Source organism: Rattus rattus, chromosome 1 (assembly GCF_011064425.1).
Source record: "Rattus rattus isolate New Zealand chromosome 1, Rrattus_CSIRO_v1, whole genome shotgun sequence".
Lineage (NCBI taxonomy): Eukaryota > Metazoa > Chordata > Mammalia > Rodentia > Muridae > Rattus > Rattus rattus.
In genome coordinates this window covers 211,419,099-211,563,277 of record NC_046154.1, presented here as the reverse complement: position 1 = coordinate 211,563,277, position 144,179 = coordinate 211,419,099, and the positions used below count along the sequence as shown (strand labels likewise).

Here is a 144,179-nt window from a genome sequence, read left to right as displayed (position 1 = left end):
TCAATCTGTAGATCAGGCTGGTCTCAAACTCTAGAGCTCCACATGCCTCTGCCTCCCAAGTGTTGGGATTAAAGGCTTGGACCACATATGTGGTCTTACATCTTTAAAAATAAACTCAGAAATATTTATACCTTCCTTTTCCTCCCCTCCCTTCTTCCCTTCTCCTTCCCTTCTTCCTTACCTCCTTTGTCTCCCCATACCATGCTACTATGCCCCCGGGCTACACCCCAAGCCTCCCAGCAGAAGTCTTGATTAAGGGATTAGTTAGTCTGTTCACAAATACCAACATTAGCTCCGAAAGGCTACAGAAAAACATGATTGTACTTTCATTCTTCTTCATGCCAAAGAGAAAAGGTAAACTCTACCTTAAAGGGTTAAGAACCAGGACTGACAAAATGGTTCAGTGGGTAGAAGTGCTTGCCACTAAACCAATAATCTAAGTTCAGTCCCTGGAATCCACACTGTGAAAGGGGCGAACTGATTCCTATAAGGTGTCCTCTGACTATACACACACACACACACACACACACACACACACACACACACACACACACACACACACACACTCACACACACTCACACACACACTCACACACTCACATACACACTCACACACACTCACACACACACACTCATACTTACACACAAAGTTAATAAATATTAAATATAGGAAACCACAGGAAGCAGGGTGCTGGTGGGGCACACCTTTAATCTGAGCACTGGAGAGGCAGAGGCAGGCGGATCTCTGTGAGTTCTAGGACAGCCAGGGCTACACAGAGAAACCTGTCTCAAAAAACAAAAACAAAAAAGACACAAGCCTGTGGATCGATGTCTAGATGCAGGTGAGGGTAGGCACAAGATAAAGCCTGTGATTGGGCAGTGAAAAAGAAAGGCAAGGCAGAGTTTTTGAAAGGCGGGAGAGATAGGAGAAGGAAGACAAAGAGAAGATGGAGGAGGAGAAGGACGACCCACCCCATGTGGCTTTAAATAGCCACAGGTAGCTATGAATATCTTATAAGGGATGGATAATTACAGGACAATTTGTCTTATCTTGGTGGGTAGTTTTTATCAAGGTCAATTGACTCTATCTATTGTGTGGACATTTTGTGGGGTGAGTATTTACTGACATAAATCTGATTGACAAATCCCAAGCCTCTAGAGTTTTGATTTTGCCGGTTACCGGGAACTGTGACTATGGGGCTGGCGTGGAAGAGACCAGCTGAGGGAACTTAGCGAGTCCGGTGGAAACTTTTTCAGAGCTCTGGGCCAGAGAGTCTGCCGTCTGACTGGCGGAATGAATCCGCCAGCGCCATGTGGCCTGCTGGTGCTGGCGCTAGCTAGCGTGACATGGCGTCTCACCTTATTAGTTACTACAACATGGGCCCGTTTGAGGATATTTTTCCTGAGTGTGGCTGTGTGTGTTGTGAGCATGCAGTGCCCTCGGAGGCAAGAAGAGGGCACTAGATTTCCTGGAACTGGCGTGATACACAGTTGTGAGCCTCCGCGTGGGTGCTGGCTCCCCAACCCTCCCCTCCATTTTCTGAAACATGGCTTCAGTGTAGCCCAGGCTGGCTTGTAACTCACTCATCTAGCCCAGGCTGACCTCAAACTCACACTGAGAGGTCAAATCTTTTAAGTTCAGACTCCATTTTAGAGAACCTAACCTAAGTTTAAATTTAGGTAAACTAACAGGCTGGTACCATTAGTTTCCAAGTTGTCCCCCAACAAAACCCGATCCTGGCTCCAGTCTCTAGGCTAATCCTTAACAAGACCAGTGTCTCCAGGTTATTCCAACAAACCTGTACCCCCAGGTTACAAGCCCACCCCTTGCCTAATGACCACCAAAGCAGAAGAGAACAGAAATTAAGTTTATGATATGACAGCCAATTATATTAAAGGCCACAGTAGCTTTCCTATGAGATGTTTGCACGCGCACTCCCTGCCTGCTGCTTAAAGCCTTGCCCTAGTAGATATTCGGGCTCTATCACCACCAAAACCATCCTGTGTGACAGTGGTGTGTTGGGAGGGGGGCAAGCTAGCTGGAATAGAATAAAGACCCTGCTGTGAGTTGCATCAGATCAGCTCCTGTCTGTTTTGGGGGGGACCACTAACATTTTACTGCACTACAACAGTTCTCCCACTTTTTGGTAGGGGTGGAGGGGCTGGGATTGCACCAGGGCCTTGGATACACTGGCTCAGCACTTTGCCCACTGAGCTATATACACCCTTTCCAATCATACTTCGAAATGCAATTAGAACTAGAGGAATGAAAATTTGGTTCCATATACTTTCTTTCAACGTTTTCCAATTCAGGAAACAAAAGCAAAAATGTAAAATAATCTGATATATTTTATTTAGTTCTCATCAGTGGTAAGTTAGTTTGCAAATCTTAAAATGGCAGCAGTGATTATTATCCTAAGTGCAGACTTAATTATCGCACAGTAAAGCTAAGGCAATCAGAAAGTCAAGTTCGGAAATGTCGACCAGCAAACTTCTCCACTTATTGATAACCAGTCATATGATTACCAATATAATATCATATCAAACCAATTAAACATCACATTAAACCAATCATGGTTTAAAAAGAATTTCAAGGTCAATAGATAGAATCAATCTCTCTCTCTATATATAACAAGATCTGAGTCTGGCTTTGAACTCTTTTTTTTAATATATGTATTTGTTTGTGGGGGTGGGGAGGCACATGTGGTTTGACAGCGAGAGCTTTTACCTAAGCCACCTCCCACGTTCTGGGCTTACAGGCACATATCACCACACCTAGCTCATTTCAACTGTCTTTATACTGTCAAAGTCTTTAACAGTTAGGAGAACAATGGAACACAAGGAATTGAAAGTTTTGAGAAAACTGTGATTTTTTTTCTGTCTCCTTCTAGACTTTGTATGACTTGTAGGCCAAACATTTGTAGAAACACTGGTAGGTACAAGCCCCTGGAGAAACAATCTTAGCTTTTCTTACATATGTCTGCAACTGGCGACTTGTCGCTCATGTTGGGTATTGTTCCACTCGGATTTTTGTTTTTTCAGAACGAGGTAGTTAGGCCTGGATTGAGTCTGGAGATGCACCTCCAGCGAGAGGACCATGCAGATGAGAGGCCCTGCATTTAGTTCCTAGCACCTCCAACACAAGTGAATGGACTCTGGTGGTTGGGAGGCTGAAGCAAAAGCATATCCTGATCCTGGGAGTTCAAGGTCAGTCTAAGAAACACCGTGAGACCCTGTCTTGAAAAAATATAGCAAAAGGGAAGCAAATGCTTCTACTTCTGGTGGTGGACTTGAATAATCAACTGTACTTTTCCTTCATGTTGTCAATCTTCTTGAAAACTAGCATTGAATTGGTAATGAGAATGATCTTGGGGCTAGAAAGATGGCTCACCAGTTAAGAGCACTGGTGACTTTTGGCTGCCCTTCCAGAGGACTCAGGTTCAATTCTCAGCACCATGGTGGCTGACAACTGTCTGTAATCCCAGTTCAGAGAGGTCTAATGCCTTGTGCACATAATGCACAGAGGGACATTCAGGCAAAACACTCATACGCATGAAAAAGATTGATGTTATTCTGACGTCCCATAACTACCCTGTTTTTATCATGCTAATGACTATGAATTTATAGTTTATAAATCAACTGGAGGACATTTAAGCCACGTTTGTGGACAGGCATGGACACATACCTAAATCCTAGTACTTGAGATGTGGAGGCAGGAGAATCAAGAGTTCAAGGCCAGCCTAGACTATGTGAAAATGTGTCTCAAAACAAAGAAACCACTTTTATATATAGATGAAATAAAATAAAAAGCAATTCTCCCTCCCCCCAAAAAATGAAATATTTTCACCTATGAATAGTAGACATGTTCTACTTTTTTTCTGGGTGATCTCTTGGGGAATGGTATTACTACACAAATCAATATTTACTCTTGAGTTGCAATGCTTCCACATATATTCGCCTGTTTTATACTTTCTGCAAATATCCAACACTCCTTAAAGGTTCGCTGGCTGGCATCGGGTTGCTGCAGATCTAAGCCACTGCCTTGTACGTGCTAGGCAGACACGCTAGGCAGACACGCTAGGCAGACACGCTAGGCAGACACGCTAGGCAGACACGCTAGGCAGACACGCTAGGCAGACATGCTGCCACTGAGCCCTCAGCCCTGATTTGTTTTTCAAGTGTAGCTCAACCTTGATGCCTTAAGGTTCCTATTGCTGTGATGGAAAACTGGGCGAGCAGTGGATGGAGCCATCAGACAGGAAACCTGGCAAGGCTGAGTGGATCCAGAAACCTCAGCAGTTCTCATAATTGAGAATGGTAGGTATTTAAATCTACTCCCAACCTGGTTCCTGTCCTAGGACACCCCATGGAGAGCACCGTGACAACCAATCTTGTAGGGGCAACACCTGAAGCCCTTCCACGTGCAGATCAGGCAGCCCTAACATCTCAGACCAAGCCAACAGAAAGCGTCTGCCTTTAGATCCCAACCCGCCCCCAAATGTTTATAAGGTCCTATCCACAAGGAATAACGTGCACGAGTGATTTCACCAAAGACCACCTGAGAGTGCCGGTCTTGGGTCCCATCGAGCTGAAACACCCCAGGGAAGAGTATTCTCTCCAGAAGCTTTCATCACTGAAAGCTGCTCAGAGACTACTGGAGCCAATTCCCTCTCAGTGGCCCTGACCTTGGCTTCTAACTGCCTGCTGCAACCTGCTGCCTGGGGCAGTGTGAGAAAGAGGCCCAGCAGCCTACCTTGATCCTGCTCACCCCGGGAGTGCTGCAACTGTCTGGCTGCTCCAGCTGGGCCAGAGCCCTGCAGATCTCCTCAGAGAGCACCTAGTATGCAGACCGGCAAAACACCATGACCAAAAAGGCAACTTGGGGAGGAAAGGTTTTATCTGGCTTATACTTCTATATCACTGCTCATCAAGTAAGCATCAAGTAAGGACGTCAGAACAGGAACTCAAGCACGGCAGGAACCTGGAGACAGGGGCTGATGCAGAAGCCAGGGAGAAACGCTGCTTACTGGTTTGCTGCACATGGCTTGCTCAGCCTGCTTTCTTAAAGAACCCAGGGGGTTGGGGATTTAGCTCAGTGGTAGAGCGCTTGCCTAGCAAGCACAAGGCCCTGGGTTCTGTCCCCAGCTCCGGAAAAAAAAAAAAAAAAAAAAAAAAAAAAAAGAAAAAAAGAAAAGAAAAGAAAAGAAAAAAGAACCCAGGACCTCCAGCCCAGGGTTGGCATCACCCACAATGGACTGGGCCCTCTGCCATCAATCACTAACTAAGAAAATGTTCTACAAGCTTGCCTACAGCCTGATCTTATGGAAGCATTTTCTTTTTTTTTTTTCCATAGTTTTTTTTTTTCTTTTCTTTTTTTTTTTGGGGGCTGGGGATTGAACGCAGGACCTTGCGCTTCCTAGGCAAGGGCTCTACCACTGAGCCAAAACCCCAACCCCTATGGAAGCATTTTCTTAATTGAGGCCCCCTCCTCTCTGATGACTTTAACTTGTGTCAGTTGACATAAAACTACCCAGCACTGATTTGTCTCTTGCCAAGTTCAAATAACAATATTGCATTGTTTGTAGTCTGTATTCCTGCCACTGAAATCCCCTGTACTCCTCTGTGATCACAACAAAAGTATATGCAATTATTATGATTTTTCTAAAAAGTCTTTTGTGGTTCTGGGGATGATTGTAGTTTGGATCAGAAGTGTCCTTCATAGGTTGTGATGTTTGACTACTTGGTCCCTGTTGGCGGTGCCATTTAGAGGGGTTTAGGAAGAAGTGTGTCACTCCTGTTTGCTCTCTCTGCTCTTTGCGGGCGGGTGTTTGAAGCTGTGAGCTCTCAGCTTCCTGCTCCTGCCACACTCCACCTCCCCCACCGTGATGGACTTTTATTCCTCTAAACCTACAAGCCAGAATAAATTCTTCCTTCTGCAAGCTGCTCTTGTTTATGATGTTTTTATCACAGCAGCATAAAAGTAAATAAGACAGGATAGAACGTGGGGGGGCCACAAGAATCCAGGGCAAGCATTTTACTGCTAAACTATGTTTTAGTCATGGGTTGTTTCTAAGAAGGCCCCGCGGTGTAAGCAGCAAACAAGACACCAGTCCTGATGCCTCCAGAAGACTTTTCAATGGAGGAGTGAAGGAAATGCCTTTCTGTCGTTTGGAACACTTGTCAATCCACCTGAAGTTCCAGTGAGCAGGTCCATGCAAAGCCATTCTTCACTGTGAGCACTCGGTGCACATGCCTGGGCCCCTCAGGGCCTCTGTGCACTCGCCCAGGGCTTCCCTGCACCACCTCCACCAGGCTCTGGTTGGTCGGTCGGTTGGTTTTTGTTTTCCCTACATTTTAATGTATAATGTGCTTGTTATTTCCTTCTTGCTAAATTATGCAAAGGAATCAGAAGATCTGGCAGGGAGCATGACAAATACAGAGGCAGATGCCTGCAGCCAACCACTGAACTGAGAATGGGGTCCCCCATTGGAGGAATTAAAGAAAGGACTGAAGGAGCTGAAGGGGCTTGCAACCCCGTAAGAACAACAATACCAACCAACCAGAGCTCCCAGGGACTAAACCACCATCCAAAGAGTACACATGGACAGACCCATGGCTCCAGCTGCATATGTAGCAGAGGATGGCCTTGTTGGGCACCAGAGGGAAGAGAAGCCCTTGGTCCTGCCAAGGCTGGACCTCCCAGTGTAGGGGAATACCAGGGCAGAGAGGCAGGAAGGGATGGGTGGTTGGGTAGGGGAAAGGGGATAACTATTTGAAGTGTAAATAAAAAAATATCCAATAAAAAAAAATCTGGCAGGACCAGAATACTCTTAATGGAAAGAAAGTTGAGAAAGGAAAAGAGAAGTTGAAAATATAGAAATGAAAAATCAGGAAGAAAAATAAATAGAATTTAGAGAAAACGCAGGAAGACTTCACTCAGAGATACCAAAGAGTGCACTTCCAGGATAGGCAGGGTGGTTCCACACACGCATACAAGGTCATCACTCTGGAAGCTGAGACAAGAAGAATGCCTTGAGCCTGGTCTATCTACACAACCAAAACCAGCTGGCCTGTTCTACCCAGTAAGACTCAAACCAAACCAAACCAAACCAAACCAAACCAAACCAAACCAAACCAAACCAAAAACAAGCCTGACAAGATGGCTCAGGGGCTCAGATGGCACTGTCTCCAGAACTCACATAAGGTGGAAGGAGAGAACTGACTCCCCAGTGTTGCCTTCTGACTTCTACATGTGCACCATGATACCCCCTACTCTAAACCCCATACACATACCCTGTGTGCATGCCTATTCATACACACGCAATCTGCTGCTACTACTATTACCACTGATGATGACGATGACGACAACAGTAATTAATTCTTTAATTCCCAAAGAGAAAAAGTTAAAGAAAATACAATTTTCTAGATTGTTGGTATATAGCCTGACTAAAAGTTAAAGTCAGACACATCTTTATACCTTGGAGAAAGTCATGAGAAAGTTCCCATGTACTTGTAAGGAACTCTTTCCAAATCCTTCTCTGATTATCAGTGGGAAATTGATTTTAAATAGCTTCTGAATCCTTTTGAGAAAACAAAGCTACATATATTCTTTCCTATCGTTCAGCTGCATGGGAACGTCAGAGATTTTTGGCATAGTAAAAAGTAGTGCTTTTGCTTGTTTTTTTTTGTTTTTGTTTTTTTTTTCCAGAGCTGAGGACCGAACCCAGGGCCTTGGGCTTGCTAGGCAAGCGCTCTACCACTGAGCTAAATCCCCAACCCCCTTTTGCTTGTTTTTGGCAAGCCCCCAGGTAGCTCAAGTTGCCCTCACATCTCTATGTATTCAAAAATGGCTTTGAACTCTTGATCCTCCTGCCTTCACCCTCACAAGTGCTAGTTTATAAGGTGGTAGGCTTCATGCATGCTAAGAACTCTACCCACTGAGCCATACTCTCTAGACCAGTGAAGAGCATTTGACTATTTAAGGGTTAAACATTTTAGGGAAAGCTTTCATTTTGTTCTACAAAGTCTGCACAATTCTGTCTAAAGCAAAGCAAAGCATCCAGCAGAATAAAATTAGATACCACTGACATGTCTTCTTTTATGAGATCCATTACAAGTAGATAATTGTGTCCAAAACAAACTCATCGTGGTAATAAGAACTGAAAATGAACCAACCAAGTACTTCTAACACATCAGAAACAAAGCCCAGAGAGAGCTCTGCTTTACAGATCATGCAAACAAAACCCAAAGTATGAACACGAGTTCTCTGGTTACATAACATTTTGGAAGATTACTGAGGTTGGAGACTAAAGGTAGTCAGTTATTGATTCAGACACCCTTGTGATATCCTGAAGTCTACAGCAGGGAGATCATTATTCACTAATAGAAAACACAGGCAGAAACATCTTAAAAGAAAATTTAGAATAAGCAAAACCCAGCCATTAGTAACCTACATTAGATAGGAATATTTGATAGTGTAACAGTGGTCATTACATGAGAACGAGATGAGACACGCTGCGGGAGGGACTTAACTCTCGAACCCTTATGACTTCCATGCACTTCATCTGGAAAGTTTGGGTAAATATTGTGTTTTGAGGAATTGTTCTAGGCAGTAAGCCAGGACAGGAAATAAAAGATTAAGGAAGACGGGAGTCAGTGCTGACAGGCTCAGGGACAGAAAGGCAGAAAGGAAGGTGCTATGTAGGAGAAGGGAGGCAGCCGAGAGACTGGGACCAAGGATAGATCCTTCTAGAGTGGGCAGCTGGAGGCACATGGGCATGTGGCGATAGGATTCTAAAAACTTGTTAAGTGGCTGTCGACATTGAGATTTTGTGTGATTTTGAAACTTTATCAAATAGTTTAGCAGGAAAAGAAAGGATAAGACAGAGGAGACTTGCAGTCCACCCCTACAGTATCAGAATGGGGAGACATTAATATTAATGTTGCACGTGCTGCAGGATCTGCATAAAGTCATTTGTCTGTGCAGCAGAAACCCAGTGTGGATGGTGCAGTCACCTCCATGATGCAATCAGGAAACAGGGATTCCTGACAATCATGTCTCTGGGTAGCAAAACATGTCCCAATATAAACACATCAAATATTTAGGTAGACACTAAATAAACACAACCGAAGAGAGAAATGGGCCATATATGATGTGTCATAGTTAAGTGTACAGGAGAGGGAACGGTCACAGGACACACTTCCAAAGACTTACCTCGAGTTCTTTGAATACAACACTTGTACTTGTCGGCCTGATGCTTGGCCTAAGCCCCCAGGGGCTGTTTGTTTATTTGTTTTAAAGATAAACCCTCAGGTTTTACTGGGGTGGCAGTTCTTCTCTGTGATTTGCTATTTTGTTTTTCTACATCTACTCACAGTAGGGCTGGCTTTGCTGATTTCTGGGGTTTAGGTGTATAAAAATGGCTGCAGAAATTTCCCCACTATTATTTGAGCACGGAGTTCCATGATTTTCTCAGGCTCCATGAGCATACAGGGGCTGCTCTATTGCGTGTGAAGTTCAGGTCAGGTGGTGAGGACAAACCGAGGGGTAGCATACCTGAGCACCTGGGTTTGATTGGTCCCCAGGACACGGCATCGAAAAATCTCCCAGCAGAGATGTTTCTGCCACCGTGGCCTTAAGAAGTCCAATACTTGGGGGCTGGGGAGATTTTAGCTCAGTGGTAGGCGCTTGCCCTGAAGTGCAAGGCCCTGGGTTCGGTCCCCAGCTCCGAAAAAAAAAAAAAAAAAAAAAAAAAAAAAAAAGAAGTCCAATACTTGTGCTTTCTGAAGAGTTGAGATGTTCTATGTTTGACACACATTATTTTTAAATCAGAAGTACTGCTTTGAAGTGTAATGGTTTGAAAGTAGTCTGTAGCACACATAACTCTGGCATTGAGTATGCAAACAGCACGGAGAAGCAGAACTTCTAGGCAGACACAGCTGCTCATTCTGAGTGATCTGAAAGATGCTGTGTCTCAGTCCAGGCTTCCTACAGAACTGTAAATCTATGTGCTTTGATCTCCTGGAAGACCCAGACCAGTTCTATACATCTGAGGATGGACCAGCTTTCCCGTTTTATGGTCTAGACTTTTCTGAACACCGATTAGTGTGGCTGGGAGATTTCTTCTGGGTCTGTCCTGTCAGAATTCCTTTCTTCTCTAAGACTACCATCTCGTCTCCTTTCTTCTTCTTCTTCTTCTTCTTCTTCTTCTTCTTCTTCTTCTTCTTCTTCTTCTTCTTCTTCTTCTTCTTCTTCTTCTTCTTCTTCTCCTCCTCCTTCTCCTTCTCCTTCTTCTTTTTTTTCTTTTTTTTGGAGCTGGGGACCGAACCCAGGGCTTTGCGCTTGCTAGGCAAGCGCTCTACCACTGAGCTAAATCCCCAACCTCTTTCAGTGTTTTTTTTTTTGTTTGTTTGTTTGTGTTTTGTTTTGTTTTTCTTTTTTTCAGACCTTTCTTCTTCTTTAAGAGTCATTTGTTCAATTTCTAGTATTTTATTGATTGCCTTTAAGCCCCACCTACCTACCCACCACTAGACCTTGCTATATTTAGCCCAGAATGGGCTAGAATCCTCCATCCTCTTGCCCCTGTCTCCAGGGTGCTAGTTAGGGGAGTGTAACACAGATCTGGCCTGTTGCCCTACCTTTACGCTTCTCAACAGTACTAGGTAAGCTAGTACTAGAGAACTGGCTAGCCACCGAGTGACTTCTAGTCTCTCTGCACTTCAGTTCTCCTTGGCTCTGTGCTGCATCCCATCTCCGTCTCCCTGGGTGAGCTGCTCTTGTTCTTGTGCAGCCAGGCCTTGTTCAGACTCATCCAAACATTTACTGATTTGTTCACCTTGCATCTGCTCTTGAGCTCTAAGAAGTCTCTCCCAGGAACCCCTGCTCAGGGTTCCCTTGCCGGCGAGCTCTCCTGTGCACATGGAACGCCCAGTGTGTGCATTTCCACCATGGCAGGGCCGCTTCAGCCGCAGCCGTTTTTTCCTCACACTTTGGCAATAACATTTCATTACTTTCTGCTTTCCATTGTTGCTTTTGCTGTCTGTCTAGCTTTCTTTGTAGGCAATTCACTCCTGTTTGCCCTCTTTGATGCTTGGAAATTGCCTATGACATGTTAACACATGGACTTGATCTGATTTCTTCTGTTTGGAGCTCAACGTGCATCCGGAATGTTCTAGGATAATCTCCTTTTCTGCTTGAGCCTTCCACCAGGACAGCCCTGAGCTGAGAAGTGTGTATATGTGATCTATGTTTACTTCGGTTGGAATCCTGGGCCTACCGTTGACCCAGAAGCATGTGCCGTGCTGTCTGAGCAAAGTGGAACGAATTGCAAATAACACAGAGTCATATGACGAGCCTCAAACTCACACGAGGAGTTCACGGTGAGGAATTCCAGATGCTGACATTTTTAGGAAGTGCTGGAGTTCCAGTCCAGGAGTTTGTACCTGGAAAAGTTCTCTATCACTGAGACCTATCCCCAACCAGCTGTGACGAAGGTTATGTTAACTCAAAGGACGCTTATTAGTTTAGAGCAAGCCTCAGAACTGGGTGCTGGCAGACCAGAGTAAAAATCAAAGTAGTGTCAAACTAAAGTTCCAGATCACCAAACCAAAAAATAAATTGTTTTCTGGCCATCTGAGAAAACAGGAAAGAGAAAGGTCACCAGATTTTTCCATGTAGAGGCGTTTCCACTAACACGACAGGAACGTCTCTTCTGCCCTCAAATGTAAGCTGACATCAATGGCTTATGACTTTAAATTATTGTTCTGCTACCCTGACCACACAAGGAAGTTAACTTTGAAATGGCCAATCTACCCTTTGTTTTCTATTCCTGCTTCTTCGACTTCTCTGTCTATAAAACCCACTGCTCAGCTCAGCTCGCTGCAACACTTATTTTATAAAAAGATGCTGTGGTTTGAATGAGGATCCCCCACCCACCCCACCCCACCGCTGTAGGCTCATATATCTGAATGTTTGATTCCCAGTTAGTGGACTGTTTAGGAAAGATTGGGGCTATGGCTTTATTGCAAGAGGTGAGTCCTGGGGTACGATGGGCTTTGAGGTTTAAAACCCCACGGCAGACCGAGCCTTGCTAGCTGCCTTGTGTATCGGCTGTAAGTTCTCAGTTACCGCTCCCGTGTCATGCCCGTCTGCTGCCTGCCAGGACGACAGTTGGACTAACCCTCCAAACTGTAAATGGCTGCTCAATAAAATTCTTTCTTTTATTAACTGCCTTGGTCATGGTGTCTCTTCTCGGCAATAGAACAGTGACCACAACAGGTGTGTTTCCCATTCTAGAACGGCAAATGAAGGCAGTGGAGATGGATGTGTATTTGCTTTGGTTCTATCCTGTGACACCCAATTGTTCTGGAAATGGGGGTGCATACAACTCTTCCACCCTCTTTTTCCTCCTTTGTATCTTTTAGATCAGAAAAAGAATTTCCCATCTGGGATATGGGCAAGTGTCCCAACTTGGTTGGCATTTCTCATCAGAGATTTTTATGGATGAAATATTTTACACCAGTAGCAGATAGCTGTATCTTTTTAAGAATTGTTGTATTTACTATTTTATTTTGTGTTATTTATGTGGGTGTGGAGGGCACATGTGCCATAACACACCTGTTGAGGTCAGGGGACAACCTATAGGAGTTGGTTCTCTCCTCTAATGGGTAGGTCCTAGGGATCCAACCTGGGTTGTCAAGTTTCTTACTGAGTGTTTTTACTTTCTGAGTCATCTCACCCAAATCTCCTTTTACTCTGATATTTATGGGTGGATTTAAGATAATGCTTAAATAAAATCCTGGTAACTCTTGCTGGGGCTGAAGCTCACCCACATGTTATTTCATTTATATTTGGTGTTGGGGATTGAACCCAGAGCCTCACACATGCTACATGCATGCTGTACCACAGAACCCTGCCTCCAGCCCTATCTCCATATTTTTAAGGGATTCCTGGGTGTTAGGGAGGCAACCCTCTCTTGGAGGGGATTAAAATGAGTAGCAGGGCCTAGTGCACACTGCTTTGATTTGGGTTAGATTTAGATTGCGTTAGATCCACTTTTTAAAGTGGATCGTTTGCTAACGGTGATATTTTGAGGTTTTTCTTGTTAAGGTCACTTAATGTTGCCTTAGGCTATGTGACTTTCTTGTAGAGTAATTGTGATGATTCAGATGAATGCTAAATGACTAGCAAGGGAAAAGAGGCAGGATTTGGATTTGTAGAGTGAAAAAGCCAAGCTCACTTCCGGGTTCGAAAAACTTACCAATCCCTGAACCTCAAACCAATCCCTAAGAAATCAAAAACCCACCAATCCCAGGCCACCCTGGAACACCCCCTCCTCCCACCCACCCAAGAAACCCTGAATAAAGCCTGCCTCCTGCTCAGTTCTTGGCTGCTTTTCTCCCAGGCAGAAGCAGCTCTCCTCTTGTGTATTTCCCATAAATCTCTCAGGTGAGGTTAGTTGTACGGTGTCACTTTGTGGTAGTCCTTGGCTCCTGACTGGCAGGACACCTTTCCCTTGGGAGCTGTAACACTTGTAGTGGGGAAACTTCCCCCCCTCAAAGCTGTAACACAGAAGTAACAATGTAGGCTCTCAGGAAAGCAGTGGGAGTCAGCAGGAGAGGCTGGAGATTAGCAAGGTTTCATACACCCACTCTGCTTGAAATCAAGTAAGCCTAGCGTTAACTGACAGCACTCCACAAAGCACCTTTGGGAAAACCAACAAGAATTGGTGATGCACCCAAGGTTAGCCACAGGTAGAAACTTACCAGCCCCATGACCAGGAAAGAGGAATGTGTATGATACTGTTATCTTGACAAGAGCTAGAATAACCAGACGCAAACCTCTAGGCATGTCCCTGAGAGGACTTTTCTAGATTAGCTTAAGAGAGGTGGGAAGAAGACCCGCCCAGCACCGTGCCAAAGGCTGGGGTCCTGAAGGAGCAGAGCATTAACATCCATTGCTCTCTGCTTCCTGACTGCTGATGTAATGTGACCAGCTGCCTCAGGCGTCTCCATCTGTGCTCCCCTCCAATAAAGGACCTCATCCTCAAGCTGTGAACCACAATAAATCTTTTCTTGAGGTGCCTTTTTTTTTTTTTTTTTTTTTTTTTAGTATTTTTAATACAGCAAAGTGTGAAGTAATTTGGGGCTTTTCTAATATGTGAGTGTTTTGTTCTAAGCTTGGACTTCTGTCTAGGTTTGAATTACATGCCCCATGTTGGGCACCAAATATAAAATATAGCCCCTTGTATCTCTGTAATAAATGACATGGAGACGTGGTATATTTCCTGAAAGCTGTAAGCACTATAACTAGGCAGATATTCATATATTTTAACCCTCTATGGCTGCCTGATTCCCAGCCACGTGCCCCATTCCTTGCCATCTGGGTCTTTCTCTGGCCTCCTTCTCCATACGTATCCTCATGGTGACTCCCCTCAAGGTTTGCTCATGACAATGCCTCATGTCGACTCTCCACATGGACCTCCTCATCCGAGCCCCTCACTGTCTCTCCACGTGTATAAGTTCCACCGTTTCCTCTCCTGCCACTTGTTACTGACCAATCAGAAGATGATGGAGAACGGTGGTTTACAAAAACACCGAGTCAGGAAATGCTTCCTAATAATGGCAATACCAATGTCCCGACTGCAACTTGATCTCTGGGTACAGTAGTCAGCATCTGAATAAACAGTGCACAAAAACGACCCCCCGCCCCCCAACAGACATAAGAGAAGGCAATATAGGGAGTCATTAATGGAGCCTGGAGGAGTCTTAGCTGCCATTTTGTGCAATTCCTGTATCACCAGATTCTTTCAATATCCCCCAATACACAGAACAAATAACTGTCAAAAAAGTCACCTTCTCAATAGAAAAAGGAGTAGAGTCAATCTGCAGAGACAGACTATCCAGGATGGAGGGGACACTCACCATGGGTTAAAGGATATGCAAGGTTAGTAGGGTGGGAAGCAAACACAAAATGATAGCATCCTGACTCTCTCCTTGTCTCTCATAGTCTTGCATTCACACTGCTTCTGCTAAAAATTGTAATGCCCTTGTTGGGTCTTAATGATGGCTGAAAAGCCAGTGAACTGATAGTTTAAGCAAATGCTGTCTCCACTCCTACATACCACCCCCAAAATGCTCCTCACTGAAAAAGGTCAAAGCCAAGCCAACCCTGGCAGCTTGTCCAGCATCATCCCAGTGGCACTGACCAGTAGGAGCCACATGGGACAAAAGTCAAGGGCATCTAGAGTTGAAGCGGTCTTGACATTTTAGGGATGGAGTCTTTTGATAGTTTGTTTTGTTGACTTGACACAATATAGAATCATCTGAGAGGGAAATCTAAATGAAGGATTATTAGAATCAGGTTGGCTGGCGGGCATGTTTGTGGGAGACTGTCTTGATTACACTAATTGAAGTTGAAAGATCTGTCTACTCTGAGTAGCAGCATTCCTTAGAAAGGGGCTCTCGGATTAAGAACGAAGAAAGTGGGCAGAGTATAAACTTGCAAGCATGTTTTTCTTTTTCTTTTCTTTTCTTTTCTTTTTTTTAATTTTTTTCAAGACAGGGTCTTACTATGCAACTCTGGCTATCCTGGAACTCACCATGTAGCTCAGGCTGGCCTTGAACTCAGACTCTGCCTGACTCTGCCTTCTAAGTGCTAGGAGTGAAGGTGGGTACCATTTCTGGCATGCTTCTGTTCTTGACTGTAGATGTGACTAGTGATTTCAAGTTCCTGTCACCATGACCTTGTCAAATGGTGAATTGTAAGCTGGAACTGTAAGCCAAACAAACTCTTTCTCCCTCAAGTTACGTTTGTCAGGGTGTTTTATCATAGCAAAGGGGAAACAACTAGGCTAAAAATCACGTCAGCAGTCAACCATTGCCTACTCTACTCTCTGCATTTATCCTCTTGGGCTTACTTGTAATTGTTGAAGAAAAGACAGTATACAGAGAAGGATGAAATGAAGGACTGATACGTGTGTGGCCTTTTCCTCATTGAAATTAGAAATCCCAGCACTAAGGAGGTAGAGGCCGGTGGGTCTCTGTGAATATCAGGCCAACCTGGTCTACGTACAATTCCAGGACAGTCAGGGCTACATAATAGAGACACCATCTAACCAACCAACCAAACGATAAAAAGAAATTACAAAATGCTGATTTCCTTACACTTGAGACCTTGAACTCAGTCAATGGTGGTCAGGAGAGCTAACCTTATTCATTTGTTGATTTGACAGCCCTGGCTCTATAGCACTCTCCTCCTTAGCACTGAAGGTGACATCACTCATAATGACTGGTATCATCTGTGTGTGCTCAGGGCACCCAGACAAGGCTAGTCCATAGTTCCTTACAGACAGAGAATATAAGATCTACTTTCCATTCTGTAGGAACGGCCACTAATTAAAGCATCGGGTGCTATTTGTGAACATACTATTTTTGGCTTTTAAGTCATTTCCCATCTGTAACCCTTGTCACCCACTTCTGACCATAAAGGACAGGGCAGCACATCTGCTTTTGTCTTTTTTCATCTAGTTATAAATATAATGTACCCATTCTGGTGGTTCCAGGAACCAGGGAAATCCTGAGTGGCTCTGGCCACAGTAATGAATGCAGGTTCTTACACATAAGTCAAACCATCTGCTCAATAAATAAATTGGTATCACTCAAGTGTTCTGTGACAAGACTTTCTCACACACACACACACTCTCTCTCTCTCTCTCTCTCTCTCTCTCTCTCTCTCTCTCTCTCTCTCTCAAAATTTGCCACAGATAAAAGATTCCCAACAAATCAAAAGTATGGTTACCACTAAAGTCCAACTTGGTAAACCATTAAGTTTTATTGGCATTACTTACAGGAGTATGGGAGAATGGTTACTTACGGGAGCAGAAATGACTCAAAGACAACTTCCTTACCAAAGCCCACCCCAGCTTGAGCAACAGCTCACAAAAGCTGGGAACCTGGAGCTCACTGCACAGCTAGCAGACAGCTCAACAGGTTGCAGAGTGTCCTTTCCAAGTGATTTAATTGGTATAAATGTCTTCCAGGAGGCTCAGCTGGTTTTTGATTCTTCTAGACAGCTGGTCTGGGCTCAGTCTTCTTTGTAGCTTGGCTTGTCTGAGGAGGGGCACTCTCTCCAGGTTTATTAACTCTTGGAGGGAGGAACCTAGTGAATCTGTCAGTTTCAGGGACTTCCTGAAGCAGCAGCTGCTTCTTTTTTTAAAACTTTCTGTCTTAAAGCCTTCCCTGCAGGATACAATGTTTCAATCTTGAGGAAACTAATACATAACACCAAAGGTGAGGGTATGGTGATAATATGGCTGAGAATTTTACATGTTTAAATAACTAATAATAACAGAATCGCCCACAGGGGCTGTTGAAAATTAAATTGATACACACGAAGATGTAATGTTACATGTTAATTATACAGATATCTAGTCTACAAGTTTATCTAGATATATGTATTTAGTCTTTCTGGAATAAACCTAAGATTTAGAATCAGAAGGTTTGCCTGACAGCCAGTTTGCTGTGTGCCCTTGAGAAGTATTCACTCGCTGACATGGTTTCTTATTGTCTGTAAGTGGAGGTGGTAATGTTGTTATTTACCTTACATGTATGTCTACAGGAATGTTACAAATGTTTTGTTTGTTGGTTAGTTTGTAACCTTGTCTCTCTCTCTCCTCCCTCCCTCCCTCCCTCCCTCCCTCCCTTCCTTCCCTTCTTCTTTTGGGACAGGTTCTCAAGTAATTTAGGTTGACTTCAAAGTGCTAAACATGGCCTTGAGCTCCCGTTCCTCCTGGCTCTACCTCCTGAGAGCCGAGATTACAGGCATGTGCCAACACAGAGGCTTGAAAAGCTTTGATGTTGTGAAGTACGATTCAGAAGTTGATCTTTTATTATCGGGTAATTGGTACATAGTGGTCAATGGGCAGCCCCACAGGGTACACACTATTACCCCAGGAGCAATAACAAGTTAAAAATATATACCTTTCAGAAAGGGCATTACTGTGGGGCCTGGGCATATATAGTTGTTACAGCTATGACCCATACAAAGGTGCAGGCTAGAACATTCTAGTCACAGAGGCTGGCAGAATTAAATCTGTACAAAACTGTATTGTAAGTATTTGGAAACCACCCTGGCAAACAGCTCTTCCCATGACTTCTAATGGTTAGTAAGCCCAGGAAATCTGCATTCCCCAGTGGGTTTCATAGTAACAACCCTGGACTGAGAATCAGAAGCTAGCTTGAAGGCCAAATTGTGTTTTCTGACTGTGTGGTCACAGACAAGTCATTTATCATTGCTCGGCTGGAAAGAAGGAATGATCAGCCCTACTCTGCAGGACTCTTAGGAGACGAAAATACGATTGTATATGTAATGTCATTGTGTAGCTTGCAAAGTACTGGGCAAATGCATGTATTAGCATTCTTCCCAGACACTGAGGGAGATACTGCAGTGTAGTAACCCCTGGTTCCCATAAACAGTAGAAGCAGAGACAGAAAGAAAAAAGGGAGTGGGAGTGAAATTCATGTCTACACCTGGGGAATTCATGAATTGGAATAACTAGCTTCTAAGTCACATAGGAATGGCTAGGCCGGCCCAACATCAGCCTTCATGGCCATGTCCGTGTCTATAAAACAGAGCCGTGAGGTAAGTCAGAGGGATTATTCCCCCTTCAGGAAGAAAGGTCAGTGAGGGGAGCATGAAGGCAGAGAATCCAGGCCTCAGAGGGTAAGCCTGGGACACTGGATCAGTGGCGGGGGGTCGGGGGCGATGGGGTGACAGGGGTGGTGGCTGGTGTTCCCACAGAAAGTAGAACTTGCAGGTGTCAGAAAGAAGAGAGTCTGTCTGGGCTGGTGGGTCAGGAGATTTCTGTAGCATCGACACTGGAGCAACCCAAAGCCATGCCCAGAGCTGCAGTGATCCTACGCCCACAACCCCCCAGCTCCCCACATAGACACAGGGCACCTTACACATCACACAGTAGTGCCCCTGGCAGTGGTGAAAATGTTATTTCTGTGAAATGGAGCTAAAAGGCATCCTGGGGCAAAGATGTTACTTTGGCAGTTCACTTAACCCATACCTAACCTACCTGTGCCCCAAACCCTTTACTAGTTACCTAGAGCAGTTCACTACAACTTACTTATTTTGGTTTTTAACTGTGTCTGAGTATATGCACATAAGTGCAAGTGCTACCTGAAGCCAGTAGAGGGCACCAGACCACCGTGGCTGGAGTTACAGTGGCCGGTGAACTGCCTAACATGGGTGCTGGCAAACAAACTCAGCCCTTCTACATGAGTAGTGCGTGCTTTGAATTGCTAAGCTATCTTTCCAGCTCAGTTTACTATACGACTTGCACAGACCTAAATAGAAGATAAAAATTTGAGATAGCTGTCATTCATTAATTTATTATCTATGTGAAAACACGCTTGAGGCGGTATGAGCAACAACAGCACATGTATAAAGCCCAAGGGTAGATATTAGAAATAAGTTTGTATAGAAAGAGACCAACGCTCCAGCCCAAGTGTCTAGACAAGGCAACTGTCTTGATCAAGAGGATTCGATGCTCACAAAAGCAGAGGCCCAGGCACCCTAGCAGGCTGTATCCTTGGCTTTACTCTAAGTCAGATGACAACCGTCTTCTCCCCATGGCCTGGGTCTGATCTCACTCTCTTTTGAGATTGTCTAGCTTGAAATGAACCTGTGCAAAGGCACAGAAGGAAAGGCAGGGTCAGCCACTTAACCTCCCTGACTCTCTGAGGATGCTGCAGAGTCTTTGTGTAAGCCTTAAAAGGTTTATAAGGTGTGTGTGTGTGTGTGTGTGTGTGGTGTGTGATGTGTATGTATGTGTGTGGTATGTGTATGCGTGTATGTGTGTGTGTTTGTGTGTGTGTGTATGTGTATATGTGTGTGTGTGGTGTGTGTATGCGTGTATGTGTGTGTGTTTGTGTGTGTGTATGTGTGTGTATGCATATATGTGTGTGTGTGGTGTGTGTATGCGTATATGTGTGTGTGTTGGGGTGATAAAGAAAGACTTGAATTCCTAGTGGAAAGCGCAGGTCTTACATTGTTCCATAGAAAGACAAGTATTTATGTTGCTTTCGCTCTGACTCTGTCCTTCCCATAAAGGGCTCTGAGCAGAGAGGGTGCCGACCTGTAAGGAGCTGGATTCCAAAGCAGAAGGAGAAAGGAGGGATAGTATGAAGAGTTGTTCATGACGCCATTCTCACTTTTCTTCCATCAGCTCTCAGAGACATTGCTGCGGTCAAGCCTGTCACGTCATTCTCCTGTTTGCCACACCTCTCAAGTGAGGCCACTTTCCCGTTTTATCCCGGCAGACTGATCTTAACCTTCTCTAACCCTTACTTATAAAACCTAGGCACATGAAATTGTTCTGTCAGTCAAAAGTAGACTTGACCTGGCTACATTATATGTATTCTATATTCTGCCTTGGACGCACTTGTTTGCACTTTACAATACTTCTCATTATTAGAATAAATTACCAAGACTATTACTTCTCCTTCCTCCGGGCCCCACCTGCCCCTGGCAAGCACTAAGCCCCTGAAAGCAGGGGCAGTGCTGTCATTCTTCCTATCTCTAGCTTTTAGCTCACCGCCTGGTACACAGTGGGAGCTCTGCATTTGCCTAATGAATGTCTTCATCGGGCTGCGGCTTGGTCAAGCCCTCTCATCTTACTTTTTCACTTTTAAGAGCCAGGACGTATGGCTGGCAGCATGGCTCTGTGGATAGATCGCCTGTGCAAGCACAAGGTTCTGAGTCAGATTCCAGTACCTGGGACAGGTCTGTAACCCTAGCGTGGGGCACAGAGACCCGTGGGTCCTGGGCACTCTCCTATCAGGCAGTCTAGCTGAAACAAAATAAGGTAGAGAGGCCTGGAGAGATGGCTGCTGCTTAGGATCTGGTGCCCTCTTCTGACCTCTGGGTGTACACACACACACACACACACACACACACACACACACACACACACACACACACAGAGATAGCTAAGTTTTGCAATGACTTACCAGGTTTGTTAGACAGAATCTCCTATGGACCGTGTTAAAAACCCCGATTCCACCCATATCAGCAGACTCACAGGGAGGGCCCAGGAATAAGTGCTATTATTTCAAGGTTTCAGTGGCAGCTGCTTAGCCTGGTCTTGGGAATCTCCAGACTCCGCAAAGCCACGGGGCAAGGACGACATGTGCGGTACTCACTGCCGGGTTCCAATGCCCGTATCATGCCAAGCACATGCAGAGTAATGAGTAGTTGTTACCTCATCCTGTAAGTCATTACCATGTCTGAGGGCACCTCAGCTGCCATGGTCTATTAAGCTAGCCAGAGAAATTGTGTATGACCCTGATGTTGGGCCCTACCTTGGTGTTTCCCTGCCCCCTCGCTGAGCCTTTTAGCCTGCTATAGCAAGAAATTGTTTACACCCTTGGCAGCTGCTCTTAGCCCCTGATTTGGGGCTGGGATTTTCCATGGCACCCTTCCTCCCCACCGAGCCTTCCAGCTTGTTGTTATTTAACAAGTTGTTTATGCCCCTGATTGGGCCGGGGACTTTTCACTACACAGATTTTTCCTGTTTTCCTGGTTGGGGATTTTCACCTGCCTTGTTGTTTTCCATGGCTTTTGCCTTGGATATATAAGGAGATCTCAGTAAAGCCTTGGTGGCACTCGCTGAAAACGGGTGACCCGTGTATGTGTTTTCCTTCAATCCCGCAGACCTACGCCCGATATTCACACACTGGTGGTGCAGGTGCCGACACCCTGACAGCCCTCAAGAGTTTTGGGGCCCTGACCTGGAGACTAGGGCAGCCATGCATCCGTGGGCAGTTTAGTCCTGAGCTTCAGATTCTTCTGTGGCCGAGGACATGGGGTTAAATGACCACTAGGGTCCGATGGGTCCTGCTCTTCCTGAATGGCACACTTACTGTGTGACTTTAGCCAGCTGACTTACTTACTGAGGTCATCTCTCCCCTTCTGCCTCTCACCATGGGGTTTGCAGCCCAGGGGTTGGGGCAGAAACTCTGAAGACTTACACTCAAAGCCAAACCAAACAGAAAGGCAAACGAGACAGAAGGAAGCAGAATAGAACCTAGTGAGAAGATGGGAAAGTTAACTAACCTCCTGGTGTGGTGGTGCACACCTTTAATCCCAGCACACTGTAGGCAGAGGCAGGCAGACCTTAAGTTCAATGCCAGCCTGGTCTACAGAGTGAGTTCCAAGGCTGCCAGTTCTACAGAGAGAACCGTCCCGAAACAACAATAACAACGAAGCCAGTTAAAAGCCCACTTAGTTAATTAAAAGTTGTCCATCTCAATAGGAACCCAAGATACAGATAGTAAGAATAATAAAGTCAGACAATCATTTTTCTTTCTTTTAAAACAACAAATACCATGAAATTAACCCGCTTAAAGTATAGGGTTGAATGACTTACAGGACTATATATTCAATTGTCCACTCATCCACCATGATCAAGCAGGCTTCATTCCAGAGATGCAGGGATGGTTCAATATACAGAAATCTATCAATGTAATCTACTATATAAACACCACATAATATAAATTAAAAAAACACATGATCATCCTATTAGACATTTAAAAAAAAGAAGAAGCTTCTGACAAAATCCAACACCACGTCCTGGTAAAAGTCTTGGAGATATCAGGGATCTAAGGCATATCTAAACACAATAGAGGTAACATGCAGCAAGCCAAGCCAACATCAAATTAAATGGAGAGAAACTTAAAGCAACTCCACTAAAATCAGAAACACGACAAGCTGCCCACTCTCCTCTCCATATCTATTCAATATGGTACTTGAAGTTCTAGCCAGAGCAATAGACAGCTAAAGGAGATCAAGGAGGTGCAAACTGGAAAGGAAGAAGGATTGCTATTCATAGGATAATGTACACACGTAACCCCAACATTCTACCAGGGAACTCCTCCAGCTGACAAACACCTTCAGTGAAGTGGCTGGGTACAAGGTTAACTGAAAAAGGAAAAGAGAAGTCGCTAGTCCTCCCATGTACAGATGAATGGGCTGAGAAAGCAGCCAGTCTTCAGAATAGTCACAAATAATAAAGACATCTTGGTGTAACTCTCACAGAGCAAGTGAAAACCTTCATGATAAGAACGCCAAGGCTTTCAGGAAAGAAACTGGAGAGGATATCAGAAGAAGGAATGATCTCCAGGGCTCATGAATTGGTAGGATTGACATAATAAAAGTGGCCATTTTACCAAAAGCAATCTATAGATTCAGTGCCTTCCCCAACACAATTCTTAGCAGAACTTGAAAGAACAATACTCACATTCATCTGGGAAAACCCCAGAGTAGCTAAAACAACCCTGAACCCGAGCTTCCAGAGGTGCCACCGCCCCTGACTTCAAGCTCTATTACAGGGCGGTAGTAATAAAAACCACATGGTCTTGACAGAATCAGATATATGGATCAATGGAATTGAATCGAAGATCTAGATGTAAATCCATATACCTATAACACCTGACTTTCGACAAAGAAACCAAAAGTATACAATAGAAAAACAGAAAGCATCTGCAATAAATGGTGCTTGTACAACTGGATGTCAGCATGTAGAAGAATGCAAATAGATCCATATCTATCAAAGACCTCGACCAGATACACTGAGCTGGGCGATGGTGGCGCATGCCTTTAATCCCACCACTTGGAAGGCAGAAGCAGGCAGATCTCTGAGTTCAAGGTCTGCCTATTCTACAGATCTCGAGTTCCAGGACCGCCACAGCCACACAGAGAAACCCTGTCTCAAAAAACAGTAACAGATACAAATAAACAAACAAACAAACAAAAAAAACTGAACCTGATACAAGAGAAAGGGAGTGGGGGTGTAGCTTTGAACACACTGGCACAGGAGACAACTTTGTGAACAGAATAGCAATAGTACAGGCCCTAAGATTGACAAGTAATAGATGAGACTGTATGAAAAACTGTCAATAGGACAAAATGCCGTCCTACAGAATGGGAAAAGTTCTTCACCAACCCCACATTTGACAGAAGGACAATATCCAAAATATATATAAAGAACTCATGAAACTAAGCACTGAAAAACCAAATAACCCAATTAAAAAGTGGGTTACAGATCTAAACAGAATTTCCAACTGAGGAATCTCAAAGAACCACTTAAAGAAATGTTCAACATCTTTAGCCAAGGCTGAAATGTACTGAGACTCCATTTTATACCTGTCAGAATGGCTAAGATCAAAATCACAAGTGACAGCTTCAGCTGGCAAGGATGTGGAGGGGTGGGGGGAGACACACCACACACACACACACACACACACACACACACACACACACACACACACACACACTCCTCCATTGCTGGTGGGAGCGTAAACTGTGCAGCCACTTTGGAAATCAATAGGGTGGTTTCTCAGAAAATTGGGAATCGATCTACCCCAAGACCCAGCTATAACACTGCTGGGCATATACCCAAAGGACACTTGCTCTACTATGTTCATAGCAGCTTTATTCGTAATGGTTAGGAACTGGAAACAACCTAGATGTCCCTCAACCGAAATATGGATTTAAAAAAAACGTGGTACAGTTTATACTATGGAGTATTATTCAGCTATTAAAAAAATGGCAAAATGAAATTTGCAGGCCAAAGGAAGGAACTAGAGAAAAATCATCCCAAGTGAGGTAACCCAAAGCCAGAAAGACAAACATGGTGTGTACTCACTTGTAAGTGGACATTAGCTATAAAGTACAGGATAACCACACTACAGTCCACAGACCCAGAGAGGCTACGTAACAAGTAGGGCTCGAGGCGAGGAGGGGTGCATGAATCTCCCCGGAAGGGAAACTAGAATAGACAACATGGGTAGGTGGGGCTTGACCCGAACAGAAGGGATCAGGTGGGAGGGAGGGAGTCCTAGGAGAGACCTAGGAAAGAACCAAGCACAGCAAGCAAAAGAAGTCAATGAACTGACGCCGGATGATACTGTGCTGCACTCAGAGATTGGTGTGTCGTCCAGCTGTCATCAGAGGGGCTTCACCCATCAACTGATGGAAACGGATGCAGAGAGCCACAGCCAAACATTAGGTGGAGCTCGAGGGAGGATTGCGGAGCCAGAGAGGTCAAGGACACTGCAGGAAAACCCACAGAATCAACCTGCCTGGGCTCATAGCTACTCACAGAGACTGGGCTGACAGCCAGGGCCTGCATGGGACGGACCTCGCTAGGCCTTCTGCATATGCTACAGCTGTGTAGCTTGGTCTTCCTGTGGGACTCCCAACAGTGGGAGCTTTGTGCATGTCCCCCAGCAGTGTCTCTGACTCCTTTGCCTGCTTTTGGGACCTTTTCCTCATACTGGGCTACCTTGTCCAGCCTTGATGTGAGGGGAGGTGCCTAACCGTAGGTCAACTTGATCTGCCATGCTTGATAGATAGCCGTGGGAAGCCTGCTCTTTTCTGAAGAGGAATGGAGGAGGAATGGATGGAGGGAATGGAGGATGTGGAAGGAAGGACTGGGAGGAGGAGGGAGGGGAAACTGCAGTTGGGATATAGAAAAAAAAAAAAAAAAAGAGAGAGAGAGAACTACTCAATTGTCGATCACTATCTAATTCCAAGGTCTCATCATGTAGCCCTGGGTGGCCCAAAACTTGCTATACAGACCAGTCTGGCCTCAAACTCATAGGAGCCGGCCTGTCTGTCTTCTGAGTGCTGGGATTCAAGGCATGTACCACCGCACTTGACCTAATTCTGGAATGTTTTTCCCTGGCTTAGAGAAGGGTCCTTTAAAAGTCTGCAAGTTAAAGGTAGGTCTTCAAGCTGTGGTATATCAGGAGCTACTGTAATCTGAAAGTGAGACCATGTCTCTGGCCATGCCTTTCTGTGCAAGCACAGCATCATCTGAAAGTGAGACCTAGCAGAAGGCAGGCAGGCAAGGCTCTGGGAGGAAGACCAAGACTAGAAACCTCTTCCTGCTTTTCTCTCTGCTTCCTGCCACCCACGAGTTGAGCACACCTGTTCACCCCAACCTCACTCCACTGTGCAACAACATGCATTGTACCATCAGTGCAGGCAACACTCACTGTGGACCCACACCTTCCTATTTCTTCTTCTTCTCCTCCTCCTCCCTCTTTTTGAGAGAGGGTTTCTCTGTCTAGCACTGGATGTCTTACAAACTCACTCTGTAGACCAGGCTGGTCTTCAACTCAGAGATTTGCCTGCCTCTGCCTCCCAAGTTCTGGGCATCACCACTGCTCAAATCTGGATCCATACCTCTGAAGGCAGGAGCCAAAATAAACTTTTCTTCCTTTCAGGTTGACACATTAAGAGGCACATATCTTCACGATTATTTCAGAAGCGCCTGGGCCAGAGGTGGAAGTAGGGGCAGGGGCAGGGGCAGGGGCAGGGGCAGGGGCAGGGGCAGGGGCAGACAGGGACAGGGTCAGGGTCAGGGGGGTCAGGGTCAGGGACAGGGACAGGGACAGAGGCAGAGGCAGAGGCAGGTGAATCTCTGAGTTTTGAGGCTAGCAGCCTGTCTACACAAGTTCCAGGCCAGTCAGAAACACACGGTAAGACCCCTCTCAAACATCATCATCATCATCCCCACCCCCCCCACCACCACCACCACCACCACCACCACCACCACCACCACCACCATCATCACCATCAGCACCACCATCATCATCACCATCATCATCATCAATAACAACACCATCATCATCAACAATAACAGAAAGCATCAGGGCATAGTGGAACATGCCTTTAGTCCCTGAGTTAAAAGCAGAGCTTTAAGAGTTCGAGGCCAGCCAGGGACCCCATCACAAACAAACAGAAAAACTGCCCGAGCCATCAAGTGCATGCATATCTGAAAAGCCACCAAGTATCTGAAAGGTGTCACTTTGAAGAAGCAATGTGTGCCATGTGTGTAATGACAGGGCTGCACGGTATGCCCAGAACAGACAGTGGAGCTGGGTGCAGGGTCAGAAGCCCACGAAGAGTGCTGACAGTTTGCTGAACAAGATTTCAGATGCGGAGTGTAATGCTGAGCTTAAGAGGTTTAAGCAGAGATTTTTCTTTTCTGCTCATTGAACAAAGCACTGAAGATCTGAGACTTCCTTTAGGACCTCTCAGCCAGAGGGTGAGCAAGCATGGAGACAGAATGAGTAAATCTTTCCTAAGCCAGAGGGCTACAGAGAGAGAGACAGACAGAGAGACAGAGACAGAGAATGAGACAGAGAGAAACTGAAGAAACAAAAACGTACAACACAATATATTCAGCACCAAATGAATACAAATGAAAAGAAAGATAACAAATCCCAGCCATGCTAATATAACCTTGAGTTAGAAACTGCCTTGGGGAGCCTATATTGTCACAGGCCTTAAGCGTCTATGAGTTTGCTAACCTTTTATTTCACTGAGGTCTTCATCTCCCTACATATCCATATTTGGAAAACAACTTCTGGGGGTGAAGAGATGGCCCCAGGGTTACCTGCATGCTGTTCTTGCAGAGAATGCTATGTTTCCAGCGCCATGTTGGGGAGGTCACAGCTGCCTATCTCCAGCTCCAGGGGGCCTGCCGTCCTCTTCTGGACTCTGTAGGCACCTGCATTCCCCCACACACATTTATACATAGAAACATACATATACACATGATTTAAAAAGTCATCTGTGGGCCAGCCACATACCTTTAATCCAAGCACTCCGGAGGCAGAGGCAGGCAGAACTCTGTGAGTCCTAAGGTAGCCTGGTCTACTAAGTGGGTTTCAGCACAGTCAGGGCCTTTACACACAGAAACTTGGTCTTAAAACAACGACAAAAGAAAACCAATCAAAAAAAGTGAATCCATGTGGCACATACCTTTAATATCAGTAATCTGGAGCCAGAGGCAGGCGGATCTCTGTAAGTTCTGGGCTAGCCTGATCTGCATAGTAAGTGTGAATTCCAGGACAGCCTATGAGTTCAGGGCTATGTGGGAAGCCCTATCTCAAAAAAACAAAACAAAACAAAACAAAAAACAAAAAACAAAACAAAAAAACAACCCACAAAAACTAAACAAGTAATAATTTGTGGAATTCTTGACATTCATAAATAATTGATCTTTCTTATTTTAGCTATTTCTCAAACTTTATTACTGATTCTAGCTAAATTTTTAGTTACATTCATTTACCATGTGTATTTGTTAAGTCAGCTCTCCTTTCACCACTTGGGTTCTGGGACTGAGCTCAGGTCATCAGACTTGGCAGTAATGCCCAAACAACCCAGCCATCTTGTTGGCTGTAGTGCTAGCTTTTACACGTTGAATTATTTTTAGACAGACATGGTGGCATACCTATACTTTCTATGCTACAGCAGAAGAAATGCTCACTTAAGGCCAGCCTCATCTACACAGTAAACGCCAAATCAGTTCGGGCTACATAGTGAGACTCCCTCTTCAGGTTCCCAGGCCTGCCTATTTGTCTTTCTTTCCTGCACTTTCCTGTTGCCCTGACAGAAACAGTTTAAAGGAGGAATTATTTATTTTGGCTCACCGTCCCAGAAAGCCCAGTCTACAGTTTCTTGGTTGCACAAATTGGAGCAGAATCTTATGATAGTGAAAGCTGTTGGCCCAGGGTGACTTTCACATCTAGGGTCTCTATTGCTGTGAAGAGACACTGTGGCCATGACAACTCTTATAATGGAAAGCATTTAATGGGGGCTGGCTCGAAGTTCAGAGGTTTAGTGCACTATCATTATGGCAAGAAGCATGGCTACACATGGGCAGACATGGTACTGGAGGTACTGGAGAGGTAGTAAGAGTTCTCAGCAGGCAACAGAGAGTGGGCCTGGCTTGAGCATTTGAAACCTCAAAGCCCACCCACCCCCGTGACACACTTCCTCCAACAAGGCCACACCACCTAATCTTTTCAAATAGTGCCACTCCCTATGAGTCCATGGGGGCGTTTTTAAAGATTATTTATTTTACGTATGTGAATACACTGTAGCTGATGGTTGTGAGCCACCATGTGGTTGCTAGGAATTGAACTCAGGACCTCTGGAAGAGCAGTCAGTGCTCTTAGCCGCTGAGCCATCTCTCCAGCCACTGGGGGTGGGGTGGGGTGCGTTTTCATTCAAAGCACCACAGAGAGTGTACAAAGAGCTACCCTCTCCTGATTTACCCTGCAGTCAGGCCCTATGCTCAATGTTTTCAGAAACTTTCAAAATAGCACAACCAGCCAGGGGCCAAGTAAGCAAAACATGAACTTATAGGGGAGGGGGAGGCTGTAACTTTAATTTTTATAAAGTCTACTTTTAATGATGGGTCTTAAACACTTTAGTCAGTCCTTCTAGCCCACCATCCAGCAGAGGTAGGGGAAAGAAAGGATACGGGGCAAGTGAACCTGCTTAGAACTGGTTCTGTGGAGCGCATCTTATCTGTGTTGTCAGCAGCCACAGATCGATCCACTCACAAGTACTTCACGAATATATCAGCAGTCCAGTTCAGTAGAGTCAGGACAGAGAACATGAGTCAGTAGACGTGGCACTGCCTAGCAGAGACAGTCAGGCCTCAGCGGGATTGGCCTCGGTCAGCAGGAGGGATGTGGACCAGCAGGGACACCAGAGGGACAGGTGTCTCTCTCCTTAAAGCTAAGATCAGCAAAGAAGCAAGACCAAGATGCATTGCAGAGCCACCTCTATAAGCAAGCCCCTCCCACAGTCCCTTGAGTCCTGTTTATACTCCCTCCAAATGTCACACGTCCTCCGCGGGTTTGCCTCAGCACGAGAGTCTGTCTTAAAAACTCCGCGCGAGTCTATCTTGACTGACGTCACTCTGCCAATTGGCCTGAGTGTGCAGAAGCGACAGAAGGACACAGCACACCACCAGAAGATTTTTGGTGTGCTTCTCTCTATGGAGTCCTGACAAATGGAGCTCAATTATGCAATGTAAGGTGGAACAATACATGTGTGTCGTTGGGGAAGAACCCTTCATCATGCGTTCTTTCACCCGTGTCTGCTTCAGCAACTTCCGGTGTTTGCCTCAGCAAAACACCATCCAACAAAACCGACTTTCCAAAGAACCCGTAAGTTTCCACTTCAGATTCTTCTCCAGTGTGCTAGCATTTCCAGCTAATCCCATAAACCGGGTGTTTTACGTTGGCAAACCTGCATGTTGATTTCAGGTAATTGTTGCTGTTGCTTGGTCTTCTGAGGCAGGTCTTATAGAGTAGGCTAGCATGACAATCATGTTCTCTTCTGCTCGATCCCCCGACCCCCTTGTTGGATTACTGCCTGTGCATTACTTCCGGTTTACAGACATGACTTTGAACAGAAATTATATATATATTTTCTAGTGTTTATTTGTAGTCAGACTCCTTAAGGCACTCTAAAGTGGCCTGGGAATGGTTGCTCTTGTGGGATGGCAGGCCTGGCAGGGTCTATCAGAAGACCTCCTGGGAATGTGGCATTGGTAAGGACCATAGGATGGGGTGTCTATATGTGCTTTCAAAGAGAGGCCAGAGCTTTGTACTTAAACTATAATCCTTGGAAGTTATCAGCAATATGGTGTCTGTATGACTGTCTCCTGCCAGCCAACCTTGTACCTGTTTGTCCACTCTAATCTCTAGGCAGCTTAGAAGTAACAACCACTCAATGGCATTAACTGCCCTCACCTTCAGTTTGGTCAGTGCCTCAGAAAATTAGTCCAATGTTTTAAGATTTTTTTCTTTTCTTCCTCTACTGTTCTAGAGAGACGCTTAGTACAATGTTGAGAATTTGTGATAAATAGGTACACTTGTCTCCAACTTTATGGAAAAAGCTTTCATTTATTATTACCGAGGTGATTCTGGCCCTCTTCCCCCTTCGTGTGTGTGTGTGTGTGTGTGTGTGTGTGTGTGTGTGTGTGTGTGTTTGCCATGGGGACAGTGTCTTGCTATGCAGTTCTGTTGCTAGCTTGGAGATTGTCATATAGACTAGACTGACCTCCAACTTGCAGGAGTCTTCCTTCCTCTGCCTCTCAAGTGCTGGATTACAGGTATGCTATGCCTGCCTGCCTGCCTGCCCACCTCCCTCCCCCCCTTTCTTCCTGAGACATGGTGGTCTGATCCCAGAGTAGCTCTGCGTGCCCCTTTCACGCTGGGATTCACAGATGCAAGCTATGATGCTCAGCTATTTGTTTGTTCTTGCTTTTTTATTCGCAGCCTTATTTTACCTCCTCTCTCCTTCAGTTTTTGAGATTGGCGCTTCTCTACACAGCCCTAGCTGACCTGGAACGCATTATGAAGACCAGGCTGCTCTTGAACAGGAGACTCATCTGCCTCTGTCTTCCAAGTGCTGGGGCTAAAGGCCTTCTCTACCACACGGGGCCTTTTTTAACAAGCTCTTACTTTGTTATCCAGTCTATTCTGGACTCACGACTTTAGTGCAGATTAGCTCCAAATTCTTCTGCTTCCATTTCCCAAGTGTGGTTATTACAGGCACGAACCACCATGTCTAATTACACCCCTTTAAAAGTGACTTTCTTTTCATTATTTCTCACTCTAATCCTCACCCTCAGGAACTGTGATGGATGACTCTAACTCAGGCACTACAAAGATGTCTGAAGGAAGTGACGTGCTTGCCTTGAAAGCACGAGGATCTGAGTTGTAGCCCCAGAACCCACACTTACAAAGCTGGGTGTGCTGTCCTACATTTGCAATCCAAGTGTGGGGTAGAGGGACAGCAGGCACACCACGGGGTAGCCAGCCTAACCCAATCAGTGAGAGGTCTCTGTCGATGAGAGACTGTGCCTCAAAAACAAGGCCCATAATACAGAGGAATAACACGTAAGGATGACCTCCATACACTGATACAGGTGCAACACACGCCCACATACATGTATGTACACAAGCTCTAGTGCCAGTGAGTGGCACCAACCTCTTAAAAGGTTTTCATTCAGGCAAATTTTTTTAGGACAAGAGCATAACACAGCCACATTCTTCACCAAAATATCACAATTATGATCTATGGGCCACACAACTAATATTATTCCTCTCTAGAATGTCTTGATCTGGGCCTCCACAGTTCAACTCATCCCCAGTACTGCCTTTCATGTTCCTACTAGGATGGCCCATTATGCCCTGTTTAAAGCATCCAACTACTTTTCTAGTCCCAAGTCCCAAAGTCTACATTCAACCAACAAGCAGTATGGTCAGAAAATACCCCACTCCTGGTACCAACTTCTGTCTTAGTCACTGTTTTACTACTGTGAAGAGATACCATGACCAAGACAACTCTTATAAAAGACAACATTTAGTTGGAGGATTGCTTACAGTTTCAGAGGTTTAGTTCATTATCATTATGACAGAGAACATGGAAACACAAATACAGACATGGTGCTGGAAAAGTAGCTGAGAGTTCAATATTCTGATCTGTAGCCACATTGGGCGGGAGGGGGAAGGGGAGAGGTGACAACAGGCCCAGAAGAGTGAGAAGGAGGAGGAGGAAGAGGAGAGAGACTAACTTGGCAACAGCTTTTGAAACCACAAAACCCAACCCCAATAGGACACTTCCTTTAATGAGGTCTCTAATCCTTTCAATGAGTCCCACTCCCTGGTACCTAAGCATCCAAATATCTGAGCCTAGGGGTGGGGCATTTTTTTTTAAAGATGTATTTATTTATTTTATATATAAGTACCCTGTAGCTGTCTTCATGCACACCAGAAGAGGGCATCCGATCTCATTATAGATGGTTGTGAGCCACCATGTGGTTGCTGGGATTTGAACTCAGGACCTCTGGAAGAGCAGTCAGTGCTCTTAACCACTGAGCCATCTCTCCAGCCCTGGGGTGGGGCATTCTTATTCAAACCGCCACACTGCCATTTCCCCATCTTGTTTCTTCATTTAATTCATGATTACTACTCCATACTTTGAGTGAGGAAACTGAACTTCAGGTACAGAAAACTGGGAGTGAATAAATGATGTTGGACGAATAATGGAAAGGTGGGGGAGGGAGATTTGGAAGGAAGAAACATGGCAAAATGGAGGGGCAGGGTGTGAGCCCTGTTCAGGAGCCCCTGAAACTGTCATGCTCAGAGCATCCTTGAGGGCTCTGCCTGTGACTTTTCTTATTCTCTTGTCTGGAAACATTTCCTCTTTAACAGCACTCTCATTGCATTTATCACGTCCGTCTTTTCAGATTGGTTTTACATATTCTTCCTTCTAAACTATTAACTACTAGATGGAAGTGATGCCATTGTGTGAGGAGCACCGAGCACTATGGTGTTTGGGCTCTAGAATCCTTATGCATGCAATAAGACTTTTCCCCACCCCTCCTAGATAGGGTTTCTCTGTGTATCCCTAGCTTTCCTAAACTCACTGTGTAGTCCAGGCAGGCTTGGAATGGCAAGAGATCTGCCTGCCTCTGCCTCCAGAGCACTGGGATTAAAGGTGTGGATCAACAAGGACATTCTTACACAGTGATGTGCGCTGTAATTGAAGCCATCAGCAGTGCACACGACACATTAAAATCTTTATGTCTATGAATAGTTGTGTGCCTGACACATCTTTTTGCTTGACATACAGTAATTAGACGCTGTGTATAACAAAATGCTTTAATGGTAAATGATTAAGACCACTTGGTTAAGTAGCAGTTAACAGGACCCAAATTCTACTTTGTCTGGCTCTAGAACCAGCATGAACTTGAGGAAAAAAAAAATCAAAGTAGCAATTACAGGATGGTTGGTAGTTACGGGCTGCTTAGGCACGCTCAGCGGCCTAACCCACTATTGATTGATTGAAGGACACAGGGTCTTACTGTGTAGTTCTAACTGGCCTGGAATTCTTAGATCAGGCTGGCCTAGTACTTACATGTTTGTCTGCCTCTGTATTCTGAGTGCTGGGACAAAAGGTGTGCATCATTGCCCAGCTCTGAACACTTTGTTGTTTATGTGGGTGAAACCTGGAGCTAATGGCCAACTAAAAAGTGTTCCTTATCTGTCTCATGGTGTACCCAGTAAATCTTCATTTCTAATTTTTCATAGTATTCTCAAAGGAACTTCCTAAACTAAAAAGCACAAAGAGAGGAAAACTGCGTTGCTGTGCAATCATTAATGTATACCCGGTTTAACGAACGACTGTTACAGAGATCACAGAAAACTTTAAGAGGGAAACTGTACTGGTTCAGGGGTGGTGGGGCGAGGAAGAGGAAGAATTCCATAAATTGTGGTTCTGATACTCCAGATCACAAGAAATCTTCCTACAACAGGTGCATATCATCTTTCACTAAAGTATATATACACAAACACACAGACACACAACCCCAAAATAAAAACCACATGAATAATAGAAAATAAGTGGAAATTTCCACACTTTGTGTAGTTAGTTGCACGATGGTAGTGCTGATGAAAGAGTCTAGTGTGATAAAAGCTGTTGCAAAGTCACTTCCAGGATCCTACTATCAGGTTTTGATAAGGCTCTTACGTAACTGCAGTAGGAAGCTGAGCATCTCTGGTTCCTCAGGGTACCTTTCTCTTAAATATAACTGCGGCTGGAGGACGAGAAACAGCAACAAGACATTCGCATACGCACAGCCTTTAGAGATCCAGGGGAAAAAGAAGCCCTGTGCGCGTGCCCTTTTGCCCAGCTTCCCGAGCACGTGCTCTTTGGAACACGCCGCCCCGCCCCTGGGGGCCGGGCTCGCGGCCCAGCGAGCCAATAGGCGAGCGCCTTACAGCGCCGTGGCCCGACAACGTTAAGCGGCCCAATCGCTGGGGCCCGGCCGCCCGTTTCCCGGAGCCCCGCCCCGCGCGCAGAGCCCCGCCCCCGCGGCCCCGCCCTCCGCCCCTCCCCCGCCGATCGGCGCCCAGCCTGCGAGACGGAGAAACTGGGGCAGAAGTGAAGATGGCGGCGGCGGCGCTGGCGGCGGCGGTTCGTCGCCAGTGACGCGCGCTGCGGGCTGCTGTCCTCCCGCTCCCCGCGTCCGCCGCGTCCGCCCCGGTACCCCTCCACCCGCAGCCCGCCGCTCGCCGCGCCCGGGCCGCCCTCGTCCGTGCGCGCCGTGGCCGGCCGAGCGGGCGGCGCGTTGATCCGCCCTCCCGCCCGCCGCGCCGGACCGCCGGGCCGCGGACACACGCTCGGCTGGGAGGCGGCGGTCCCTGCGCGCTCGCGGCCCTCCGTTTGGGGACCGGGAGGAGGAGGCGGTGGCGGCGGCCGTGGGATCCGGGGACGGGAAGGGGATCGGGGGGCCGGGCGACAGCGGGAGCGGCTCGTCCCCGGGAGCTGGGCGCGCAGGCGGTACCATGACGTCCATCCATTTCGTGGTTCACCCGCTGCCGGGCACCGAGGACCAGCTCAATGACAGGTAATGGGGCGGCGGCGGGGGAGGGGCGCCTCCCTCCTCTCTCTCCCCTCCCCCACGGCCGCGCCGGGGGCCCTACCGCCCCCTGTAGGCCCGGTGCGGGCCAAACTTGGGAGCCCCGGGCCGCGGGGCGGGGGCCGGCGCGGTGTGGACGCGGCTGCGGTGTAGACGGCCCGGCGCGCTGCCCCCTCCCCCTCCCGCGAGGAGCCTCGTTGAACTCGGCGGAGACGGGGGCTCCCGGCCCAGGCCCGAGGAATCCATATTAGTCAAAGTTGAATTGAGACAGACAATGCAGATGGGGGATGGTGGAGGTGGAAAAGAGAGGGAAGAGGAGCAGCGGGTTTGGGGGCTCCCGCGAGTCGTGTCCCGGGGGCTGGGTTTCCCTGGGGAGGCGGGGGTGGGGGGGAGAGATTCCCGGCAGACCGCGGGTTGGGAGGGGGAGGAGGGAGAGAGCGCCATGATTATTGTTATTATTATTAGATTCGAGCCCCTGCAGTGAGGTTGACTGCCCCGGGTGGGGATTGAAGGCAGGCGGGGGTTGGGGAAGTGGATTGGATTCCCTTTGCTCTCCTTCCTTCGTTGTGGTACTGCCAAACTCTTGCTCCCCGGCTCCTGTGGTGAGAGCCTTTTTGTTTCCTTTTTTATTCTAATGATAGTGTTTTCTGGAGTTGTAATTTGACAGCTGAAAACCGTGCGTGGAGTGTCAAAGGAAAATTCTTCGGTTTGCAGTTCGCAATGCTGCTTTTCCCAACGCGCTGTGAATTTCTGGGTTGGGTTTGCTACGGGCAGAGGAGGAATTTTGATTTAAAATATTTGAAAAATCTCATAAGGCGGTTTTGATTTGGATTCTACCCTTCGCTCTGTCACTGTGTCTTACCAGTTTTGGATATTGAGTTGCAGGGCCACATGCTCACTGAGACCTAAGATAAAGCCGGAAAAAAAAAGTCCCTGTGTACTGTTGCAAAACAGACTTGGAGGTTGAGGGAGGCCTCCATTAAAGCATGTCTTGAGATCTAGGACTCACATCTAATGATGGGCCGAATGTTTACAGGTCGGAAAGTGGAGCGTTTTAAGCTTCCTTCTCCCTGCATACATTGCTGCTGGCCTGTATTTCTTTTGCATGTGGAAGGCCATTGTTCTCAAGTTTAGAATCAAGGTGTAATTTTTGCTAGGTGACTGGGTGACTTAAGTTGCGTGACGCCCAGTTTGTCATGTGCTTCCTGGAGAGAGGAAGAGGCCTAACTTGCTAATAAACTGGCCTCTAATGTGTCAGTGTTATCTTTACCACGGTCTGGGTTGGCAGTTTTTAGATCCTAGGCAGGCAGTCCAGGTTCTGGCATGGGGTGAGGATTTGTTTAATCTTTACCGTAGCCTATTGTTTAAATACATGTTTGTAAAACTCAGAATGGGTTTTGAAAAGATTAACTACTTTGAGTTCGTTAACAACCTTTAAACTATTTAAACATTTTGTTAGAGGATTCTTACTCTACCTTGGTTTCATTAGAGATATTTACAGCTTCAACAGAAGGTTTTTGGGGGGTGGGGGAAGTGTAAATCTTAGAATCAGACTAGTAGTGAGGAAACACCTACTACCATTTAGAGAAGTGTTGGTCATCATTGAGTCATTTGCCTCGTAACTTAGAAATTTGCACCAGAGAAGTAGGGCATGCTTTTTGTGGTAGTCCTAACTCGATGTACCAAGAATAATTAAGCGTATTCAATTGAGAGTGCATGCCACAATCCTTGTCTTTGTGTTCCCAACCTTCTGTTTATTATTTATTTAGACAGGACCCTGGCTGGCTGAGAACTCACTATGTGTCTATCTGATGATGACCTTGCACTTTTTTTTTTTTTTTTTTTTTTTTTTTTTCCGGAGCTGGGGACCAAACCCAGGACCTTGCACTTTTAGCCTACAGCCTCCACCTTCCCAGTACTGTGATTACAGGCTTGAGCCACCACACCCAGGGAATAGAACCCAGGGCTTCATGCTTCTAGACAAATACTTTACCAGCTGTTCTGTATCTTCTGTGTGTGTTGGACGTTTGAGTCACTTTTTAGTGTCTTTTTTTGTTTTGTTTTTAAACTTAAGCTGTTTGAAAAATTTACACACAGGTTTTTTTTTAATCTGCCATTTCTGCAGTCCCAGCTTCTTCTGTAGCCTGTGTACTGTATTAAGAATATTTAGGTATTTGTGACTTTGAAGTCTGTTGGAGTGCACACTTTGTGTGTGTGTGTGTATCTATCTAGATATCTAGACAGACAGATAGACACTCTCTTGCCCTGGCTGATTTTGAATTCATAATCTTCTTGTCTTAGCCTCCTGGTTGCTGGGATTATGGATGTGTGCATCAACACCTGGGCTGAGTTCTTAACTTTGTTTTTATTTTATGTGTCTATGTGAGTGCTGATGTATCCATTAGTACCGCGGGTGTAGCTGGTGCAGGAGGAGGTCAGAATAGGGTGTCAGATCCCGGGATTGGAGATTAAATTTTGTGAGCTGCTGGATGTGGGTGATGACATGGACCAACCTCAGTGAGAGCAAGTGTTGTTAACTGCTACGCCATCTCTCTAGGCCCTGGCATGAGTGCTTTATGAAGTTAGAAAAAAGACAAGTGACTTTTCATCTACAATGTTTGTTAAGGTGGTAGGGAAGTGCATTAGGTAAGACTTTGGAGACCTATTAACTGTGATGCTTAGCTGTAGTGTGCATGGCCTCCTGGCGACAACCTAAATCTGAGATAATTGGTTGTGTCAGAAGAGTCCATTTTTATTTAAATGTTCCTTCTGGAGATGGAGTTTGGACCCTCTTGGTGTATGGGCAGCACTTTCCTGAGAGCCATTCCCCATCCCCCTGTGAATTTGTGTTATTCCTGTGAAGCCCAAGGACTGAGGGGATCTGGAAGATCTGCTGCCAGCCCTTGGAGGATGTCTGGGAAGTGAGAGGTTGGTAGGTCGACTCCTCATGGGCAAAGGGATTTACCGTGAGCTACAGCAGGATATGTATGATGGGGAGGGGCTGGGCTGTTCCCCATGTTTGGGTTGGGCTATTGCTCTGTCCTAGGCACCTCAGCCTTAGCACACACACCTGTCCCAGAGGTGTAATGTTTTTATTCATTGCTAGAAATTTACTTGCCAATGTACATATTTTGTGTAATATATAAGAAACAAGTTTTATTTAACATTTTAAAAACCATTTTAAAATGTGTGCGTATGAGAAAAAAAAAAAAAAAAAAAATATATATATATATATTTGCTGAACTCGTCACCAGGCCCTCAGCAAGATTTCATGCAGTCTAATTATGTTTGGCATGGACTTTCTTTGTGGTGAGTTGATTTCACCTTTAAAGAAGAGTCTTCAGGCAGCAGACTTTGGTATTCTGGAGTTTGACAACTTATGCCCGACATCTTTTTTTTCCTTCTCAGTCAGAGAACTGACTTACTTAACCTGTTCCTAGTGCTAGTCCTCTTTAAAAGGGATGTAGATATGATGTAGCTTGTTCTCAAAATACTCCTTAGGATATAATACTCCTTGGCTATAATACTAACAGGTCTCATCCCATCGTGCGTGGGATTCCTGAGAGTGCTGCCTTTTGCCTTATAATGTGTTGTGTAATCAGTTGTGATCAGGCTTGATGGTCATACCACTAGGGTTGTTCTCTGATAGCTTCTCTCTCCCCACTGGAAGGCTACAAGATAGAATAGACAGGAATTTGAAACTGGTAGGCTGAGTACTGGCCTCAAGGTCAGGGAGGAACAGTTGAGATAGTGAATAAGAAAGAAAACCACAAACATTAGAATGGGAGTCTGGAAAATATTACAAAGAGATGGCTACTTTTGATTGTGGTATTCATGTAAAAATGCAAGAACCCAATTTGTCCTAGAGTGCCCTCTCCCACGATTTTCCTCCCCTTCCCTTCTCCATAGTGGGAGATTTGACCCTAGGAGCTTGGGAATGCGAGGTAAGTGCTGTACTGTGAACTCCATCTCCAGGCCATTTCAATAAATATTGCTAGTATTTAATGAAAAACAACATGGGCACCTTGCCTCCTGCCAGCTGTTCTGGGAGTTAGACTCTGAGCACAGCAGGTTTGAGGCCAGCCTACTCTAATTTTGGGTTCCAGGCTACTTGACTCAGTGAGAACCCGTCTTGAACAAACAAAACTCTAAACTCTTAGTCCTAAGCCTGTCATTTCAACTGACAGCAGTTTTACCTTTCAAGGGATGCCTGGTGTATGTGCGGACATTTTCATTCCTACGTGTCAGAGCTGAGCGCTAACATGCCTGCAGGCATGCTGAGCACATGCTCTACCTTTAACTTGGACTCTCAGCTAGGACATTGCTCCTGGCCTGTAGTGGCTCTAGGCCAGACACTCAGACTCTCCTATAGAGAACAGGACTGTGCCCCACAGCCTGGAATCAAATTAATTCAAAATGTGAACTTTGTGAGGTGGAGAAACTTGGGCTGGGGTTATTGTCAGTACGGATTAGACTAAAGAACAGAAGTGACTTTGATGAAGAAACCAGGTTCTTAAGTTAGTCTCGAAACATGATCATTGGAAGCTAGTTAAACTTAAAGTTGATGAGTAGACATATTTCAAGTTCTCTGAAGACCACATGGAGACCAAATGGAATGTCTCATTCCATTTAGGACAGTGGAGGTAGAGTGTCCATTGGAGCACTTGTGCCACGAGTTTGGGATTGGTTACATGCAAGAAGCTGAGTGCAAACATGTTTAGCACTGTTGAGTTTTTTGTCTTTGTGCTCCTAGCAGGAGCCATAAGGGATGGAAGGGTGGACACAGAGCTGGACAAAGATGGGTGGTGCGTAGAAAGTACAACTGCCTGAAATGTCTGTAGTCTATGCCCCAAATAACAATACCCAACTGTTAGGGTGTGAGTTACATCAGAATGCTACATAATCTCACTGATTACCAAGACTCTTATCTAGAAATACTAGAAACATTGTGATGGAAAGAAGAAGTCATGGGTAATAAATGGATTAAAGGTAGATTGACCTACAACTCAAGAAGCTTGCCACTGATCGTAGACTAGTCAGGCACACTAGTGAAGGAAATGCCCTTGCAGGGCCTTGAAGTACACTGGGCGTGAGCGGCTAGGGTGGAGGGCTTCCTTAACAGTTTTATTTTACGGAATAGGGTCTAAAGGGATACACAGTGGCTAGAGACCCCCCTCCCCCTTATTTGTGAGACGAGGTCTCTCTATACATCCTTGGCTGGCTTGAAACACAGGGATTATCCCCCTGCCTCAGCTTTTGAGTTCTTGGATTAACCATATTCTGAGTCCTCTTTGTGGGGTGTGGAGCCTCTAAGTACTCTGTTTGAGACACTTTGGAGCTAAGAAAGACCTTGCATTTATTTCCTCTAGCCTCCTCCCAAGAGATTTATAGGCTTAAGCTACTACACCTAGTTCTCCTTGTGCAAACCCAGGGTTTTCCTGTGCATCTAGGCAAGCAGGCAAACACACTTCCAGCTGAGCTGTGTCCTTAGCCCTCTCTGTCTTTCAAGCATGTCCCAGGTTTTGACATTTCAATGTGACACACGTGACAGGCATCCATGAAGCTCACCCTTGAAAACTGCAATCAAGTCAGCGAAAACAGGGAGCAAAGACCTGACTCAGTGACGGAGAAGAACATGTCCCCCTTGTAGAAGACCTGAACTCTTAGCACTTAGGCAAGGGGCTTATTCCAGCCTCAGAGGGGTCCAGCTCCTCTGACCTTCCCTGAGCTTAACTGCTCCTAAGAACAACACTGTCCCTACACAGACAGAACATGGCTTTAAAGATAATTACACACAGACGCGCTCACACCAGCAGTTTATGTTGCAGCACAAGGACAACACTGTCCCTACACAGACAGAACATGGCTTTAAAGATAATTACACACACCAGCAGTTTATGTTGCAGCAGGTCGTACTCATATTCTTTTCCTAGGTTCAGTGTGTGTCTGAGAAAAAAATGGCAGTTACCGTGTGTGTGTGTGTGTGTGTCTGTCTGTCTGTCTGTGTCTGTGTCTGTGTTTCTGTCTGCATGCCTGTGTGTGTTCGCTTTGCCATTCTGATCTTATGGAAATACTTTCCCTTGGCTTGCTCTGATTATGAATTGTTGATTGTCTCTTTTGTTAGCAGGTTTTAAAATTTTTCCACAAATACTAGTATTTAAAAGCCTTTTGGAAAACTTCAGCATGTGCAGAAGTTGAGGAAAAGAGTAAAATGAACACTATGTACTCATTACCAGTCTCAGTAGTGATAACTCAGAGCCATCTCACTTCAGTCCTGGGCCCGCTGGGTTCCCTTGTCCATTTAAAGAAAAAAGTGCGTAAGTAACCCTATAGTTATTTGGGCTTATGTGTGTCTGTGTCTGTTTCTGTCCGTCTCTTTCTTACACATACATACACATGGGGGTGGAGCAAAGAAAATGGGGATTCGCATTTTGTACTGTGAGTGCACACTGGGAGGAGAGGGTTCTGTCCTTCCACCATGTGACTTCCCTTCCCATAATTCACAAGTTGTCGGGGTTCTCCAGCAAGCACCTTTACTAGCTGAGGCGTAAACAGCCTCGTCAGCTGCTTTAATGAATAAGCTTTCGTTGTAGTTCCTAACACTGAACCCCTAAACACCTACACTAAGTACTATAGTCTACTCAGATTTTTCTGTTGTCTCTATGATTGATAACTTTCTCTTAATAAACTCTCTTAATAAAGTCAGTTGGGTCTTAATATGTTAGAAATAAGCTGACTTTTTTTGTAAAATTGAAATTTTTTTAAAAAAAGATTTATTTATTTTATATGTAAGTACACTGTAGCTGTCTTCAGACACACCTGAAGAGGGCATTGGATCCCATTACAGATGGTTGTGAGCCACCATGTGGTTGCTGGGCTTTGAACTTAGGACCTCTGGAAGAGCAACCAGCGCTCTTAACCACTGAGCCATCTCTCCAGCCTGAAACTTTTAATATTTTCCTTCTTGTATGTCTGTGCACCACATAACGTGGATTCTCTGGAACTGGAGTTATAGCCCGTTATTATGGACCATGTAGATGCTTGGGACTGAATGGCACAAGAGCAACAAGAACCCACCCATTTTCCCCAGGTTTTCTCTGTGTAGCCCTGGCTGTCCTGGAACTCATCCTGTAGATCTGGCTGGCCTTCAGAGATCTGACTACCTCTGGGATTGTACATTGTTCTGCTGCCACCCCCTCCACTCCCACCCCCACCCCCACCACCACCTCCTCCACCACTACCACCACCACCACCAACAACTGGCTACAATAAGAACTCTTAACTAGTTTTTTTTACACAGAGTAGGTAGCCAGTGACTGGCTTGGAACTGCCCTGTAGGCCAGGCTGGCCTTGAATTCACAGAGGTCTACCTGCTTCAGCTTCCCTAGTGCTGGAAATAAAGGCATTGGCCAGCACACCTTGCTTTTAACATGACTTTAAGAGAAATCTCCTTTTAAGAATGGATGGGACCCATAGAATGGATCTCTCTCTCTCTCTCTCTCTCTCTCTCTCTCTCTCTCTCTCTCTCTCTCTCTCTCTGTGTGTGTGTCTGTCTGTCTGTCTCATGTGTAGTCTAGACTATCCGGAATTAAACTGGAGTCAAACTCAGAGTAGTCTTCCTATCAGCCTCTTAAGTGCTGGTGTTACAGTTGTGAGCCACCACATACTGTTCCACACTAGAGACCTTAACGTTCCTGAGCGTTGTGATTTGTGTTTAGTGCTGAGGGTACAACCTGGGGCTTCTAGGATGCTGACCTGCCACTGCTACACCCCAGCCCCAGTATTGCATTTTACCCACAGTAGTTTGCATTTACGTGACCCTGCTGTGGGTGAGAGCCTTGAGATAAAGTGATTCTCTATGGGCACACATGGAGGAGTAACACCAAATCATGTGGAAAGTTTATGACAGTTTTCTAAGTTTTCAAGACAGGCCATCGTCTGTGTGTAGCCCTGGCTGTCCTAGAACTCACTCTGTAGACCAGGCTGGCCTCACTCACAGAGATCCACCTGCCTCTGCTGGGATAAAGGTTTGTGCCATCACTGACCAGTGGAAATTATTTCTTTTTTTTTTTCCCCCCCCCTGGAGCTGAGGACCGAACCCAGGGCCTTGCGCTTGCTAGGCAAGCGCTCTACCACTGAGCTAAATCCCCAACCCCTGGAAATTATTTCTTTAATAAGGCATTTCATATTACAATCTTGTCAGGGTAGTCGTAATAAAGCTCCTTCCAAGTACGGTAAGTTGTCAGATAGTCCTCTGTAGTGTTTGCATTCTTGCTATGATAAGAAAGCAGTAGCATTTACTGCTATTTTACTTGTAAGTGTAGTTTATCTCATTTACATAGCAGAAATACCGTTTTCAGTTTCGGATGGTATAGTTCACGAAAAACAAAAATTTTAAGTTTTCTTTTGAGATAGTTTCACTATGGAGTCCTCGCTCACCTGGAACTCTATATTGGGCTGGCGCCAAGTTTGTAGAGATCCGTCTGCCTGTGTGTCCTGAGCCCGCACTGGCACCTTTTGTCTTCACTTCTTAGAGCTCTGCTTCACAGAGAGTAACTTACCCGCTCCATATGTGCACTGGGGATTTTGAACACAGCCTAAAGTTGCACCTGCCTCCACAGTTAAAATATGGAACATCCATCGCTCTAAAGTTGCCCGCTGCCAGCTTTTCTTTTCCATCTCTTCTCATGTGACTACTATTCTTTGTTGACCCATTTTTTTTAAAGGATAAGAACTGAGTCTGGAATGTTTTCCCAGGTTGTTTTTCTGATGCACGGTGTTGAAGCGTGGAGGAGTGGCTTCCTTTCTGTATTAGTACACAGACAGTAGGTCCTTGTAGGCCATCGCAGTGTAAGTCCAACTCGTTCTCCTCCCACTGATGCAAAATTGGGTTGTTTCTGGCTCTTCCATAGTTTTTAAGAATTCCCTTGCTGTATGTAAGAAAATTATTTTTAAAAATCTAGAAAATAGAATAAAAAAATCTGTTGTCACAGTTAATATTTTGACTCATTTCCTCCCTCCTTGTATTTCTGTTTTGCCCTTCTGGGAATTAAACCCAGGCCTAATGTACACTGTCTCTTTTTGTATATAATTGTTTGTTTTTATTTAGTTTATAATGGACATAATTTTATATACTTGATTTTTTTCTTGATGGTAGTTTTCATAGAAAAATCACTCGCAAATATTACATTTTTAATAGCAAATTTTCTTATTAAAATTATATTGTATTGGGGCTGGAGAGTACTCAGCTGTTAAGAGCACTGGCTACTTTCCCAGAAGACGTGGATTCCAGTACCCATGCGGCTCACAGTCGTCTTTACCGCTGGGTCTAGAGGATCCAGTGCCCTCTTCTCAGGCATTAGGCATGAACACGGTACACAGACATATGTTGGCAAAACATCTCTCAAAAATTAAATGATACATTTTTATAAAGAAATTAGGAAGAGTTTTTATTGACTATAATAATTGTATTTTAGATTGTTGCTTACAAAACTTTAATGAATCAATAAGCGTTTTCTTCCCCATTAGTTTGGGCCATATTTCTGTGGTATAGGACCAAAAGTATTGAGAACCCACCCATTTTATAGTTTGCCTCTGCTCTCTGCTCCAGTGTGAACTGCACTTTCAGAATTCATTTATGAGGAGTCTCACATCCTTGTCCAAGCTAACACCAGTTCTGATAAATAGGCTTGCTGGCTCATTCGTGTAGTCAATAGCATTGGGAGGCCGAGGCAACAAGATTGCCATGATTTCTAGGCCAACCTGGGTTATAGAGTAAAACTGTTGACAAACCTTCCTGTACACCCAGAAAATTTTAACCAGAACAAAACCAATACCCTCCAACCCCAGCCACTTACAGCCCCCCATAGCCCCCGGAACTAATGAGGTGATTTGCACTCGCTTCTCTGGGACTCTTCTTTAAGAGGCACGGGGAGACTGAACTGTGATGGGTGTGTGTGTGTGTGTGTGTGTGTGTGTGTGTGTGTGTGTGTGTGTGTGACAAACAGACACACACAAACTGAAGTGTGATGGGTGTGTGTGTGTGTGTGTGTGTGTGTGTGTGTGTGACAGACAGACACACACGGAGTGTTTCCTTGACCAAAAGTAATTTGTGTTGCATGTGGTAGATTCACTAGAGAGACTGTCCATCTGTCTAGTGAGATCCTGTTCTGTTTGTCTCCCTCCCCCAGCAGGAGTCACTTAACTTGTCCACTGCTCTGTGGCATCATCTGCATCTAGAAGTTTTTTAAAGAGACACCAAGTGATGTCGTCACTGTGGCTCAGTCTGTTTTAAACATCCTTCCTTTGGAATCCAGGGTTTGTGTATGAGAAATACATTCCACTGTGTACTATACTTTCTCTTAATATGCTTACATTTCTAGAGCTGTTTAAAATTAATTTTTATCTTTTTAAGAAACACATTGGTTTTTTTCTCCCCATAAAATGATTTTGTTCTTTTAACAGGTGTTCTGATGAATGCCTGGGGTTAGAGAGTCATTGAGAGGGAGGGAGAGAGGGAGGACTTTAGTGTTGTGTACAGGATGACTCTTCTTTGAGAGAAGTATAGGAACCGCTTTGTCTTCTGCATTCAGCAGCAGAGGATGAACTCAGATTGCTGCAACAGACTCATCAGATCTCTGTTAGGATTCGGTTACTGCCAAGTGAGTGTAGAACCAGGACAGTGATGTGTTGGTTCTCTTGGCAGTTGCTCACCTTCCTATGACTTCTGAGAACATTTGCATCTGCATATGGGAGTCAGTAGGTGTCATGGCCACACTGTACTTCCAGAGGAATTGTTGTTTGGCAAAGCTCTTGAGTGGCAGTGTGTCTCTGTAGCCTCTGCTTCTTTCCGTTGCTAGGAAGCATCTGCCTTCCTTTCACAGACATTAGTCACTCTTATTTTATTTGGCTGTAGTATTTATTTATTTATAAATAAAAAGGATTTTGCTGTGTAGTCCAGGCTTGCCCTCAGCCTCCATATTGCTGGATTACAGGCATGGCCATTATCCCCCCACCCTCCCCACTTGTCTAAGAATGCTGTGTCCCCCAAACCTGAAGGTTTTGGCATGGAAAGACCGCTCCTCTCAATATTATTTATATAAGTAGCATATCCCAGTTGGATTGTAGTGAGTCATTGATTCAGGCTTTTTCCAGGTAGAGTTCTTGGTTTACTATAGGGCTGCTTTCTCATAGTACCTGATGCCCACTGTCATTAGCAACACAATGTGAAGAGTACCATTTAAAGGGCTCTGAGCTATCCTTTGTCCTAAAATTACTTGTTACACAAGAGGGTAGCCTGTGGTGCACAAGGTCTGGGTCCATCCTTACCCTGGAAAACAAGATTAGTTGGTGACAGCAGATGATAAGAGCTAAACCGCTGGGTCTCCATTGCTCCTACCCTTTCTTCCTCCTGTACTTCAGTTCATAGCTGTCATCAAAGGAGAATATTCTGGTGAATATAAGCACACATGCATGTCTTCATGCACACTCACTGTATAAGAACAGAACGCAAGGAATCATTTATAATATTTTGTTTACATTTTGTTTTTAACCATAAAATTGACAAAGAAAAAGATAGAAGCCAGGAAGTGGTGGCTCTTGCTTTAATCTCCGCACTCTGGAGATAGAAGAAGGAATCTCTTGAGTTTGAGGACAGCCTGGTCTACAGAGCAAGTTCCAGAACAGCCAGGACTACACAGAGAAACCCTGTCTCGAAAAACAACAACAAAATCAGGTTAAGTTATACAGACATTAGCCTCTCCCAGAACTCTAAGGTACTCAGAGGGAAGCTTACAGTTTGTTTGGGTAGAGAACTAGGCCACCGGCAAGTGGCAATGCTGCTTGATTGGTAAGGGAGTAGTTGAGCTTTTAGCCTGTGCAGATCCTGGCTGTGCTGTTCTCAGAGCTTAAGGGCAGTGCAGATGACCTTCCCTTTTGCCTCTCACAGCGAGCATGTTCCTCCGGGAACCTCTGCAGACCAGCTCTTCCTTGCTCTTTGGGTTGAGAAGTGTTTGGAGCTTTTTCTGAGTCATCAAGAAAGAGTAAGGCCAAAGATTAGACATTCCAAAGAGTAACTTACTGGGGTTGTACTGTGGGTCATTTTTTTTTTCTTTATTTTGAAGCAGTTATAGACTAGTAAGAAGGTTGCAAGAGTGGTAGAGTTTTCATGTAACTACGCTGTGTGGTTTTGGCATTTTGTCCGGGTACTAGCAATAGAAAAGAACACTTTCTTGAGCTGGCAAAGATGGCCCAGCAGGCAAAAGTGTGTGCTGTAAGCCTGACAGCCTGAAGCCGGAAGCCACGTGGAGGAGGAGAGAGGACACTGCCAGTCCTATGTCCTCTGACCCCCATGTTTGGTTTACACAGGCACACATCCCTGTCCCCCAGGAAACAGATGTAATTAAGTTTTCTCTATTAGGTACTTTTGAGAGTTATTAATCTTGTTTTTGTGTTTATTACTTATTGTTGAGCTGAGATATGGCCTGACTATATAATAACCCAACCTAGTCCAGAGCTCAGGGAGATCTGCCTGTTCCTGCCTCCTGAGTGCTGGCCTGATAATTAGAATTTCAATTACAGTTCAGAGCGCTGTGTGTGTGTGTGTGTGTGTGTGTGTGTGAGAGAGAGAGAGAGAGAGAGAGAGAGAGAGAGAGAGAGAGAGAGAGAATAGATGATACATGTCGACAGTGTTTTTGTTTGTCTGCAAATGAAAGGCTCACTGCCCTTAAATCCTGGTTGCTGTTTCCCTGTGCTTTGACTCTGGTGGAAGAGCATTGATGGCATTGGGTAGCGGGGCTTACACTCTGCATGCCTTTCTGCTCACTTGCTCACTGTGGGCAGTTGTCCTGTGCTGTAGATAATGACATAGCACAGAGGTACGTAAAATGAGAACCTGACTCATCTGACTCTTCTATTGTTACTTAGCTTGTTAGTAATATTGTGAGGACTTTGTATGTGTGTCTGCATTTCTTTAAGATAATTTATTTAAAATAGGACTTTGTCATTAATTTAGCAAGATTTTGGAGCCTCTGCTACATGTCAGTCTTTCTGGGCATGCCAGCTCCTATATGGTTGTTCGTCTAAGAGGATTCAGGATCCTTCATCTGAGGTGGTAACCTAGTCTAGGGAGGAGGGAAGGTTGACTGAAAATGCTTTTAAAATGAGGCTGGGGTAGTGAATAGGTGGTAGCTTAGTGGGATGATGGAGGGCTGTGAGGTGCCTGATAGGGAAGTGAGCAGAACAGAGAGCTTTCTAGGCAGAAAGAAACACCTTTGTCAGCCTGGGCTTCACAGCAAATTGAACTCAGATCTGTTCACCTGCTTCTGCTTTTTAGTGCTGGATTAAAGGTATGCACCATCATGTCCTCCCGCCTGTCCATATATCGCTCTATCTTGGGGTCTCAAGTTCTTTGGGCTGGCCTCAAACTCATTTCGTAGTTGAGTCCCTGGTACTATTTACTGCCTCTACTTCCCAGCATGCATCATTATGCTCAGTTTATGTACTTTTCTGGGATGAAACTTTGTGCATGTTAGATAAGCTTTGGGCCATCTGAGGGCATGAGACCCACAGCTAGATTATGAGTTTTAGGGAAAAAATGAATTCAGTCTTGATTTCAAAAGAGTTATGTTTTGTTATTTATGTGTTGTGGTGTAGGGTACATGTGCATGTATGTGCTACAGCCAGTGCTGAGTCCTGTTCACTTTACACGCTGACACGCCTGGGTTCTGACCATGAGCTCTGCGGTCTGTGTGACCAGTGGTTGCTGTTGGTTGTAACCTGTGGAGCCAGCTCAGCCGCCGCCGCCTCCTCCTCCTCCCCCTCCTCCTCCTCCCCCTCCTCCTCCTCCTCTTCCTCCTCCTCCTTCTTTTCCTCTTCCCCTTCCTCCTCCTTTGTTTCTGGTTTTGACTTTGCCTTTCCTTGAATGAAATGGAGAAGACCTTTCCAACCTGCGGACCTTCTCTGTAGTTTTGTAATTCTTCTGATGCTGACTACTGTTTTTGAAGTTTCTAGTCAGGTGTCGTAGTTTACACCCGTGGTTTGTAATCCAGCAGTGAGGAAGGAGGCTGAGACAGGTTGATATGTCAGCTTGGGCTAGACTCAGACCTCCTTTGAAAACAAATACATTTTTTTTTTCTAGTGTTCAACTATGAGTGTTTCCAAACATGCAGAAAAAATCAAAACAAACCAGTACATTCTCTGATACTCTACCTCATAGGCTTAGTTAAATGTCTTCCATGTTTTCAAAGTGAATGCATTCATATATTATACTTCACTTAGCTGTTTGAGAGTCTGATACTTAATCCCCTATATGTGGGTTTTCTATACCACTTTGCTTTTGTTTTTTACGAGGCGATGGGGGGAAGGAGGACAAGGTTTCTCCATGTATCCCTGACTGTTGACCAGGCTGGCTTCAACTCAGAGCTCTGTCTGCCTCTGCCTTCCAAGTGTGGGATTTAGGTGAGTGCCACCACTGTCTAGTGGTGCCACCACTTTACCATTTTTACCCCTTATAATTTAAAAAAAGATAGTCATCCAGGAAATGGTGCATATTTAAATTTTTCTACTTGCCTTATATTGATATAAAACAGTTTTCAAAACAAAAATTTTCATTTGAATTTTATCATGAAGACATTTTTACAAACATGTTTGGTTATGTTTTTCTTTAGGGATATACACATAACACACACACACAGACACAGACACACACACACACACACACACACACTCACTCTCATCCTGTATTCAGGCTGTCTACTTTTTTTTTTTTTTTGGTTTTTTTTTTCGGAGCTGGGGACCGAACCCAGGGCCTTGCGCTTCCTAGGCAAGCGCTCTACCACTGAGCTAAATCCCCAACCCCAGGCTGTCCACTTTTATTTTGAGACCGTAGCTGTGGCAGGTCATAGACTTTCAGATCGACCTGCACCTCCCACCCCCCTTGCTGTGACTAAAGCCCTGTGCCCCCACACCTGGCCCACCATTCTATTCTTGAAACACATTTTCTGTTTTCATTAACTTAAACTTTTGTTTTAAAAACTGGATCTCAGGGTTGGTGAGAGATAGGCTGGTTGGTAAATTGCTTGCTGGCTATGCATGAGGAACTAAATTCTGTCCCTGGCACCCAAGTAAAAAACTGAGTGTGTGTCCAAAACCAAACCAAACCAAACTAAACAAAAAGAGTTGGGTCTGGGGGCGCAGGGTTGAAATCATAGCACCAAGGAGGTCCCTGGGCTCCCAGCCAGTGAGGCCAAGATCCCAGTGAGAGATGCTCTCTAAAATGAGGGAGGGCCAGATGAGAAATGACACCGAGTCTGGTCTCTACACTCGTGTGCACACTGGTAGGTGCATCTCGCACAGAACACACACGTACACAGTATTTTAGAAACGTCTCTCCTTTAAAAATAAAGACCAGGTGTCATGCCTTCTCTGGTCTTGAGAATCCTGATCTGAAACGGCCACAGGGTGAAAATTACAGGGTGCCACTGTGCCGGCCTCATTGGTGCTGAAATGTGGATAATTTGTTTTCTGATTCAGTGTTGTGTCTTACAATGTATTCTCAATATTACTTTTCCTAGACCTAGTGAAATGAGCCTTGTGTGATCTCCACTTTTACTTTGGGAATATTTGCATTGTACTGTGTTATGGTTAGATAACACCTTACACCCAGCCTCTGCTTGAGTTCAGTTTGTAGTCTTGGACTGGGAGGTGTTTAGAGATCTTTTCTAAGAGATAAGCCGGTGGCCATGGTTTGGGTCTTAGCTTTATTTCTTTTGCAGGATCCTGCTAGGGTGAGGAGTCAGGCTGTTGTTGTTGCTCGATCCTGCTACCGGCTGTGCTGTAGGAGGGTCCTGTAGGTGAGGAGCTGTGGGAATGGATTACTGTGTGTGCAGTTGTTAGCCTGTCAGGGCTGTGTTAGTTACCAAGGTAGACAAGGGAACCTGGTTTGTTGCTGTTGATGCTCTTTAAGGAAAGGTCTTTATTTGTGCAAAGATATATGAATTTGAAAAGAATGTATTTGAGTTAATGTGTAAGGGGGTTTACGAGTGTGGATTAATGTGAAGGATTTCCTTCCTTCCTTCCTTCCTTCCTTCCTTCCTTCCTTCCTTCCTTCCTTCCTTCCTTTGGCAGTGCAGGGATTGTGCCACAGGGTCTCCTGTACTTTGGCAAGTGCTGTGCCAGGAACACTGAGCTCCACCCTCTAAGTCCCTGGCCTTGTTTTTAATGTAATTCAGTTACAGGAAGATGTCCAAGCATAGCTGAGGCTTTATTCCTAGGCAGTGGGAACGAAGCCAGAGGAAACAGTGAGCTCCTCTTTGATCATCACTCGGCTTTTATGGCCTAGGCATCACAACTCACGTCAGGCTCACTGGGTAAAACAACATAGACCATTTGCTATTATTACCTGTCACTTCTGGGGCTTTACAGAGCTCAGCTGCTTGGGCCCTGTTCTGGTCTACCCTATGCAGTTGCGCTTGAACACTGCCATAGTGGCTCCATAGGTGTGTCTTCAGCATGGAGGCCACAGGAACCTTAGCCTTCTTTTGTGGCAGCTCAGTGTTTGGAAGACTCAAGAACGGCTTTTATGTCTGACTTAAGCTTGGGCCACGTGACTTCATTGATGCCTCACTCTTTCTGAGCCGAGCACATGTACTGAGGGAGGGTGAGTAAACTCAGGGGCAACTGCAGCTCAGACTTTCTTCTGAGCCACTACTAAGAAAGGTGATGAGCCAATACTAGTAGACCTAGCCGTTCAGAAAGCGATTTGGGTACCGTGAGCAGAGTGATACTGTGCATTTCATACAGCAGCACTGGCAGTCTGACACTGATTGCACACAGTGCACATAGTATGTCTGGTGGAAGTATAACTTAGAATCATCGTGGTACCTCAAGACAGAAGTGTTGGAGTGGACATGGCTGTCACAGAGCCCCTCAAGAGCACAGAGGTTAGAGTAACAAGGGACCAGAAGCAGGGTTACCGCAGCCTGTTGATGAGGTGTCTCAGTGAGGAAGTGTGAGCCACCAGCTACTCTTCCCTGACCTAGACTGAATGTGGCCAGTGGTTAGTATTTAACTTTGTGTTTTACTGTGAAGATAGCATTTCTTTGTCCATGAGTTCCTTGTGTTGATTGGTCAGACTCAGGGCTGGCTGCCTTTCTCTGCAGACACATGACCTGGGTTAATGGCTCTGCTCTACTGTGTTGAGTTGTGCAATTGTTCTGTGGAGTCTGTGCTCCAGGCTTTCTCCCAGGCATTGAATGATATGAGAAGAAATTTGCATTCAGTAGGTTTCATAAGGAGACTGGGTTCCAGAAATCTTTTTGGGTGGCTGTCGTAGGGTCACTCTTGTTGTGATGAAACACTGTGACCAAAAGCTACTTGGGGAGGAAAGGGTTCATTTCACTCACAGTTCCATAGAATGGTTTCATCATTAAAAGCAGTGAGGGCAGAAACTCAAGCAAGGCTGGAACTTGGAGGCTGGAGCTGATGCAGAGGCCATGGAGGGGTGCTGCTTACTGGCTTACTCCCCTTGGCTTTCTCAGCCTGTTTTATAGAACCCAGGACCACCAGCCCAGGCATGGCACCACTCACCATGGGCTGGACCCTCCCACAAGAGTCGCTAATTAAGAAAATGCCCTATACACTTGCCACAGCCCAGTCTTACGGAGGCATTTCCTCAGTTGAGGTTCCCTCCTCTGATGACTCTAGTTGTGTCAGACTGACTTAAGACTAGCCAGCATAGTAGGTTATTACTGTAATAAATCACTACTATAATAAATGTACCTTTCCCACATGGGAAAATGGCATTAGCACACGTTGGAGTGTATTAGAACCAGGACTGGGGAATGAATGCTCAGTGTTTATCTCACTTGCCCATCATGGCGAGGTTCTAGGATCAATCCCAAGTACTGTAGAGGATGAGGGTTTGCTAGAAATGGACACTATGTAGCTTTGCTGAAAGGGATGTTCTGATGTTTATAGTTAATTTTAAAAGTAGTATTCATCATACATTTTTCATGTTTTTGAAGCTTTTAATTGAATAAGACATGCAGTGAGTGAACTTACAGTAAATATTGTATGCCTGTGAAAAGACAGGCCCAGTGTTTATTTTGCTCACACAGTTCCTGTTGTTCTTTTTTGATCATCTATTTGAAATCAAAAGAAGCCCTGTCTCCGGCCTTCTGTTGCCACTGGAAGATGAGGACACAGGCACTGGCAGGTTTTTGGGCCTACATACATCTGAATTCAAAGTCTAGACTGACCAGAGTTTCCAATGAGCACTAATAGGAAGTGACCAATTAAGTAAAATCAGCTTTTAGACTTACTGGAAGCCAAATTAAACAGTGGCTAAGAAATTTCAGTGAGCATTATGTGCATCAAAGAAAATCTCTTTTCTTAATTGTGGTTTGAGGTAGTTTTAGTTTTCTATTTTTTTCTTTTTCTTTTTTCTTTTTGTGCTAGAGATAGTTAAACCCAGCAGACTGTGGGGTTTATAGTCTATAATAGTTTCTCTTTTATGTGAAATGGTACACTGGCAAAACCTAAAACTGGAAACGAGTTTGTTTTATGGCAGACCTTTCAAGTAAGCGTCACCAGGGTTCTGTGTGTAGAGGCTCTGATACAATAGGTGGTGAGGGTTGCCCTCCCCCGACCCCCCCAAGTCTTGCTGTGTAGCCGAGGCTGGCCTGATACTGTGCCATTATTCCAGAATGAACTCTTCTATTAAATCAAACTTTACATAGACATTTGAGCTGCTGGGGAACTGGGGCAGAGTAGCTGCTCTTGCTGTTTCTACTTTACCCCTGCTGATGAGAGGAGGACATGCTGAATAGGAACGGGCTAGAGGGGCCGGGGTGCTGGGCACCACTGCTGTTATTTATGGGCAGTGCTATTTTGGATGAAGAGAACATAGGTGAATCCAGGCACCACTTCTCCATTCAAAGATAAGCACCGAGAGGGGCTTGGCCGCACTTTAATACTAGCACTGGAGAGTCTGAGGCTGGAGACTTTCTTGTGAGTTATAGGCCAGCCTGGTCTAAATAACAAGTTGTGCCTAGGAGAGCTACAATGAGACACTGTCTCAAGAAAAAGAACTTGAAGAGGCATTTGAAACCTGTGACAACCACAAGATATAACTGGTCATAGAGTAACTGTGCCTTCCGTTTCTAAGCTCAAAGCCAGAGCGTGATAGCACTGTAATAATTAATCCCAGTAGTCTCCAGTCCACACTCTCATGCCAGCATGCCAGGATGGAGAAAGCTTCACAACTAAGCAAAGCACTCTGGTGTCAGACACGAACAATTCCTGCTTTCCTCATTGAACGATCGACCGTAAGAACTGTCACTGCACCAGGTCCCCTCTCCTCCCTCAGACCACAGGTAGGAGAGACATACACAATAGTAATCTTCAACAAAACAGACTTTAAAAAGCGCTTTTAAAGATGTACTCACTGGGGCTGGAGAGATGGCTCAGTAGCTAAGAGCACATGTGGCTCTTACAGAGGACCACCCATCTGACAGCTCACAGCCAACCCTCTGCAACTCCATCTTCTGCTCTCTGTGGCACCAGCCATGCAAGTAGTGCACAGACATGTATGCAGGGGAAATACTCATACACATAAAATGATAATTTAAAATTATTTGCAAGTGTTTTCATGTGGACACATGCTAAGCATCCTGAGTATTTCAGATCACCACCATGATTTAATTTGAAGGCCAGGCTTTTAAGTTCTAGATGTTGTGGTTAGAATTGGTCTGGCTTGTCTGCTTTATAGACACTGCCAAGCTAATAACTTGAAACTAGAAGAGTTTAGAGAAGTGTAAGGTGGAGTCCTTAGATTTGCTTCAAGTGGAGTGCAGAAAAGATTTGCAAACTCAGCAGCCTAAAGGTATCTTTTCTATTTTTAGAGAAGTGCCTGTGCAGACCTTTGTTTCCCCTGGAAATCTCTTCCCAAGGCACCTCCTGCCCGCTGACAGCCTCTGCTGGTCTCCTTACGTCCTCCACTTGCATTTGAAGGATTCTGAGTGCTGTATTTGTGTGGTATTTTCCCGGATACTTTTCTTTCTCTTAAAGCAGCTGGGACTTCTCACAACTTCTTGGACCCACAGCTCTTGGAATTACAGGCAGTTTCAGTCTACTTACTGAATTTACATAATTTAGATTTGGTTAGTGGGGACTTTGGGTCCCGTGGATGGTTGTGAACCTCCTTGTGGGTGCTGGGACTTGAACTCTTGTCCTGGAAGAGCAGCCAGTGCTCTTAGCTACTGAGCTTCCTTTATCTCTACAGCCCCAATTCAGATTTTTTTTTTAAGATCTAGAGGCTAGTTTAAATAAACAATTTACATGTAAGGAAATAAGAATTCTGTAAGAATTTCATACATCTTACAATTTAGGCTTTTAAGACAATCTCCTGAGAATTTCTGTTAATGTTTAGTAACATTTTAAAAGATTTTGTGTGGGGTTGGGGATTTAGCTCAGTGGTAGAGCGCTTGCCTATCGAGCTCAAGGCCCTGGGTTCGGTCACCAGCTCTGAAAAAAAAAAAAAAAAAAAAAGAAATGTTTAAAAGATTGTGTGTGTGTGTGTGTGTGTGTGTGTGTGTCTCTTATCTGTCTATCTCTCTGATTGTACTAATCAAATTTTAGAATTCTCCCTTCCATGTGACCTTAAGTATTTTTGGTGAATCTTAAATGTCTTTAGATGTGTTAAGAAATAGTTGTTTTCTTTATGTGCTCTATGTACCAGAATTATACTAAAGGAAGGCTTTCTGCATTAGAAGTTCATTGTTAAGAACCCAGTAGGTAGAGATTTTAAAGAGCATTTGGTACAATTTTCAGACTCATTTCTGAGTATATAAATCTGCTTTCAATAAGAAACAAGGTTTTTGGTGGATGAGTAAAGTTTGCCTGAGTAGTCCAGGGAAAACCTGTGGAAACCCCTGCTGTCTTCTTAAAGGCAGCAGATTGGCGTTGATTGGTAAAGCTCTGCCTGAGAGCTGTTTGCTTCATGTTGTTTCAGTTTAAAGAATGCAGCTCCAGCCGCATGGTGCATACTCCTAATCCAGGCGTTCAGAGACAACCTTCCTTCCGTCTGAGACACTGCTTTACAAAATGCTCTTGCTCTGTAGATACTTACCTGTAGGTCAGGTGGAGTTGTTCATGTTGTTAACTATAAAACAGATCTGTTCAGACTGGGTGTAGTGGTGCACATCTTTAATCCCAGCACTCAGGAGGTAGTGGATCTTTGTGAGTTTGAGGACAGTCTGGTCTACATACATAGCAAGTTCCAGGGCAGCCAGGGCTACACAGTGAACCAAGGGGGACACATTGTGTTGAGTTGGTGAAATGATAAGAAAAGTGGGGGTTTTTGTTTAAGAGATAGTATAGGCAGTTGTCTTTGCTCTTTGAGAGGAAGTCTAGTCTGTATTTCCCATGGTTCTGGGATAGAGAGATGGAAAAGTCTTGGTCTTCTTAACTCTTGGATTGCCTTAGCTATCAAATCAGTGTCCCTAGCTTCTGAAGATCTTATTAGAGAGTTTCTGTTTGGTTTCAATTTAGGGAACAAAAAGAGTCAGCAGAGTTAATAGATTCCTGTATATTACAGATCTTATAGAAGCATTAATAAGGTTTGTGAACTGTGAGTTTCTGAAGGTCCTGTCTTAAACCAGTCTCCTGAGTTGAAGCATTATGCTTAATCTCTCCAAATGGAAATGGACTTCTTGTGCTTATGAATGTTTTGGAGAATCCTTTGTATGTTTATGATATTTTAGAGTAGCCAGCCCTAGACTTAGCTAATGTCAGACCTTTAGCTGCTTAAGAGTTTTGAGTTAGCAATATGATGTGGGATGAAATTCCTAGTGTAAATGAATAAACAGTGCTCTTCCAAGTAAGTGCTCCTAACCGTTGAGCCATCTCTCTAGCCTCAAGAAATCAACAGAATTTGATAAGTGTATTTTTACTATAGTTATTCTTAATTTGGTTCATCTTAGAGGTTACAACATAGTGTGTTTGTTGCCAACAGAAACTACGCAGTGCCCAGACTGTCATTTCACAGTGTGAGGCTCAGGCAGGTCACTTAAACACGATAGGTGTTGGTTTACTTGTCCTAATGAGCTCTTGCCCTTTCCCACTTCTGCTGCCTTGGTCTCTTCAGCACATTTCCCTAGAAATGCCGATTTAGCTAAAGGGTTTGGAGAGACTGACTCCAGTGTGGATGACACTGGGAGACTTTATCACAGTGTAAAGTGATATTGAGTGTTTTCCAGTCTATCTGATTAACTCTTTTTTTGGGGGGGGGTAATTATCAAAGTATTTAGAAACTTACTTAGGCTGTTGCAGCACCAGCTGAGCTCGGGGTGTATCCTCCAGAGTGTTCTCGTACAGGATAACACTCCTTTTGTATGCTTTAAAGAACCTTCTCTGAGAGATGAGAGAGAGAGAGAGAGAGAGAGAGAGAGAGAGAGAGAGAGAGTGTGTTTGTGTGTGTGTGAGTGCGTGCGTGCGTGCATGCGTGTGTTTTGCTGCAGGTGCATGTGGAGGCATCTTTCTTCATAGGTTTCCATCTTACTTCTCTGAAGATAAGCTTTCTCACTGAGCTGGAAGTGCACTGCTGGCTCAACTGGTTGGTCAGCAAACTTGCAGCTTCCGTCTGTGTCTGTTCTTCACTGTGAGTTAGCAGGCATGTCTACTACACTTGGCTTTTTTATGTGGCTGCTGAGGATTTGAACATAGGTCCTCATGCTTTCTTAGCAAGTTCTTACCTACTGGGCAGTCTCTCCAGACCCTTAAGAAGTGCTTTACAGGGGTTGGGGATTTAGCTCAGTGGTAGAGCGTTTGCCTAGCAAGTGCAAGGCCCTGGGTTCGGTCCCCAGCTGGGGGGGGGGCGGTGGGGGGGGGAAGTGCTTTACATTATTACCAGTGAGGGGATGGGATAGAGCTGGAGAGAGATACAGGTAGCTCAGTGGTCAAGGGCACATGCTCTTCTTCCAAAGGACTTTGGTTTGATTCTTAGCACCTATAAGGTGGCTTGCAGCCATCTGTAGCTACAGTTTTTTGGCCTCCCGAGGCATTGGGCATGTGTGTGGTGTACTTGTATACATTTAGGCAAAACACTCTACATAAAATAAAATTAAACTCTTTAAAATTGTTTTTGAAAAGGAAAGAAAAAACTATGACTCTACTATTTTGAAATAATGTAGGGCTTAGAGCTAAGGAATATGAATTTATCAATGTGTAGTTAGTAAACGTGTAATGTGTTTGCTAGTAAGGATTTAGAAATTAATGAACTGTTTTTTTTTTTTGCCTTTTTAGAGTTTGCCAAACAAGGGCAACAGGGTTATGTAACGCTATGGAGGGAACATTGGACTTAAGAAAAGTGCTTGGCTTCATGGGGTTCAGGGTGACTGACTGGTTTTCCAGTAGCTGAGTTACCGGCGACTCTGGGGTTACAGTTGTACTGCTTGGCTGAGCGACTGTGCTGGAGAAAAGAACTGACAGGATGAAGTTTTGGACTAGGGGCTGCTGCCAAGGAGACAGGACTGGGAACATTATCTGAGAGCAGCAATCCACTGAACAGACCCGCCTCTCATGAGGAGAGTGCAAGCCCAGGGCGGAGGGTTACTGAGCGGCTGCAGCTTTCTGTCTACCCTGAGTCCCTAGGCTTGCTGTTCCTGGAGCCTCAGACTTTTACCAGACTTCAGGGCCTAAATTGGGCCATATTTAGCTTGGCAACCAGTTTAAGCTAGTGTGTGGCAGATTTGACATTCAGTAGAGCGTGCAATCTAAGGATGAAAAGTAGAAGTTTACAATATTGATGGAATAGCCACTATTTACTGAACAGTTAAGTGATTGGCTCTGTCCAAGATACATTACAAAATCACCTCTAACTGCTCTCTCTGTAAGCACCTCTACCAGACTGGTGGTTACATTTCCACTTGCCGGAAGCTTTCTAAGGTCTGTAAGGTTAAATAAAGCCAGCCAAAGTAACAGTGGAGCTGGGGCAGGGGCCTGGGGCACTCACCTGTGCTGTCCAACCCCTCATCAGAGCTTGGTTAGCAGCTCAGGACATGACCATTTCAAAGACAAAGAGCTGCTACTTGCCCTGTTTAATAAGGGCAACAGGAAGCCAGCCTGTAGATCTGAAAAGCTGCTCAGCCCAACAGTCTGATGGAGCCTTGGTCAGGCTCATCTTAAACCCCGAACAATCAGATTTCATTACAGGTATTTTATTGTAGCTTATGGTTTATGTCAAGGGTAAGAGTTTTCATATATTATGAAGTAGTCTGTTCTGAGACTTTATTTGTGAGTAGAATTAAAACTGGGTCTGGAATGATTAGAACACATCTGCAGTTGGCCAAGACCTTCCTGTATGAGGCTGCAGGGCTGAAGAATGGATGGGGTGTGTGAACGTTGGCTGGGTGCTGCACTCTTGGACTATTGCTCTAAAGTGGTCTTGTCATGTTGACAGGGTTTGGTTCCTTGTAGTACAGTTTATTGTTTAAAAATAAAGTTAACTTGTAGTAGTGGGGTGCACCTTCAGTGCCAGCCCGCACTCAGAGGGCAGAGGCATATGGATCTGTGGTTTTGAGGCCTGTCTGGCCTAGTTACACAGTGAGTTCCTGGCCAGAGCTACCCAGTGAGGCCTGACCCTGTCTCAGGGGAGGGGGAGAATAAAGAAGTGAGATGAGGCAGGACTTACAAAGTTATCAAAAGTAATGTGTAAAAAGGCCCTATCTTTGACCTTTTTGTCTGTCTGGCACGAGACTTCTTTCCCTTTTCCTGTTTTGCATGGAGTTGAAAATAACGTGGTTGATTTTTAGTTTAAAGGAAAATGACTCATTTTTGTGTTTGGCATTCCCTCCAGAGTGTTTCTTTCAGATGGTTTGGGTTTTGTGTCTCCTTGGCTTATATTATCTGTAACATGAAGTAGGAATTTCTAGTCAAAGAAATTAGATTCGGGGAAGAAAGAATTTGTGTTGTAAAGAAGTTACTTTATTTCTTTATTGTAGTTTGCAGAAGGTTTTTGTGACCCAAATTTTGTTGTTTTCGTTTCAGAAATTTTTTTTGTCGTTGAGGTTTTAACTGGAAACCTTTTTAGAGGATGTGGATGAAGAGATGAGCATTTACAAACTTGCATCACAGAAAGTATTCACAGCACATGTTTAGAAATGTCCTCATCCTGATGCCTCTTGAGGTTGAGTGAGTGTCTTATGTCGTTTACATAAGTGACATAAAGTGACAGTCTTTCCTAAGTGGTAAAGCAGATACAAGTCCTTCATGTGAGTGGTGATTCAGAAGGCAGAATGGAGTGGATGTTTCTCCTTCACAGCTGTCATTTGTGCTATGATGGGTCATTGAAGAGTAATGTTAGATATTTGTTACTACTGGGCATGGTTCCCTTTGGGCAGGCAAGGAATTAGACCGGTTAGGATGATGTCAGACCAAACATAAAGGGAGGAAATGTGGACAGGCTTGTAGGGGTTCGAAGCCTGAGATCAGGTTATATATCACCAAGGAAATGGCCTTTTCCAGGGAAGGGGTGGTCCTTTTTAAAGTACATAGCCAGCTTATTTTGGTTGATTTTTGTGATTGCTTGTGAGAAGATGGTTAATGATTTTTGCCATTGTGTGTGTTATTTTAAAAATTTCATTTATTGATGGTTTAACTGTGTGTGCATGTGCATGCATGTGTGTGGTGTATAAGTATATTTGCACAATCATGTTGTTATTTTGTGTGTGATGTGTGTGACTGTCTAAAGTCCACGGTCACTATCACCCTGCCTTTATGTTGGTGCTGGGGATCTGATGGCAGCGCTTCATATTTGTGTAGCAGACACTCTGCTCCCACACGTGTGCTCTAGTAAAACCGCATGCTCCCACACGCATGCTCTAACATAGAACCGCCTGGAGATTTCACAGTCATTCTGGGATTGTCTTCTTAATCGTCCTCACATTTGAGGTATGATTCAGACTCAGTTATAGGTAAAATAGTGGTCCTTTAGTGAAAGACTGAAGCTTTGCCCAAGCCATGCCAAGAGTGATAGGCTTCCTTGCATTTAGAGGGAACAGCATCTCATTTTAGAGTGTTCTTGGTAAGGCAGCAAAATATATAACTCTTGAATCTTTGTGTCTCAGTGTAGATCACCTAAACACTTAAGTGTGGTAGACCGAGAAAACCATCGGCCGTGTGGAGGAAGAAGCTTTTTGGTGGCCATTTTGCAGTTGTAGATTAGATTGTACCAGTGAGTTTCTTTATAGAAGCTATTATATTTGAAGGGATAACTGACAATTTGGTTACCCATGCTGGGGTTTAAACAGATTTTCCCCCTTTTAAAATGAAATGACTGTCATTTTAGAAAAAATTTTTTAAGAAAAACAACTGGGTGGTATTTGTTTTCTAGTCTCATTGCGTTTTCAAACCAGAACTTAAGCTTTCTCAGAAACTCTGGGAAGCCTGTCATTGTGGGCTTGACGCTGTAGTAACATGAGCAGCAATAGTTTTGACACTCTGCAAAAGAATTTTTCATATGACTAGCATATGCCACTACAGATGAATCCTGCCTGGATTCGTGGAGCACAGCCAGGTTCAGCATTACCCTGAACTGTTCAGAAAGCATCGTTTAGTTACCTACAAACCACACTGAAATGCTCTGCTATCAGGGAAGGGCTCCTGCTTGGCACCCTAGGTGTCCAGGAGTAACTAAGTAGCTACAATTAGGCTGCACACATCTAGTTGTATCTGGAGGCAGGGACAGGTGGACCTGAGTTCAGGGACAGCCAGGGCGACAGAGAAACCTTGTCTTGAAAAACAAACAACCACCCCCACCCAAAAAAAAAAAAAAAAAGCAAAAAGAGTATATCTTTCCCAATTTTTTTTTTTTGGAGCTGGGGACCGAACCCAGGGCCTTTGCGTTTGCTTGGCAAGCGCTCTACCACTGAGCTAAATCCCCAACCCCTAAATTTTTAATGTATTTGTATTTGTCTTGGCAATGCATGTCTTCTCTGGTGGAATACCAAATGATGAATTTAAGATTCTCTTAATCATGGTTTAGGTCTGCAGTCCAATAACCTTTCCTGGCTTGTTCTAATTTTTTTATGAATCAAACCCTTTATTCCTAAATAAAATTATGGTTATATAAGAACGTCATTCCACAGTTGTTAGCTAGTCAGAAGTTAGGGTGGGGTCACTTTGAAGGCTGTTTTCTAAAGTGGTTATTGATAGGTAAATTAGTGAGTTTTTGTCTCGGTGTTAGCTGATTTGCTTATAAAAATATGGAGGCTGGGGATGGAGCTCCGTTGTAGATTGTAGATTCAGTACCCACTGTTCTATAAACCATGTGTGGGAGGCACACACTGGATCCTATCTCTTAAGAGGTGGATGCAGGAGGATCAGAAGCTCAAGGTCATCGTTGGCTACATCGTCAGTTCGAGGTCAGCTTGGGTTACATGAGAACCTGTCTCAAGCAGCAATAACAGCAACTCCCTCCGAGCACTCCCCCATTCACATGGGCAGATAATGAAATAACCTCAAAACGAACTTGTATATTCATGTAGTTATTGGTTGTTCTTTAGAAGCCTGGAGGTTAATTTTATTGGTATTGAGACCAAGAATCTATTTTTCTGAAATGGATTATAAAGTACCTTACTCTTCAGTGATGGGATTGTGTGGAAGGCTAGGGAAAGACTCGGCAGGTCCACTGTAGTATGTCTGTGTAGACACTTCGGACAGGATGTTCACAGTGGAATGTGACGTGAATGGTGGCTACAGATGTCTGTGGGAGAAGGTTAGGGCCGCCAGGAAACATTGCCAGTCAATGGTGTCTGAACTGGACACACATGGGCTCAGTGGGAATGGCTCAGACGGAAATGTGCTGAGGGCAGACCACACACGGTGATTGCTGGTAAATGGGAGACCTGAGTAAGTCTCCTTGCTTAGTTCTGCATGCATGGGAAGCAGCACTTGGAGAGAGGGTAGGATGTGAGGAGTTAGTTGCCGTCTGTCCCTGGTAGCCAAAGCTTCAGGGATCTCCACGCTTTTGGGCTGTGTGTGAATGTTGAGAGATGTGGTATGTGGCAGGAAGTAGGCAGAGAGTTTAAAGAACCTTACTGTGTGCCCTGTCTAAGTAGGATCTGTGAAAATTACCTTTGGAATCTACTTTGGGAAAGTGGGACAGGCCCCGTGGGCTTTAGCTCTTAACAGGTACTGTGAAGAAAGTGTCGGCTTGCCTCTTAGAGTCTCGTCTCTGCATCTGAAAGTCATATGTGTAAGAGGCACTGAGTTGGAGAATGGGGTACATCTTTAGTATTGAACAACACAGTGAAGGAGTTGCCGTAGGCTTATTGCCGGCCTGCCCAGCTCTGTGTTAGTGCCCCTCACAGGCTCGCCTGTCTGCTCTAGCTCTGAGGTTATTTTGAAACATTTCCGTATAAGTGAAATTTGATGAGCTTTAGACTTATCTTTTTTTTAAAAAGGAAGAGAAATGTTACTCTCGTGTTACTGACATGAGAAGAAATCTAGCTTGTGCAGAAGTGTTGACTTCTGCACGGAGCTCCTTTACAGTAAGTAGACTAGTGCGGCGGCTACATAAGGCACGAGGGAAGCAGCCGTGTAAGTGGATGTATTGGCCTGTGCACACTCAGAGCTGTGCTCTGTCCTGCAGAGGGAAGTGGTAGAACCTACCTTGAGTAGAACCTACTTGTGCTTGAGGCTTGCCTTGTCAGTAGGCTCTGGAGCCAGTTGACTTATAACTGCCCTGAGATTTGAAAGAACAATCCATTTTATGTATTTCTGAGGTTGAATTTATGAATTGAGTTGATATTCAGTAAAACATTCTAGGTGACTATATAAAATATAGTCTGTTCATATATGAGGTTTCAAATGGATAGGAAAACATATATTATATATGTGCACACATGTCATGGCATTCTTGTGGAGGCCAGAGGAATTTTGAAGAACTTAGTTCTCTCCTTCCCATCATGTGGGTTTTGGGGATTGAACTCAGGTCACCAGACTTGGCAGCAAGTGCCTGTACCTGCTGAGACATTTCGTGGGCCCTACCCTAGTAATAAATGCTACGTTTTCATAAACATTTCATGTGTTGATACACTGATACACTTGTTTGTTTTTTATTTATCAGTAAGAATTTTGAGACTGAAAAGACCAGCAGCGACTAATAGTCCCTCTTTATATGGATGAGAACCTGCAGAACTGAGCTGGAGAGGGGGAGAGGGAGGGAGAGGGGAGGGAGGGAGAGGGAGGGAGGGAGAGGGGGGAGAGGGACGGAGAGGGGGAGAGGAGGGAGAGGGAGAGGGAGAGGGAGAGGGAGAGGGAGAGGGAGGGGAGAGGGAGAGGGAGGAGAGGGAGAGGGAGAGAGGCCCTCAGCTTCTTACTGTGTCGTGGGTTCTGGTGTGCAGTTCACGGGTGCCTAGGACAGTTATTATGAGTTCTCTTTTTTTCCTTTCTCTTTTCGAGTCAGCGTCTTGTTATGTGCCCAGCTGTCCTGTGTCACTGTCCTGTGGACTGGCCACCTCGAGTGTTGAGACAACAGTGCGGCCTCACCATCTTTTTACCAGGGTGTTAAGAAACATCGAGTGTCAGATTTTGCACCTCTGGCTGCCCCGGATCTCACTGTGCACGTTAGTCAGGCATCACACTTGACCCTCTTGTTTCTGCCTCCTGGATGCTGGGAGTGCAAGCATGAACAAGCAGGCTGGGCTGTGAAGAGGTTGCATATGTGGGTGTGTATGTGAAGGTCAGGGAGCAGCTTTAGAGTTGGTTTTCCTCAACTTGATGTGGACTCTCGGGATTGAATTCACGGCACCAGGTTTGTTTACTTGTAGCAAACTCCTTTACTTTCTGAGCTGTCTGGCTGGCAATTTTTTTTTTTTTTTTTTTTTTTTTTTTTTTTGTTTGAGACAGTCTCACAATCCAGCCACTTTGAACTCGCTGTAGTCCAGTGAATTAATTCACATAGGCCTTCTTGTCTCTGTCTTCTGAGCACTGGGTTAAAGTGTGCACCACTGTGCCTTGGTTCTCGGGCTCCCTTTAACTGAGTTTTCAGATCATTTTATAAACTTAAAATTAGCTGGTATCAGAAATCATTTTCTCTATCTCTTTGGTAGTCTGTAATTTGCTCTTGAGTTTATGAGTTAATAAAAATTACTTTATCGTTTTGACATTCTCAAAGCTTAGTTTAACCCCAAAAGCATCTACATGACATACTCTTTGAGGCTACAGAAGTATTTAGTTTTTAGTTTTAGCTATTGTCCAGGTTTGAGAGAGATTTGAAGATCTCTTCTCCCAATTTGTATATTTTGAACCAATAAAAAAAGACATGCTAGTGAACAACTTACATTTTCCTGTGTGCCACCGCTGTGGTGTGGGGCATTTAAGCCCTAGCCCTTTGTCACACCATGGCTCTAGTCTGGGAAAAGTTTTGTGTGTTCTTTGTGAATGTGGGCTAGAGAAGTCTTCCAACCTCTGCTCCAGGTCTTCCAAAGCTCCTGTCAACCCTCTGGAACAACAGTCCCCGGCTATTTTGCCCTTGTTTTTTAGTTAGTTAGCCTTCTCTCACAGCTTATGAGTTCCACTATGCGTTGTTCTCCAATTTAATCTCGTTTTGAAACAGAAATGTGTTATTAATTGAGCAAACTGGAATTTAGTGGAAAAGCCTGACCTCCAGAACCCATGGGAACATGTTGTTAAGGAAAGAAAGCAAACTCGTGGCTGGGCTATAAGAGGAGAATTTGAGGGTTTAGATGGTGGGGTGCGTGGTAGTAAGAATGAAGTTACCAGTTTTTTGGTTTTGTGTTTTTGGAAAAATGAAAGCATCTGTTGCATGCTCTAACTACAGTATGTGCTTTGGTGGGCATCAGTTGGTGTGATGGTTGACAAAGATGAGCCTCAGTAGTGAGCAGCTTTACTGTAGCCGGCTGTAGACCTCAGAGATGCCTGGTTCTCCTTACTCACTCAGGGTCTGGGTCTCTCTGTAAGCTCTGTCTTAATGAAACATTTTAAAAGTTTATTTACTTTATATGTATGAGTATTATATGTATGAGTCTATGTGTTTGTAGACTCTGGGAGAAAGTCAGAGTTTCAGTTCGTCTACTGGACTCCCACCAACTCCTTCCGGCTAGTTCGCTGTTTCCTACTCTCGACCATCAGCTTTTTATCGTTGACACACAGTGATGTTTCCACACAGTGCACAGATTCTCTCTGCATCTCAGTTATTTAATCCATGATGTTCACATACTGTCAAAACGTCTTTGGCATAGACAGCAGTCGTTTGTCATACTCCCCCCAATCCCCAAAGGCTGGCCTCGTACTCACAGAGCTCTGTTTTCTGGGTTCTGGTATTAAAGGCGTGCACTACTGTGCCTGGGTTAAATTGCAGTTTTTAAAAATGAGTTTTCCATTGGGCATTTGCTCAGAGCTCAGGAAACTGCTCTCTACTACTGGTGTTTGTTACATAAACTCTAGAAGCCTCATTTTCCTGACCAGAAACGAGGTTAGCGTGGTCATTACTGGAGCCGCTGATGGGCTAGAAAGGGAAGGGAATTGCAATGACTGCTGTGATGTTAACTCACTTGGCGTGTTACTGTGGGTCAGCCCAGCACTGGTACGGGTCCGCTGGCGCCATCTTGTTCATACAGGACCAGCCCTGGTTTACTAACACTTGGCTTTTGTGTTTGAAGGTTGCGGGAAGTTTCAGAGAAGCTGAACAAGTACAATTTGAACAGGTAAGAATTTTAAGTTGTTGTAGATTTAGCTGGTTTTATGGTGCTGGAGATGCTAATCATCTGCCCTACCGTGGAGCTGTGTTTTCTTTCATTTTTATACCTTAGTCTAACATGATTAATAGGATTTATTAGATTAAGAATTAGATTACATTAAGAATCTTTTGAGATGTAGCCCTGACTGGCCTGGAATTTGATGTGTAGATCGGGCCTTGAACTCACAGCACAGAGACCTGCTGTTTGTTTTGGGATTAAAGGTGTGTACTACCACAGCTCTAACTCTTCCTATCAAAGTTAGGCTCATTTAAATTATAGTCTCCTCTCCGTTAATGCTAATTTTAAACTGTTTGTATACTGTGCAACTGTAGTGATTATGGTAGGTATCAGTTACTTTTATTTATTGCCTTAAAATTCCACTTAGGAATTAGTTCTTTCTGTGTGCAGTTAAAAGAAGAGTTTTATTTAGAAGCGTTTCCCTTGTTTCCTAGCCACCCGCCTTTGAACGTACTGGAGCAGGCCACGATTAAACAGTGTGTCGTGGGGCCCAATCACGCCGCATTTCTTCTTGAGGTAAATGAGTCACCATAGGCGGAGAGATGAAAACTGAACCATGCATTGGTTCTTCCTTTCTGGTCAAGGGGAGGCACTGAGAGTTCATCTATGCCCAGCTTTCCTTTGTGTAAATTCACTGGCCCAGAGAGTTGGGCGTAAATGATTTACTCCATCTTGAAACTAGTTAATAGTTGCAAGGGAAGACTCCTCAATGTAGTTATTATATAATTTTACTCCAGATTCTGCCGGGGCTGTCTTAAGGGTATCTTAATAGCCTTTAGTTACTGTGTGTTAAACTCTCCCACTCATGTTTGTGCTTCTTCTGGAGGGGACTTCCTTGTCTTCCAAGTTGACAGTAACAGGCAAAATCTGCTTATTGAATAAATTAAAACTTTATTTTAATTAATTTAAAATTTTCTCTTGTAAAATTTAACATGTTTTTGTTTGTTTTTGCTTTTAGGATGGCAGAATTTGTAGGATTGGTTTTTCAGTACAACCAGACAGACTGGAATTGGGTAAACCTGATAATAATGATGGGTAAGACATTTTGTTTACTTTGTGAGTATGTGAGCATGTGGTTATTTATAGTGTTGAGGATCAAACATAGAATACAGCATATAGTAGACAAGTGCTTTACCACCGAGCTACATCCTTATCCTGTATTTTGTGATTAATACAGTATACCTTAGAAGGTATTACAGAAAACCAAGGTTTTGATTTTCCTTCAAGTGATTAAAAAAAGGCATAGCAGAAAAATCATGTTTAAAATACAGTGAAATGGTATTTTAGTTTGCACCTTGTTTTTTTTTTGTTTTTTTGTTTTTTTTTTTAGCTAAATTGATTATTTTTGTTAGGGGGGAGGTAAACCCCCATAAGTCCCCAGGCATGCTAGGGAAACATTATGTCGTCACCAGCCTAGATTGCTAATTCTTGAGTTTAGTTTTTAAGCAAGTAGTAGTTTCTAGACAATGTTAATCTTATAAGTTGTAGAGGAGTTAGTTGGCATGGCACCTAGGGGTGCTGAGTTATAAGAAAGGTGGTACTGCATGCTGGGTCAGTCACAAGTTCTGTGGCTTTGGCTTCCTAAGCAGCTGGTGTACAGGTGTGTGTTTGTCTGCCTGGCTGGCTAAAATGACTTTCTAGATCATGTTAGCCTCTGATAGTTAACTCATTTTGGTCTTTAAATATTATAGTGTATGAAGGATGCTTCATAAGATTTGAATTCTACCTGGTTGTTTCTAAGAAAAACATGGTTAATTTTAAAATATAAAGAATTTACTACTTACTATGTTTTATTTATATTTGAAATCTGGGCAGTTTGTACTGGGGAGGAGTGCAGGGGTGTGAGGCAGCTGCCAGCTGGTGCTGTTTTAGTCAGCACAACTGGGGGAGGGGGGGAGTTGTGAGGCCGAGGCCCTGCAGAGCAGGAGACCTGGAGCTGTGCTCCTACAGCTTGAGGCTGCTATGTGATGCTTTTCTCTTGGTTTTCTCTAGGTCAAAACTGAACAGCAGCTCGGGGACAGGGAGAACTTCTAGGCCGGGAAGGACAAGTGACTCGCCGTGGTTTCTCTCAGGTTCTGAGACTCTGGGCAGGCTGGCAGGCAACACTCTGGGGTAAGTTGGTCCTGGTCTGCGCTGTCACTGAGCTTGTCAGGATTACCTAGTGACAGGGCACAGAGCTAGCTCACTGTGCCCCACGATAAAGTAACCAACGCAAACCGAGTACAAAATCAGATCTCAGTCAGTGTCACTCATTGCGTACAGGGTCATTCGAAAGTTTAAAGTTTGTATTTGGCCATTTATTATGGATTATTTTTTGGTATCCAAATCTGATAGTCATCGTTGTTGGGTTTTTTTTTTTTTTTTTTAAAGCAACAGAAACCCCAACCTTCCTTGCCACTGTATCATTTTATGTGGAGTTTACATACCATCAGATTCAAGAAGCCATTTCTCAAACCTGGCATGTGCTTTTATTCATTTTATACTCTGGTTCTTTTTGGAATTTGATATCGAATCTCTCTACATACAGTCCTGGCTGTCCTGAACTTCCTTATGTAGACCAGGCTGGCCTTGAAGCCCCAGAGATCTGGTTGCCTCTGCCTCCCAAGTTCTAGATTAAAGGTGTGCAGCACCATGCCCAGCTGTACTTTGGTTTCTCAAAGGGCAAGATTTCTGAAAGCACCTAGTTAATAATTAAAAGATGCCTGTTCAGTCAAATTATATGGTATTCAGAGGCTAATAAAAATAACTAAATACAGTTGAAATTGCTTTAAAATAATTAAGAGAGAAAAATATTATATACAGTGTGGGTTGGTAGGCAAAATAAAAGTGAGATTTAAGGATTGTCTTAGTTAGGGTATCCATTACTGTGAACAGACACCATGACCACAGCAACTCTTATAAAGGCAAACATTTAATTGGGGCTGGCTTACAGTTTGAGAGGTTCAGTCCATTATCATCATGGTAGGAAGCATGGCAGTGTGCAGTCAGGCATGGTGCTGCTGGAGCTGAGAGTTCTGCATCTTGATCCAAGAGAGCCAGGTGGAGACTGTTAAATTAGCCAGACTTGAGCATATATAAGACCTCAAAACCCACCCCTACAATGACACTCTTTCCTCTAAGGCCACACCTACTCCAAAAAGGCCACACCTACTAATAGTGCCACTCCCTATGAACCCAGAGTCTGTTGGGGCCATTCCTATTCAGATCACCACAAGAATTGAGATTTCAAAATGCTTAGTTTATGTTTTTATGCTGAACTAAATTACTTGAAGATTAGAGGAAGTTCGTTTGTCTTCGTTAGCTGCAGTCTTCAGATTGTTTTGTACTTTAGTTTAGGGACAGGAAACACAACCTGAGCTTTAATAAAACATCTTTTTGTATTTTGCAGAGATGAGGATCAAACCCATGCCTTGTATATTACAAATGCTTTATTTCTGACCTACATATCTATAGCCCTATGCACACAGTGTGTATTAAAGAATTCTGAAAATAGCATAAGAACAACATGATTTCATTTGGCCAACCTGAAACAATGCGTTTATCTGAGAAAGGGATTGTTACCTGTAGTGTGCGTTGTAGAGCACTTTGCTCAGAGATAAGCATTTCTTTATTGAGTTGGGCTCTGCAGGGCAAAGCCAGGGCCATAGCTGAGTTGTACTTCCCACAGGTGGCTGCTTGCCATCAGAGGTTGACCCTGCTCAGTCCCCAAAGTGTAGCTCACAGAAAAGCTTGTTCATCCTTGGTCAGTTTTTCACTGTTACAGTGGCATTTGTTCCTAATCTTATGCTTTTAAACTTTATCTCACATTCTGAAATAATTTGGTCTTAAAAAACTTGGAGTCCAGAGCTTGGGAGACAGTAGGGTCCTGAGTTTGAGATCAACCTGGCAGTAGAGTGAGACCCTGTCACTTAACCTACCCTGTTAGCTCCTCTGTAAGCTTAAGGGTTGGCCATTCCTGGGCTCCTAGTTGAGCCGTCTAGCATCGATCAGTTGATTCAGGCACCATGCTGCTCTTGGTCTCCTGATCAGGGCACTTCTCAGCCTTTCTGTTTGGTCATTATCATGATGAGTTTGAAGACCTTGTTACAGTGCACGGTGTTTGGATTTGTCTGTTCTTTTCTCAGGATTAGATAGAGATTGTGCAGTTTTGGCAGTAATAGCCCAGCTCTTTACCGAGTCATGTGACATTTGGTGTTGATAGGTGTTGCTAGGTCTCACAGGTTATGGTGAGATTGTTTCTAGTTACTAAGTTAAGATGATGTCCCCACCACAAAACACTCCTAATCTCTGGTCACTCACACATACTTTGTGAAAAGATACCCTTTCAAGTATGCAAATACGGGTTTTTGTTTGTTTTTGTTTTGAGGCAGGGTTTCCCTGTGTAACAGCCCTGGGCCGTCCTAGAACTTACTTTGTAGAGTAGGCTGGCCTCAAACTCTCATATATGATAGTGTCTGCCTCCTGAGTGCTGGGATTAAAGGTGTGGGCCATCATGCCTGGCTCAAATACACAAATACCTAATTTCTCCTCATATTTTTGCTCATTGATTTTAATCTTTTTTTTTTTTTTTTTTTTTTTTTTTTTTACTGTAGCTATTTTCAGACACACAAGAAGAGGGCATCAGATCCCATTACAGATGGTTATGAGCTACCATGTGGTTGCTGGGATTTGAACTCAGGACCTCTGGAAGAGCAGTCGGTGCTCTTAACCACTGAGCCATCTCTCCAGCTCTGATTTTAATATCTTAATGATTGTGTATGTCAGTTTTATTGTAGCATTGACCAGCTGTTTAAAATTCCATTATTTCTTTCATATTAATTAATTGGAATTTAACTATAAGGAAGAACTCCCTCGGGTCGGTTTTTTTTCCTCATTTTAAGTCTTTTTACTCAGTGGTTTATATTACTGTGGTAGTTTTGTGAGTGCTCAGTCTCTCTCTCTCTCTCTCTCTCTCTCTCTCTCTCTCTCTCTCTCTCTCTCTCAGGTGTATTCATAAACTACTATGTTGCTCAAATTGTCCTGATTTCAATCCTCTTAACTATTAAGCTAGTTATAAGAACAAGTCTTACAGAATGACATATAAGGCAGTGGAATTTTATGGTTTATCGCTGAAGCATGCAACAGACACAGTAATAGGCCGGCCCATGTGACCTGGAGTAAGCTACCAGAGAGGACTGGGGCTGCTGGTTTATAGCTTTAAAATGCAGAGAATTGTTTGAACTGCTCCTCAGTTGACTGCTCTTCCCTACCTGCTCCTGCTCGGCCCCAGACCCCTCAACACATTAAGCTTGGTCAGAATTGGCGAAGGGGCATTCTGGTGCTTGCTTATATCAGGCCTGCAAAGACCTGTGTATCAGTGTAAATGTGGGATTGTAATTCAAGATATTTACAGTCAATGCTTTCATAAGTGTTTTTCTTTGACTTGTTCTTTCTCTGCTTTTCCATTAATTATAATAAGTGTTAAAGTTTGAACTTTATGACATTTGAGAATTCAGGACAAACAACTCTGAAGTGCCCAAAGGGACACAGTAGTCATAGATGTGTCAGATATGATTAGGAGGAGCGAGGCTGTCCTCATGTGTCCTGTCCTCTTCCCCACTGTGTTAGGAAGATGGCTGGGTCACGGCAGGTTGTCCTCCTGTCAGCATGATAGTCAGAGGTTCTTTCATTCTCGTTGGTCTTGGGACTGTATTACTGCTTTAGAGCTCTTTTCCTTCGTGGTTTTTGTGAATTACTAGGTTGCTAGATTGCTAACTGCTGTTGTTTCCATTAATAATTGCTTACTATTTATACTGGGAGATGTTTCTAAAATTTCCTATTGTTTTCGTTAATGTATTTCATACTGGGTTGGAAATCAGAGCCTATCTATCTGGGAGAAGAGAATTTGTATTTAGCAGTAAGGCTAAAGAGTCTGTGTCAATCTGTTACTGTTCTTGAGCAGGGAAGGTAGGCAAAAGCTTCTTTGATTGGCTGGAGTGCTGCAGTCCTTTAGGATTTTATCTGAAATAAGACACCCTGGGCTTTGGAATGTGAAAGCTGGCAGGTATTTACCTGTACAGGGTGCTTACACCTCCCATATGCCCAGACAGGAGACCATCATTAGGTGTCCTCCTCCATCGTTCTCTACTTTGAGGATCAGCTAGGCTAGACTACAGTGTTCTGTCTCCTTCTACATAGATGGGGGCTTACGGTTATACACAGGACCACACCCAACTGTGTATAGTCTAGATCTAAGCTTGAGTCTCCATGCTTGACAGGGAGCATTGATTGCCGAACCATTTCTTCAGTATTTGTTATTATCTAATACCGTATAGGATTTTATGATATTTAAGGGTTTTTCTTTCACAAACAAACAATGTATTTTTAAAGCTAGTTAAACCAATTAGTTGGCCTACACTTGGATCATAGGCTCTACATTTGCAAGCTGTGGGCTAATTAATACTGTGTGTGATTTCTGGTCCTTTTGTGTACCTAGAGTACTGTATGGCAGGGTTAGACTAATTTGACAACTAATTGTATAGAGCAGAGCCATGGTTTTTGATTCTGTTAAAAAAAAAAACCACTCTAAAATTAGAAGAAATTAACTTGTTCCTATTTTGTTACCCACTAGTAAAACTCAACCAGTGTTATGTGCTTAGAACATTAATCTTTATTTAAGCAAGTTGGTTAGAAGAATGCTTAAGGTTAGTTAGGGTTATGGAGCAGGTATTAAGTTTGAACTTTGATAGGTTATGAGAGTGGGAACCCCAAGATCTCTTTGAGCAGCAGTTACAAGTAAGTAAGCTCCATACAGGCTTGTGTACCAGAGGTTGTAAACTGTCAACTGGCAGTATTACAGTGAATTGAAGCTGTTGGTGCTAGATTATAATTTTCCATAGGCAGATGTTCTCCACTGTTCTTTCTGTCTTGGCATTCATTTTTTTTTAATGTCACCTGTTTATACCTCCTGACAGTTTTAGTTTGTGATGCTTGTAAGATTAGCATGGATGGGTGCATGAGCTTAGATAGGGTTCTAGCATGGCTTGCTTGGGGGAAAAATCATGTGTCACTTGGTAGGAATGGCAGGTCATTCCTTTGTTTGCGTTCATTAACCAAACCAGTACAGTTTTAGGTCAAATTAATAATTAGGTTCAAACAATAGGTTTAAGGTTACCCTCTCCCAGGAAAACTTAGACATAAAGTTACTTTGGTTAATGTGTTTTTTAGACTCATTGGTGTGGTTCCCCCTCGGTTTGCATATCTGTGGGTGTTTGTGTGCATGTGCCTTTGTAGGGTGTGTGGATCCTAAGGTCTGTCTGGCCACTGAACCGGACTCATCTACTTAGCCAGGCTGGCCGAGAAAGTTGGCGGATCCTCCTGTTTATGAACTCAGCCATCTTCCCAGGCCTGCTTCTTCCCGTTGGTTTTGGATAGGGTCTCACTATGTAACCCAGGCTGGACTTTAATATCTTCTGAGTATTGGAATTATAAGGAAATACTACCATGCCCTGCTCTGTGTGCAGATATTCAACAGAGATGGAAATGCTGTTGTATTTATTATTATAAAGTGAGTTTATATTTAAGTATTACAAAATTTAGACAGTTTTTTAAAAATGTTTTTTCCAGAATTTTAACTGATAGTTAATGTACAAGACTTAAAATGACTTTAAAGAACGAATGGTTTAAAAAATTTAATTTTACAAATTGTTCAATATTTAGAAGCCGCTGGAGTTCTGGAGTGGGTGGAAGTGGAGGAGGCTCCTCTGGTCGGTCGTCTGCTGGAGCCCGTGATTCCCGGCGACAGACTCGAGTCATTCGTACTGGACGGGATCGGGGATCTGGACTTCTGGGCAGTCAGCCCCAGCCAGTTATTCCAGCATCTGTCATTCCTGAGGAGCTGATTTCGCAGGTGCGTGCTTAGAGAACCGTAACTACAGAGGCGGACCAGGGCGAGGCCAGGCTGACTCCTGAGGGTCGAAAAATGTGGTTTTTTTCTGTATCCATTTAGAAGACTAACTTCAGTAAATAAGAGGTAAACTGGCACCATTCATTGTTTATTTTAGGCTCAAGTTGTTTTACAAGGCAAATCAAGAAGTGTCATTATTCGAGAACTTCAGAGAACAAATCTTGATGTCAACCTTGCTGTAAATAATTTACTGAGCCGGGATGATGAGGATGGAGATGACGGTGATGATACAGCCAGTGAATCTTACCTGCCGGGAGGTCGGTGCCTCGCTCGCTCGCTCGCTCGCTCGCTCTCCCGCTTCACCGCTTGGGTGCTCCTTCGACTGAGGTCGGGAGTTTATAGCTGATGATAATTGTCGTTTGGAAGCTATACAGTTTGATTATTATGTCCCATTTAAGGGGAATATTTTCACTCAGTGGACTTGATTTGATCCTAATTAAGACATGTTGACATTTCATAGATTTATCCCTGGCTGACATGTAGATGTTGGTTTTTGATATCATTGCTGAACATTGGTACTTACTGAACTGTATTTATTTCTGTCTGTATTTGTTTCATGAGGTCATTAAGTATCGTATCTTGAAAGTGGTCTTTAGTTTAGTAAGTAGCTCCTGTAGCAGTTACGCATGCTGTTCGCCCTCAAGGTCTGTGTTTCTAATGATCACTTTATTTCCCAGATCTTGGGGAAATGTCCCTCCCACTGCTGCCTGTGGTTTTAATGAATTTTAAATTTTAGAGATCTTTTAGTGGTCTATGATTGCATTATCTGTAGATGCTTCATTTATATTTATCTGTTTTATTCGTAGAAGACCTTATGTCTCTTCTTGATGCTGACATTCACTCTGCCCACCCAAGTGTCATTATTGATGCTGATGCCATGTTTTCTGAGGACATTAGCTATTTTGGTTACCCTTCTTTTCGTCGTTCATCACTCTCTAGGCTAGGCTCATCTCGAGGTAATTTTGCATTTATTTCTTCTTGATTGTGGGCTGGCTGTGTGGAAAGCTAGTGAGAAACTCACCAGTATCTGAACTTAGATCTTAGAGTAGGACAAAGTCATTACCTGGCAGTGGTTTGGGGTACTTTGGCTTTAAAACTCAGTTTTAACATTGTATAACACATTGCAAAGGCTGTGAGTTAAGTATGTTTTTACCTATGTTAGATATTGAACTAAAAGTGGAATTCTAGTTTTCAGCGACATGCAGCATTCAGAAAACTTCGTAGTTTGATTAAAACAATGTAATCACGTTCATTTTAAATATTGAATAGATGTAGTAGTGAAATATGAAAGATTTAGGAGAATGGGGCTGGCCAGTATTCAATGTATGGATGTGTTAGTTATTAATGTGCTATTTATACAAGTCTGAAGCCGTTAGACAGTGAACGGTATGCGGTGCAGATTTTGAGCCATTAAGCCAACCTCTTGATGGCTTCCGTAAGCCTTAGCTTATGTTATGATTCCCAGTGAGCTAGCTTGCTTATCTCTGCCTGCCTGCCTGTCTGTCTATCCGTCTGTCCATGCATCCATCCATCCATCCATCCATCTATCTATCCATCCATTTGCTTTTTCTAAATCGTAGACAAAATAAGCTATAGTTCCCACTTACTAGTAAGCTAGAAAAGATGCCATGTTGTGTTAAGGCTTGGTGCTTAGAAGTTGAGTTTTAGAAATAACACATCTGTGGACTGTTTAACATGTGAACATAAATTTTTAAGGTAAATGCACACTTAACTTGCTTTAACTGTCAGTTATTGAATTTTCAAATATTTATTTTCTAACATTAGCAGCTCCTAAATACCTGTTTCTTAAGTTATTCTGTGCAGATATTTTTGACTTGAATCATATGGTATAGGTGGCACTTAACTGCTTTGACCTTGGCAGTGTTTTTGATGTTTTAGTGGTGCTGGGGGATGGGAGCCAAAGCCTCCCAGGTGCTGGGTGAGCGAGTGCTTTACCTTGATAGGTCTAGCCTTATGTGCATGGTGCTGTGTGCATTAACTATGGATTATCTCTGATTTGTATTCTTAAAATATGGTTTATAGTTACCATATCAATATTATTTATTTATTTATTTTTTCAAGACAGGGTTTCTTTGTGTAGCCTTGGCTGTCATTGAAGTCAGAGATCCAGCTTTCCCTGCCTCCCAAGTGCAGGAGAGAAAGGTGTACAACACCGTGCTTGACTATTTTGGCTATTTTTAAAAAGTAACTTACAAACAACTGTAAATGTGGCTGTGGCTTTAGATAATTTGAGGTCAGTTTTTAGGAAAGTGTAAAAAGACTTCTAGAAAGTTCCCTCCCACCTTAAAAAAAAATGTCTGTTCCTCAAAACATTTTAAATTTATCCATAAAATCCATTTTGCAAATTTATCTTTAACAGGGACTTGAGTTATCAAAAAATTTTCTGTATTCCTAATATATTTATAGTTCAACCTATTTAAGTTTTTCTGTTCTTCGTTTAAAGTCAAGCCTTGAGGAATTCTAACAGATACTCTTGGTCTGTGCCTTCTTGGGGATCTCTGCTGCTGATGGAGAACACGAGGACCCAGAGCAGTTTAGGGAGGAGAGAGTTTCTTACTGCACTTCCATATTGGGAAGTCAGGCCCAGAACTCAAGCAGGGCAGGAGCCTGGAGGCGGGGCCGTGGAGGGGCTGCTTTCTGCTCACTGCTTGCTGCTCACTGGCTTGTCTCCTGTGACTCCTCCAGCCTTCTTTATCATAGCGCCCAGGACCACACCTACCTGGGGTGGCCTCAACCACTATTTAGGGCCAATTCCCTATGGATGCATTTTTCTCTTTCCAGATGACTTTAACCTGTCTGAAGTTGACATAAAAACTAGCCAGCCCAATTTGCTTACATGTATTTAATGTTTTGAAATTTAATTTATGAACTTTTAAAATTTATAAATCAAAGAACCTTATATTGAGTATTTTTAACAAATATATGAAATAGTAATTTCATACAAATAATATAATTCCAGAACCTTTTTAAATAAAATTTAAAAAATTATTATTTTTTACTTATATGAGCACACTATAGTTGTCTTTAGACACAACAGAAAAGCGCATCAGATCCCATTACCAGATGTTAGTGAGCCACCATGTGGTTCTGGGAATTGAACTTAGGACCTCTGGAAGAGCAGCCAGTGCTCTTAACTGCTGAGCCATCTATCTCTCCAGCCCATAATTCCAGAATCTTTAAATCCATTAAAAAATGCCCACTAAATCAAACTTATCTTCTGAAAACTACATCTTCTGAAAACATTGGACTGCCTCTACATAGTTTAAAAAATACTGGTTTATAATTTTCCTGGAGTCACTTGAAGGGCTAATGTTTTGAATGTTGCGTGACAGCCTAGTTAGCTACTGACTGTGTGCATTTGCGTAGATAAAGTGCTGTTAGCTGCGTCCTGCAGGGTGTGGACTAGAGTGGCTTACTTTTATCCCACTGGTGTGACCCGATTGCATACCAGTTCTCCTTCTTCCCTTAGAGAGAGACTCCGAGCTTTTGCGGGAGCGGGAATCTGTTCTACGCTTACGGGAACGACGGTGGCTTGATGGAGCCTCATTTGATAACGAAAGGGGCTCTACCAGCAAAGAAGGAGAGCCCAACCCGGATAAGAAGAACACGCCTGTGCAGAGTCCAGTGTCTCTGGGAGAAGACTTACAGTGGTGGCCTGATAAGGTATTGGGAAAGGTTTATACCTTTGCATTAAAAAGTAGCATCCTAACAACCATTGCCTCCAATAAAGTACTTCTTTTATTGATTGGATTTTTATAGGACTGTTGGAAAGAGGTATCAGTTTTAGAGTGCTCCTCTGCCTTTGCTTCGAGGCAGACCACTAGAGATCTGATGTGTTCCCAAGCTGGGCGCCACGCGGAACACTTGCTGCTTGGTGAAATGAGTCCTAGGATTGGGGTGGTGCTCTCAGTAACTAACACGTGAGCAACCATCCTTCAGGCATTCTCCTGCTGCTCATCACTTTAATAATTGTTACATTCTTTGCTAGATATTGACTCTGCCAGGTTTGAAATGTCGAATGGACCCACCCTAGTTTGTACAGGGTAAGCTCTAGTCATTGGTGCAGGTGCATGTAGGGATGAGATGAGGGATATGGGTTTCCATTTCATGAAGTTTTGAAGACCCTGTGATGCTGAGGCTGTAGACAAAGGAGGCCAAATGAGTGGGGGAGGGGCGGAGGGCCAGGAAAATAGAACAAGTGAATTCTAGAGGGCACCTAAATTGGTGAAGTTGATTTGGATGTTTCTAGGTCCATCACTACCACAAATAGAGTCGTTGATGGTGTGTGCTTCACTGTCCCAAGTGGTGAATTAATTTTCATAGGCTTTTTTAGAAATACATGATTTTCATATACTAAAAACAGTGCCTTCCTTCCCTCCCTTTTTCCACAGATGTTTGAGTGGAACTTAATTCATAAACATAAATAAACTCGATTTTTGGTACACACTTCTGATTTTGGTGTTTGGGAAGCAGGAGAATCAGGCCAGCCAAGTCCACATGAGACCCTGTCTTAAGGAGGGGAAAGGGAGTCGGTACAACTTGGAAGTTAATTACTAGCAGATAAAAGAGTGTGACCTAAATTTTTCATGTCTTTGACCTCAAATTTGGAAGGATGTTAAAACTTGCATATCTTATTTTTGTAGTTATTAATTTTAATACAGTTAATATGGTTTTTGCTTACGTAGCCATGTGGGAAACTTGAATGCAAGAGGGGTGTGCACTTTAACTCTTGTCTTTGGACTGCTTTTATTGGCAACTACTATACTTGGCCTGAATTGTATTCTCTCAGTCCGTAACAGAGCACCAGAAACATCCATCCCTGGTTCCTTCTTGGTGGTAGAATGTCTAAACCCTTCTGTTCTCCCCCTTTCCCTCCCTGCCCTCTCCACTCTCCCCTTCCCTTTCTTTTTGTTTTTCTCTTCTCCTTTCCCCATTCTCCCTCCTTCTGCCTCTCTTCCCCCTCCCCCTCCCCCTCTCCTTCCTATCATTCCTCTCTCTAACTGCAGACTTGGACGCCATGGCTCTGTGTCTCTCATGTCTCTACTGTGGAGTCAGAGGTCATTACTCTGTCTCCCATGCCTTCGCTTCTTGTTTTAGAGCTCTGTCATGGTTTTGTTGTTTTTTTGTTTTTTTGTTTCCCACCAGATTGGTTAAGGGTTGTGATTCCTGAGTGAAAGGTTTGAGGGGAACATGTGAGCAGGCGGAAGGAAGTGAGTGGGCAACAGGAGACCAGCATTGGGATTCACTTGGTATTTGCTACAACTGTGTTTGGTTGAGAACTGTGGGTCTAAAGGGGGCCTTGGAGTATAGCTTAAGTGAACACTTGGGAACAAATGAAGAGCACATACCCATCTCATCCCTTCTGTGTCACAGGTGTTTGTTGACTGCTGCTAGAGCCTGTGCTTTGCTGTGCTGTGCATAGCAAGTCTATATTGATTACTAAAACCTTTTCTTAAAAAACTTCAAGTCTAAGTCAGGTGACGGCAGCACACACCTTTAATTCTAGCTCTCAAGAGGCAGAGGCAGGCAGATCTCTGAGTTCCAGGACAGCCAGGGCTGTACAGAGAAACCCTGTCTTGAAAACCAAAAAAAAAACCCCAAACAATCCAAAGAAAAAAACTTTCAAGTCTATTGCAAGAGACAGATTAAAACCACTGGTACAAATTACTCTTTAAATGTGACTTTTTTGTTATTGTGGTAAGATTTTTCTTTTTAAATTAAAATTTGGTAGCTCTTGTATTTCATAGGGTAATGTGTTTCTACATTTTTTGCTTGTCAGCATAGGAGAAGGTTGTCTTAATCTTGTATACTACAGTCATTGGAATTTTATAGCTTATGTCTGAACTATTCTTTTTTATGTATATCAAATATTTGCATGTATGTTTGTGTCCTATGTGCTTGCTTGGTTTTCTTGGAAATCAGAAGAAGGTGTTGGAAAGTCGTTAGGTGCCATGAGTGCTGGGAAGTGAACCTGGGTCCTCTGGAAGGGCAGAGAGAACTCGTAACTATCGAGCTGTCTCTTCTGCTTATTTGCTATAAGCTTTTAAGGCCTTTTGATTGGTAAGGAAGCTTGTCAGTGGTAATGTGGCCTGCTGGTGCTGAGGCCAGCAGTCAAGCACGATTAGAATTCCTGAATAGAAAGAAACAGTCTCTTCTGAGTCAGAACGTATATATCTCGTTGGAGTTTTAGGGAGTTACCTAATTCACGCTCCTTAATTTTTTTATATTCATCCATTTGATTAATTTATTGTACTTATCCTTGTGGATGGTTGTGTGCCACAGTATGTATTTGTGCATAGAGGTCAACAGACTTACACTCAGGAATATGTGCTAAGGGGATGATGTCACCTTGAAAAGGGGTGGGCATTCCTTTGCTCATTGCAGTTACTGACAATAACCAGAATATGGAAAACTGTCTGTTAATGGTGTGTAAGTCACACACACACACGCACACTCACACGCACATGGGAGTGGGTAGCCAACAAAATATCCTATTTGTCACAATAGGGATAGAATTAGAGGAAAGTGGAATAAGTGAAACAAATAGAAACATGCATTCTATGTGATTTCACTTAAATGTGGAGTTTTCCAAAAAAAAAGCCAGATATTCTGAGACAGAATGACGTTGGCTGCCATAGATGATATGTGAATGGAATAAACAGTAGAAGAGACAAAGTAGCATGCATACACACATGACATAGAGGACTGTGTTAAATAAGTGGTGTCAGCTAGCTCCATTGCAGCTCTGAGAGATGATCAGTTTGAGTCCGCTCAACCATGGCAGCCGTTTTCCTGTAATATGCTGGAATATCATGTTGCAACTTCAAAGGTGTGAAATAAATTATACATCTCTAAAGGTAAAACTCACTAAACAAACACTTTGCTATGTCCTCTGACTGGACACACTATTTACATTGAAAGGATGTCTCTGTTCTTCATGTGCTAAGCTCCCAGGAAAGGCTGGACGCGATCTGCAGATGAGCACTGTTACCTAGCAGTTATATCCCTTCCTGCCCTGGATATGTTTCCAGAAAGAGTAGAGAGATGGATATTTTTATTCCTGCCAGCTCTTTAAATATGAAGATATGGGCTCGTCTCTAATGGTGGAGAGAGGGGGCTAGCCTGTGATAACTGCTTCTTAGAGAAGTCAGCTGTACTGGAGCATGTCTAGTGGCTGCACTGCTTCTTCTTTACCTTGGTTTACACGTGACTGAGCATGAGGACAAAGCTTTAGAAATGGAAGCTTGTTTTGTTGACACTTAGAAATTTCTAAGAACTGTCCATGAAATGTTAGCTCCATCCAGGCATTGTGGCACGTACCTATGACCCCAGCCCTCAGGAGGATTGCCATGTCTTCAAGGACTCCTTGAATCTCATAATGAATACCAGGCCAGCAAGACAAAAACAAAATGTAATTTGAAAATGAGTAAAATAAGACAGGACCACAGAAAAGAAGCAATAAAAAAGGGACATCGTTAGGAAAGATGAGGTGGAATCCACAGCTGACACAGCAGACTCTTGCTGCTGTTCCTTCTGATCACAGCACTTTTTGTACTGCACACTGTATGCACTCAGTGGTGAGTGTGCATAAGTGATCCTTTAGTCCCTTTCTTAGGCTGGTTATTGCGTCATTCATGAGCACGGGTCCGTAGCAGATTTCAGGTCCTGATCGGCTCAGCTGGCTCGTTTAGGACTTGTCTTGGTGAACAGTGGGCCATCATGGAACGATGTAGAAAGTCATTTTTAAAATAAGTCAGTTCTGAGAGGACCTGTCATTGTACTGTCACAGTTAGGATGGTTCACTGAGTGCGGTACGATGTTGGAGTTGTTTGGTTTGTTGGCTCTGCATTGGTTGATATGCCTTGTGTCGTGATGGCCTACAGTAGGGTAGAGCTCATTGAGGAGCCCTTCCATAGAGTGTGATGTGTTGGCAGCATCACCTCTAAACTGAAGGTCTGGAGAAAGTTCTGTGGGGATTGATGGGAGATGACTAATTCCATTTTAGAGTCTGGAGAAAGGCTTCCCAGAGGATCTGACTTGTAAGCAATGCAAAGTGGGCATTAGCCATACTTGTGCATGGATTCTGAGTCATGAAAGTTCACAGTACGTTTGTAGAACAGTAAACATACAGAATTACTGCTGAAGTTTACAAAGTAGAGATAGCAGGATGGCGTAGATTGTGGATGGCTGAGGGTCAACTTGCCAAGGAGTTAAGGACTTGTTGTTCATTGACTAATGGTCCATCAGAGTCTCTAGAGAAGGTTTGTGGTGAGGGTAGTGAGGTTTTGTTTGTTTTTAAAGAAGGAATACTGTTAACAATCATGAGAGAGCTAGAGAAACAGGAAAAGGAAATCTAGTCAGTTTGAGCATGGTAGGATTGTTGGATCAAATGTGGAAACCTTATCCAAAGTATGATCCAGAGGAAAGAAGACTGTGAGGAATTTGGCAAAGGCAGCGCTCTTTGATTAGTTGCTAGACTGATGAGAGAAAAGGAAGAGAAGAATGTGAGATCCACTGTAACACGGTGGGCAGTGGGCATCATGAGTAGGTGAGATCCATTGTTAGACGGTGGGCAGTGGGCCTCATCAGTAGGTGAGATCCACTGTTAAACAGTGTCATCAGTAGAGTGGGGACTGCAGATGATGTGGGCCTTGCAGGAGATGGATCTGTCCTTTAGGAGCCCTACCTACCAATTTGGACATGCCTCAGTTTCCACCACTCTTCTCTAAGAAGCCATACTCGTGGTTTTGGGTGAGGCTGGCGTTTTTCTTCTCTATACCTCTCTTAATCCTTATGCTTAAGCCTGTGGTCAATTATGTTTATTATAGCACAGCTCTCTTTACTTTTTAAGAAATAAACCATGTCAGCAGAGAGTTTTGTAAATAATGTGGACATCATATTTCAAAATGATGGTGGAGCCTTAGGGGACAGTGACACAGTTTGGAGGAAACAGACTGATGATGTGGTAAGGAAATCGGAGAAAGCTACTAGTGACTTAAAAAAGAGAGGCCATGTAGCAGGGTACAATAGCTCTGTTGCTCAGGCTAGCCTTGAATTCTAGATTTCTTCCCTGATAGGACTAGAGGTTTATGCCACCATACATTTTATAGAGAATATATTGATAGATTATAGGGTATCCATTTGGCAACGAGAAGTACTATGTTATGTGTTTCAGAAACCTGGCAAGATGGAATAGTGTAACTATGAGTTGACTTTACCACGAGACTGCACTGAAGGATATGAAAACTTGTTGAAAACTTGTGGGGAAGGGGGAGAGGAAGGGACCGTGTTTAGTGTGGTGTATCTGTGTGTGTGGCTTTTAAAGAAGGAAGGCAGGGGTCTTTGTTTGGAGATGGGTGCTCAGGAAATTAGAGAGGTGTTTCGTTGTGTAACAGGTAAGGCTGTGCAGGCAGGTGAAGTGGGGAGCGGCCTGACGTTGTTAAATCTGACGAAGAACTTGTGCTGTAGTTGGTCCTGTGCTTTATGCTTTGCATATTATTCCTCCCTATCCCTCAGACAGTAGTTAAAATGCAGTCATCTCAAATGTGAAATAGGGTTTGGAGGAACATAACTGATCCCAGGTTGGTTGCTTTAGTAAGTGGACCTAGGTTTTGGATTCTCAGTGCTGACATCATTCATTATATTTAGTCTTAACTAAAGGATTGAGAAGCGTGAGTGAGGTAGAGAGGTAAGACACAGTGCAGCCCCTACCTACCAGGAGAGCAGGCGGGGGCCTTCAGGAAGGTGACCTGAATTGAAATTCCAAAAAGAGCACACATGGTATGTACTCACTGATAAGTGGATATTAGCCCAAAAGCTTGAAATACCTAAAAAAAATTCACAGATCATAGGAAGCTCAAGACAAGGAAGAACAAAATGTGGCAAAGTGTGGAGCAGGGACTGAAGGAAAGGTCGTCCAGTGACTGCCCCACCTGGGGCCATCCCATATGCTGCCACCACACCCAGTCACTAGTGCTGATGCCAAGAAGTGCTTGCTGACAGGAGCCTGATGTGGATGTCTCCTGAGAGACTCTCCCAGAGCCCTACCGATAGAGACGAGGATGCTGGCAGCTAACCATTGGACTCAGAATGGGCTTCCCAGTGGAGGAGTTGGAGAAGGAGCCGAAGGGGTTTGCAACCCCATAGGAAGAACAACAATATCAACCAACCAGACCCCACCAGAGCTCTCAGGAACTAAACCACCAACCAATGAGTACACATGGAGTGACCCATGACTCCAGCCACATAACGTAGCAGAGGACGGCCTTATATGACGGCCTTATCTGACATCAGTGGGAGGGGAGGCCCTTGGTCCTGTGAAAGCTTGATGCCCCAGTGTAGGGGAATGCCAGGGCATTGAGGTGGGAGTGGGTGGGTGGGAGTGGGAACATCCTTGTAGAAGCAGGGAAAAGGGAGGGGTGTGTGAAGGGGATAACATTTGAAATGTAAATACATAAGATATCCAAGAAAGATAAAATTAAAAATGAAATTTTATTGAGTATCATCCTTTAGGTGCCATCTGTAGGGTGACTTGAAGTGGAAGTAGTTAGAGCAGATTCAGTAAGATTAAAGTCAATGACCTTTTTGTAAATTCTGAGCTATAACCTGTTACTTGGAACGCTTGATAGATATCCCTAAGTTATGTCAACAGTGTAGCTTATCTGACCAAATAAGATTCTGTTATTGTAAGTTTTGCTTTAAGGTATCTGCATATCATCTTTATGGGTTCAGTCAGTCATTATCTTACATTTAAAAAACATATTTATATTCATTGCTGTTTTTGTTGGTATAATTGCATCTTAATTTATTGTATGTTTTTCACCTTAAAAGTTAATGAACTTTTACCACAAAAACCAAAATAGGGACATTGTTTTCAGCAAGGTCTCAGCAGGACACTCTTAGAAGTGTCCGCAGGGAAGGAATCTTACTACTCCTCTGACCCTCACCCTCCTCAGCACGCACGCACGCACGCACGCACGCACACACGCGCGCGCACACACACACACACACACACACGTGCGCACACTTTATTTAGCACCTTTACTGAGTACTTTCTCTGGACTGTTTGGAGTTACAGTGGTAAACAAAATCTCCCATTTGTGTGAGATAAACTGGTAAACGTTTTGGGGTAGGATGTGTGAACTGAAAAGATGGCAGGATGGGAGCTAGAACGTCAGCATTGGTGAGAGAGAGTCCCTGGTGGACGTCCATCTGGAAACAGGAAGCAGGCCATCATTGCTGAAGGAGAGTTTGTGGAGGGGAGCCAAGGGCTGGGGAGTTGTGGTAAATGTGCTTATATAATAAGTATTCTGAATTTCTGTAGGAATCTGGCAACTTGTGTATTTACAATTTGCTTTATTTTTGTTTTATAGGATGGAACCAAGTTTACCTGCATTGGGGCTCTGTATTCTGAGCTTGTGGCGGTCAGCAGTAAAGGAGAGCTTTACCAATGGAAGTGGACTGAGTCTGAGCCTTACAGAAATGCCCAGGTAAGTCTTCATCACAGTATGCCTTGGAATGAATGGCTCTACACGTCTACATAAGAAGTAGTAATCACTTTTCTTATGCTTTCCAAGAATCCTTCATTGCATCATCCACGAGCAACATTTTTGGGGTTGACCAATGAAAAGATAGTCCTCCTGTCTGCAAATAGCATAAGAGCAACCGTAGCTACTGAAAATAACAAGGTAGGGACCATTTTCGCATTGATGGACATTTCATGCTTAAAGCTGTGACTTGCTTTCTCTGCCTCTTTTCATCTTTCCGTTTGACGTAGGTCCATATTAAAACCCTTTGAACATTTACAGCAATAATCCTGCCTCTCAATCTTTTTGCTGGCTAGCATATACTGTAATTCAAAGTTGCTTTCCGTAGCTATGTGTGCACACGTGGCGACGTGTGGAGGTGAGAGGACGGTGTGTTAGAGTCAGTCCTCTCCAGATCAGCATGTGGGGTCTGCTGACTAAACTTGTAGGCTTAAGGGCCAGCACTTTTTCCCAGCCATCCTGCCAGCTTGTGTTTATTATTCAGTGTTTAAAGTGCCTTTCTATAGTTGAGGAAAGAAGAAAATACCCAAGAAAAGCTAGAAAGGAAAGTGTTTAAGACAGGTTTAAGAAAAACCTGGTTGAAACTGTATTGATGTTCTACTTCAGCTGATAGTAGGCCTGTTCATGGTATGGCTGTAACCTGGAATTACACATTAGGCGATCAGCATGGCTTTAAAGCAATCAAGTTCTATTAGTTCTTAAGAGCGAGCCAGTCTGGAGGTCCAAGGAGAACGGATAGTTTCTTTACATTGCTGTGCCCTTTATACCTGCGCGCAGCTGGAGAATAATTTATGGACCTCCAGCCTGCTGAAGCAGGAAGAGCAGGAGTTCGAGGTCAGCCTGGACAGTAGTGAGAACTTGACTCATTCTCCCACTCCCCAGAGAAGAGCACATGGTAGTGCCTTAGGCATGGTTGGTGTTTGATTGCAAGGGGATAAAGTGCAGTAGTTTGTAGTCGTTGATGCAAATGAGTATATGAGTACCTGCACATATATCAGTGCGATCACAGGCTCTCTTGGACTTGGACTCAGGGACAGTTGTGAGTCTCCATGGGTGCTGGGAACTGAGCAGTCGTTCCAGCCCCCAGGAGACTTTTCTGAAGTATTTTATTTTTGTTGCATTGAACTCTAAGCAATTTAGACCTGGAGTTGATAGAATATACATTATACCTTTCTCTAGCGTTGATCACAGCCTTAAGCCTCGCCTATCATCTTCCTTAGGTTGCTACATGGGTGGATGAAACATTAAGTTCTGTGGCTTCTAAGTTAGAACACACAGCACAGACTTACTCTGAACTTCAAGGAGAACGGATAGTTTCTTTACATTGCTGTGCCCTTTATACCTGCGCCCAGCTGGAGAATAATTTATATTGGTGGTAAGTGTCGTTCACAAAATATTGTTGCTATAGAGAAAGCAGCTTTGAAGAGAAAATGCCATCACAAGGCCATTGTGAAGACAGTGCTTTGTAGACTCAGGAAGGGTCCCTTTAAAGCCGTTCCATTGAACAACTTAAGACTACACGGGGTTGGGGATTTAGCTCAGTGGTAGAGTGCTTGCCTAGCAAGCGCAAGACCCTGGGTTCGGTCCCCAGCTCCGAAAAAAAGGAAAAAAAAAAAAGACTACATTTACACTAACACTGTTATTCTAACACTGTTATTCTAACACTGTTAGAACCATGTTATTAAATTCATGAGAGAGAGCACAAAAAGAATAAATTATACAGATTCCTATATCTACAGATAACTACGGCTAGGATTTGCAGGTAGTTTTAATCTTTTCTTCTACATATTCATATGTACTATGTTATTACACAGTTGTAAGTTATGGGACATATTATTTTAAATTTTCATTGCTTGAATTGTTACACACACACACACACACACACACACACACACACACAGAGTTAATAAGGCTCTAAAGTTAATCTTTGTTGTAATTTTAGGGGTTACCAGTAATTATTTGTAGGAAAGATTAATTGTAAAGAGAATGTTGTATTTTCTATAGAACTTAATCCTGAATTGAATAAAACTGGATGTGGCTCTTTACTAATAAGTTTGAGCAAGGTGTAAATAAACAGGAGCTGCAGGTTAGAGCTGAGGGGAGGCAGAAGCTGTTGAGAAGCTGGGCACCACCAGTACTTACATGGCTAAGGAACTTTAGAGCTCACTAATGGACTTCTTTTCTGCTTTTTGACCCATTTATGTTTTTCCCTCCCCAGGGGTGTTGTTCCTTTTAGTCAAAGGAAGAAAATGTTAGAGAAAGCTAGAGCAAAAAATAAAAAGCCCAAATCCAGTGCTGGTATTTCCTCTATGCCAAACATCACTGTTGGAACTCAGGTAAGTGGTCAGAGTTGAGGCTGTTTCTTTAAAAAATAGTCCCGTGGTCCCCCACTCCACCCCCCTCTTAACAAGCCATTTTGTAGGTGAGTGTTGCTAGCTGTTTAAAGAACAAGTGACAACTCCAAACACAGGTTCTCTGTAGGAACAATAAGTGCTCTTAATTGTTTAGCTCCCCCCCCCCCTTTTTTTTTTTAGTCCAGCGGTTTTCAACCCTTGGGGTCGAGTGAACCTTTAACAGCAAACATGTAAGACCATTGGAAAACACAGATATTTACATTCTGATTCATAACAGTAGCAAAGTCATGAAGTAGCAATGAAAATAAGTTTATCGTTTGGGTTCGTCACAACACAGGTTAACTCTAAATAGAAGAGAGAGGGTTGAAGAACTAGGAAGGTTGACAACCACTGCTCTAGACAAAGGGACATTTTAAAATAAGGAACACTGGTAACTGCTGGAAGATAAAGCACATCAGAGTACCTTGAGGTACAAGTAAGGTTTTGCTTTAAAACCAGAGGTTTAGGGAGCCACAGAATCGTATACATTGACTTTCTGACAACAGCAAGGACTGTTGGTTACCTGCATCCGTAGATCGTAATAGTTGAGAATGATGTATTTACCAACTGTTAATTGAACGCTACTGGCCCAGACTTTGATTTGTTCCTTGTCTTTGAGGCACATTAGTTATAAGATGATGCTAATAAAGAATTTCAGTTGATGATAATCAGTGCTTTGATTTCAGTTAAAGTGCTTTCGTTGAGCATTTATTGGACTCCAAGCTTTCACTAGTCAGAGTTGGAGTTTATTAGGGATAGGTTTGTGGGGAGTTTTATTTATTTATTTTCTTGAAATGGGGTGTCGCCTTGAAGCTCCAACTGTCCTTGAACTTGCTTTCAACTTGCCGTGTAGATTAGGCTGGTCTTAAACTCAAAGAGATGCCCCTGCCTCTGCCTCCTGACTGCTAATATTAAAAGGGTGCACCACCATGCCTGGAAAGAAAAGTTTTTAGTATGAATTTAGGTAGGTGCAGTCACTAAATGTCAGGGGAGAGACTTTTTTTTTTTTTTTTTTTTTTTTTCCCCCCCCCCCCCAGAGCTGGGGATCGAACCCAGGGCCTTGTGCTTCGTAGGCAAGCGCTCTACCACTGAGCTAAATCCCCAACCCAGGGGAGAGACATTTAAGAGAAGGTAGGAGCATGCCCTGCTGTAGCTGGTTTTGGCTTGTGGAAGGTGGCAGACAGGACAGATGTTTCCTGAAAGTTTCTGGCTAAACATTTTTCCAAGTTGCAGGTTTGCTTTAGAGAGTGTTTATTTATGCCAAAACCCACAGTTGATGATGCGGGCTTGTTGTTGAGGAGAGCTGAGCCACTGCTGTGGTTTGGTTGACAGTCGCCTTAACTGCCGTCAGTGAACCTCGGACTTTTTCTTAAGCTTCAGAGAAGTAGCGTTAGTTTTACAAGATCCTTTAAGATCCTCCTATTTTTAGCTAACAGCAAGAATTTTACAGGTCGTTGACAATTGAACCTGTTTAAGCCCCTGCTGCCATGGTTCATATTCATTTGTTTGTTTAGGAGTCTTGCTCCAGCTTTGCTGAGCATTTCTTCTACCACACTGTAGTCCTTTAGAAGATTCCAGTGTTCACTGAAGGCTGAGTGAAGTATCCACAGAGACCATATATTAGTTGAAAATGGCATGAATGTTCTCTTCTCTTCTGTTTACTTTCCCTTTGGTAGAATGGCTGGCATGGCTGTGTGAGTTCAGTGACTCATTTCCAGCACACGGGCTGGCGTCCCTGCTTGTTAGTTGTAGGAATCTTTGGATGGAGAAGGGTATAGTATTTCTTTGTTGCTTGTGAGTCTGTGTTGGAAAACACAGGAAGTGCACTTTCCTGCACGTTTGAACGGATTCTCAGTGTTTATTACATCATCCTGACTGATTTTCTTTGTTTGCTAGGTGTGCTTAAGAAATAACCCTCTCTATCATGCTGGAGCAGTCGCCTTTTCAATTAGTGCCGGGATTCCCAAAGTTGGTGTCTTAATGGAGTCAGTCTGGAATATGAATGATAGCTGTAGATTTCAACTTCGGTCTCCAGAGAGCCTGAAAAGCATGGAAAAAGCCAGCAAAACTATTGAAACAAAGTGAGTATTGGGGCTCTGCTGGCCCCTCAGCTCTCCGTATATGTGAGCATGGTCACTAAAAATTTGATAGAGAAATGGGGGGCTCGCTGGTTTTTTTTATTATTATTATACTTTCCAGTTTCTTCTTTAAAACATTTGATTTTCTATGTACAAGTGTTTTGCTTGCCGTGTGTGCTGGAACCCAATCCCAGTCCTTTGGAAGAGAAGTGCTCTTAACAGCTGAGCTGAGCTGAGCCGAGCCGAGCCGAGCCACTTCTCCAGGATTCTTAGAGTTTTGATGGTGGTCAGAGTGACAAGGCAGTGTTCTTTCTTGATGTCTTACTTTGTTGTCATTAGCCTGTGTGTTTTGCAGTTATTAATATTCTCCTTATTCCTACACAATAAAGTTGTTAGTGCAACCTGATAGAAGTATGCTACCATCATTGTAACATGGAAAGGTGTTTTTGCTAAATTTTGGGTACATTAGAAAATGTACACCATTTTACACATGGAAACTTGTGCTTCCACCATATACATAGGTGTTTATAGTTCTGAAATTTTTGTGTGCTTCATGTTCAAACAAATGTAATGATTATACATTCATTAACTTGTGGTTGTTATTTTTCCTGATGCAAAAAATGCAAGCTGAAACTTGGCAGCCCAAAGGTTTGTCAGTCATTTAAAACTCGAACTGCTGAGCATTGGTGTCGAATGCCTTTAATCCCAGCACAATGGAGGCAGAGGCTGGCAGATTTCTTCTGTAGATTCTGGTCTACAGAATGAGATCCAGTATAGCCAAAGCTACACAGAGGAACACTATCTTGAAAAGCAAAGAAGACAAAACAAAACAAAAAAAGCCTATGACATTAAAAACCTAAGATTTATAATTTTAGCGCTTTTTCTTTTTAAGGAGATTCATAGGTGAGCCTCTTAAACTCTGTAAAAAGATTTTTAAACTCTTGGGGATGTAGCAATTTCTTTTTAAAAAATATTTATTTATTCTGTATAAGAACACTGTAGGTGGGGTTGGGGATTTAGCTCAGTGGTAGGCGCTTGCCTAGGAAGCGCAAGGCCCTGGGTTCGGTCCCCAGCTCTGAAAAAAAAAAAAAGAACCAAAAAAAAAAAAAAAAAAAAAAAAAGAACACTGTAGGTGTCTGCAGACACACCAGAAGAGGGTATCAGATCTCATTACAGATGGTTGTAAGCTGTGTAATTGCTGGGATTTGAATTCAGGAACTCTGGAGGAGCAGTCAGTTTAGTGATCTTAACTGCTGAGCTATTTCTCTAGCCCAGGATTTAGCAATTTCTACCAATAAAGTTAAGTAAGATTCTATGTTGAGAACACAGCCTTTTCTACATCAGTAGAACTTGATGCCTGCCATGGAAGAGCCTTCACTTACAGTGTGCTGGCCATCAGACATACTGGTCTGTCCCATCTCGCTTCACAGAGCAGTGTTGACTGCCTTGATGGAGCAAGGTGGTTAGAATACTGTTATTTCAGAATCATTTCAAAATTCAGATGCCATGCTGGCTCTCACCTTAATCCCAGCACTGGGAAGCAGAGGCCAGGCTGGTCTGTAGAGTGAGTTGTTCCAGGCCACAGCTAGGGCTGCATAATGAGACCCTGGCCTCTCCCCACCCTCCCTTTTTTTCTTTTAAAACTTTTTTGTCAACATTTTGGTGAAATTCCCAGTGAGGGCAATAGGAGGCAGGAGGGTTAAGATGAAGACCCACATTATTTTTTATATGTGATAAAATAATTTTGATAGGTGTGGGAGCAGCTAAGCAGCTAAGCTGTGTCTAGATCGATCTTACTTTATATGAGTGTGCTGCCTGTAGACCCTCAGGGGGTTGTGGTTAGAGCTGCGTCTCCTAGAGAAGGTGTGTTGCGCTGCCGACCTGAGTTGTGGGGAGCTTCGTTTACTGCATTTGTCTTTCTTACGTGCACCATGTTTCTTTCTTTCTTTCTTTCTTTTTTTAATAAGGAACTGTTGCCGTAAAATACATTTGATGTTTAAAACTCTATCCATTTAGTAAGAATTTTGCCCTCTCTTATAAACTTATTTCTGTTTTATTTCCTAGTTACAAGGAGAGTTCTTTCCTTTTCTCATTTTAGGCCTGAGAGTAAGCAGGAACCTGTGAAAACGGAAATGGGTCCTCCCCCATCACCAGCATCCACCTGCAGTGATGCTTCCTCCATTGCCAGCAGCGCATCCATGCCATATAGTAAGCTTTATGTGTGTTGTGTGCTATCAGAGTAGGTTAGCCCCCTGGAGACAGCAGCGCTGTGGTTTTGTCTGACTAGCCAACTCAGTAGCTTTTAAAAACTTTTTATAGATGTTGTGTGTTCCCTTGGTGTTTTCTGTTTTTGTTTTTAGTACAGGTTTAAGTGGAAAGACAGTATTTATGGTCCTAATTGTTTCCGTTTTTTCTTTTTTTAACAATTATAGTTAAAAATATATAAAATTCTTTGTAAACATCAATGGGAACACCTCCACTACCCAGAATATGTTACAGTTCCTTTTGAGACCCTTACTACTTTGTATATTTGTTATGACATAATTTTATCTTGTCTTAGAATTTGTAACCTAGTTTTAGAACAATGTCCTATAGATGTCAAGCTCCTTAAAAGTCACACATTGAAACTACATAGTAGTTTTAATACACACATGTTGGCTCATTTTAGTATTTGTTTGTAATAACGTTAGTATAAGCTAAGCAGTAACCAGTTGTAGCATTTATTTGAAGTAAGAGTTTGATGTTATAGCCTCAATTTCATTCCTTTGTCAGCTGTCCTTACTGGCATGCTTAGACAGACTCTATAAAGATGTTTTTCATATTTTCCTTTTGATACTTAACATTTTGTTGTTAAGAACGACGTCGATCAACTCCTGCCCCGAAAGAAGAGGAGAAGGTGAACGAAGAGCAGTGGTCCCTGCGGGAAGTTGTTTTTGTTGAAGATGTTAAGAATGTTCCTGTTGGCAAGGTTTGCTCAAAATAGATGAGAATTAGTTACTTACTACCGCATTTTGGTTCCTTGAGGGTTTTTATGGGTAGTGTCTGAGACCCCTTTCTTCAGGGCTGCCTGTAAGTTGTCTCCTTTAGTGGTTCCTTTACTCTGATTGAGTTCTGATTGAGATGGGTTTCTGCTGGAGGTGAAGTGATTTTCCTGTGCTATATTAGGATTCTCTAGAGTTCAGCAATGGTTGTCCACTGATGGGAGGTCCAAGGAGCCAGGAGTTGTTGAGACCCTGAGGCTGGCTGTCTCAGTTGGCCTTCTGTATACAGTGGAGTTTTGTAAGAATTAGGCTTTAATGCCAGTGAAGGAAAGGGATTTCCAGTGAGAGCAGTCAGGCAAAGGGAAAGAAACATTTCCTCTTTCTGCTTCCTTTTTGTAGGCTGCAGGTAGAAGGTGTGGCCCAGATTAAAAGTGGGTCTTTCCTCTTCAATTGACTTAATTAAGAAAAAGTTCCTCACAGGTTTTATTTAATTCCTAATGTAGTCAAACTGACAACCAGGAATAGCCATCACATGTGCCTTGAACCACTGGGGTGTTTTTAGCTTAACTTGTGGTAAGTTTTGATGTATACAAAAGTTACAGAGAGATACATTACTATTTCTTTTTAAAAAGTAAGACTATTTATGTGTATGTGAGGTGTGTGAGTGTGCACTCAGGAGAGAGCATGCAGGCATATGTGCCTATGTGTTGAATGCATTGGTACTCAAGTTAACAGGCCCTTGGGTGATGCTTGCTCTGTTCTGTGGACACTGGTCCTCTGCACAGTGCCGTGCTCTCAGTTGCTGAGCTGGCTCCGCTGCCCCAGCACAGCACTTGAGTTCCTGGAACTGGGAAACCAAGTGCTGACTTGTAGTCCCGAGCTCTGCTGTCTTTGAACTACCTCCTTCTTTTTCCTCTTTTTCTTCCAAGAAGCCAAGTAAATGGAAGCCATTTGCTTGAATGTCATTAATTGACCCTTTTGTCCCTCAGTACAGAATTTAAATTTCCCTATAGATATACAGTATCTGCACAGTAAAGATTTTCTGATTGCTTTTTAGTTTTGTAAAATATAACCTTGGAAAATATTTTTCATTTGTACATGATGGAAAGAGATAAACCAAGATCTACAATTTATAAGGGCCTTATAAAGCCTTTGATTAACTGTAGTTTCACTTCGGAAAATCAGGCTGGCTTAAACTTAGAAATACTAAGTAGAAGAGGTGAAATTTAAGTGTCCTGCTTCCAATTCTGTTTGAATTGTTGATCTATCTCATCTCCAGTTTGAAAGCTGTGTAGCCATAAGCTGTGGATCTGGTAATTTGAATTTATTAAATAAAATATTAGTAACATACATTTGTCCTCAGTCATGCTAATCCCATTTGAAGAGATTTGTGGCTTTCTAGGCTGCTGACCGGATGGGTGCCGTAAGTGCCAGAGCGGATGGAGGGTATTTCTGTATGTCTTTCTTTGGAGGTGGGGGCAGAAGGACCCAGAAATTGTTCAAGGCCCCACTCAGCTGCATGGTGAAGACCAGTGTAGGACACATGAGACCCCCAAAAAGACCCGTCTGTCAGATACTGCTGCTTAGACAGTGAAGACAGAAGAAGAGAGGTTTTATATGGGTGGACCTAGTTTTGTGTCAGTGAATAGCTTCACACTTACTGTGATTACCGGCTGTGAGAATTTTTTCTTTGTTTTGATTTGTTGATATAAAGAGCAAAGTTCTATGGTTTTGTCCAGGTTGACATTACACTGTGGTGTTCATTGATACATACTTACAAGGACTTAAATGTCTTTAGTATTGTCAGTTGGGCAAGCAGAATTTGCATGTTTTCATTCAAGCTTTTTAAAATATTTACTAATTGTATTCATCTCTTATTTCCAGGTGCTGAAGGTGGATGGCGCCTATGTAGCTGTGAAGTTTCCAGGAACATCTAGTAACACCAACTGTCAGAACAGCTCTGGGCCGGATGCTGACCCGTCTTCGCTCCTGCAGGACTGCAGGCTACTTCGAATTGATGAGCTGCAGGTATTTGTGTGGGAGTTGAGAGAATGTGGGCATGGACGCATGGAGAGTGTCACAGGGAGAGCAAAGTCACTTTGGTTGTTGTGCAGGTTGTCAAAACTGGTGGCACCCCAAAAGTTCCTGACTGTTTCCAGAGGACTCCCAAAAAGCTTTGTATACCTGAGAAGACTGAAATATTAGCAGTGAATGTGGATTCCAAAGGTAAGCCTTTTATAGTTCTTACAGTTTACATCTTATGTCACGTATGGGACATTGTTGGTGATTGACAGTTTTGCCGTGGTGTGTAACACAGCAGAGTGACATGTGGCTGGATGTATTCACAGCTGGGCTTGAAGAGGTTGAAGTTTGTTAAATGCTTGAACTGGGTAAGATTTTTCTAATTTTTCTTTTTATTTATGTTCCTTTGAAAGGTGTACATGCTGTTTTGAAGACGGGAAACTGGGTACGGTACTGTATCTTTGATCTTGCTACAGGAAAAGCTGAACAAGAAAATAATTTTCCAACAAGCAGCGTTGCTTTTCTTGGTCAAAATGAGAGAAGTGTAGCTATTTTCACTGCTGGACAGGTAAGAAGCTCATTTTATTTTTTTATTTTTATTTTTTTTGTTGTTCATTTTATTTTTTAAGAACAGATGCAAGACTGACATTTTTGTCCTATTTAGGGTTTGCCTATTGGAAATTAATGAACAATTCATAATACTTGGCAATTTTATTAGGAAAGCTTGTTTTTTCTAACATTTAGTTTATTCTAAAATAAATACACTTTCTGTAAAACCTTCATTTTCTCACCCCTTCATTTTCTCTTTCGGGTGGTTTTTTTTTTTTTTTTTGATGATAAGGTCCTGAGCTTAGGCAGAACTTGCACTGTTTATCCTTCCAAGCACTGGAATCTGGGTGTGTGTGGTCACGCTAGGCTTGTGTGATCATTTGTGACTTTGTTTATTATTTATTGTCTTTCATCTATTACAGGAGTCTCCTATTATTCTTCGGGATGGAAATGGTACTATCTATCCAATGGCCAAAGACTGTATGGGAGGAATAAGGGACCCTGACTGGCTCGATCTCCCACCAATTAGTAGTCTCGGGATGGGTGTACATTCTTTAATAAATCTTCCTGCCAATTCAACAATCAAAAAGAAAGCAGCTATTATCATCATGGCTGTAGAGGTAATCTAGCTTTTGAAATTACTTGGCATTTTAATTCAGAAGAAAATACTGGCATCTTGAGAAAATTTATGGAAAGATCGTTCATTGTTCCTTCCCTATAAGAGCTAATAGTCTGTTAATATAGCAGAGGTAATTATGAAAAATTGATGATTATGGTATAACTTTGTCTTGAAAAGGCATGCGTGCGCGCACGGGCACACACTGTTGGGATCACACGTGGATAGAGATAGAAATCAGACTGATTTTGAGGACATCTGGTGAGGGTGATAGGAGAGATTGCTGTCCATGGTACTAGATGTCATCTATGGGACTCAGCAATGTTGGCAAAATGTATTAAGCCAGGAGGGGAGGGGTTTATTGGTCAGAAGAAGCAGGTGGTGTGGCTGGGGAGGCCACAGGGTGGCATGTGTCCTTGCCCAAGGCACCTAAATTTGGAATGTATACTAACAGAAGAATTTTAAGTCATAGATAATAGATGTTTAGCAAATCAGATAAAGGCTAATGTCTAATCCAAGTCAGAATCAAAGCAAACTTGAATTCTTAGGATAAACAGGAAGTAGAGAGTGTAAAGCTGTGAGCTGTAGAAGTAGAGTTGTTACTAAGCTCTCCGTGCAGTTTAGCTCACAAAGATTTAGGTTGTGATTTGGTGTCACAGATAGAATCAGCCAATTTTAATTCGCTAAATGCAAGAGATCAAATTAAAGAAGAAAGAACAAAAGATCTTGTTTTAATTATTAATTCACAATTATCTGCCTCTGTTTGTGTGCACATGCATGTGTACATGTGTGCCAAGGTGCACATTTAGAGGTCCGCACTCAGCTCTGTGGAGTTGGTTCCCTTTTCACTTGGGTTCTGGGGATGGAGCCAGAGTTGTCAGGACTCCACAGCAAAGCACCGCTCCCTCTGAGCTACCTACATACAGCTGAAGGTTTGCAAGAATGAAGCTGCTAGTTTTGGATCCTCTAAAGGAATTTAGGAGGTGGGGTTAGCGTAGGTATTTTGATTTTAGACATGTGACCTTCGGGATGTTTATCACGTATGTATGAGGGCAGTGGAAATAAAAAAGAAAAATAGAAACCTGAAGACTAAGAGACAGAGCCTAATTCAGTGATTTAAATGTGACATGGGTAGAGCTGCAGATATTTTTAAAAGTTTAATTCCCGGTGCCCTTTGACATAGGGGTGAGCGTGAGCATTGCAGCATAGCTAAGCACGATACAGGCTGGTTATGAGAGTCTCCTGTATGTAGAGTTGCTGGTGCCAGCCAGGTGACTAGTGCGCTGTGTATCCTAGTATACAAAACCAGGAAACACACGTGTTAACCCATTACTACGACTAGTGTGCACTATCCTAGTACACAGAACAAAAGGAAACCGAGTGCTGCCCATATGCTGGGCTTCTGGTGTTGGGAAGCTTTGTCTTTACTTCAGAGCGTAAGTTCACCCAGAGTGTACTTAATTCTACAGTGAAAACAGCTTTTCTCGCACATGCCAAGTCCTTTACGATTTGGTTTCTCCTGTGGACAGTGATCCTTCTATGGCCCCTTCTCCCCCATGAGTTCAGGCAAGGAGGACTTAGCTTAGGCAGTTGTCTGGCAAGTTGTTAATCGCCCTTTCCTCTGTCCCTTTGTATTTTCATATGCACCTGTTTGTTTCTGGTAATAATGGTCTGTTTTTTAAAATAAAATAAGTGCTTTATACGGTATTAAATTTTCCATATCTTTAGTTTTAATCTCTATATTTTGTTTGTTTGTTCATAAGATTTTATTTTATATGTGAATGAATATTTGCGTGCATGCGTGTTTGTGCAGCATGCGCATGTGTGTTTCTGGTGCCAGAGGAGGTCAGAGTTGTGTGACAGATCCCTTGGAACTGGAATTACAGAGGGCTGTGGGTTCTGGGAACTGAATCTGGGTTCTTTGCAAGAATATCATGTACTTTTAATTGCTGAACCATCTTCCCAGCAATCAAACTACTACTTTTTGCTGTGAGACAGCTAATGATATTTTTTATGTATACCTTACAACATTGTTAATGTCTTTCATAGATCTGTCATTGTCTTTGGAAATTACACCTATCATTATTCCTAGAGAGTTTTGTATTTTATGTATCACAACATAATGTAACTTATTATAAACCTTTACTATTGTATATATCCATGGTTGTGGTGGGGTGATAGAGGCGCATGTAGAAGTCAGATCTCAGCTTGTAGGAGTTGATTCTCTTCACCATGTGGGTTTTGGGGGTTGAGCTCAGGTAGTCTGGCTTGGTACTTTACCCCTGGACCTTCTCATGGGTCCTGGAATGTAACCCTTAAACAATGAGGTGCTGGTAATTAAGTCTGGAGTAAAACAGACATCCTTTGCCTAATTGGCCGACAGTATTGCTAGAGTTGTCTCCATATCACGGGCAGGCATCTCGTTCAGCTCTTCAGTGTATCCATCGCTCTTTCACTGGCTACAAGTGAGTTGCTTCAGAACATTGAAACTTCTGTCCTCACCTGCGTACTCTCCTTACAGTGTACAGTTGAGTTGTCTCCTTTGACAGACCACTTGCGATCAGTTTCTACTTCCTTGGAGATACGATTATATTATAGTGGCCATGAGGCATTTCTGATGTATGTAATTTTTGACATGTTTGGTGTTGAGTTTCACTGAAGTGTTTTTTGCCCTCTTTTGCCGGAGGACAGAAGCAAACTTTAATGCAGCACATTCTCAGATGTGACTATGAGGCCTGCCGACAGTATCTTGTGAATCTGGAGCAAGCAGTTGTTTTAGAGCAGAACCTACAGATGTTACAGACGTTCATCAGCCACCGATGTGATGGGAACCGGAACATTTTACATGCTTGTGTATCAGTTTGCTTTCCAACTAGCAATAAGGAAACTAAAGAAGAAGAGGGTAAGAGTCACAACCATAGCGAAGCCTTTGCAACAAGAGTAGGACAAGGAGACTCCGGGAGCGAGGATGCGTTCTTTCACTTGATTTGACCTTAATCATGTGCTGGAAATATTTCTAAGGGTTAGATGTTGAAGCAGACAGTAAGCTTGGTCAGCGTTGATAGTAAATGAACTTAACTGATTTTATAAGTACAAATGACTTAAAAACCTTCATATTTTAAATTACATGTACATGTGTATGTCTATGGTATGTGCACATTGGTGGGTGCAAGTGTCGAAGAAGACCCAGAGGACACCCTGGAGGGAGCCAGCTGGGAGCCAGACTGTTGCTGGGGACCTTGCTCTGGTCCCTGGGAAGAGCAGTGCATAGTCTTAACTGCTGGGCCATCTCTCCACCCCTGGAACGTTATTTTTAGTTTACATATATATATTTCTGTCTGTCTGCTGTGTGTCAGCTCTAGGGAGGCAGAGGGTTTGGCTCTCCTAGAGGTGGAACTGTGGTGAATGTGAGCAGCGAGTGCTCGGTTCCTGTGGTCTGAGGCAGGGTTTGTTTCTGTAGCCCTGTCTGTCTGTCCCAGGACTCATTTTGTAGACCAGGCTGGTCTTGAACCTATAAACACTCACCTCCTTCGCCTCCTGAGTGCTAGGATTAAAGGCTTGTGTCACATTACCCTGACACAAAAAGTGCTCTTAATAGCTGTGAGATGCCTGTCTCTGGCCACGTCCCACCTGCAGTCCCCAATGAATTCACCATAGGAGTGTGGTATTTTAAGCCACCCGCATCAAGTTTTTGTTTTGTTGTTTAGAATTTAGAAGGGAAAAAATTTTAATGGAAAATAAATAAGGGTGTTCGTCACCACCCCCACTCCCCTCCCCCCCCTTTTGTTTTTTTGCTATGGAGTTTTTTATTGGCTAAATGAAGACCCTAAAGTGCAGCTCTGTAATTGTTTTGAATTCTGCTGTTATTTGTAGACACTGCATTTTCAAATGTGATCTGTAGGTTTTATTTTTAATGTCACCAAAATCACTAAGTTTGTATGTTCACAAGTAACATAAAAACTAAGACTGATATACTAATGATTGAGTCTTTTTATTTATTTGTTTTTACGTAAGAATGAAAGGTAAATTTAAGTTCCCTTGAGTTTATATGTTTGTATGTTGTTGAAATAAGGCAGAATAGAGAAACTGAATAATGGTCCTAGTTTCCTCTTACTAACATGCAGCTTTTAGCAGAGTGGTTACTTACCTTGTACATTGAAGCACTAACAGGCTGAGTTGTGCTTAGTGGCCAGTGTGTACTTACTGCCGGTTGTTTTCAAAGGTTAAATCCAATTTTTTTTCTCATATTTCAGAAGCTGAGCGCTCAGAAAGAAATACATTTGCAGAAAGGCTTTCTGCTGTGGAGGCCATTGCAAATGCAATATCAGTTGTTTCAAGTAATGGCCCAGGTAATCGGGCTGGATCATCAAGTAGTCGAAGGTAATAGGATTTTTACCAGAAAACTTTAATTGGAGGAAAAACGTCCAAGTACAGAAGCAGTGTGTCTCTTACTGTCGTGTGCATGGCTTGGTGGGGTCTCTTTTGTTTTGTTTTGGCTCCTTCCTGTAATACTGGGACAATGTCTGACTAATTAGAGTTCAGCTCTGAACACTAGGATCTCTCACACTTGATAAGCAGGATCATTTGAAAACTTGGCTCAGACTTCGTCTCGTAAACATGTTCTGAACTTGTCATTCTTCGTAGGTAGTTGTTTTCTTGAGGTCCATTCCTCAGATGCCTTAACGGTCTGGAAAGAAATGAAAGGCTGGTGTGTATTTTGAATGCTTGATTTTAAATTTTTTAGGTTTTCTGAGCTGTTGTCCTTTATATAACCCATTCAATAACCTATTTAAAATTATTAAGTGTTTGGTTACATGATAACATAGAGTTCAGTAGTTTCCTGTGGGGGGAAACAGATTTAGATATTTAAGTCAGAGTTGTTGGTATTGACAAGTGGTTGGCGAAAGCGCTGCTTACTGGGTGGTCATGTGACTTACTGGGTGGTCATGTGACAGGTAGAAAGCTACTTCAGGTCAGGGCTTTACTGGCCTATTTTCTGCTACACACTCACCTTCCCCTTTCTAAGTGTTTTTTGTTTTTTTTTTTCGTTTTTTTGTTTTTGTTTTTTTTGTTTTTTTTTTTCCTTCCTTAAATTGGCAGTAGGAAGGCTAACAGGTTGATAGGTTCCTGAGCTCAAAGACATCCAAATACGTTACAAAAACTCTCTGAATGATCAAATTATAATTTTAAATAGCAAGGAAACTTTATGTATCATAACTACATAGGATGGAAATTATTATCAGCTTATTTATTTAGAAGTACATTAAGCAAAGTGTTGACACCAAAATGGAAAACAACTTAAATTCTTCATGAAGAAATTAGTCTGAATTATTCCAGGTATTTCATTTCCTCAGGGAAATTGCAGGTGCCAGTCACTTTGGACTCTGATATGGTTGGTCCAGTGTCAATGCCGCCATCTTTTTCATGTAAGGATTATTTTGAAGGCAAAGACTAAAAGGAGCTTCAAGAGTGGGCGAAGAGTTGCTCACAGAAATAAATTTGCAGAGTAAGCTCCTTTGAGGAATTTGCCGAAGATTCCACTGCAGTGCTCTTACCCAGTGCAAACTCAGGGCTGCCGGCTGAACAGATGACAGCACAGGAGGCTTATTATCCACGCCGGGCAGTAGGAAGTCCACAGACTGCTTCACTGAAGTGAAACCCTCCACTAGCCTACAATGGATTTTCTAGGCGATGCCCCTTGATGAGTATGCAGGCTGGGATTCCTGAGCTGTGAGCTCAGAACCGATGCAGTCTCACTGGTGAATGGAATACTGTAATGACTCCAGATGGTGCTCTGGCTCCCGAGTTTGTTCTGTGACTCACTAGTTCCTGAGTACAAGGGCAGATTAGTGGATGCTTGGTTGGTGCATCTGATTGCAGGTGTGTATACTCTAGCGATTGTTAATCTGGAAGACACATGACCTTCACTTTTTTGTCACAGTGGTGTATTTGAACATGACTGGATTCTAAGGCTTCTGTAGCATGGATATAACGTGCTTACAAAGAGGAATTACATCATCCTTGAATTCTTCCATATTGTCAGAAAACACGATGACTCCAGGCAAGCCTATATGAAGAAATGTCAAAACTCTGAATCTTAGCAGCCAAGGTGGCATCGCCTCAGTGTTGTCCTCAGTGGCTGAGGATCCAGGTGAATCCATGAATTGTGTACAGCATCTTGAAGATGAATTTTCTTTTTGTTTTTGTTTTTTTATTTTTTAAGAATCTGTATGAGGAGCTGGGCAATATACTTAAAAATGTTCCCAAGACCTAATGAAGAAAAAGGTTAAGGACAATTTAAAAACATGGCAAAGAATGACCCCCTCATTAATATTGAATTGACTACATCACAACAACAATGCTGGGAGTTTGCAAGTTCAAGATGAGACTGTGGTCTCAATTTCCTTCCTTCATGTTTAATGTACTCTAAGCTAGCAGTTGGAGAACACCCCATTTGTGTTTTCCTTGGCCTATGTAGCGTTAATTTTTTAAAAATCTGAATGCCTTTAGACAAACATGTATACCTCTAGTTTGCCACTGTCTGTGTTACCTCATACTTGACTTCCTTTACAGTCCCGTACTTCCTATTTCCTATTTCCTACCCAGTAGGCATTTCACTGTGAACTTGAAATGAGCACGCTTCTTAAGAAGCCCCAAGCACACATTTATTTTCAGGTCATTACTGCATTTTCCCCAACTGTACTTTGAGTACAGCATGCTGGCATGCCCAGTGTCTTATCATCACAGTGTACAATCACTGAGGGATTCTGTCACTGGGAAGAAATCTGCTTTTCTCTCTGAGTGATGACTTTGACTGAAATAGTCACGGCACTCTGCTCCCTTCTTCTGTCTTACAAAAACTTTTAATCTTAAATTTTTAAATTGGGAAGGGGGAAGAATGTTTAATAGATGTTTATAGGAGTGAATATTATAATAGGTAATACATTATTTGAGACATTAAAATTTACTTTGTGGGGGTCTTTCAGTGTTTATTCCAAAAAGGACAGCACAAATAAGTTTCTAAAAATGTAATTCTGGAAGTAGCATCTTAAAAGACATGGACGTGCCCTTACTTTTTAAAGCAATGATACGTTGATGTGGGAAAACATTTACTCTGAGATTAAATAGTTACTACAGCTGGAGACTCAAACATTAACAGTCCTTTAGGGCCATTTATGTTCTCATAAAGAATCAGGTCTCACACTAGAAGTCATGTCTTTGGCATTATGGCTGCATGGAAAAAAAGATGTCCCCCTGTGTTATCTTGCCCTGACAACTGAGTTTTTATTTAGGAGCTTTAAAAAGTCTGGCTCAATGGAGGGATTTGGGCTCTTTTAATTTCTATTATTCCTAGTGTGGTTATGTGGCTGTTGGAAGCTTTTTTTCAGGTACAGTACAGGTTTCTGTGTAGAAAGGCACCAGTTCCCATAACGAGGTCTTTGTGAGTAATCTTTTTAGTGATGCAAACCACCTGTACAGTGTTCTTTTTTCATAGCAGGCGGGAAAAAAAAATCAAATCAAGCCCCAGATAGTATCAATTTTAGTTCAATTTCTTGAAGATTTGAATGTACTATTGAGACTTTTTGTTTTGTTCGGTTTTGTTGTTTTTTGTTTTGGGGGACTTTTGGGTATTAAAACATTTAAACTGTTCTTTGTTTTAAAATTGCTCATGTGGATATTAGTTCAGTTGCTTTTGAGTTACAGAAATGGGATTTAGTAGGCTAACTTGATCTTGTACTAATAAGTAGTTTTATTGATAATTGTTATTAAACTTAATTTTTAGGAAATGGGACTGAAAAACTCTTCTAATGTCTAGTTGTTCGTTTGTCGTAAACGCACAGAAGACTTAGAATTAGAAGACTTTCTAATTCTTCCTCACTGAGGCTTTTGTTCCCTTGGCTTCAGTCTGTAGGCAGCTACTGTAATGCTTTCAGTGTTGCCCTGGGTGCTAGACTCCCAAGCTTCCTCCCTGTCTCTGCTGACTCATTCTGTGAGCTACAGAATTACCATTTGCCCTTCCTTCCCTTGCCTGGAGTGTGTGCTTGTAGACCAGTCTTTGACCTTCTCAGATGAGAATTCTGTGTACACGCCTCCTGTTAGTGAGCCATGGTAACCAGTTGTGGTTTTGTCCGTGTCCTTCCAGTTTGAGATTACGGGAAATGATGAGACGGTCACTGAGAGCAGCTGGTTTGGGTAGACATGAGGCTGGAGCTTCATCCAGTGACCACCAGGACCCAGTTTCACCCCCCATAGCTCCCCCTAGTTGGGTTCCTGACCCTCCTTCAATGGATCCTGGTAAGAGCTCTTGTTTTATTCAGTGTTTAATAAAAAGGCAAGGTTGTGAAAGGAAAAAAAGAATGAACATTTTGTGAAATGTTTAAAAAATTGTGAATGTAGCATGGTGAACACAACAACTGGATTAGTTGAAAAATTGGTTTACAGAGTTTGTTTTTTTAGAATTTTCTCTTGACATAATTTATTTCTGTACTGGTAAAAGGCAAGACTGCCTCTTGATTGATAATACATCAAAATAATGATTTATCCAGTGGATCCTCCTGTAGTCTGGAAAAGAAATTTCCACTTAACCTTTTGCTGGATTTGGTCATTGGATTACGGAGAAAATCCTTAAGGCCTGTTAAGAGAATGGTTAGGGTATATGCCCTTAATGATATGCGTCCTGCTGTTCTGTTTACTGAAAGATGGTGACATTGATTTTATCCTGGCCCCCGCTGTGGGATCTCTTACCACAGCAGCGACTGGCGGTGGTCAAGGACCAAGCACCTCCACCATTCCAGGTAAGACTATACTATATGTCTATATGTTTATGTGGGCTTTTTGAATTAAAAAGGACACACTTTAGTAGGGCTTTGAATAAAGTTTTGTTCTTTTGTTTTGGATTTTGGATTTGGATTTTGGATTTTTTTTTTCCTTTGCTTAAAGTATTTCTGTGTGCATCCTCTTCTATACATATATATATTTTATATGCATTATGGCATAGTGTTTACATATATACATTAAGAAATCATTTGAGATTCACAAAATGTTAATATGATTTAATTCTTTATAATAAGTTAATTAGTCTATGGATATTTATTGTTCTATTGACTTAGTATGTATCTGATAGTTTGGAGAACTCTGCCTTGCTTACTTGGTATTAAATGATTCTGCTTAATTACAGGTCCTTCCACAGAGCCTTCTGTAGTAGAATCCAAGGATCGAAAGGCAAATGCTCATTTTATATTAAAATTGCTATGCGACAGTGCAGTTCTGCAGCCTTATCTACGAGAGCTTCTTTCTGCCAAGTAAGAGGCTTAACAGACTTACTGTGTAAAGACCCTGTGACTCAGTAAACACGCCAGAATCAATCAGTTTTACTCCTCTGTCACTAAAACACCGCTCATGTGAATTCAGAGCATCAGGATTGTCCTTCCTCTGCTACTCAGTGTTCTTCAGTGAAAGAACTTGTCAGCATCAGAGACTATACTGAATGAGTAGACCAACTTTTCTATGAGCTGCATATGTGTGCAGCTTTCTTTGTGGGAACAAAAAAGCACAGAATGATGTTGGCACAGCCATCATCTTGTCACTTAGGAGGCTGAGGCAGGAGGATCATGATCAGTAAGATTGTTTCTCTAGCAGGATTATAGAGTAGTCTTTCTGTGATGCAGACAAAAGTTATCATCAGTACTTCCTTCCCAGTAAAATAGGCAGATCACTTCTGTTTATGGTTTGGTCTTTTTGTTTGGTTTGGTTTGGTTTGGTTTGGTTTTTTGGATGGGTGCGGGGAGGAGACTGTGTCTCACTGTGTAATCTTGGCTGGCCTGGAATTCTGTAGACCAGGCTGGTTACTCACAGACTGCCTGCCCCTTGCCCCTGCCTCCAGAATGCTGGGATTAAAGGCGTGTGCCACCACACCTCGCCCAGAAGATAGGATCCTAAGGTGTAATCCTTTGTCATTTTAGGGATGCGAGAGGGATGACCCCGTTCATGTCCGCTGTGAGTGGCCGGGCCTACCCTGCTGCAATCACCATCTTAGAAACAGCCCAGAAAATTGCCAAAGGTAACGGATGTAGGTCAGGGCTACGAAAGACGCTCATTTCAAAATCGGAGTGGATTCTGTTCATATCTACTACTGGGACTATTCAAACTGTATTTGTGTATATAAACGATATCATTGAGACTCCATCAAGTATGTCTAAAATTTTTTGTTAATCCATTTTCTAACTTTTTATCCAAAAAACAATTAGTATAAAGTTTTGACTTAAAAATAATAAGACTACGCTTAGAATTCATAGTGTAAAATCTTAATAAAAGTAATACAGTATTACCTGATGGATGTGGTAAAACTCTGTGGCCATAACGGACTGCCACAGTAGGAGTTTAAGCAAGAATTAAAGGGATATCGATTTCTTAAAAGATGGGTTAATCCTTTTCCAAACACTGGTGTTAATAAATTGTGATGCGGTCTTGCTAAATGAAACAGACTGAGTCTTAGTGTTTTTCAGACTGTCTCACTGTATAGTACAGTCTAACAGGTCTCTTGCTGCTGCTTCCAGTGTGCTGGGATTGTAGGTGTGCACTGTCAGATCTGGTTACAGCTTGGGCCTTCACTATTGGACGGATGCAGGGCTAAGAATCCCAGTGCCTGGGCTGTTGCTGTTGCCACGTACAGTTACAGGGTGGTTCTGTTTTGCCTGCTTTGCTCTATCTAGCATTGGTTAGATTTTCTCACACATTGGTTTTAAAAATTTTAAAAAAGCAATTATTTACTTTCAAGTGTATAGGTATTACATTCATGTATTTCTGTGTATCATGGGTGTGCCTGACGCCTGTGAAGGCAGGAAATAGACATTATTAGCTCTGGAAGCTGGAGTTAACGACGGTTTTGGGCTGCCATGTGAGTGTTGGGGACTGTGGTGAACAGCTAGGATTTTTAACAGTTGAGCCATCTCCAGCCAGACTTATGAAATTTTGACTAACAAAAAATTTTAATTGGTATGTAGTGGTTTCTAGTTTATACTGTGTATGTGTGTATATATGTTAAGGCTCTTCAGTTGTGGTTGTGATTAAATCCTTTCTTGATAGGTGAATTTCTGTGTCTTTACTGTTTTTAGCTGAAGTATCTGGAAGTGAAAAGGAGGAAGATGTATTTATGGGAATGGTTTGCCCGTCAGGCACCAATCCTGACGACTCTCCTTTGTACGTCTTATGTTGTAATGACACCTGCAGCTTTACGTGGACCGGAGCAGAGCACATTAACCAGGTAAATGATCTGAATGCTCCCTGTGGCCGCACTGTTTTCAGGATTCTTTTCCCCTCTTTTGACGAGAGTTAGAAGCCTGTAAATATGTCTGCTGTTTTCTTTTACTTTAACTTTTAAAATTATCAAAGGATTAATTTTGATTTGAGTCCTGCATAAATAGGCGAACAAAACAAACAAACAAACAAACAAAAAAGCTCATTCATTTCTCAATTCAACAAGGCAGTTATGAGAATTAGGTCTGCACGAGTGGTAGGCTTCGATGCAGGCTGTATAATTAAGTCACTATGTGTTTTGAGGTGAAGTTAGTTTGGATGTACTCGTTGTATTTCGTTTTCGTCCTTTTACATTGTCAGCTGCGTGTTCACCACGCCCACTTCCCAAGCACCTTGGTAGTAATGAGCTACACATGTGATTACTCTGTCTCAAAAGTGACCTTTTTAATTCCAGGACATTTTTGAGTGCCGGACTTGTGGTTTACTGGAGTCGCTTTGTTGTTGTACAGAATGTGCAAGGGTTTGTCATAAAGGCCACGATTGCAAGTAAGTCCTAGCGCCGTTCAGCATTTCATAAGCTATTACATTATGCTTCGATTGTGGCGTATTCATTTCAGCACCTACTTAAAGAAATATGGCGAGTTTAAAGAGTATTATTAAGGGGTTGGAGATTTAGCTCAGTGGTAGAGTGCTTGCCCTAGGTTCGGTTCTCAGCTCCAAAAAAATAAAAGAGTATTGTTAAATACTTGTATTCTGTTACTTATAGTGTAGTTCCTCATAACTAAAAGTGGGACAGTAGGCTAAGGAATGTGTGACTAGAATCAGATTAATCTTGTTAATTAGTCAGATTAATGTTTTGAAGTATGTTTACAGAATAGTTGCCTTTGTCTTCTACAGCCAGAGTCTTAAGTACCACCATCCCTGTCTCTGGGCCTCTTACCGTGTTAGGATAAGTAACTGGACTCTGCCTTACTTATTTTTAGATGCAGTAATCTTCATATTTTATAATAAGGTCATTCTAGCTGGCTTTGTTAGTTTTCACAGCCCTAAGCAGTATGACTTGAGCTTATTTGCAGAGTCTCAGTGTTAAACTCTTTTTTTTTCCCCCCGGGGCTGGGGATTGAACCCAGGACCTTGCGCTTCCTAGGCAAGTGCTCTACCGCTGAGCCAAATCCCCAACCCCGCAGAGTCTCAGTGTTACCAACAGGAACACTGGCTATAAATGTCCAAAAAAGTGTGGTAGGTTATAGAAAGATGGGCCATCAGAATCCATTTCGGTTTATTGAGTTGGGTTAGCAGGTAATGGCACTTGGTGCAAAGCCTGCTGAAGCTGAGTTTGGTCCCTGGGCTGACACAATGTAAGGCGAGAGGAGACTTTACACACGTGTCCCATGGCGCCTGTGTGCTCTGCCCCTCACTCACCTGCTCCGTAGGAAGTGCAAGATGATCTTCTCCGCTCCCGCATCGCATCCAGGCTGTGTTACACTGTGTTTGTTAAGTGTCCTCAGCACTGGCTGCCAGTGCCGGGTGAGCCAGCTACTGCATTTTCTGACAGCATTTCGGCCCGTCAGATAGGGCACATGCAAGAAACATGTGCTTACTGTGGCTAGAGTTGACTCGATGTCCGTGTGAGGACTGCAGGGTAGGGTGCGGATTTGAGGATGGGGAAGGAGAGCAGACGTGCCTGTCCCAGGACGTCACAGCGAGTTAGCCTTCACAGGGAGTTTGTGTTGCTGTCTGAACTTTGCACCACTAAATACTATTTTTTGTATGTAGCTGATAACAGTTACCCTTTCATTTAAATACCAACAAGAGTTCTCTAGTTTTATAAAGTTATAGGTCCTTATTGTAGGGTAGATCTGTATTTTAAACTTTTTCATATAAACTTTTCTGTGAATTATTATTTTTATTTTTTTCACAGACTTAAGCGGACTTCACCAACAGCTTACTGTGATTGTTGGGAGAAATGTAAGTGTAAAACATTGATTGCTGGACAGAAGTCTGCTCGGCTCGATCTGCTCTATCGCCTGCTCACTGCTACCAATCTAGTCACCCTACCAAACAGCAGGCAAGTAGAATGGGATGCACACTGGTAGGTGGGAAGGGGTCAGCACATGCTAGTCTCTCACCCTCACTACATGCCGTTTTCCAGGGGAGAGCACCTCTTGCTGTTCTTAGTGCAGACCGTGGCCAGGCAGACAGTGGAGCACTGTCAGTATAGGCCTCCGCGGATCAGGGAGGATCGCAACAGGAAAACAGCCAGTCCTGACGGTGAGTGAGTTACTCAGTTGTGCTGATGGACAGAGAGACAGAACACTGAGCTCTATTTAGTCTGACCCATTTCTCCTCTTCAGATTCAGACATGCCCGACCATGACTTGGAGCCCCCACGGTTTGCACAGCTCGCCCTGGAACGTGTCCTTCAGGACTGGAATGCTTTGAGGTCTATGATTATGTTTGGGTCACAGGAGAATAAAGACCCGTATGTATTTGTTCAAACATTTTACAATCTTTCCTCAGTTCCTGTGGTAGTGTTGCTTTTATGTAGTCTGTCTCTCCTTGCCTCTCCAGCCTGAGTGCCAGCAGTAGGATAGGCCATCTTTTGCCAGAAGAGCAGGTGTACCTCAATCAGCAAAGTGGCACAATTCGACTCGACTGTTTCACTCACTGCCTTATTGTCAAGTGTACAGCAGATATTTTGGTGAGTTCATAAATGAATTTATTCTTAGCATCCCATGGTTTTAAAAGTCATACTTATAAGTCTGCTGACTGCGTTAAAGGGAGTCCATTAACATGGATGCTTTCTAATAGAAGAATCTTATTTTAAATACAAATTTTTGTTTTTCTTTTTTGTAAACTGAAATTTAGATAAGACCCATGGTGGAAAGATGTTAACTTAGGCACTGTCAGGACAGTAAGTGGAACCCTCTCTGCAGGCTACTTCGTTACTGCTGTCAGGTGTTGCTCTAACCTGTCCCTTCCAAACTGCACTAGTGGTTTACAGTGGCAGCATGAAGTTAGGATACAGTAGTGTAAACTGAGGAAAATAAACATGATTTTTGACTCTAACCACAGTAGATCTTAAATTATAGCCTAGTTATTTACTGAAATGAAATGTAACATGTTTTGATATAAGGACTGTTATAAGCAACATTAAAAACTGGAACATTGGGTAATCTTTATAGCTGGTCTGTGTTTTTTAAACTATGCACAGGAAAGAGAAAGTAGTAAATCAGATCTGCAATAAGTGTTCTTGAGTGACTGATTTTACATGTTTGATATTCTCTTCTAAATATGCATGATACGTATATGCAGGACTATGGCACAAGGCCAACTTAGTATACATTTGGGATCCACTGTATATCAGACAGACAGAGGTTGATGTATACCTGTAAATTGTTTAGTTCAGTTTGTTTCAAAGTTTTGTTACAAGGGCTATCAAGGTGGCTTAGCTAGTAAAAGGTGCTTGCCACCGAAGCCTGACGGCCTAGGTTCAGTGACTGGGACCCACATGGTAGAGGAGAGGACCACCGCCTGCCTGCAAGCTGTTCTCCCATCTCCATATGCACACGTGTACATACATCATAAACACACACACACACAAATAAAACCATTTTAAACACTTTATTGGCAACTATTAGTATTTTAAAAGTATTAGAATACTGTACTTTAGCCATCATATGAACTGTCTCAGTATTAATAGAATGATAACAATTTTTAAAGCTTTTAGATACTCTGCTAGGCACATTAGTGAAAGAACTCCAAAACAAATACACACCGGGACGCCGAGAAGAAGCAATTGCTGTAACAATGAGGTTTCTACGATCAGTGGCAAGAGTATTTGTCATTCTTAGTGTGGAAATGGCTTCATCCAAAAAGAAAAAGTAAGGCATTTAAAGAACTTTGGCATACATTTTTAGTGTGATAATGTTAGTATGTATATGAGAAGAATCATTAGAGGTTTTTGTTTTTTTTGTGCTGTAGCAACTTTATTCCACAGCCAATTGGAAAATGCAAACGTGTGTTTCAAGCACTACTTCCTTACGCTGTAGAAGAATTGTGTAATGTAGCAGAGTCTCTGATTGTTCCTGTCCGAATGGGGATTGCCCGCCCTACAGCCCCGTTTACACTGGCCAGTACTAGCATAGATGCTATGCAAGGCAGTGAAGAATTATTTTCAGTAGAACCATTACCACCACGGCCTTCATCAGATCAGTCAAGCAGGTATGTTCATGTTTTGTATGGAAATTTATTTTGCTTATCAAAGTGCTGCTTTTGAGTGCAGTAGAAACATTTTTCACAAGACTAATTTTGTCACCTAATGTAAGTATGTTTTAATACCTATCTGACTACCATGGATTAAAGCTAAATATTAACAACAGAAAGCTTACAAACTTTTGGAATTGAACACCTCACTACTAAATGAAAAATAGGTCAAAACAGGAGTTCAGAAAGAAAGTAATTGATAGCCAGATGGCCAGATGTGTTACTTTGTAGTTTTGTGCTATGGCCTTTGCTCCAGGAAGTGGGTAGCACTACCAGCCCCGACTCAAAAGTCCCCGAATCCTCAGACAAAAGACACACACACACACACACACACACACACACACACACACACACACACACACACACACAATTGCTGCACGTTGATATTTCCCGTCTAGAAAAGTGTGCCCTTACCAATTTATTATTTTCATCTCTACCTGCCCTAAACCTCAGTGCTTAGTCCCACCTAGCTTCTGCCAAACATCCCTAGCCTCACCTGTAGTGGTGGCCATAGGCCCCAGCTTCCCTCAAGACCTCACATGGCTGCTGTGTTGTTCTTCCAAAGCATGGCAGACAAACCTCTCTGCTTGCTTTCATCTGCCTTCCTCTTGGGACCTAGAAGCCCTGCCTGTACCTTCTGCCGAGCAGTTGGCCCCCAACTTTCTTTACTGACAGATCAAGAACCAATTGGGGAACAGGACCTTTGAATCAGAACTGCGCCTTTCACAGATGTGGTGGTGCACACCTTTAATCCCAGCCTGGGGTGCAGAGGCAGGTTGACCTCAGAATTCAAGGCCAGCCAGAGAGAGCTACATAGAGAAACCCTGTCTTTAAAAAAAAGAAAGGAAAAAGAAATTTTTTTAAAAATTATTTTATTCTAAAGATTTTTCTCTCAGCTTTTCTTTACCTTTGTAATGGTGCATCTGCTTTAGCAGATCCTGGAATCCTGGTTGTGAGGTAAGTACCTGGATGCTTATATGGAGATACTGCTACCCTAGTTGTTTCTCATAGTTTCTTTGATTCTCATTTCTCAGGAAAACTGCTAAGAAGAAAGACACTAAAAGCTTTATATTTTAATTTCTTTTAGCTCATTCTTGAATCTCTAAATGAAGTGACCAGAGGGCTGTTGAATATCACATTTCTAGTTTCTGGTCTGTTTAAAACTCAATTTGGTGACTGCTTCCTTTAATGTGGGTGCACCTGCCTTTGGTTATGTCTAAGTCAAATTTGAGGAGAAGTGAAACTTCGATCACTCTACCTTTGGTTGTTACACCGTTTTAGGGTATGATTTCCCTTGCCTTGGCCACCCCCTAACCAGTCAGTGGGAAACAAGCTAAAGCAGGCTAGAAACTGTGTGCTGATGCATGAATGTTGGTGTCAGCACTTTTGGCATCTGAGACGCTGGAGGGAAGAAGGAATATAAGGATTGAGCAGCAGAAAGGATCCCAGTGAGCAGTGGGCTGTGTGAGCCGTCTGTGACAGCCGTGTTCTCCCCACCCCTGACTCCTTACAGCTCCAGTCAATCTCAGTCATCTTACATCATCCGGAATCCACAGCAGAGGCGCATCAGCCAGTCACAGCCTGTCAGAGGCCGGGAGGAAGAACAGGATGATATTGTGTCAGCAGATGTGGAAGAGGTATTTTTAATTGTTTTAAGTACAGGTGACATACTTTGATTTGATGGGAAGAGCAGTCACTAGAAGTCAGTATTGATGGTGCTAGTTAACCTTTTGTGGCTGTATGGATTACAGTGATGGCAGTAATCTTCCATTTATTGAGGACCAGGAAATTGGACACATAGATTTGTTTTTTACCTAAAGACTGAGACTAAAGATAGTCTCAACGTTGACATTTGTTTTAGTAGTTTAATGCCATGTATTTGGAAGACAGGAAATTACAATTTTATAATGGTTGTTCACCCCTTGCCCTACTTCCCCAGAGCAGCTTTATACTAATAATTTTGAAGCCTGTTTGTAGACACTAATTACAAACTATGGGATAAGCTGATGAATTTTTCATAATGAATTGTCATTAGTAAATGCTTTTAAAACTGCATAATACAAATTTAGAATCCCTTATTTTAGACAGATTTACAATTTTAGTTCACTAATTCTATGTACCAAACTGTTAGAGACAGGTTTGTTATGTGCTGAGATTATCTATAACTACGATTCTGGGTTTAGGTTGAGGTGGTGGAAGGCGTGGCTGGAGAGGAGGATCATCACGATGAACAGGAAGAGCATGGGGAAGAGAACGCTGAGGCTGAGGGGCATCACGATGAACATGATGAAGATGGTATGCAGGAGTTTGACAGTGCTGTAGTGTGAGGAAGTCAGGTGCCTTTAGACAGAGAGGCCTCATTTGCTTTGTGGGTAACCAAATTATTTTATGCTGAAGCACTCTGTAGTATGTTTTACAGATTAGGAAGTAACTGTAAACATAGATAAAATAAGTGGATCTAACACCCTCCCCGTTTTTGTTCAAGGAACTTGTTTATGTGAGTCAGGGTATCATGTATCCCAGATTGACCTTAGACTCACTGTTGTAGACGACCTTAAGCTTGTCATCCTCCTGCTTCCACTCCCCAAGTGCTGGGATCACAGACGTGCCTGACTATGCCAAATTTGTTTGGTGCTGGGGATCCAGTCAGAGCTACATGCACACCAAGCAAGCGCTCTCCCAGTGAACTGCGTCCCTAGCCCACCTTCTTCTCTCTCATTCTTATGGGAACTGATGGATACTCAGTGGGGAAAAACACCATTGTCCAGCCTGTGACCTGAGTTCATTATTCATTTGCTTAGTGTGTGTGTTTGTGAGTATATAAGCATGTATTTGCCACCATTTGAGTGTGAGGTCAGCTAAGACGTGTTGTTTTGTGTCTCGCGTGGACTATGTGAGATCGGATTTCAGACCTTGCACTGCCGCTGCCTGTTCACTGGTTCATGCAGCCTCAGTGGTAAAATATTCAGCACTCAGGAGGCTGAGGCAGGATTTTGAATTTAAGGTCAGTCTGGGCTACATAGCAAGAGCCTGTCTGACTTTTACCTCAGTAAAAGTAAAAGTAAAAAAAAAAAAGTAAAAAGTAAATCAGTCCTAATTTATCAGTGGAGAATGTGCAGTGGAGAGAACAGTAAAACAGTCTGTAATCTCTTGAGACGTAGCAGCTGTGTGCTTTCAGCCAGCGCTCTTCTGTGTTGGTGGATCCCATGCAGTCTCCCTAAAGATTACATAGACCACCTTTTTAAGGTAACTGAACTGCACTATTAGAATTTCATTTATCTTGACATGTTAGTGTGAATACAAAGAAACACGTTTTTAAGTTCTTTCTTTAAAGAAAAAAATGAAAATAGGGCAGGTGGATAGTGGGTGCTGCCCAGACACTAGGGCTCTGCAGGACATGAATTGCTGTCTGAAAGTCCACCGATAATAGTACTTAAGTAATTTTTCCATTGTGAGTAGCCAGTAATTCTTTCTGAAGAATAGCTGTTATCCCTGGCTCTCTCTCTGATTTTTTTTTTTCTCCCTGCCTTACCACTGTGCCTTTTTAGTTTCTACTCCTAGGATGTACCCACTTGTCAGACCGATGTTGATTATTTGGTGAAACTTTCGCCCTTTTTATTTATTTAATACTTTTCTAGGAAGTGACATGGAGCTAGACTTGTTAGCAGCCGCTGAGACGGAAAGTGACAGTGAAAGTAACCATAGTAACCAAGATAATGCTAGTGGGCGCAGAAGTGTTGTCACTGCAGCCACTGCAGGCTCTGAGGCAGGTATGTTGCCTTATGGGAGAAGCGGTTTTCAATGTGAGTTGATAATTGTATGCATATGGGTAGCTGGAGACTTGTTGTGATTTTATATTTTTTTCAGTGACTGTTCTTATTAGCTTTTGTTTTTTCAGTAACAGATTAATTTTATACTTTATTTAAAAGAGTTTTCTAATTAAAATATTTTTATGATAGCATCTCAGTATTATACACCACCTGTCAGGGTTGAATATAATATTATCCTGAGTGAGAGACACATTGTGAAGTTAATTATCAATGGATTTACAGTGTTTTTTTGTCTTAAAAATTAAAACAGGAGCGAGCAGTGTTCCTGCCTTTTTTTCTGAAGATGACTCTCAGTCAAATGACTCAAGTGACTCCGACAGTAGTAGCAGTCAGAGTGATGACATAGAGCAGGAGACCTTTATGCTGGATGAGCCACTAGAGAGGACAACGAATAGCTCCCATGCGAACGGTGCTGCCCAGGCCCCTCGTTCCATGCAGTGGGCTGTCCGGAACACGCAACATCAGCGAGCGGCTAGCACAGCTCCGTCCAGTACATCTACACCAGCAGGCAAGTCTGGAAACGTGCATTATTCCTAGGAGCACTCCAACTTGTTTATTTAGACAACAAAGTTTTATAAACATTACTTTTGTTGAGTTTCAAATATAAGACGTATATAAATAGGATTATATCAAGATTTCCTAATCTTTGCATTATTGCTTTGGGCTGGATAATTCTTTATTGTTAAGGTGTTTTTTTGCCCATTGTCATACGTTTAATTATATCTATTGCCTTAACCTGGTATATGTCCCTATTATTCCCAGCCCTATGTTCTTCACTTCTTTCCTTGTAGCAACCAAGTGTCTGCACACATTGCCAAATGCTCCCTTTTGTGGTGGTTGTGAAGTGCAGAATTACTCTTCCTCCCCCAGACTATAGTAGAGGTATACTTTTTGGCTCATGTACATATTAATAATTGACCGTTTAGATTTGTACAAGCCTATACAATGTCACTAGCAGTTAGCAACCATAAAAGCTCACGGTAATTGTCCTTTCTCCTTATAGCAAGTTCTGCAGGTTTGATTTACATTGATCCTTCAAATTTACGCCGGAGCGGCACCATCAGTACAAGTGCTGCGGCGGCGGCGGCTGCTTTGGAAGCTAGCAATGCCAGCAGCTACTTAACATCGGCGAGCAGTTTAGCCAGGGCTTACAGCATTGTCATCAGACAAATCTCCGACTTGATGGGCCTTATTCCTAAGTATAATCACCTAGTATACTCTCAGATTCCAGCAGCTGTGAAACTGACTTACCAAGATGCAGTCAACTTACAGGTAGGAGACCTGAAAAGTTACTTATTGTTTTGCCTGTCACTTAGGAGAATTTCAATATAAATGGTTATATTGCAAATGCTTAAATATTGACATACTAATACTATATCAAAATTAGTTTTGCTTGGATAGTTTTGACTATTTTAGTTTGATCTTCATAGAACTATGTAGAAGAAAAGCTTATTCCTACGTGGAACTGGATGGTCAGTATTATGGATTCTACTGAAGCTCAATTACGTTATGGTTCTGCATTAGCATCTGCTGGTGATCCAGGACATCCAAATCATCCCCTTCATGCCTCTCAGAATTCAGCTAGAAGAGAGAGGATGACTGCACGAGAAGAGGCCAGTTTAAGAACACTTGAAGGCAGACGGTATGAACGCCTCCATATGCATTCATGTATGGACCAGAGCCCCTAAAGCCTAAGTCAGTGCTTTCTTGCTGCTCTACATTTGAGCCCATCCTAATGGCACAGGAGACGGCAGCTGCCTCATTTTACTTGATAGGCAGTTGAAACAAAATAATTTAGTTAGCCAAGGTACCTTTTAACAGTCCATTCATGTCATCCTAGGAATCTGTTACTAAAAGCTCTTGGTAGCCTGTGTCCTTGTTCCTGTGTGCCCTGTTCCTCTTCTGCCTCCCCTTATACGGCAAGCAGATGTTTTATAATGTAATAATGACTAAGGTGTGGAGGCAGAGACAACGCTGACACCAGTCAAGATCACATCAGAGTTCCGGGGTTTGGTTTTGACTAGAGCTGAACAGGAATGCAGGAGGGTCAAGTGTGCTGTTGGTTTTAGGTGTTCACCACACGTGTGTGAAATCATAAAATACACTTAGGTAATTGTATGTGCTCTGTGTTGAGTTCTACAGAAGACCACCTATAGACTAGGACTATTAGCCCGGCGTTGCAGTCAGGAGTAGCCGTACCATCCAGTGAGAGTAAGGGTCTGCAGCAGAGTCTAGGGCCGTGGCTCTTACTCTTACTGCGGGTAAAGAAGCGAGAGAAGACACAGTCTGGAGGGCAGCAGCAAAGCCCGAGATGAAAGCAAACACTGAAATGCTAACAGTTGTTGACACAGGGCAGGGTGAGGCGAGATTTGTGCTTGATACTTGCTTCTAAACAACTTACCTGAAAGTAAGAAAAGTCTAGGAATAGAATTAATATACTTGCTTTTGAGCATTTAGGGACTGGGAACAAATTTGGTGGGCTGGTTGGTAGAGACACATCTGCATTAGGAGGAGATTGGGAAATAGCAAGCGGTTCAGTTCTAGGAGCCCTCTTAGGCTGTACTCAATTGCTGTAAAAGAATCCAGTATAGCATGGCTAGAGAGATAGCTCAGTGGTTAACAACACTTCTCTTGCAGAGGACCTGGGTTCAATTCCTAGCACACATGTGGCAGCTTACAACCATCTTTTCCTTCAGTCTCAGGAGGTCAGATGCCCTCTTCTGGCCTCCTCTGGCAGTGCACCCACATGGTGCACTTTCATGTTAGCAGGCAAAACCTTCATGCATGAAATGCTCTTAAAAAACCAAATCATAAGCAGTGTTATTTTTAAAGAATATTTATAAATTTCTAGTGTCTCTTTTTAAGATTTATTTTGTTTGAGTGTTTTGTGCATGCAGTATCCAAGGAGGCCATAAAGGGTGTCAGATCCCTCTGGAAATGGAGTTACAGGGTGGCTGTGTCCCACCATGTATGTGCCGGGACCTGACCTGGGTCCTCTGCAGGAGTTAGTGCTCTTAACTGATGCTGATCAGTGTCCATGTCTACATTTCTTAAGTGTACGTATTCAGGAAATTTCGTACTTGTGGTTTTTATAAACATCTTCATTTTTTTTTTGCTCCAATAGACGCGCTACATTGCTGAGTGCCCGGCAGGGAATGATGTCTGCTCGAGGAGATTTCCTCAATTACGCCCTGTCTTTAATGAGATCTCATAATGACGAGCATTCTGACGTTCTTCCAGTGTTGGATGTGTGCTCATTGAAGCATGTGGCATATGTTTTTCAAGCCCTTATATATTGGATTAAAGCAATGAATCAACAGACAACTTTAGACACCCCTCAACTGGAGCGCAAAAGGTATATCCATACTTACTGGGTGTTGTTTGAGAACTCCTTACTTACTTTGTGTGGTGTCTGAGTAAACAGTCACAGTTTGGATTAAGGAAGATCAGTAGTGCAAAAGAGAACAAAGAAAAGTGTGCTTCTCTTTATCAATAACCTGTTCACTTAAAATACGAAATAAGAATCTAATTAAACCTAATAGTTGGGTTATTTGTGTTTAAGTCTTGTCATATTTTGGGGGAGAATTTGTGTGGACACACAGTATTTCTTTAGGGCTTTTTATTTGGTGGGGGGAGGACTTCTGTTTAGCCCTTTTTGTTACTGTGAGGCATTGTGCAGACTACCTTACCATTTCCTGTTATCTGAGCCCACACAGCAGTGTTAGGTTCCAGAGTGAGATGTCCGATGACGATGGCCCAACAACCTGAGTTCAAGTCCTAGGTCCCACATGGAGGAAGGGGAAAATCATCCCTGCAAATTGTCCTCTGGCTTCTGTATACATGTTGCGACACACACGTGTATACACACACACACACACACACACACACACACACACACACACGAGTTAGATACCCAGTGACATCTCCAATGTCCCCCTCCCCTGTGCTCTTTTCATACTACACAAATAGTTCATTTAAATGACTCTTGATTGTTCTTTTTAAGGACACGAGAACTTCTGGAACTGGGTATTGATAATGAAGATTCAGAACACGAGAATGATGATGACACCAGTCAAAGTTAGTGCCCAGAGCGCCTCCCACTCTTCTTTCAGACATGGCTGCCTCAGTGGCTCCTCCAGGCTTTTTAACTGCATTCTTTTCTGTCGGGGTGGGAATTGCTCTTTTCTTCTTTGTGTTGAATCTCTTACCTTCCTGTCATTTTTCTTATACTTCCTTGCATTATTCATTTCATAATTAAGACTGAGTTAATGTTCTGAATTTTCCAATATCCATACTTTTACTTTATTGTTTTGATTCTCAGTTTATATTTACCATTACTTTAAGTCTTACGAAAGCCTTTGCTAATATTAGTGCAAAATGTATTTAGTTAAGACAATGTAAATTATGCCCAAGCATAGAAACTAAGAGAAAAGTTTTAATGCCCTAAGTTCGAGGATCTTGTAGAATAGCACTTCTCATCCTGTGCACTGGGACCTCTTAAATGTCTCTGTCACAGGGGTCTCCCACAACTATCAGAAAACACAGATAATTTACTTTATTACTTTATAACAGTAGCAAAATTCCAGTTATGGTGTAGCAATGAAAATAATTTTATGGTAATGTCACCATAACATGAGGAACTGTATTGAAGGGTTGTAGCATTAGGAAGGTTGAGAGCCACTGTTTTAGAGACAACTTGTCGTTTTTTATTATTTTGATTGACTGTTAAAGATTTAAAAGGGGTCGAATAGTCCAGCTTCCTGTTTATTATTCCCAGCTAATCCTTTTATTAGTTTAGGAAAGACAACTACTAGTCTGGTTTGTTGTTGTTGTTGTTGTTATTGATGGTGATGATGATGATGTTTGTAGTAGTGGGTTTGGCTTTTTTCCTTTTTTGAAAATCCCGCCAAAATTCACTTTCTGCAGCTTAGCACTGCCTGCTGAAGTTTAATTCCATTAAGAAGAGCTGTTGCGGTTGTGCTGGTGTGCATGAATGCAGTGTAAATAAATGGCTCACACAGCTCCTTGTGCACTTTAGGATGGGAAGCAAATAGACTTCAGCTTCTGGTCATCTCCTTTACCAGGTTGGATCCTGAAATATGTTCAGGAAACTAGCTTCATTCTCTGTCTAAAGAGAAGATGTAAGAGAACTATCCAAATAGAATGGTCCAGTATTGATTACAGTGTTTAATCTTACATTTTTATTATTGTATGATAAATAATGCGTTCAATTATTTTGGATTGTCACTTTTAAAAAAACACCAAAAGCTAGGTGTGGTGCCACAGGCCTGTAATCTCAGCATCGAGGTAAGCAGAGGCAGGTCAGCCTGGTCAGTCTTCATGGAGAATTCTAGGACAGCAAGGACGTCACAAAGGAAACCCTGTTTCCAAAACAAAGCCCCACAAAATGCCAAAAGTTTCGACCATTAACTTGTGCATGCATGCATGTGTGTTTGTGTGCACTTGTGCATGGGTGTATGTGTGCATGCATTGCAGGTGTCAGACCCAGGGTCTGTGCAAGAGCTCTGTCCCAGAACTTCATCTCCAGGCCCTAACTTGCTTTCTAGTATATTAATATTTTATAAGAGATTCCAGTCATTTTAGATTGAAGAGATTAATATTGTTACCCTTTCTAATTACAATTTTTTTTTAATGTTTAGGCGCTACTTTGAATGATAAGGATGATGAATCTCTTCCTGCAGAAACCGGCCAAAACCATCCATTTTTCCGACGTTCAGATTCTATGACATTCCTTGGATGTATACCTCCAAATCCATTTGAAGTGCCTTTGGCTGAAGCCATACCCCTGGCTGATCAGCCACATCTGTTGCAGGTGAACTAACCAGATGTAATGTCCTTTTATAGCTGACTGTGAAGTGTTCAATCTAACTATAATATGTCTTGTCAAAATTCCAGCCAAATGCTAGAAAGGAAGATCTCTTTGGTCGCCCAAGTCAGGGTCTTTATTCATCATCTGCCGGTAGCGGGAAATGCTTAGTGGAAGTTACAATGGACAGAAATTGTCTCGAGGTAAGATAGTCAAAGTTTATAATACATTTCTTAATTAGCAGTTTTCCTAGCATCCAAATTTGAAGAGCTCTGTTAAATGCAGAATATGCATTTCCCTACTGTAGTGCCAGAAGTCCCTTTCTGTCAGGGTAATGGAGCTTACTTTCACTGACTTGTAACATCACCCCACTTCATACACCATATAGCTTTCTTATGTGCTTGGTTTGTTCCCAAGAGTTATCAATGTGTGATGCTGAAAGTTAGGTTTCCAAATAAAAATACTTCTATATAAACATTTGTCATTTTAGCTCCAAGTTTTTTTTCTTGATGTGCTCAGTTACTTGAATGAAGAATAAAGTTAAGTAAATGAGGCGGCTTTAACAGGGACACCCAAATAGTTAACGTCTGTTGGTGCTGCCTCGTCCTTTGTTACCAAGGAAACATGTAGTAAGAAATAAAGCTTGAAGAGTTTATGAATTTCACGTGGGGATGTCAGTTATCAGAGCTAATTACATGACAGATTTAGGTTTTGGAAAGTCATATCTGATTTCAGAGGTGAAATCACATTTTGTTGTTTTTATGAAAAAAAAATTTCGTTTAAAGGCAGAATAAGAAAAATACAACTGAATAAATATTTATAATTAAGTGGTTATGAAGAATGTAGCATTAAATTATTGGATAGGAGGCTGAAGTACCAGAAAGAGTATAAATAGTTGCTTTGAAATTTTCTGAGGCACCTCTGGTGAGTACACTGGGATCTGTGATCATCCAGGGAGGGCTTTTGGTTCCCAAGAGCAGACTGCACTTTGGTGGTGAAAGCTCTAATTATCTGTGTGATCTCTGTGGAGCTCTTAAGTTAAAAATCAATCTTCCCCCCATACCCCCTTAATGTGTAACTTTTTATTTAAACCTAATATTGCATAGGTTCTTCCAACTAAAATGTCTTATGCTGCCAATCTAAAAAATGTAATGAACATGCAAAACCGGCAGAAGAAAGCAGGGGAAGACCAGAGCATGCTGGCCGAAGAGGCTGACAGTTCAAAGCCAGGGCCATCCGCTCACGATGTTGCCGCCCAGTTGAAAAGCAGTTTACTAGCAGAGATAGGACTCACGGAAAGCGAAGGGCCTCCCCTTACATCTTTCAGGTATGGCTACACAAAGTATAAAACTGTCAACTCAAACGTCATCAGCAGTTCAACTAACCTGCGAATACTAGGAAGAATAGAATTCTCACGAGTTGTGACTTATTTAATTAGGGTTCACAAATGGCATCTTGGACATAGTAGGTTTTCAGTACTGGTGTATACTCTTGCTTAATCACCAACGGTTGGCCCTTGTTTATGCCCTAGTTTTTGGCTAGAAGTATAAGACTATTTTTGCTTACTTGTTAATGAAATAAGATATGCTTAGAATGAGTTAAGCAACTAATAAATGAGTATACTGTGTTGTCTACTAACCATTAAAGGGCATGTGATAATTTCTATACTGGAATAGCCTAGACTTAGAAGTATGTGAGGAGTTGGTCAGAATATATAGACCAGAATGGAGAAAAGAATTAGAGGTAGGAGGTTCAGTTAAAAACTGTAGTAGTTCCACCTCGTGAGGAGGAAATGGAGTTGGGTTAGCAAATTAGCTTTAGGCATAGAAAGGAAATTATGTCACAGGAAGATGGACTGTATCACTGTGGAGGAACAGAAGGTAGGAAAGTGTGATTCAAGTCTGTGCAGTGGGGAAATAGTACTGATGAATAAAAATTACAAGGAAATATTGTTGTCATGAAGCCATAATATGTTCATGCTAATTCAGTACCACTGATGGAGAGAACAGGTTCTAGAGAGGATCCACGAGATGGACATTTGACTCTGAGGAGAGAAAGTAAAATAAAATGGGAGTTGCAGTTAGAAGGTGATGATGTGGGTGTGGTTGTACAGACACACATAGTCACACACACACCAGGAACATTCAGCCATAGAAAGCTGCTTTCATTAAATAAGATATGGTTTGAAATACTTAAGATAGCAAAATAGTAAACGACCAGGAAAGGTACTATTATTGACCAAAAGTTTGATTTGAGGAGTTGATTAATTGCTTTCTTGTCTTTCTTTAACTTCCTCCCAGGCCCCAGTGCAGTTTCATGGGGATGGTTATTTCTCATGACATGCTGCTGGGGCGCTGGCGCCTCTCTTTAGAACTGTTTGGCAGAGTATTCATGGAAGACGTTGGAGCGGAGCCTGGATCGGTGTGTATTTCGTGCACTTTAATTCTATTCTACATGCCAAGAACAAATTTAGTGAATAATCGTTTTGCTTCTTTCTTTCCTTTTCTTTCTTTTTTTAAAGATCTTAACTGAATTGGGTGGTTTTGAGGTAAAAGAATCAAAGTTCCGTAGAGAGATGGAAAAACTGAGAAACCAACAATCAAGAGATTTATCACTAGAGGTAAAGGTATTTAGATTTTTCTCTACCTATAGCATGCCACGAGACACTTAAAACATTCAGAAAAATAATATTGCTCGGGATAGATATGTGTTTATAATTAAAATTTTAAAGAAATAATTTAGGGCAGTATTTTTTTTTTTTAAAATAGTTTTTAGTTGGAAAGTGATTTAGTTGGTAATGTGTTTAGGGACATGAGTTCAGATCTCCAGCACCCACTTAAGAAGCCCGTGTGTGGCCTGCTGTGAAGATACAGACAGAATTTTTGGTGCTCCTTGGTCAGCTAATTTTGCTAAAGTCAGTGAAAGCCCCATCTCACAAAAATAAGGTAGAAAATTATAGAGGAAAAACCCAGTGTCAGCCTCTGGACCTCACATGTCTGCATGGGCAAGCATACTCACACACATAAGTGTACAAACACATGACCCTGTACACACCATGTACACACGTGCTCCTGTGCATGCACACACACCATTACATAAACAGAACTGCAAAACTTCTGACGTACTGAATTAATTCCATGCAGAATATTCTTACTGAGCTTAATTTGTCTTGTTGGCTAGCTACAGGCAAGAACAATGAAGCACTCTAACTCGGATATGGTCTACAGACAATGAAGCTACAAATTAATCTTAAGCTGTAAGCTATTATAAATAATCATTTTAAACCATTTTAGGCTTTACACAGCAAACCTTGTGTTTTGTCTTTTGTTGCCTCAATGACTATTATCCATGATAACCTTCCTTGTTACTTTTCCAGTGTATGTCTTGTGCATTTCCTGCCACAGGCCTTAAAGTGACTCATTCTTTAGAAAATGTACTATAAGGTTAAAAAAGGGCTCTGATTTGAGGTTACATATTCTATTAAGTTGGTCGTTTCTAGTCCTTTAAGAAATTACTGTGAATTCATACTGAGACGTCAAATTCAATTTGAAAATGCCTTTCTTCTAGACCATTGATGCTTTTATTCTGCATCATACAATTACATTGTAGAATTACAATATTACTACTACCACCAATAAAGTTTTTCCTTTTTGTTGCTTTGAGACAGGATTCACTCTATTGCCTAGGTTGGTTTAGAACTCATCTATGTAGCTCAGGCTGGCTTTAAACTTCTGGCAATTCTCTGGATTCATTTTAGCAGGTTTTGAGATTATCCAAGCATGAGCTATCACATCTGGTTTAAAATGATTATTTATAATAGCTTACAGCTTAAGATTAATTTGTAGCTTCACTGTCTGTAGACCATATCCGAGTTAGAGTGCTTCATTGTTCTTGCCTGTAGCTGCCGAGCCCCTTTGGAGCCCCTCAAATGTTAGCAGTTGTTCTTCAGTGTTTGGGCGACGTGCATTCGTGATTGAGTGTCTCTGTGTGCAATAGAGTTGCAGGTGTTTTCTCTAGTATGCCGTTTTCCACACTTTGCTTCCATTGTTTGTCATTGGGGAGTTCTGTGGTTGGGCGTCAGTAGTGTAGGCAGTTCATTAGTTTGAGACCCTTCTGGGCTATAAAATAAATTTTAGACTAGCCTGAGTTATATAACAAGATGGAGGGGCAGTTTTCATTTCTCTGATCCAATTGGAATTTACTCTTATATACTGTTTTCTGGTATATCTTTGAAAGGTTAAGTGGCCCTAAATTGAGTTAAATTTCATTAGCCTGATTTAATGTAGGACGTTATTCTTTGCACTGGAGTGTAAAAGCTTCTGAGACCTCAAATTTCCTATGCTGTGCTACAAAGGTGAGATTCTATTTTAGGCTTTACACAGCAAACCTTGTGGTTTCTAGCCCGGATTAACTCCGTGCTGTATTTTAACAGGTTGATCGAGATCGGGATCTTCTCATTCAGCAGACTATGAGACAACTCAACAATCATTTTGGCCGAAGATGTGCTACCACACCAATGGCTGTCCACAGAGTTAAAGTCACATTTAAGGATGAACCAGGAGAGGGCAGTGGTGTAGCACGGAGTTTCTATACAGCCATTGCACAAGCCTTTTTATCAAATGAAAAATTGCCAAATCTAGATTGTATCCAAAATGCCAACAAAGGTACTCATACAAGTACGTACTCCACAGATTTTAAGCATTATAATTATTTCTCGTTTGTCACTGCAATGGCAATCATAATTCTATATGTCTCTAAACATTACATTCTACATTACTTTAGGTTATGATTTATTTGAATTGACAGTTTGCTATTGTTAAAACCTTTTCCTGGGTGTTTGTGATTAGCTTTTCACTTAAAGAGAGAACAGAACTCTCCGGGTAGACTGCTTTAAGATTGATTCACCACAAACATGCTGTGATCCCAGTGAGGTAAAGAGCTGAGACGTGTAAACCAGCGGTGTCACCGTGCTTATTTTAAGCTAAATGGGGTTTTTGTTTGTTTGTTTGTTTTCCTGTTAAAAATAGGGCTTTACTTAACATCTTGGAGTGTTGTAGCTTCAGTAGGGGGTTAGGCCTCTTCCCTGGCTTTCATTGAGTATGTTCATAGCTTTGTGAAAATAATAAAAGCATAGATGATAATTGGTGACACACTCACACCAAGCACGGTCAGGATCTCTAGCTTCGTAAGCGACTGGAGTAAAAGTTCAGAGGACGGCCACAGGAGTTACTTAGGCTATTCCGGCCATGAAGACTGAATGGGTTTCAGAAACAGACGGGTGAACAAATGGGGAGTTTGCCAGCCCTGGTCATCACTTTTACCATTTTACTTACAGTAAAAGTAGATTAACAGACTTGAGCAGAGAGACCTGCACAATCCTGACATTTTAGAAATAACCTTTTTCAAACACCATTAAGAAGCCATACTCAAGGGCAGGTAGATCTTGATGCCACGCCTGATTACCTGAGTTCGAGCCCCAGGGTCCACATGGTGGGAGGAGAGAACCAGCTCTGGGGGTTGTCATCTTGCCTCATTTGTTAGGGTACAGCAATTAAAAAGATGCAAGGTTTAAAAAGGAAAGAAAGCAACCATAGTCGGGATTGAGCATTGGAATTTAAAAATAATAATAGTTAAAATTCTGGTGGTCTCTAGTGCTCAAAGCCAAAAACATGAGGGATAATAATAATAATCATCATCGTCATCATCGTCGTCGTTGGTGGCTTCAACTGTGTAAGAAATCTCAGCACTGTTTATAATAAAATCAAGGACTGGAGAGATGGCTCAGCTGGTAAAGGCTCGGCTTACAACTGAATAGAATGAAACCCATCTAGCTGTAGTTGCATATTAAAGTGAAGTGTAGTGTGCCCTGAACATCCATCCTATGCAGGCATCAGTAGCCCTCAGAAACCAAGGTGCTTGCTCTGAGAACAGGAGGACCCGAGTTCAAATCCCCAGCACATTAAAAGCTGGGTGTTATTTGCATGTGCTTATAACCCATGTTGTAGAATGGCAGGTTTCAGTGAGAGAGCTTATATCAAAAGGTGCAGCAATAGACAGTATGCACGTTGTATGTGCGTCTTATATGCCTAGGCATATGTCACACAAACAACCCTCTGTACACCGGAGCCCCAGAGGAAGAGAGAGGTACTGAAAGCACAGAGGGTCTCAAGCAGCTATGCTTTCTTGTGTCCCTCTCATCTTAGCAGTGAATGAAATATAAAGTTTTTCATCTCGTACTTCTCTCAGTGTGCTGTGTTTCATCTGTTCTTCTAGGTTTAATGCAAAGATTGAGGAACAGAGGCGAGAGAGATCGGGAAAGAGAAAGAGAACGGGAAATGAGGAGGAGCAGTGGCTTGCGAGCAGGATCTCGGAGAGACCGCGATCGGTATGATGGATCTAGGTCTTACTGAATTCTTGGCACATTGGATAAAGGCTTTGTAAATCAGTGTAAGGTTTGTTGTCAGGGTGAATGCATGGTAACCGTAGTCTGTTACTTAATGAAAGACTCTGCTTTAACAGCTCTAGGACATTGGAAATTACATGCCTTCTTTTTTTTTTTCACTTAAGTTTGATATTTTGTTGCAGTTATTGCTTTCCTATTTTAATTAAGTCTTAAATGTGGCAAACTATATTTTAATTTTCTCTTGTTAGAGTGGGGTACACTTTTGTTTAAAATTTCTAGGAATTATAGGTAGTCTGGTCCTGCTCCCTTAGAATTAAATTATACTTTACAGGTAGATTTTTACAGACAAACCTAGATAAACACTTTGTATTAGATGTCATACCGTCCTGGTGTCAGGGTTGGCACCATCTCCATGCACTCTAGTTTTCTGTTGGTGAAGGTGTGTTAATACTGGAGCAATCACCTTCTTCCCTGACAGAGACTTCAGGAGACAGCTGTCCATCGACACCAGGCCTTTTAGACCTGCTTCTGAGGGGAACCCTAGTGATGACCCTGACCCTCTTCCAGCTCATCGGCAGGCGCTCGGAGAGAGGCTGTACCCCCGAGTGCAAGCAATGCAGCCTGTAAGTGCGGGCCCTTCCTCTCCTAACTGCACGCGCGCTCTCTCTGTCTCTGTCTCTCTGTAATTGTCAGCTGCTTAGTTGCTCGAAAGTAACTATACAACTTGAGTCTTTCCCTCCACTAACTTACTTAGTTCAATATACTTTAATTGTACCCAATTTAAATTCCTTTGTGTTAGTTGTATGTTTACTTACACAAATGATTGTTACTTTTTGAAGTAGACATGATCTATTAGCAAGTTGTAGCTGGGGGAAAATGGCAGTCCTTTGCTGGTCATAAAATAGCTGAAGATTTCAGTTTTTGAATGTTTTATCTATTTTCTCCTATAGTGTGAAACCTACATGCTAGTTGTCGGTGTTTATGCATTATGTGCATATGTTGTAAGACAGAAAATCTGTTTCTTGCAGCAAGCTAGCCTTAAGTAATAGGTGACTTTCTCCTTCCCTCCCTCCCTCTTTTCTGTACTAAATGAGAAAGAGTGTGTGTGGCTCCTTGAGGAAGATAAAACTTACAGAGATTGTATATATGTTTACTTGGAATTCAAACTCCTTTTTTAAAAAAGGCTCATAGAAATATTCTCGCCCCAACAAAACTGTGGGTTCTGGCCTGTGCCTCCCCTGTCAGAGCTGTCTGACGGACCTTGCAGTTTCATAAGAAGCCTTGCAAGTCACGAGACAGTTGTGTTACTTTGGCTCCTCGAGTCAGTTCCCCTCTTTTGAGTGTAGCTTCTAACAAGCTCATCCTCTGTAGGCCTTTGCCAGTAAAATCACCGGCATGCTGCTGGAGCTGTCCCCAGCTCAGCTGCTTCTCCTTCTGGCGAGTGAGGACTCTCTGAGGGCGAGAGTCGAGGAGGCCATGGAGCTCATCGTCGCCCACGGACGGTAACAGGAGGAATGGCGGGATGGTGGGATAGGGCTTCACTTAGACATGAGCCATACCATTGCCACATCTAGGCCTTGTCAACACATCCTAACCATTATGACTAGTCTGGACATAGTTCAGAGATTAGGAGCATTTGTTGCTTTTCCAGGGCACCTAGGTTTGTTTCCCAGTGCCCATAAGGTGGCTGACAACCATGTGCTACTAGGCGAGACATGCTTGGGCTTTTGAAACCTCAGAACTCACTGCCAGTGCCCCTACCTGATGACAAAGCATTCAAATATATTCTGAGCCTATGGGGGCCTTTCTTATTCAAACCACTGTACTAGATAGCAGCATAATGTTAGCATCCCAGACCCTAGGTGAAGTGTCTTCCTGATCATAATTTTGGATGGAGAACAGGATTAGCTGCAGTTGTAGTAGTATACACCGTGTGGCTGGATATCAGAATTAAAGAGCCATTTTTCAAGGCCTTGGAATGGTCCAAGTCAAAAGCTGTTGATGTACTGATGATTTCCTTTGCTGTTGATGCTGCTGTTTTTCTCTGGACTTGTATGTATTGTTTCTTTATCCCTTTGCCTTGTCTTTGGGACTGTAAGCAGACAGTAGCTTAGCCCGTTATACAAAACATTGAAAGTTACCTTTTATAAAAAGACGTTGTAAATATGTATAAGCATTGCTAATTTATACCGTCTATTGAGCAGAACTCACACCTAGCTTTATGGATTGAATAGCAAATTTAGCAGTAGTATATTAGACCTAGTGCTAGAGAATTCAATTCCAGCGGTGGTGTTCTGAGCATTCTTCTGCCTTTTCTGCATGCTTGCTTTCTGTTAGTCCCAATAAAGACTTGTGTTACATCAGGGAGCCTTAGCTGTGTCTTGAATTCATTGGTGGCTAATGGAATTTTGGAGGTTTTGTTTAATTTTGGTTTTGTTTGCTTTTTGCTTTTTGTTTGTTTTACTTGTGAGATGGTATCCTTGCTAGTGTAGCCCAAGAATTAGCCTTGAGTTTGCTCTGTACTACAGGCTAACAAACACTGTGATTATAAACATATTCCATGGTTTTGAGCTAAATTGGGTTTTAAATTGTGTAGTAAATATGAACAGATACTTTCACACTAAGTTTTAGACATTTCACCTCTCTGGATTTACTGTAAAGGGGGTGTTGTTTGTTTTTAGGGAAAATGGAGCTGACAGTATCTTGGACCTCGGATTATTAGACTCCTCAGAAAAGGTACAGGTAAGGGATTTTCAGTACATGTTAAAGGACAATTAGAACAACAACAACCCTCCCCTTCCCCAGGATTTAGGAGCTGCCTTTGTAAATACAAATCATGTTTTATAGTACAGAAAGAGAAAGACATGTAGTTGTACTATACAGAATCAAATATAAAATGGGTTAGACATTAATGAAAACCTAGTCTGTTTGCTCTATGCATAAACACTAACTGAAGTGCGCTTCGAGATCCAGGGAGCTGAGTAGCAGAGGAAAGAAGCACTATAGAGTCTTAGGAGCCTTAGGAGCCACTCCCAGGAAGCTATTGATGCCAAAGATGCAGTGAAAACAATCTATCACAGTACAGCAGTAGGGGAAACGGGAATGGTGTGGTTTGTTTCGTAAGTAAGCTTCTAGTGCTAACTGAGAGGAACAAGCTCTGCAATCACTTCATTGGTTACCATGAACACCAGCACAAAATGCATGTTCTGAGCAAGTGTATAGAGCACACAGACTGGAAAGAGTAGTCTAACTTGACAAATGGCTGGTACGGTGGCTCGGAGGGTAAGGTGGTCCTTGTTCTTCTGTCCTACTTGAAAGATGGCAAAGGCTTTGAGAATTACCTGCTTGGGAAACACTGCCCAAGTGTCCACACACTGCGACAGCATATCAACAGTTTCGAAGTATAATTGTTACATTGAGATTCCTTCTGTCTTAAAAGACCCCCTCCTCTAAATGCAGTGTTAAGACAACTTAGTGGCACACCTAATACTCACAAAGTACCAGCTGCCAATCTTCCTAAGCTCTAAAACTACTCAGCAGAACAAGAACAAGGCAAGACTGGCTAGTTCTTCGAACTTCAAGGTCAGTGGACTTGAAGCATCCTGTCCTAAAACTGTCCAGACACAGTTAAATACTCAAAGCAGGGAGACAGTAGTTTGAAAAACAATGGATTCTTACCAGAAACTACACATAGTAGTTTCTCCATGACAGTAGAACTTCATCGTCCATAAGTTGAAAGAACTGTCTATCCAGAATCCTATAGCTAGTAAAAAGAATACCTTCTAGGCATTAAGGTAAAGGGTGGTCTTTGTTTCATTTTGTTTTGAAGGCAGGGTTTTACTCTAGCCCAGACTAACCTGGAATTTACCTGGGGGACTGTCCTATCTCAGCCCTCCTAGTGCTGGGATTACATACATGTGCTCTCATGTCTCCTTTATGCAGTAGAAGATAACCCAGGGCTTTGTGCTTATGAGGCAAGTATTCTCCCAATTGACCTGAGGTCCCAACGTGTTTTTATTTGAATAACAGACATTAATATTTAACATACAGAAGGCAGAAGATGACTCAGCCGTTCAGACCACCTGGCTGCACTCCTACAGAACCAGGGTTCAATTCCCAGCACCCACTTGGCTCACAGCTGTTTGCATCTCCAGTTTTGGGGATCTGCTGCCCTCTCCTTGCCTCTGCTGTGCCTTGACTACACGTGCAGACACACATGCAAACAAAACGCATACACATAGAACAATAAGTAAGAAAGCAAAAGATAAATTAGTAAATAAATAAATGTAGCAAAAATATTTAATGCACATAAGGTTTGTTTATGTATTGTAGCTTTGCCTTTATTATTTCTTAAAGTTTACCTTTAATATTGTTATGCACATACATTTAAACATGGATGCTGTTCTGTTTGCCTTTTACTTTGAATAGTTTCAGAGAACCATTTTATGTTTTAAAATGAGCTCAGGAGTTTCACTTCTCAATATTTTGTTTGTAGGAAAACCGAAAGCGTCATGGCTCTAGCAGAAGTGTGGTAGATATGGATTTAGATGACACCGATGATGGTGACGACAATGCTCCTTTGTTTTACCAACCTGGAAAGCGAGGGTTTTATACTCCGAGACCTGGCAAAAACACAGAAGCAAGGCTGAATTGTTTCAGAAACATCGGCAGGTAAACTCACTATTCTTCCTACTTGAATCTGGGGACATGGGGTTCTGGGGATTGGACCCAGGGCTTTGTCAGTGCTACACATGCTCTACCACTGAGCTGCTTCTCCAGCCCCAAGCTCTATGTAGGCCAGCCTTCATAGATCTTCCTGCTAGCCTCGCAGGGCTGTGAATCAAAGGTGTGTTACCACAGGGTAAAAATAGATTATTAATTAGCCTTTAGATTGGGTATGAACTCTATTTTATATTAGGTAGAAATAAGCCTTAGAGATTTTCTCAAAATATTATGTATTTATTTATGTTTATGTATGTGGGACTAATTGTTTAATTAGTTTTGAATTTAAATTATATTTCTGTTCTTATTTTTAGGATTCTTGGACTATGTCTGTTGCAAAATGAACTATGTCCTATCACATTGAATAGGCATGTAATTAAAGTGTTGCTTGGTAGAAAAGTAAGTTTGATGCATATAACTGCTATTACAATTGTAAACGTTTTCTTTTGCAAAATAAACGATAGTACACTGTATAGCATTCACTTTGTATTAAAAGCATGATAATCATAAATAATCGTCAAGTATTGAATGGCATAGAAAAGTCTTTGTACATGGGGAGATGGCACAGCAGAGTAGGTAACAACAGGACTATGCTTGGTTCCTGACAGACCTCCATCCCACTGAAGAGAAATCTCTTGGCAACTTTGTAACGCTTTGCACACAGTGCTCGGAACCCTAAACCACTGTAATGGGTCATAGGTGGGTGGCAGTAACGTATAGAGATAGTCTTAAATGACACTTCAGCTTGAAAAATACACATAAGGGCCACAGTGGGCCAAGAGTCTAGTAAGGCATGGCTGGTGCTCCTGTGGCTCAGAGGCAGCTTCTTTGCTCTGTGTGCTGATAGTCTGATAGCCTGGGAAGAGTCTGTGTGCTGGTAATTACCCAGCTGTGCAGAACAATCCCTAAAGCTGTGATAAAGCAACCAACACCAAGTATTCATTATCAGTCTTCTGTAGAGATGGCTGGACCAGAAATCGACTGTAAATCACATTGTTAAAGCTGGAGTCTACTAATTACCCCCTTTAATGGTTTTATTAGCACATACTAATTATACACAATAATGAGTTTATTATGCCATTTTCACCTGTGTAAATAATTGATTATGATTGCATCCCCATTCTCCCCATTGTTTTATCCCCTTTCTGCCCCCTTTTCACCTTCTGTTTTCATGTCTCATTTTGTTTGTGACCTAGTGGTTTACGTATCATTAAGATTGTTTACAGGAGCATGGACACTTGACCAGTGGTTAAATCACTGAAGAAAATGGTCTGTTTTTCCACATCAGCCATTAATTGTATAAATTGTTAGGGAGATGTGGGCACTGTGAACCTCTCCAGTCGGTGACTGGGTATTGATGACCCAGTCTTGAGCAGGTAATCACAGCTGTTCTGAGTTCGGTATCTTAAGAGCCTTGCTGTGCTACATAGTCAGCCCTCAGTTTCTACAGTGTTGCTTTCTCTGGCTTTTACACACTCGTGCACGTTCTTGCACGCATGCAAACACATGCACGCACAGGTGCACACACACCTCTCACAACCCACTTTTTCTCACAGTGAACATCGAGCCTTGGGTAGGGTGGTAGAGATCTCCCATTTATTTATAGCTGGACATTCAGCAGTTATCCTTGTACTTTGACCAGGTGAGTCTTCCGTCACACTGACTGCTACAAAACCCTTCCGACAAAGTTGACAGCAGCACTAAATGTACAATCTTTAGAACACAGTTAAATGGTTACACCATATCCATTCCACAAAATAACTCCAGAAGCCTGTCACTCTTCATCCCAAGATACGTGATCACATTAATAGTACCAAATTAATTGCTTTTAACCAAACCACTGAATATATCAGAAATAAGGGTATTTTAGTGAGAAGTATGTATTTTCCTTTTTAGCCGAGACAAAATTTAAGTTTAAATGCTCTTATGCATAGAATTTGAAAACCAAAGCTCTCAAACATGCAAATGCTCATATGTTGACCCTTTAGCTCATGAGATCTGCTAGACCTCGGTTTAACTTGGTGATGAGAGCTTTGTAAGTTACCAAGTTTCTTAGAACAGTCCAGTTTGTCACTTGGATTTAGTGACCTGTATCATATGGTGACTATCAAGAGCATATGGGATATTTAGTCAAGATCAATGTTAAATAAGTTGTGCTGGCTTTTCCAGTTATTTTTGAAACTAATTATTGTTTTTGTTACTACCGCTCCTACAAAAGCACGCTGTTGGCTTCACCTCATAGCAGTTAACTTTTTAATTCCTGTTTTAAAAAAAATTAAATGAATTGTCAAAGCCAAAGATTTACTAATTTTTCTCTCTTTAAAGCAGTTTTATGTATTTTGTGGGAAATTCTTTTATCACTGTACCTGTAAGTTAAATAAAATTAGGGCCGGGATATAGGTCAGTAGTAGAGCACTTATTTAGCGTGCACAAGTTCCTGGGTTCAATCCTTATCACTTCCCCTCCCCGAAAAGGTAAAGCCATTACAGATTAATTTGCTATTGCATGGAGAAAGGATGCTTCACTTGACTTTTATGGTTATTCTCCAGGTCAACTGGCACGACTTTGCTTTTTTCGACCCTGTGATGTATGAGAGTTTACGACAACTGATCCTTGCATCTCAGAGTTCAGATGCCGATGCTGTTTTCTCAGCAATGGACTTGGCATTTGCAGTTGACCTGTGTAAAGAAGAGGGTGGAGGCCAGGTAAAGCAAACCCAGTTTTCTGATCTTCGCGAGAGAATCGGGTTATTTGTTAGACAAATACAGGACAGTTTGGGGCAGGAACCAAGAGAGAAAGATTGAGACAAGGTGCGTGCCCGAAATGAGCATTGTAGGAGAGAACAGAGAGAAGAATCAAGAAGGAGTGAGGTAGAAAGTTCTCTTGAGCTGTTACTGCTTGTCAGAATTGCTTTTAAATGTCACTGCTGAACTTTTTGTAGGTTGAACTTATTCCAAATGGTGTAAATATACCAGTCACTCCGCAGAATGTATATGAGTATGTAAGGAAATATGCGGAGCACAGAATGCTGGTGGTTGCAGAACAGCCATTGCACGTAAGTATTTTCTAGAAAGCACAATGGATGTTGTGTGGTGAAACTTTTTGTTTTTGCATTGTGGTAAATTAGCCCAGTAATCTGTTCTTCTGCAAAAGGCCAAAGTTTTCAAATTTAAAATGAGTTTACAACTAAATTCAAGAGTTCAGACTAAGTACTCGTTTACTTTTGGCTATAACTGTTGGAAAAACTGTATAATCAAAAAGAGTAGCTCTGGTGAGCAAAAGTTGAAAGGGAGCTTGTAGGACTTAAATACACTTCTTAAGTCATCCTATGGCCACCTCTCCTTACGAATATCCTAGTTAGAAGGATTCACTGACTTCAGTCAGTTACACTTAGTAAACGTAAAGAAAGACACCCCAGCAGCATAAGCAGAGGAGGAGGCTGTGTTAGGCAGAACCTGAAGGGTTCATGTACAAGCTTCAGGGTACATGTTCTCATGTGGGCTGTCACAGACAATATACTCAGTATAAAGTGCTTCAGCACATGTACGACGAACGTTGCTTAGGGAAGCCTCAGAGAGTCACAGCCCAGGGTTTTTATTGGTAGCTCGCCCTATTAGTGTTTCCTGGCTGTACAGCTAGCTGCCATTACTGCAGTTTTAGAGGAAAGCATGATTCCACCATATTGTCAGCACAAATAACATGGCTTATCTATCAGAAGGGTCATTGCCCTAGTCACAGCAGTGGAGAGGCATTCCAAACATAAGTCCTCAAGACAGTAACCCAAGGACCAGCTCTGCATTCAGGCCCCTTCAGAAGAATCAACACATGGTTCCTGCGGTGTTAATGCTTCCCCTTTGCAGGATAAAATTCCTGTAAGCCAAGAGTGGTTCTGATTCTTGTGCTGGGAATTGTTGTACTGAGATGAAGTTCCTGACTACTTTCTAGCTGCACATTGGCAGGCTACTTAGTACTTCTGCTCATGGCTTTCCTTCTGCAAAATGAGGAGGCCAAGATCGAACCATTAATGCCCCCCAGATACTTAGCATAGCTCTGGGTGGTACATTTCCCAATAGATTTTGGGTTTGAGTCTGGGAGGTTTGTCTTTATTGTTTTCTGGGATGCACTTTCACCAACTGAAGTGATGCTTAACTCATATGCTGTCTGTGTTATTTATAATTATAATTAAATATAATTATATTTAATATGTTATAATTTAAAAAGTAGTTTCCCTTTTCTACTGGGATGTAAGAACACTAAGTAACTTCTGAACTGCAGCCTGTTTGCTGTGCTCAGCTTTTCCGTTGTTCTTTCTTGACTTTGTTAAGAGGAAAGTCACAATAATTCAGCCCTACTCTTTCTCCTCGAATTAGAGAACTAATGTTTTTAGAGAATGCTGCTAAAATTAGATACTGAGTTTTAATAGTATAAACAGACGCCTTGGAAAATAAAGTACTTCTTACAATAAAAGAAATAATTTAAATTCTCTAGGCAATGAGAAAGGGTCTACTAGATGTGCTTCCAAAAAATTCTTTAGAAGACCTAACAGCAGAGGACTTCCGACTTTTGGTGAACGGCTGTGGTGAAGTCAATGTGCAGATGCTCATCAGTTTCACGTCTTTCAATGATGAGTCAGGTAGGAAACTGCACGTCTTTCTGAGAGGTAAAAGCCGAGTCTTCTTCCCAAGCCCTGTAAGCAATCAGGCTTGAGTTTTTATTCTCATTACATTTAAAGGTATGATTAAGTGTTTTGTTAACTTAGAATTAGGCTATTCTTTTGTTCCTTATGGGAGGCCAAAGCAGGAGGATCTGAAGTTCGAGGTCAGCTTTGGATTCATAGTGAGAACCTGTCTAAAAAATCTGTGTGTGTGTGCTCACATCCAAACAAATTTTGAACACAGTAAAATTTTTTCGTGGTGGGAAAATGATGTTTATATGCTAAAGTAATAAAAATAATAAATGTTTCCTGTGCCTCCGATAGTCAAAGAATATGATCACATAATGTTTGGTTTCTAGAGTTGTGACTGGGTCACTTTATTGTAAAGACAAAATTCACATGATTCTAGAAGCAAAAGAAAAAAATGATTATAATCATTTGCAAATAAGCTTTATCTCAGTGTGTGATTTGCCTTGAAGTTGTTTTTATTTTTTAGACATTCAGACAGTGTAGAATTTAAAGCTATAAGAAATTGATTATGAAAACATTATAGCTATACCAAGATTTCTACATACATGAATATGACTTTTCCACTTTTGTGTATTTTGTTTTGTTAAGTGGCCTTCACCAAATTATAGATTTGGGTTTTCTGAAGTAGGGTCTATGGAGGATCCATAGGGTCCTGGAATTCACATACTAGACTGTTCTTGTGCACACAGAGATCCCATCTGCCTCTGCTTCTGAATTATGGGAGGTATGGGATTAAGGATGTGCCGTCCTGACAAGCTCCAAGTACAGAAAGCTTTGCACTGGAAGTTCGTTCTTTTGTATTAACCTTTCGTGTTTGGTAATTCATAGGTTGTTATGTAATGGGCTTTGTGCCACATTTTAATGTCAGTACTTAGAAGAACTTATTTCATTTTAAAACCAAAACTGTAGAAGGGAAAACAAGCAACATATGTAAATGTACCAGATGAGCAGCATCTGCATCATTGGAAATTAGAGATGTAGACTCTTTGGTGTCTTTTTCTTCCACCTTCTAGATTCAGTGAATGAATAAGAATCTGCCTTTTAAAAAGGTCTCATAAACTCAGTAGTTTGAGAAGCACTGGCTTAAAGTCACAGGAGAAGAATCAGGGTTTACAGATGAGATTTACATCAACCTTGATGGTGACAGGTCACTTTTTCTCTCTTACTCATCTCAAGTCAGGATGACCTAATTAATTACAAAGGTTTGTAACTAACAAAAAGCTTTAACTTCCTGTTAGGAATTAGACGTCATAAATTTTAAAGTTTAATTTATCTCTGTTTATGTAAGTTACCAGTATTCAAAAGAAACAACATCTAATACAACACATTGAACTTCTGTTCTCAGGAGAGAATGCTGAGAAGCTCCTGCAGTTCAAACGTTGGTTCTGGTCAATAGTAGAGAGAATGAGCATGACTGAGCGGCAGGACCTGGTAGGTCAGATGCCTCACACAGCTCGTGGGGTGAAAGACACACAAGGGTTTTGCTATGCTTTGTTTTGCTGTTTTAGGGGGTGGGATGGTGGATCTCCCTCTTGGAGGACAGTTTACTGATAAAAGTGCTGTGAAATCTGCCACTCTGGTTGATCATTCACTCCCTCCCTCCCCTCTTTGTTCAGTTTCTCCTTTATGTAGTTTATCTGCGTGTATGTCTGTGCACCATATGCGTGTAGTACCTTCAGAGGCCAGAAGGAGGGTGTCAGATCACCAGGGACTAGAGTTACGGGTAGTTTTGAGTCATTGAGGGTGCAGGGACTCACCCAGATCTTCTGGAAGATATTGCATCCATCCAGTACACGCACCTGCTGACCCACACTCTAGCCCCCCTTCCTTCATTCTGGAAGTTTTTCCCCATTAAGCATTTTCTTACCTGTTAAATGAGTAGATGGGACCAGCTTTGTTCCTAGTTCTTTAACAGTTGTGCTGTGGTACTTTGCAGAGGATTTGTTTCATCTTTTCCCTTTTGTAGCATTCTAAGATGATGTTTCTTGCACAATTTTGTTTTAGAAAATAATCCCAATTAAGTTTCTGAGTCACTCTGGAAAGTTAGATTTATTTCAGTGCTTAGTTGTACAAAGTAAATGCTATAGAGTAAACTCTGTTCTAGAAGATTGGTATGTGAATGTGAGGAAGGATAGATCTTACATAGTTTTATATTCATAAAGTACATATTTCTGCAAAAAGGCATTTCTTTGGTATGTTTAGTAATAGAGTAATAGACACTTACTGGGCATCATTGATTTACACTGTGTGTTGTACAAAGTAAATTTGTGCTAGAAATCCATATGCTGTTATATGAAATTTGATCCATTGTAGCTATTTCCCAATATTCAGTTATTGTTATAAAATTACTATATTAGCATTAATAAAACTGTCATTTTGCTTGTTTGCTATAAAATGACTTCTTAGCTAGGCAGGGAGGGGATGGGGGTGTGGGTGGGTTCTTTTCTTTGGAAATGTGTCGTCTTGTTCCTCTCCCCCACCCTCATCCCCACCCCCACCCCCCAAGAGTTACTCAGAGAACTTATCCCTTAGTAAAGGCCCTTAGTGATTGTTTGACACAATAACTTTATGACTCAGATGAGAAAACTCGGGCCTTAAGACAACAAAAAAACCCATAATATGACACCTTTTCCCTCCTTTAATCCTGAACATTTTTTTGATTTGGAACTTCTTTTTTGGAGCTGGGGACCGAACCCAGGTCCTTGCGCTTGCTAGGCAAGCGCTCTACCGCTGAGCTAAATCCCCAACCCCTGAACATTTTTTTAAAAATGTATTTTATTGAAGTATAATTGATGGTCTTTTAGTACAAGAAAATAATTTTGAAACTAAAGGGATATTTTGTTAATTGTTTTGAGATAATTACATCATTTCTCCATTTTTTCTCTCTAAACCCTCCCTTGTCCTTTTTCAAATTCAGGGTGTCTGTGTCTGTGTCTATCTGTCTGTCTCTCTCTCTCTCTCGTTTTCGTCTTTGTGTGTTCATGTTCCTAAACACATAAGTAAAACTCACTCAGTCTGTATGATGTTATTTGGATGGATGGATGTTTTAAAGGCTGGCCGTTTGGTATTAGGTAATCAGTAGTGTGCTTTCTACTGGCTATTTCTCCTGCTCCCAACATTCCTTAATTGTTGATAGTAATTCTTCTATGGTTGAAGCCTCCTGGGCTTTTTCCCTTCCATATTAACAGGTCTGTTGTTTTCCTTAGCTTGTATGTTAGTGAGGCTTTAATTTTAACTGGGTTTTAAAACATCACAGTGGGATTGTTTGTGTTGCCAGAATTAAAGTTGACTATTAATCTATTAAAGTCAACATTATAATTATCTATTCTTGTTTAGGTTTACTTCTGGACATCAAGCCCATCATTGCCAGCCAGTGAAGAAGGTTTTCAGCCTATGCCCTCAATCACAATAAGACCACCAGATGACCAACATCTTCCTACTGCAAATACTTGTATTTCTCGACTTTATGTCCCACTCTATTCCTCTAAACAGATTCTCAAACAAAAATTACTACTCGCCATTAAGACCAAGAATTTTGGTTTTGTGTAGAGTATAAAAAGTGTGTATTGCTGTGTAATATTACTAGCTAATTTTGTAGATTTTTTTTCCCATTTGTCTATAAAAGTTTATGGAAGTTAATGCTGTCATACCCCCCTGGTGGTACCTTACAGAGATTAAATGCAAACATTCCTTGCTGAGTTTGTAGCTTAAAGGCCTAAGAAGCACTGGCACCTTTTCTCTATGATGGTTTGCTAGTCGCCAACTTCTAGGTCTAACCCCAGCCAAAGATGACAGCAGAACAACATAATTTACACTGTGATTTATCTTTTTTGCTGAGGGGGAAAAAATGTAAAATGTTCTGAAAATTCACTGCTGCCTTTGTGGAAAGTGTTTCAGCAAAGGTTCTTGTATAGAGGGAATAGGGAATTTCAAAATAAAAAATTAAGTATGTTCTGTGTTTTCATTTTAACTTTTTTATGGTGTTCTTTGTGGTTGGCTGCAATTGTGTATCATGTATATGGAACTTCTAGAAAGTTCTTCACATTCAGATTTTAGAGACGAAGTCACTTTTACCTATAGAAAACCCACTTGTGTTGCGGGTTATTTCAGCTTCATTGAGCTTTAGGATACTAGACACCACTGATATTTTACATGTAATGTGTTCCTTTGAGAGAGGCACTTTTCTGTACATATGATGGGCCGATGCACAGTTCCTTATCACATCCCCTTTTTTGTTTTGTATCTGTTGTAGTGCAGGTGGACAGGTCACGCTGCACTTGAGTAACAACCAGACATCTATATGAAGGTGACTCAGCCTGGGCACTTTCTGATAACTGTAAAATGTTTTATAAGATCATGATTACTGAAAATACATTTTGGAAAATTTTAATGTTGGTGAGCAGCTTAACTACTTTTGTATCTAGCCTTTTTTTTAAGTATCTTGTTACATTTTACTTTTTTAAATAAATTACAGAAGAAATGTCAAGTAACATTGAAGAAACAGTTTTTATTTACATAGTTGTACTTTTTTTAAGCTAGGGGCAATGCACTGACATGGTTATAGTCATACTTTTTTTAAGTCATATACATGTGAACTATAAGAAAGTTAAGAAAATCAGTCCACATTTTACAGTTAGCAGAGAATCCTAAGTGGCACCCAGCCAGGCCTTTTCTTTTTACAAGGTGAAGTGAAGTGTGATTATTAATCAGCACAGACGGTTTGACTTTAACTAAGGGACAGGTGTTTTGTTTTGTTTTCAAAAACTGTTGTCTGGAACCAATACCCTTAACGTTTGTGGACTTATCAGGTTTATTTGATGGGATAACAAGGAATAAAAAGTCCCTACTAGGATTTAAACTAGTTACTTAAATATAAAGAGACTAGTGAGAGAAGTTGTTCTGTTGTCTCTCACCTATCTTTTCAGTGCCTGTTTAGGACTTCTGGGCTTTGATAGTTTTCATGTTTATAAAGGGACCATACACTATTACATAACTTCCTTTAAAAGACTGAATCACATGGCATTCTCAGTCCTGTTGACACTAAAGATATAAAATGTATACAGCACCATGCTGTATTAGTTATATGTAAACTTACCAAAGTGACACATTGGTTTATACATCTAAATATTACACTGAATTAAGAGCTAACAAACATCAATGTGGCTAAAAGGAATAAAACAAACATACCCCTTGTGTGCATTTGACAGGCTTGATAACTTATTAAATGAGAACCAGTTAAGTATAATGAGGACACTTAAACCCTAATTAAGTTTATTTTTAATAGCTATTGAAAGAATGAAAATATTTAAAATAATGCAATATTTAAAGTGCAAGATGTCTGAGGTCTTCCATTTTGGTTAAAATGCTTTTAGTAATAAAAACATAGTAAGATTTTTTTTTGTTTTTGTTTTTGATTTTGTGTGTGCATGAGGGTTTTTTTTTGTTGTTGTTGTGTGTGTGTGGTTTTATTTTTTTTTCAGTAAAGCATAAAATGGTTTAAATGTAAAATAAAGTCATATAAAATAAAGTTCTCTTTTGGTCTTGTTAAGTAAAACAGAAGTGGAAACAATTTTGGAAACTGAGAATGACCTTCACTGGAGCTTTGGAAGTCGGGCTACTTCCTGCATCCCCTAAAGTGTGGATGGCAGGAGGCTCTGGAAGGGCTTCCTGCTCAGGCTTGAGAGGATGCTTCAAAAGGAAGCTCTTACTACTTAATACTTGTTCCCAGACAGCATCTCTGCTGTAAGATGGGGTCTCTTTAATTAATGTAACAACTGTAAGACTCAAGCTAAAATTGACCTCTTCCTTGAGGGAATAATTCTCTTGTTTCCATAGTTTATTTATTATTTCCAATCCTGGGCACTGTTTGTCTTCTGGTCACTTCTGACAACACTAAATGGTGGAAGTCAACAGTCTTTATAACAGAGCAGTGTCCAAATAAACTCTAAAACTCA

The 144,179-nt window shown here is 42.5% G+C and overlaps 1 protein-coding gene across 2 annotated transcripts; it reads left to right on the top strand.

Annotated features, from left to right (window-relative positions):
• The first annotated feature begins 34,810 nt into the window (after nt 1-34,810).
• On the top strand, nt 34,811-142,195 carry Ubr5 (ubiquitin protein ligase E3 component n-recognin 5). 2 transcript variants are annotated; one of them, XM_032914587.1, is made up of 59 exons: nt 34,811-35,297; nt 66,992-67,036; nt 67,522-67,603; nt 68,046-68,122; nt 69,080-69,199; nt 74,786-74,975; nt 75,130-75,289; nt 75,839-75,988; nt 78,523-78,716; nt 86,426-86,542; nt 86,630-86,740; nt 87,820-87,974; nt 88,818-88,935; nt 90,889-91,073; nt 93,169-93,278; nt 93,926-94,038; nt 95,936-96,079; nt 96,166-96,277; nt 96,487-96,641; nt 97,045-97,242; nt 99,930-100,140; nt 101,492-101,618; nt 105,382-105,533; nt 105,938-106,033; nt 106,417-106,540; nt 107,201-107,298; nt 108,353-108,501; nt 108,949-109,040; nt 110,416-110,562; nt 110,647-110,765; nt 110,849-110,975; nt 111,065-111,194; nt 112,217-112,377; nt 112,478-112,717; nt 114,273-114,396; nt 114,943-115,054; nt 116,398-116,529; nt 116,840-117,097; nt 117,593-117,861; nt 118,020-118,231; nt 119,714-119,944; nt 120,593-120,666; nt 122,250-122,422; nt 122,506-122,619; nt 123,523-123,743; nt 124,717-124,837; nt 124,938-125,036; nt 126,849-127,092; nt 128,690-128,801; nt 129,298-129,442; nt 130,191-130,321; nt 131,501-131,561; nt 133,315-133,490; nt 133,856-133,940; nt 136,091-136,246; nt 136,483-136,596; nt 138,030-138,174; nt 139,571-139,656; nt 141,562-142,195. In XM_032914587.1, exons 1-59 carry the CDS (start codon nt 35,236-35,238, stop codon nt 141,772-141,774), a joined length of 8,379 nt encoding a protein of 2,792 aa, XP_032770478.1. In that variant the 5' UTR covers nt 34,811-35,235; the 3' UTR covers nt 141,775-142,195. The 2 variants fall into 2 exon arrangements, with proteins under 2 accessions (XP_032770478.1, XP_032770477.1); XM_032914586.1 differs by having other exon boundaries at nt 78,505-78,716.
• Nucleotides 142,196-144,179: the final 1,984 nt, after the last annotated feature.

Bases quoted from the DNA above. Each gene is read 5' to 3' on its own strand.
- Ubr5 (XM_032914586.1), top strand. From the start codon at position 35,236: ATGACGTCCATCCATTTCGTGGTTCACCCGCTGCCGGGCACCGAGGAC. The intron at 100,141-101,491 runs GTAAGAGTCACA...CTCATATTTCAG, and splicing joins GGAAACTAAAGAAGAAGAGG to AAGCTGAGCGCTCAGAAAGA. The intron at 109,041-110,415 runs GTAAGTCCTAGC...TTTTTTTCACAG, and splicing joins CATAAAGGCCACGATTGCAA to ACTTAAGCGGACTTCACCAA.